The 144,179-nt window shown below is 38.9% G+C and overlaps 2 protein-coding genes and 1 pseudogene across 4 annotated transcripts; 2 read left to right on the forward strand and 1 right to left on the reverse strand.

Annotated features, from left to right (window-relative positions):
* Positions 1-2,154: 2,154 nt before the first annotated feature.
* smarcc2 (SWI/SNF related BAF chromatin remodeling complex subunit C2) lies at positions 2,155-97,897 on the forward strand. 2 transcript variants are annotated; one of them, XM_028967207.1, is made up of 26 exons: positions 2,155-2,278; positions 5,207-5,326; positions 8,960-9,045; positions 9,184-9,265; positions 10,648-10,740; positions 15,078-15,147; positions 34,733-34,802; positions 34,942-35,017; positions 35,090-35,328; positions 35,814-35,935; positions 36,233-36,270; positions 38,401-38,531; positions 38,648-38,719; positions 57,668-57,781; positions 58,996-59,146; positions 59,237-59,353; positions 62,793-62,855; positions 64,297-64,552; positions 68,748-68,909; positions 69,010-69,071; positions 70,718-70,823; positions 74,574-74,737; positions 82,638-82,772; positions 83,472-83,742; positions 92,151-92,231; positions 97,196-97,897. In XM_028967207.1, exons 1-25 carry the CDS (start codon positions 2,168-2,170, stop codon positions 92,207-92,209), a joined length of 2,970 nt encoding a protein of 989 aa, XP_028823040.1. In that variant the 5' UTR covers positions 2,155-2,167; the 3' UTR covers positions 92,210-92,231; positions 97,196-97,897. The 2 variants fall into 2 exon arrangements, with proteins under 2 accessions (XP_028823040.1, XP_028823039.1); XM_028967206.1 differs by having other exon boundaries at positions 58,996-59,353.
* On the forward strand, positions 90,636-90,753 carry LOC114779051 (uncharacterized; annotated as a pseudogene).
* A 3,582-nt stretch (positions 97,898-101,479) lies between the features above and the next one.
* tsfm (Ts translation elongation factor, mitochondrial) lies at positions 101,480-107,579 on the reverse strand. Of its 2 annotated transcripts, XM_028967238.1 has the most exons (6): positions 107,398-107,576; positions 106,336-106,473; positions 106,109-106,237; positions 105,381-105,500; positions 104,103-104,184; positions 101,480-102,248 (listed from the first exon to the last, which is right to left on the reverse strand). In XM_028967238.1, exons 1-6 carry the CDS (start codon positions 107,563-107,565, stop codon positions 101,878-101,880), a joined length of 1,008 nt encoding a protein of 335 aa, XP_028823071.1. In that variant the 5' UTR covers positions 107,566-107,576; the 3' UTR covers positions 101,480-101,877. The 2 variants fall into 2 exon arrangements, with proteins under 2 accessions (XP_028823071.1, XP_028823072.1); XM_028967239.1 differs by lacking the exon at positions 106,109-106,237 and having other exon boundaries at positions 107,398-107,579.
* Between the last annotated feature and the right edge of the window lie 36,600 nt (positions 107,580-144,179).

The following is a 144,179-nucleotide window of genomic DNA, read 5'->3' on the forward strand; positions in this document are numbered from 1 at the left end:
TGGCAACACGTTATCAAGGCAACCATCTGTTGCTGTGACAGAAATAGGACCCTTGCACTGAAAACTCTACAGGTTTATGATGTTTCCTATAACCCAGTAGAATCATCAAGAAAAAAATCCACAAAATTAGACGTATCACTCATCACTCACATTTAGTATAATGCGTTATGATTTGAAGCATTAATCAGATCATGTAATCTATTATTTGACTTATTTCAATTATGACAGACAAGACCAAGAGAGAGGAAAAAAGGAGAGAAGTTGGGGAGACAATAGACAATACATAGAGGAGGGGGGGTGGTTGGAGAAGGATAGAGAATGCACACCAGTTATCTGCTTTGGTACTTGCTTTCATTAAAAAAGTTACAGCTGAAAAAAAACACAGCAACAACCAACATCTATATAATGCATATTAAATATTATTTATCAGCACACCATATTAATAATGTAAGACAAGACATGTTCTGCCAGTCCAGACAGTTTGTGTCTTTGAGTACATGTTTGTGTAAAATAGTAAAAATACTGCTGTGTAAAAACAGTGCAGTAATAGATACAGTACAGTATGTTTCAATGGTCTTTGACAGGCCCTACAGTTGACACCCCCCACACAAGGAAAAACTCCACACAAATAAAACTCTTGGGAAGGAGTGATACAGCGAGGGATCCCCTTCCAGGCTAGAGTCAGTGTAGAGTTTGTGATTGTCCAATAAGAGAAAAAGGCCTACAGTTGTAGAGGCCCAAAGGTCCAAAATGTAGTCCAGTATCATGGTGTACAATACATTATGAAGCTACTGGTCCATTTGAAAATCCCTGGAGCTTTAGTTGTTATGATGGTGGTGACTGTGGTGACCCTCTGGTTTGTTTCATGCTAAGTCGTCGTTTATTAGTTGCCAGGAACCAGGATTTATCTGCTGGTCTCTTCACTGGAGTCTGCCAGTACTTTGTGCACTTGATTCAGTGTCTCTGAGAAAACAAACAGATGGTGGCACTGTACAACTGATACTGAAATATGTGGTTATAGTGGTATATTGGTGCTATAGTGGCCCAGTACCCTAACTAGGACAGCCTAACTTGGGTGCATTTAACACTGTCTGTGTCTAACAGGGTGACTGTGTGATAAAGTGGACTTAATAATTGACACTGTGTCTAGGAATAACACAAGGCCAGAGAAAACAGATGTGATTTCAGTTTAGATCCCTTATCATCCCTCCCATTCAACCCAATGCATTTTACAGAACAGCAGTGGTCACACTTTCAGCCTTCCAAACACCACGTTTCACATTCTCACCAAATGTAACCAATTCAATCCCTTTTAACCTGCTTTCGCTCACTCCCATATCATCCACTCCTCTTTTTCGTGCCTCCATCCTCCCATTCACCTCAATGAATTGTACTATATATATGGATAGCCTGCTAACCTGACCTAAAAAGACAATATTCTTTCATTCTTTTGAAGAGTATTTCAGTGGAGTGATTGAGTTGACATCAAAGCTGTGACTGAAGTGGTGTCAACACTTATTTTTATTAAAATAAAAAACATTGTTAAACTTACCAGACTTTCTGTCCTTCTGTTGAACCTAACAATAAAAGGAAAATCTAATGGGGTAATAGAGGGTAAAGATGACCATGACTTTTCCTGAAGAATTTAGGAAAATTCATGGTCATCAAAAATATGATGGAGCTGACTGAATGTGAGGATACACCATTAGAAACATTTTAAAATGTATAATATAATTGAAAGATCTCAGATATGACATTTGACATTGTATTTAATGCTTCAGCTCTTTTTACATTAATATTTATCAATTTGTAGCACTTTTTAATATTTTTGGGAGAAGTTAAACATTGTAATAGCCTGCAGAGGACAAGTCAAATTGCATGTACGTCCTTATAACTGAGCATGTATTTTAACAAATTGTGATGATTTCCTTTTCTAATATATTATATCACAAGTATGCACAAGTGATGAAGAATAAGTGATGTATTTGTTTGACATTTGTCGAACTTTGAACTGAATTTAAACACACACACTTAAACACACTTTATTTCACTCTCAGGTGAACTGTTACTTTCACGGCTCTAGCCAACCTTGTACCTTTGGGAAAATGCTGTTTTTTTTATGTACCGGGAGGGGGCGCACTGCGTCGACATTCGTCTGCAGACAAAGATGGCGGTACGGAAGAAAGACGGAGGCCCGAATGTAAAATATTTCGAAGCATCTGACACCATCTCGCAGTTCGACAATGTTCGCATTTGGTTGGGCAAGCATTATAAAAAGGTACCGTTTGTTTTTGATAGTGTGAACAGGGTGGTATAATGTATTTTTTCTGCTGAGGGTAAGGAGAATGCTGGTTTGCTCTGACGGGAGGGAGGAGCAGGAGGAGGGAGGAGGAGAACCACACCGTCCAGCGGTGCCCTTCTTACCCCAGAGCCGAAGACAATAGGAGATGCTGCGGAAGCCCTGGCTTGGGCACGAATCTGAGCATTTTAATTCAAGACAGACTCGGGTCTATTTCCCTACCCGTTGGGATTCACGTTCCGATACAAATATGCGCGTCGCCTTTTTTACCTGAAAAGCCGCAAAAAACATATGTGAACTTCTCCCTTCCATTCCGTCTCAGTCTCATCTGAAAAGTAAAAAAAAAAACGAATGTGACTATTTGCCTACAAATGAACGCATTATTCCCAGGAATAAATAGAGAGACGTATGAAGTGATGGAAAGCAGACAAAAATGCAATGCAAACGCTGCTAGTCTTTAGTAGTGGAGTTGTAAATGTTTTTATTTGGTACAGAAATGTGTTGGTGGTTTATACTGTGTTTGGGGGTCTTTAGGAGTCAGACTAGATGTTAATATTTCTCTATCCACAGTACACTGATGTTTTACCCAAAAAAGGTACATCTTAATGTCTTTATTCTTTTGAGAGTATTTTTTTTAATAAATGTTTACAGTTGTTATGCTGTTGATTAGACAGCGTTAAAAATAAAAATATTTTGTAATTTTGGTACCTAAGAAGTTGATCACATTTAGGCATATTCTATGTCCAGACATTTGTGTCAATGCATTTTTTTCTGATTCCTTTTATAGCAGCAGTTAATTATTTACTATTATGTACTATATTATGTGCCACATGACATTTAGCTGTATTCCTCCAAACAGACATCATTCACCAACATTAAAACCACTTCTGTGATATTGCGAAAGTGTCTTGTGCCTCTAGAAGGGTGGTAGTATCCTAGTGGGTAATACACTCGCCTATGAACCTAAGACCCAGGTTTAAATCCCACTTACTACCACTTTGTCCCTGAGCAAGACACTTAACCCTTAGTTGCTCCAGGGGGACAGTCACTGTAACTACTGATTGTAAGTCACTCTGGATAGGGGCATCTGATAAATTCTTTAAATGTAAATATAGAAGCCCTCTGACCCATTGAGACAAGATTGCAGTGTTTCAAAGTTTTTCTCTCAAGTCTTCACCTTTCCTCAACCAAAGTTCCTCAACCAATTTGTGAACAGTTTCTGCAGCGTGTCTGAGAACATTCTCCTGCTAAGTCCACTGCTATCAGGGAATACAGCCACATTTAAGTGGTTTGGACATTTCCCAGCATATCATTGCTCCATACTGATCTTCCATAGAATATTGTGCCTCTCCGGATAAATTCTCCTTTTGCCTCTCAAGATAAGTTACGCACGCACAAACACTCGACTCATTAATGAGCCTTGGGCTGTCTGTCACCAATATAACTCACTTTAGCTCTTATTGGCTGGTATATGAATGGAAGAGTTAATTTCTGCCTTTAACCTGTTTAGCTTTGGGCACTTTTTTACTCCAGAGTGTAAGAATCAGCATTATATCAACTGGGTCAGAGAAAATGAAGATGGAACACTGATAAAATTGAAAAACATTTACAGTGATTTGGCCATCTAAGGGAGGCTGTAGAAGCTATCCTTCTCAAGTAACCCATAGTACCATTTGAGATATCTCAGGAACTAAACTATAAAACTATTTTTTACTTACTTGTGAGTATAGTTATACATTCTAACTAATTACAGCTATTTTGGGACTGTTTTTAAAATACATCATACATATATTCCCCCATATATATATATATATATATATATATATATATATATATATATATATATATATATATATACACACACACATGAACAGTATTTATTGATTAGAAATGAGAAAATACTAATAGTTAAACTAAAATGAAAAATATAACAGTTGTACAAAATTAACTATATACGATAATCAATGTAATAATTGAACAGTATCTACATTACATTTACAGCATTTATCAGATGCCCTTATCTAGAGCGACTTACAATCAGTAGTTACAGGGACACTCCCCCCCTGGAGACATGCTCAGGGACACAATGGTAGTAAGTGGGATTTGAACCTGGGTCCTCTGGTTCATAGGCAAGTGTGTTACTACCACCCATTATTGTGTATTGTGCAATTGCTTTAATCTGTCATTTTTAGATGTACATTCTGCAGTGTATGGGTGTTGCATCTTGCAGTATCCATTTCATGCCTGGCAGAGAGGTGGGGGTAGAAAATACATCAAGTAAAACATATTCATTCAGTAGCCATAAATTCCAATTAAGTAATTAATTTGAAGTAAACAATATTGTATACTGTACTTAGGAATTCAACAAAAAACATCAAGATACATTTATTATTTTTATACAAATACAAGGAGAAAAGTCATATAGTTCTTTTTTTTTAATGTTTGAAAAATGTTCTTTATAATAACACATTGTAAAACAGAGAATACATACCTTTCAGAAGAAGGCTTCCGAAAATCTGAATTGTTGTCTGCCTCAACTTGTGCTGTTTATCAGATTCAACAGGTTTTACACCATCTCAGTTTACTTTCAGATTCTACAGAAAACAGCAATGTCTGTGTATTGGTGCCAGCAGGGTTGTGTTTTTTTTACTATAAATGGGGCTGCTGATTTATTCTGGTTATTTTGGTTATGTTCGTTTATATTTTGGTTATATTCACCATGTGCATGGTGTTGGAATTGTGTTTTGTTTTTATGTAGTTTTGATTTTGTGTGTCTTTTGTCAAAATTATCAGCGTTAAGATGATATGCAATATGAAATAATTGGTACATGTTTATGGGTGTTAATATTGTGCACGATAGCTTTGATGAGGTTAACACAAATCCTCTTTTCTCACCTTTGTCGGCAGTACATCCAGGCTGAGCCACCAACCAACAAGTCACTCTCCAGCCTGGTGGTTCAGCTGTTGCAGTTTCAAGAGGAGGTGTTTGGACGGCATGTTAGCAACCCACCCTTAACCAAATTACCGGTATTGTAGCAGACACTTACACTTCCATAAAAGAAATGTATGTTTCCATTGAAATATATTCCACTGCACTTGTCATAGGAACATAGAAAAGTAACCTTTCAGTCAATGCTGTCTGGCTTTCTCTCAAGTGTGCACCAGGACAACTTTATAGCAACTGAAGTGCTATGCATATTTCACAATTTACATTCATGGCATTTTTCAGACACCCTTATCTAGAGAGTGACTTACAATCATTAGTTACTGGGACAGTCTCCCTGAAGCAAATCTATGGAAGGCTATCCTTCTCAAGTAACCCATAGTATTAAATCCTAATAATAAACCTGAATCAAGCCTATTGCTATTAAAGAGAACAGGGAGCATTAGTAGAGAAATTTCCAAATGGAGACTCCAATCTAGTCATTTGTGCACGTTGGTGACACCATACAGTGGTTTGCATGCATTTTAACATGTGGTATTACAGTTAAAACTTGAATGGTGTTTCCAAAGCCGCTTGCCTGATGCTGCCAGGCATTTAGTTAACACCAGGCACAATTTTTGTGCTTTTGTGTGCTTTATTTGCACGTGCTAAAACAGCACCTGCACTGACCAGGCATCAGGAATGCCTGCTCTGACTTAGCAGACGCCTGGTCCAGAACGCCTGGTCTGACAAATGTCACAGGACTTTTGCTGATTGGATTAGGCATTGCCCTGGTGTATCGGAAAATTGAAGGCAACGGCGACATCCGTCAAAATCCCCAGCAGGCTGGCCAGATGGAATAGGCAGAGCTGTGAGCGCAAATTGGATACCATCACTGGGACTATTGATCGGAAACTGGACAACATCGTGGAGAAGGTAGCAGCTTTGCACAGAAATTTGGACGGAGCAGACCAGAGACTATAGCTGCGAAAGTTTCAGCTCTTTGTCCGAAAAACCCAAACAACTCTTCATATCTGCATTTGGCTCCCCTAGTCACCTCCCCTAATCAACATCTACCTTCAGGGCCAGGGCAGCTTAACTCTCTCATTGACTCCCTCCCTTCTCCAACCCAAGGACACTTAATCACACACACATATATACACACACATTGATATGCACTCACCCGCCCACCCCATGCCTCCGCCCGATTCGTACCCCCCAGCGTGAACTGGTGGGTCTGTGCATGCGCTGTTTTGGCAGCAGCACCAAGACTGATGCTCATTTATGGGGGATTTCATCCACCACCCATCCACGTGTGGTTGTGTTGAACAAGTGCACAGACCAGGCATTAACTTAAGGCAACAACGTTCAAACAAAATTAGGGCTGCACGATATTGGGAAAATATGTTTTATGCAATATTGTTGAATATTGCGATAACGATATTTCTTGCGATATTACATTTCCCTAGAGAAATGCTTTTTAAATTATTATTATTATTATTATTAGCTATTAAAAAAAACATTTATATATGTAATGATCATACTAAAATAATATTATATTTTATATCTGATCTAAATAAATCTAATTCAGGCTAAAAAGAAACAATATGTCAAGGAAGTTGCAAATATTTAGACTTCAAAACATTATGAATGACTTTAAACCCTCAGCAGATATTTTGATTTTTTGTTTGCTGTTACCATAGGCCTGCCAACACAATATGAATTGCTTTCAAAGATTACTTTTTATTTACATGTAACTGTAAAAAAGACAATGTGGTGTGGGGTGAGAGAACAGAGTGTAGAAACTCTTTCTCCCTCCACACAAAGCACTGTATTCAACCACTCCAACTTGATGTTACCTGGCAGAAAGAGGCACAATAGAGGTTAAAAATGAACAGTTTCTAATTTATTAACACCGGCAAATAATTATTGTAGTTACATGTGAATATTGAATGAAAAATGGTACCAAGGTTACAGAGAAAACAAAAATAAGAAGAAAGGTGCCTCCCATCTGGGGAAGACAAAGAGAGTGGGCGGGCCTGACGGCCGGCACTTGACACGTTGCCGTCAGACAAAAGGCATGTAAAACAGAGGTGTTGAATCTTCATGCACAACTATTGGCACAGGAATGTCACATATCTTCTTGTAGACAGCTGCTGCAAGACAAAAGCATGGTCCTGCGACACCCAAACTTACATAACCATACACTCATCAAGAGTGTCTTAAAACAAGAGCATCTTTTAAACAAAATATTTCCTTGCCTTGCCTGTAAATATTATAAATATTATTAAACAAAAATTAAATAAGAAAATACTATTAAACAAAGTGTACATTTACATTTACAGCATTTATCAGACGCCCTTATCCAGAGCGACTTACAATCAGTAGTTACAGGGACAGTCTCCCTGGAGCAACTTAGGGTTAAGTGTCTTGCTCAGGGACACAATGGTAGTAAGTAGGATTCGAACCCGGGTCTTCTGGTTCATAGGCAAGTGTGTTACCCACTAGGCTACTACCACCCTAGTGTACAGGCCTTAAATAAATTTGTATGTAGTGGAAACACTAACATATTGCCAACATCCACATAAATTAAAATTAATATTAACACTACATGGCCCGGGCTGGCCAATAGCATTATATCACCTACTTTGGAGGCAGGTATAAAGATAGTATGGGCCCATCTGATTGGTAAAATTTGGACACACAAATGCTTGGCACATAAATTAATTCTGCGAATTCGGACATACTACTCGCCTCGCATACTGTTTTTCACATACAATATGTGAAAGCCCAGAGCCTGGCCAATGAGTTGGGACCAGCATGCCTTGTGGGTTAGATATGCACCGACAGGACGGGCGCGCCCGGGGACTGCAAATAGTTAACATTGTTATGGGTAAATGTGTTCTGTTGGGATTCAGGATGTGTGTGTTATGGGGATTAATGTAGCATGTGCAATGGTAGAAACTTTACACCAGGATGTAGTTGTGTAGGTCTGGAGGAGAAGAAGAGAAGTAGAGATGTAAAATCCAGAGTAGATAATGGCTGTTGGTGCCACCTACTGGCTTCCGTGCAATGTAAAGCGTTCTTCCGAAACTGTCTTGATGGAGCCGATTTCTCCTTTCCTGAACTCGTGGTGACGGCTTGTCACAATAGTATATAGTATGAGATAAATTTCATTTATCACAACTCCTTGCTATACAGATATAGCGTATACTAATATCGCGATAACGCTACATTTTTTCGATATATCGTGCAGCCCTAATTAAAATGCAGGCAAATTATGGCTCATTTGGCCTTCCATACAAATCAGGGTTAAGTGAGTGAACAGTCTTGTGGTTTACTACTACCTGGGCCACCTAATGACCACTTTTGCTACATGCAGATAGACCATGAGCACTTTTATTGAAGTGAATCTTACATGTGTGAATGTCCACAGTGCACAATGAAATCCAGCATAGTGTTCAGATTTTTTTTTGGGTTTTGAAAACAGGGCCCATTGACATGTTCACAAACAGGCTTAGATATATGGAATATACATGTGACAGACTCACTCAAATTTAGCATTTACTTATCAAATTCCTTATCGAATTAAGAAAAATTTACTTCAATCTGGTACACCAGCCTTTGAGTGGCCTATGCCACAGCCTATTACATCCGCAGATGTTCATGCTCCATGCAACTGTCAGGGCAAAATGTAGGCCATATTTTAACTTTAAACTTTTGCCTTTTTTCTGCAGATCAAGGCGTTCTTAGATTTTAAAACTGGTGGTGGATTGTGCCACATATTAGCTGCTGCATACAAGTTCAAGAGTGACCAGGGATGGTATGCGTTCTACACACATGCGCACACACACACAGGAACTAAAGGAACCAAAATGTTCTTGAATATTTATGTTTTTGTATATTTTAACAATTACTATTATTATACACAATAATTATGTTAATGAATGTTTGTTCGCAGGCGGCGCTTTGACTTCCAGAACCCTTCAAGAATGGACCGGAATGTAGAAATGTTCATGACCATAGAGAAATCTCTTGTACAGGTGTGTATATGTGAGGGTGAATGTCATTTAGCACACTCATTTGAGCTGCTCCACGTATCACAACCTTACTATGACTAGTATCTGTATTGTAGGCAAATTATTAGTGCTACATTGTTAGTCTCTCTCTCACTGTCTCTCTCTCTCTATATATACACACATACACACACACACACACACCCACACACACACAGAGTAGGCCAAAAAAGTATTTGGGAGCCACCGATTTTGCAAGGTTTCACACTTAAAAAAAAAAAAACAAGAGAGGTCAGTCATTTTCATCATAGGTACACTTTGAGACAGAATGTAAAAAAAAAATCAAGGAAGTCAGATTGTATGATATCTAAATAATTTAAATGTATCTAATGGGTTAATAGGCAAAATCTCACATTATATGGCCCCATTCATCCTTTCCTTAATACAAATCAGTCGTTCTGTCCCCTTTGCAGAAAAGCATCCCCAAAGCAAAATGTTTCCAACCCAATTCTTCACAGTGGGTATGGTGTTCTTGGAATGCATTTTCCCCTCCAAACGCAAGTTCTATTTTGTGATCATGTGAGCACATCACATTCTCCCAATCCTCTTTGAAATAAAAGGAAACTTACGGACGAAGCCGCTTTGTAGACTTTGTTACATGGATTGGAAAGATTGCTATGAGATAGCATTCCCAGAACACATAGAAACACATGCCGTCTAGATGACAACTTCCTGTCTGCAGTTGACTGGTGTTGTGTCAAATCCAAATTTATGGATTTGGAGTCACACTCAAAATTTAAGTGGAAAAACACACTACAGGCTGATCCAACATTGTTGTAATGTCCATAAAACAAGTCAAAGTGAGGCTCAATATTGTGTGTGGCCTCCTCTCATGCTCCTGATGAGGTAGCAGAGTGTCTCCTGAGGAATCTCCTCCCAGACCTGGACTAAAGCATCTGCCAACTCCTGAACAGTCTGTGGTGCAATGTGGTGTTGGTGGATGGAGTGAGACGTGATGTCCCAGATGTGCTCAATTGGATTCAGGTCTGGAGAATGGGCGGGCCAGTCCATAGCATCAATGCCTTTGTCTTGCAGGAACTTCTGACACATTTCAGCTACATGAGGTCTTGCATTGCATTAGGAGGAACCCAGAACCAACTGCACCAGCATATGGTCTCACAAGGGGTCTGAGGATCTCATCTCGAGGCAGTGGTGGCCTAGCGGAAAAGGAAGCGGACCCGTAATCGGAAGATTGCCCGTTTAAATCCCAAACCGCCAAGGTGCCGCTGAGGTGCCACTGAGCAAATTACCGTTCCCACAAAATGCTCCCTGCCTTTCGTGGTTAGGTATGGTTTTGTGTTTAATGGTACCTGTATGAAATGATATTCACAGGTGTTCCTCTGTTGCAGAATAACTGTCTCTCACGTCCAGTGATATTCCTGAGCTCTGAGATTGAGCCAAAGCTTTTGGGGAAACTGAAGGACATTATAAAGAGGCATCAGGTACCCAGTGACTTAAGGATGGTGTGAGTGTGTGTGAGTGAGTTGTGAGGGATGTAAAATTAATGTAATTGTTTAATCATCTTGTTTGGTTGGTTGAATTTAATGACATCAGTCCTGTTAAATACAGTAGGTACAGAAAGTATTCAGACCTCCTTAAATTTACTCTGTTATATTACAAGCCATTTGCTAAAATCAAGTGAATTTTTTCTCAGTTTTTCACACCTGGATTTGGGGATCCTCTGCCATTCCTCCTTGCAGATCCTCTCCAGTTCTGGCAGGTTGGATGGTAGACGTGGGTGGATAGCAATTTTTAAGTCTCTCCAGAGATGCTCAATTGGGTTTAATTCAGAGTTCTGGATGGGCCATTCAAGAACAGTAACAGAGTTGTGAAGTAATTTTTTCAGTATTTTAGCTGTGTGCTTAGGGTCATTGTCTCATTGGAAAGTAAACCTTTGGCCCAGTCTGAGGTCCTCAGCACTCTGGAGAAGTTTTTCGTCCAGTATATCCCTGTACTTGGCCACATTCATTTTTTCTTCTGCATTCATGTTTTTCCACAGCATGATGCTGCCACCACCATGCTTCACTGTTGGGACTGTATTGGACATCATCTCTGGAGCTCAGCCACAGTGATCTTTGGGTTCATCTTCACCTCTCTCACCAAGGCTTTTCTCCCCCAATAGCTCAGTTTGGCTGGACGGCCTCTAGGAAAGATTCTGGTCATCCCAAATGTCTTCCATTTAAGGATTATGAAGGCCACTATGCTCTTAGGAACCTTAAGTGCAGCAGATTTTTTTCAACCATGGTCAGATCTGTACCTGTAAGGCTGTGAAATAGATCTGTGCCTGTAAGGCTCTTATATGTAGATATTTCAGTTTTCCTTTGTTACTAACTCTGCAAAAATTTCAACAATTCTGTGTTTTTTCTGTCAATAAGGGTGCTGTATGTACATTAATGAGGAAAAATTTACTTAACTGATTTTATCAATATTTTAGCTGCAATATAACAGAGGTCTGAATACTTTCCGAACCCACTGTATATTTGTGTAGCAGCATTAACACTGATATATCATGTTTTAGACTTCTAGAGCATGAAATGTGACAGTTTTTTTGCAAAACCAAAATCACAAGCAGTATGTCACAATGGGCTACAGACCACTACAGACGACAGCCCTTATACTTAGATTCTCTCTGGACACAAGGAACAACTTTCTAGAAAACACATGGAGAAAATAAACCTTGGAAAGGAGTAAATCACAATTGGACCCCGTTTCAATGTCGAGTGTACAGTGGCCATCACTGCAGTGTTATTGTTAACACTGGGTTAACAAGAGTCATGAGTATAGGAAGTCCATTATTTCTTAGATTGTTCATACCAATGATGCTGTCCAATGAGTCATACCAATGACTCATGATCATGACTCCATTTTTGGGTTGGTGGGACCTGGGCATGTGGTGGGGCCAGCAGTCCATGTTCACACCTGCACCTCTATGGTGTACTCTTGTGGCCTGGGCACTTCATTCAGTGCCTCTGAGAGAACAAACAGAAACAGCGCAGATGGTGGCATTGTACAACTGGTACTGAAATATGTGGTAATGCTGGTACACTGGTGCAATAGGGGCCCGTTAACCCAACTAGGTACTAAGGTGAATTGAGCAATGCGTATGCTTGAAACTGGATTTTAACAGAAGACAGAACTTTATAACAGAAAGATCTGCTCCCAGCTGTGACCTGTATTTTGGGTACCAGCATGGAACGGCACCATTTGAAGTAGAACAAGAAAATTATACCACGTCACCCACTCTTACAATCACTGGCAACCTCTCAAATTTTGGATTGACTACAAAATGTTGACCTATACTTTTGACATATAAATCACTTAATGATCTCACCTTGCTGTACCTCAGTGAACTTTTACTTATTTTCTCAGTGAACTCACAGTCACAGCTGGGAGCAGATCCTTCTCTTATAGAGCTCCACAGTTGTGTAACGGCATGCAGGTCAGTGTTCGGTGAGTCTCAGTGTTTAAATCTAAACTGAAAACACATCTGTTTACTCTGGCCTTCTGTAAGACACAGTATCTTAGGGTAAAAGGCCACTATTATCAGTTGTATAATGGCACCGTATGCCAAGACAACTCATCATGAAATGTACCAGAGGGTCACCACAGCCACCACCACCATACCATGACACTGGACTTAAACCTACTCTGCACTGTCCAGTACCTCCAAACATGGACAGATGCTCTATACTGCACCTTGCACTTTTACACCACTACATGTATTGGACTTTTTTTCTTTGCATTTTACATTTACAGCGTTTTCAGACGCCCTTATCCAGAGCAACTTACAATCAGTAGGTGCATGGACAGCCCCCCTGGAGCAATTTAGGGTTAAGTGTCTTGCTCAGGGACACAAATGGGTAGTAAGTGGGAACCTGGGTCTTCTGGTTCATAGGCGAGCGTTTTACCCACTAAGCTACTACCACCCTCTTTGCTTGGACAAATCATCACCAACCCTGCACTGACACCAATTTTAGGCTCACTCTACCCTGGGAGGGAGTCCCTCTCTGTATCTCTCCTTCCCAAGGTTTCTTCCTTTCTTTTTTCTCTCCTTGAATTTTTTAGTGGAGATTTTCCTTGTATGCAGAAGGGTCAAGTGTGGAGGGTGTCAATTGTAGGACCTGTCAAAGCCCATTGAGACATACTGTATGTGATTATGTGCTATATAAGAAATAAATGTTGTTGTTGAATGCAGGGGGCATGGCGGATTGTAAATAAATAAATGTTCATTCATGAACTGCATGAATGTCAATCCTAAATTTTAGTCAATTTGTAGTCAATCCTAAATTTTATTGGTAGCCAGTGCACGTTTTTTTTTTTTAAGTAAAAAAAAATTATTAAATTCCATTTTCCAAAATTAAGGCCTTAAATATAATTAAAAATGACTAATAATCACTAGGGGCAGTGGTTGCCTAGCGGTTAAGGAAGTGGCCCTGTAATCAGAAGGTTGCCGGTTCAAATCCCGAGCCACCAAGGTGCCACTGAGGTGCTACTGAGCAAAGCAACGCCCCCCCCCACACTGCTCCCCGGGCACCTGTCACGGCTGCCCACTGCTCCACTGCTCACCAAGGGTGATGGGTTAAAAGCAGAGGACACATTTCGTTGTGTGCACCGTGCTGCAGTGTATCACAATGACAATCACTTCAGTTTACTTTACTAATAATCATAAACATCCAGATCTTAAATGTCTTAAAAATACTGCAGACCCAATAAATCAAATGAAACAAGCCTTCAATCTGTCAGTAATCTGCACACCTCCAAATTTACCTAGAGGTGATCCTGATATCGCCTATGTCACCCATATCAAAAGCTGCCCCTGAAAAAGACAGTACAAACTGTCAATAGTACATACCAAAAATATCACTGTTGCCCCCTGGTGGCATGCAGCTGTACAGGTAATGTGAGTGTGTTAAGTGACAAAGGCTAAAAATTAAGAGACATCTGTAAGGAAATGTATATAAAAATGAAAAATATAAATATAAAAATTTAAAATATATAAAAATAATAAAAGATTACTTAAGATAAAATTCAGTTAGTATTGTATTTTAGAAAAGCCTCTGGCCGTCAAAGTGTCTGCTGTGAAAAACTGTGGCCCTTGGACAAATGCAGTTGATGACCCCAATGTTCTTACATTTGTGCTAAGTGGCCTTAAAAAATCTTTAAAAGTCTTATATTTGGCTACCTTAAACCTGCAGAAAACCTGAGTGCAGTGAACATTAGATCGGGGTGATCTGGTCATATTTTAGAGTAATTATTCATGTCAGAGTTAGAACTCTTGCTGTGGCAAGTGTTGATGTCAGTGTTGCCCAGGAAAAATGCATTTGCAGAATGCTTGGTTGGCTGGAGACAGTCAATGAGCGAGAGACTGGGGCGTTGGTGACCCCCTAGGGCGTTGGGGATGCAGGCAGTGGTAGGTCTGTGTGATAGACAATCATGCTCACCAATCAGATGTGTCCCAAGTTAAAAACACACCCACTTAAACATCTGCTCAGTTCATATTTTCAATAGCTATTGAAAGCCGCACAACATGTACATGCCATTACTGACAAATCATAAACTCAGTAGCTTATTCACAAATAACAAGAAGTATTAGTACATTATTCAGTATTAGTATATTTTGTTCAACGTCAATTTCAGCTACTAAACGTTCTTATATACCTTCTTCAATGTTTGTCAGCAAAAATAAAATTCTATTCAGCAGACAGTTTTAAAATAAACCAAAATGTCTTGGCAAAATCAATATTGAGATGTGTGTGTGTGTGTATATGTGTGTCTACAGGGCTCTGTGAATGAGGATAAGATGTCCAGTACCCATGTGGTGGTGCCAATCCCAGCTAGCCTAGAAGAAGGTGAGTTTTATGCTGCCCTGTTTGGACAGAAAACTTAAATCAACCATTCAATCTTGACAACTCTAAGCGCCAAATGTTGCTGTTTGTTAAATGTTGTAATGTCCTATGTGGAACACTGGCTGGCGCATTCAATTTGATTCAGGTATAAAGATGGCAAACTTAATGTTGTGGGTAGGTGTTTGACCCGGAATGGGCAATGGGTTTTTGACTGCTTACGCGACACTTTCTGATAACTCTTATATTTTGTATTGGAATAAATGGACATTGTTGTATTCAACATCAAGATTCAACTAATTGCGTACAATATACAGTAACCAAAGTCAACTAAGTATTGCATTGTTACCATCAAGCGCATCAGCCAGGTCATGCCGGCGTCAGTCACCTCAGTAGTTCGGTGTTAGACCAAACTCCTTTAATATTAGTCAAAAACCCTCAGCAATTCGGACTTTAGTAAACAAATGTCGGAGTCTTGCCTGGATGGAATTAGGATCAGCCGTGAACCAACTGTGAATTTTGCATTTAAATTGACTGTTTATCTTGGAGATGCGCGACACACACACAATTGGTCAGACTGCAATGCAAAATATTGGTATAAACAGTGTGGTTAGCGCTGTCGATCACCAGCTGTTTAAATGCGCTGAAGCACTTGCTAGTTACTTTGCCAACGCACAGAAGTTTAAGTTGGACAAAGCCAGCGCTATCAAAAAATCAAACAACAAACAAAAACATACAGTATGTTTCAATGGGCTTTGACAAGCCCTACAGTTGACACCCCCTAGACGTAACCCTTCCGTACACAAGGAAAAACTTTACACAAAAATAGAAAAAAAGAAAGGAAGAAACCTTGGGAAGGAATGATACTGAGAGGGACCCCCTCCCAGGGTAGAGTGAGCCTGCAAGTGGTGTCAGTGCAGGGTTTGTTTGATTGTCCAATAAGAAAAAAAAGCCTAAAATTGTAGAGGTGGAGAAGTCCAAAATGTAGTCCAGTGTCATGGTGTACAATACGTGTCCATTATGATGCTATTGGTTCATTTGGAAATCCCTGAAGCTGTAGTTGTTACGGTGGTGGCTGTGGTTCGTTTAATGCTGAATCATTGTTTAGCAGTTGCCAGGAACCAGGATTCATCTGCTGGTCAATTCACTGGGGTCTGCCAGTAGTCTGTGCACTTGATTCAGTATCTCGGAGAAAACAAACAGAAGCAGCGGCAGACGGTGGCATTGTACGACCTATACTGAAATATGTGGTTATAGTGGTTTATTGGTCCTACAATGGTCCGGTTCCCTAACTAGGACAGCCTAACTAAGGTGAATTTAACACTGTCTGTGTTTAACAGGGGGACTGGGTGATAAAGTGGACTTAATAATTGACACTGTGTCTGGGAATTTAACAGAGAAAACAGATGTGTTTTCAGTTTAGATTTAAAGACTGAGTCTGAGTCCCAAACACTGACACTGATCAATAGTGTCGAACGCTGCACACAGGTAAAGCAGGAAAAGCAGCGAGATGCGGCCCTGATCAGAGGCCAACAGCAGGTCATTAACCACTTTAACCAGCCCTGTCTCAGTGCTATGATAAGGTCTAAAACCCGATTGATGTACTTCATGGATATTGTTACTGTCTAGGTATGCACTCAGCTGCTATTGAAGCATTCTAATCCATGGTCAGCTTTATTCAGAATATTTTCAATTTACTTCGACGGCATTTACGTTCTAATTTCCCAGCGTTCTTCTTAAGCGAGCGCGTGTGATCATTATACCAAGGTATTACATTTTTATCTCTTACTATCTTCCATTTGATGGGAGAGACATTATCTAATGTACTACGCAGTGCTAATTCTAGACATTTGGTCGCTTGGTCGAGTTCAGCGGGGTCTGTCGGTGAATTGATCAGCATTGATAAATCTGGTAGGGTATTAATAAGCCTCTGCGCTGTACATGATGTGAACCAGAAGACCCGGGTTTAAATCCCACTTACCATTGTGTCCCTGAGCAAGACACTTAACCTTAAGTTGCTCCAGGGAGACTGTCCCTGTAAATTCTGATTGTAAGTCACTCTGGATAAGGGCGTCTGATAAATGCTGTAAATGTAAAAGTGAATCTAGTATAGACAGGAATGCTGTTCTTAGCAAGTCTTCTAATTTATCACAGTGGATGTTAAAGTTGCCGACAATTAAGGCTTTATCCACAGATATAGCTGCACGCATCAGGTTCAAAATACTGATGCTGGCCTACACAGCAAAATTAGCAGTGTTAATGCAACACTAAAAGAGTCGTTTTCAACACTGGGCCAGGTTACATGTGGTCCTACCCTGTAGAGTGGCTCTGGGCAGAGTGGCTCTGTCCTTGGCCCCCTTCTATTCTCAATATACACTCGCTCACTTGGTCACATCATCCAATCACATGGATTCTCCTATCACTCTTATGCTGATGACACCCAGCTCTATCTGTCATTCCCACCAGAAGATGCTACTATAGCAACAAAAATTTCAGCCTGCCTCTCAGACATATCGGCATGGATGTCTGAGCGACACCTCCAACTCAACCTATCCAAAACCGAGATTCTGATCTTTCCGGGCAACAATTCTCCTCAGCAAAACCTTTCAGTTCAAATTGGATCGCTATTGTTAACACCCACGGCATCTGCAAAAAGCCTTGGAGTTTGGATAGATAACAAACTGAGTTTGAACCATCATGTTGCTGCGATCTCCAGATCCTGCAGGTTCACTCTCTACAACATTCGCAAGATTCGGCCTTTTCTCTCACAACAGGCTATGCAGCTCCTTGTCCAGGCAATGGTCATCTCCAAACTCGACTACTGTAACTCTCTCCTGGCTGGAGCCTCTGCAGTCACCATAAAACCACTCCAGATGATCCAAAATATGGCAGCCCATCTCATTTTCAATCAGCCAAAATACTCCCATGTTACACCTCTTCTTACCTCCCTCCACTGGCTCCCGGTAGCTGCTCGCATTGAGTTCAAATCCTTGATGCTTGCCTACAGGGCTGGAAATGGAACTGCGCCCTCCTACATCAACACACTACTACCTAGCTACACTCCTGCATGCTCTCTCAGATCAGCAAACGAAAGGAGACTAAAAATTCCTTCTTCACGGGGTCTCCGATTCCAATCATGTCTGTTCTCCGTTGTTGTCCCTGGCTGGTGGAACAACCTGCCCTCCTCCACACGACTAGCCGAGACTATCACCACTTTTAAGAAGAAGGTGAAAACCCTCTTATTCCAAAAATATTACAGACAAATCTAACACTTACACAAGCACATGCGTACACATTGAACAAACAAATACAAAATGTATAAATACATTATAATTTTTCTTAGTCTAGCACCCAACAATCTCCGAGCATGCTCTTCAATGACAAGTCTAAGCCTTATCAGGGCTCTTAGTTTGTAGACTCGATATTCTATAGAAATCGAACGAGAATTGCTGGTGTCTTCCTATTGTAAGTCGCTTTGGATAAAAGCGTCTGCTAAATAAAGTAAAGTAAAGTAAAATCACACTAGCCTCAGTGTTACATTTTCAGAGTTAATTTTACTCTGACTAGAGTTATATTTAGTAGTAGAGTAAGCCTGCATTAACACTCACAATTGTTAATATACTTTTACTCTATGCAATAACTAACACTCTGTGTTATTTAAATATGACAGTGTTACTTTTTAAGTGTTTTTCTAAATCAACACCAATAAATCTTTCTTAGTAAGTGTAAAATCTATGTAACACTAAACATGGATGAAATAACTCTAATCAGTGTTACTAACCAATCAAACCAGTGTTACAAAAATGTTCCTATCAAAAATCTATTGTTAATCATATTTTTATTGAAATCACACAAACTTGACATATCTATTTTTAATGCCTCAATTATACACAACCAAAAGCATGACAAAAATATTTGTTAAAGAACAAAGAAACTATTGTTTTATTGAACTGAGCATAAAACATACTTTACATTTTTAACTTCCTCACACAGGAAATAATATATAGAAAACCTTTTGACTTTGCTGAAAATGAACCTGACTGGACCAGCTTTACTGACCTTATTCTCAGAATTCTAACTTTGTTCTCAGAATTAAAGTACTAAAATGACTGGGAATGACAATGAACAGGGAGGAATCTTTTGTACCGTAGGACATCTGTACATCTAGTGGTTTGCAGTAACGCAATTCTTGAACATCAAGCACCTTTAGTGGGTGGAACGGTTTCAACAAAATCTTAAATGCACTGTAATGTTCATCAAAACATATAGTTTCAACACCTGAACCAACAAGTATAGTTTTTTCTGATTTCACAAAAACAGTTTTGACTTTACAGAATACTGGCATCTCATTAGAGATTTCAAATAGAGTGATTTAGAACATCAAGTGTGAAAAATATTCAACCTTAATACAAACACAATGACTGATAAACTTGTTGGCCAATCTAGGGGGATTTTTTCAATGGCTAGTTAAGCAAGTCTAGCTCGTATTTCTGCAACACGAGGAGTCTCCTGAACCTTTCCAACATCTATGTTGTAGATTGTTGTTTGTATGAAGACATACATATTGTGCAACATCTGATTGTAAACTGTTCCAAAAACAAAGTCAGCCTTGAAAAGCTCATCAAAGGCTGGTTGGCTTGCATGGAATGACCTGTTTGTCCAGAACAATGAAAAACCCATGGATGGTTCTCCTCTCTGTCCCGACTGCAAGGTTACGTAGTGGAGTTGATGGCATCAACATGTTCCTGGACGCTTGTTCCACTCTGAATAGAAGATGAGAAAAAAGGAAAAGCAATTTTAATCAAAAGGCAACGATTCCGTCAAAAGTTATTTTTGAAAAGCTTTCTCTGTTAAAATTTAATAAACACCTAATCAACAGTCCACTCAATTCCACTTAAATTAAAAAATAATTCATTGGTTAAGTAAAGAGAAAAAAATAAATAAAATGGGTGTCAAAACAGAAATAAATTGATAATATACAAAGTAACAGAAAAAGGCATGAAACAAAAAGCAGCTGATAAAATACAAACACACCTTCTGAAAGACCACAAGGTGCTTCTCAGCTTGGAATGCTGAAATCTTGCCAGGTCTTTTGTGGCCCAGACAGGTGGGAGGAATGAGGTGGATCAGAAGAATGATGGAGGAAAGATCACTGTCCCAGCCTGTGGGAAAAGACATGACACAGAATGTGAAAATAAAATAAAAATGTTTTGACAAAAATATGTTATTAAGTTAAGTGAAGTGATTGTCACATGTGATACACAGCAGCACAGCACACAGTGCACACAGTGAAATTTGTCCTCTGCATTTAACCCATCACCCTGAGTGAGCAGTGGGCAGCCATGACCGGCGCCCGGGGAGCAGTGTGTGGGGACGGTGCTTTGCTCAGTAGCACCTCAGTGGTACCTTGGCGGATTGGGATTCGAACCGGCAACCTTCTGATTACGGGGCCGCTTCCTTAACCGCTAGGCCACCACTGCCCCATAGTTTAATTGAATCTGAAACATTTGAAAAAACTTTACCAAATTACTATTAATTATTTATTTAATGAACGGAATTTAAGCAAAAAGTGCCAATCTTATATGATGTGTTAACTAGCTTTCGCCGTGAGGAGTCTGTCAGGCTGTGGGTCCGAATACATTCCCTAATAAGTTAATCTCCACCTGGTTTCTTGCTCAGAGCAGATTCAAACAACTGTTAACAGACGTTTGTTATTACAAAGTTCTCTGAGACTCCAGAACTGACAAGAGAGAAGCAAAAATACATTTTCACTGGTTGTCACCCCAAAGTCTTAGGGTACTTATGCAGTGTTATTTAAAAAAGAAATAAGAATAGAGAAAAATAAAATTTACCATTGCCAAATGTGATGGTGAATATACCAGTTGTGGGCTGCTGCACAAGCTCCTCAAATATTTCTGCATCCACCTCAGTTCCTGTCTCATCAAAAACTCTGATGTCCTCATCGACAGATGAAATTGAGAACTTCACCAAAGCTTAGAGAAAAAATACAATGAAATTGTAAGTCTAAAATATTTAAACTACAATATTTAACCTACTGCCCAGCCGCACAAAATCGCCTAAAACGTGTAAAACAGTACAGTGCATGCTGTTCTTGACCCACTTGGAGTATATGCATGGTTTTGGTCTCTTTTGAAAGGAGATACTCAGTTGTCAGAATCACTGTATGTCATACTGTTAATAAGTAATAGAACTTTAAACACACTAAAAAGAAAAAAAATAATTTGCACACTTGTGTCACACATGACAAATTATTTCAGTTTTCTTTGGGATAACTAAAGATGCTGACTTTTAGGGGCAACACTGGATCAAATCCTCTTTAACAAATGTTTGCAATAACGAGTTAATGATGGCTTACCAGCTTTCAAGAATTCTTCCATGCTTGGCTCAACAATCTTCGCATATTTCTGTTCCTTATCGATTTTTGTTTTAATTAGCATGATGGCATCTTAAAAAAAGAAAAAATTATGAGTTCAAAAAACAAATGTAATTTGTAATAATATCATAATATCAAAGACTATCAACGTCTGAAAGCACAGTGGCAAATTTAATGCAGTAGTAGTGTTAATTTCGTCACCTATTTTTAATTTAGTCTTAAATGCTAAATAGGATGGCATATTGAATGTTTAAGCTAGCTAACAACTCGTTGCACTTGGCACGTGAAAACACGTTTTTTTCTGACAAAAATAGTTCCGTATTTGGAGGAATGTTATTTTAATAAGTTGCTTAGTCGATAACAGATCATGAGGCACTGGATCATATCTTTGATAATGATGATGATCCTGAGGATAGAGGGCAAAGTGAAGCTGAGGAGGATGAGTCTGAGGATGAGGATGACGTTCAGTATGACCCTGAACAAGACCAAACATCCGATGAGGAGGACCCAGATGTCACAGATGATCAAAAAGAGGTTTTCAGAAAAGGTGACATTTCTTGGTTATCAAGCCCTCTTCTAACTCAAACCAGGGCACCGACAGAGAACATCCTCAGAATGACTCCAGGGCATACTAGATACGCGGTGTCACACGCCCAAGACATCGTCAGCATTTGAACTGTACTGTCCACGACCTATTCAGAATATCCTACTTGAGATGACCAACATGGAAGGAAGAAGAGTGTTTGGTGATAGCTGGGCAGAGATGGACAAAACACAGCTCGATGCCTACACGGGACTGTTGCTTCTTACGGGGGTATACAGATCCTTTAATGAAGCCACGGGCAGCTTATGGCATAGTGAGTCAGGACGCCCTATTTTTCGTGCCACAATGTTGCATCAGTCCTTTCATGCAGTATCAAGAGTGCTACGTTTTAACAACAGGGAGACAAAACTTGGGTTATGGAAATTTTTTTTTACTTCTTGTCTTTATCCTACCATTTATCTATGCGGGTACGTTTTGACCCGAAACACCAAAGATGTCATTATTATTAATAATTTTAAATAATTAAAAACATTGCTAGGTGTACTCTAATATTAGTTTATAACACATTTATAGTTCATTATTACTCATTCTATAAGAAGAAGAAATATATTTAGTGAATTTAAACAGTTTTTGCAATCAAAAAACAAGTGGTATATTTTAAAATACTGTGTCTGTGGAGCCAACTAAAAAAACTATTCACACACTGGTTCCATTTGTATGAATACATACTAAGCCAGCAATTAGCTGAAAAACAAAATTTGAAGAAAACGGTTGTCGGTTGTCGGAATGATGACTAGAGTCGGTGGTTTATAGGGCTCAGTGGATGCCTCGCTGAGGGGGGAGAAGCGGTTCTGAATGTGAACCGGGAAGTAGTGCCCCAGTAAAATCCTTACTACTGACTACGACAAACTACATTTCACACACTGCACAGGGGATTAATGAGGGAGCCATAACTTATGTTTTTTTTTTATTTAGGTGATTCTTAATGCAGAGGCTATTCAGGAAGTCCTTGGAAGTAACACCAGCTCACACCAAACACAGCAAACATACTTAAAAGTGCAGCACCGGAAGCAGAAGTTGCACCGGAAGCGAAACTCTAGGTTGAATCTATGCAAGGTTTAAGGAATGATAAACCACAGTTGCAAATTGCTCTGAAGGAACTGATAGGAACATGTAATGATGCAAAATGTATTCATGAGTCTTTGTCTACATGTTACCTTTAGGTGACGTCATCCGCAAACACGGTATTAGCTTTCATTGCTACGCTGACGACACACAACTGTATCTGTCAGCAATGCCAGATCAGAGGCAGCAGCTGGACAAAATAGAGAATTGTCTGAAGGACATTAGACAGTGGATGCTCACCAATTTTCTCCTGTTAAACAAGACAGAAGCTCTTGTACTTGGGCCTCAAGCAGCCAGGCATAAGCGGGCTGAAAACACCATAACCCTGGATAGCCTTTCTATTTCAGCAAGTACATTTACATTTACAGCATTTATCAGACACCCGTATCCAGAGCGACTTACAATCAGTAGTTACAGGGACAGTCTCCCTGGAGCAACTTAGGGTTAAGTGTCTTGCTCAGGGACACAAGGGTAGTAAGTGGGATTTGAACCTGGGTCTTCTGGTTCATAGGCAAGTGTGTTACCCACTAGGCTACTACCACCAAGTATTGAAGTGAAGGATCTAGGTGTCATCATTGATGCAGGTCTCTCATTCAATTCGCACATAGATAATGTCACTAGGATAGCATTCTTTCACCTTAGAAATATTGCGAAAATAAGAAATATCATTTCAATGCATGATGCAGAAAAGTGGGTCCATGCATTTATTACATCAAGGTTAGATTACTGCAATGCATTTATTGTCTGGATGCTCTAGTAGGTGCATGAGTAAACTCCAGCTAGTACAGAATGCTGCAGCCAGAGTTCTAACCAGAACCAGGAAATTTGACCACATCACCCCAGTCTTACAATCACTGCACTGGTTACCCATCAAATTTAGGATTGACTACAAAATCCTACTTTTAACCTATAAAGCTCTAAATGGTCTCGCCCCACAGTACCTGAGTGAACTTTTGGTTCTTTACGAACCGCCACGCCCCCTTCGATCAATGGGTGCGGGGTCACTGCTGGTACCAAAGGTGCAGAAGGTCACAGCTGGGAGCAGATCCTTCTCCTATAGAGCTCCGCAGTTGTGGAACGGCTTGCCTGTCAGTGTCCGGGACTCAGACACAGTCTCAGTGTTTAAATCCAATCTCAAAACCTATCTGTTTTCTCTGGCTTTTTGCTAAAGTCCTAGACCCTCATTTCACTTCATCTTGACGCAGTGTCAATTATAAAGTCCAGTTTATCACAGAGTCCCCCTGTTAGACACAGACAAAGTTAAATTCACCAGTTAGGCTGTCCTATTTAGGGTACCGGGCCACTGTAGCACCAATATACCACTATAACCACATATTTCAGTATCGGTCGTACAGTGCAACCGTCTGCCGCTGCTTCTGTTTGTTTTTCTCCGAGACATGGAATCAAGCACCCAGACTACTGGCAGACCCCAGTGAAGAGACCAGCAAATAAATCCTGTTTCCTGACAACTGCTTAACAAGGACATACCATGAAACAAACCAGAGGGTCACCACAGCCACCACCACCGTTACAACTACAGCTATAGGGATCTTCAAATGGACCATTATGGACACGTAATCTAGACCATGACACTGATTACATCCTGGACTTCTCCAACCCTACAACTGTAGGACTTATTATTATATCATCCCCAACCCTGCACTGACACCATTTGCAGGCTCACTTTTCCCTGGAAGGGGGTCCCTCTCTGTATCACTCCTTCTCAAGGTTTCTTCCTTTCTTTTTTTCCTCTCTCCTAGAGTTTTTTTTGTGTGGAGTTTTTCCTTGTGTGCAGAAGGGTCAAGTGTGGGTGGTGTCAACTGCAGGGCCTGTCAAAGCCCATTGAGACATACTGTATGTGATTTTGGGCTATATAAGAAATAAATGTTGTTGTTGTTGGTGGTGGTGGCTGTGGTGACCCTCTGGTTCGTTTAGCAGTTGTCAGGAACCAGGATTTATTTGCTGGTCTCTTCACTGGGGTCTGGGCGCTTGATTCCGTGTCTCGGAAAAAACAAACAGAAGCAGCGGCAGACGGTTGCACTGTACAAACGATACTGAAAAATGAAAGCAAGAGAAAACAGATTTTGAGATTGGATTTAAACACTTACACTGTGTCTGAGTCCCGGACACTGACAGGCAAGCCGTTCCACAACTGCGGAGGTCTATATGAGAAGGATCTGCTCCCAGCTGTGAACTTCTGTACTTTTGGTACCAGTAGTGACCCTGCACCCATTGATCGAAGGGGGCGTGGTGGGTCGTAAAGAGCTAAAAGTTCACTCAGGTATTGCGGGGCGAGACCATTTAGAGCTTTATAGGTCAAAAGTAGGATTTTGTAGTCAATCCTAAATTTGATGGGTAACCAGTGCAGTGATTGTAAGACTGGGGTGATGTGGTCAAATTTCCTAGTTATAGTTAGAACTCTGGCTGCAGCATTCTGTACTAGCTGGAGTTTACTCATGCACCTACTAGAGCATCCAGACAGTAATGCGTTGCAATAATCTAACCTTGATGTAATACATGCATGGACCAACTTTTCTGCATCATGCATTGAAATTATATTTCTTATTTTCGCAATATTTCTAAGGTGAAAGAATGCTATCCTAGTGACATTATCTGCGTGCGAATTGAATGAGAGACCTGCATCAATGATGACACCTAGATCCTTCACTTCAATACTTGGTGAAATAGAAAGGCTATCCAGGGTTATGGTGTAGTCAGCCATCTTATGCCTGGCTGCTTGAGGCCCAAGTACAAGTGCTTCTGTCTTGTCAGGGTTTAACAGCAGAAAGTTGATGAGCATCCACTGTCTAATGTCCTTCAGACAATTCTCTATTTTGTTCAGCTGCTGCCTCTGATCTGGCATTGCTGACAGATACAGCTGTGTGTCGTCAGCATAGCAATGAAAACTAATACCGTGTTTGCGGATGGCGTCACATAAAGGTAACATGTATAGGGAAAAAAGTAACGGACCTAGGACAGAACCTTGTGGAACACCAAATTCTACTTTACTATGTGAAGACGAAACACCATTGATGTCCACAAACTGATATCGGTTGGTCAAATATGATCTGAACCATTCAAGGATTGTTCCCTTAATCCCAATAACATTACTATTACTCCTTCTGAATGTACCACCAGCACCCCCGGCATAAGAATAGGATTATTAAATGTTAGATCCCTTACACCTAAAACGCTCATTGTCAATGAAATGATTACAGATCAGGGGTTCGATGTACTGTGCCTGACCGAAACTTGGTTAAAACAAAATGAATTTGTAGCATTAAACGAGTCTAGTCCTCCTGGATACAGCTATGTACACCAACCTCGCTTAACTGGAAGAGGAGGTGGCGTCGCAGTAATTTATAAGGATAACCTCGGTATTACTCATAAACCCGGACAAGGATTTAACTCTTTTGAGATTCTATATACCAATATAACTCATGTAGTCTCACAAAATAAAAATCCTAAATTCATTCCATTGATTATTATTTATAGACCCCCTGGACCTTATTCTGAGTTTCTTAGTGAATTTACAGATTTTGTCTCCAACTTAGTTGTATCTGTGGATAAAGCCCTAATTGTCGGCGACTTTAACATCCACTGTGATAAATTAGAAGACTCACTAAGAATCGCATTCCTGTCTTTATTAGACTCAGTTGGAGTTAACCAACATGTAACAGGACCTACTCACGAAGGTGGTCACACGCTCGATCTTGTGTTGACCTTTGGTTTAAATATAGAAGATATAGTCACTCTTCCGCAATCTGAAATGGTCTCAGATCATTTCCTCATCGCTTTTAAAATATGTATCAAACACAACAAACTCAATCCCCCTCGTTATAGAGACAAACGGACAATTACATCAAGTACGGCACAGAGGTTTATTAATACCTTACCAGATTTATCAACGCTGATAAACTCACCGTCAGACCCCGCTGAACTTGACCAAGCGACCAAATGTCTAGAATTAACACTGCGTAGTACGTTAGATATAGTCGCTCCCCTCAAAAGGAAGATAGTAAGAGAGAAAAACTTAATTCCTTGGTATAATGATCACACGCGCTCGCTTAAGAAGACCGCCCGGAAATTAGAACGCAAATGGCGTCAAAGTAAATTAAACATATTCCGAATAGCTTGGAAGGAGAGCCTACTTAACTATAAGAAGGCACTTAGCGCAGCTCGATCAACGTATCTGTCCTCGTTAATAGACAAAAACAAAAATAATCCCGGATTCCTGTTTAAAACTATAGCCAAACTAACCAGGAATAAGACAGAAATGGATGCGACCACTCAATATAATCATAGTAGCGATGATTTTATGAATTTCTTTAATACGAAAATTGTCGCAAATAGAGAGAAGATTAAAAGCACAACAAATAGCTCTGCCGATATTTCCATGGAAAATAATCTTCTAATAGACCACCGATTAGAACGATTCAACCCTATTAAAGAGCATGAATTAATCAAATTAATCTCATCATCAAATCAATGTACCTGCGCTTTGGATCCGATTCCAACAAGGCTCCTTAAGCAAATAGCACCCAATGTTATAAATTCTATCCTCAAAATTGTTAACTCGTCGCTTAGCACCGGCCACGTACCAAGTTCGTTCAAGGTAGCAGTCATTAGACCCCTGATTAAAAAGCCGGATCTTGATCGCAGTCAGCTTTCAAATTATAGACCGATATCCAACCTTCCGTTCATATCAAAAATCTTAGAAAAAGTTGTAGCCCAGCAGCTGAGCACATATCTAGACTGTAACAATATCCACGAAGTATATCAATCAGGTTTTAGACCTCATCATAGCACTGAGACAGCGCTGGTTAAAGTGGTTAATGACCTGCTGTTGGCCTCTGATCAGGGACGCATCTCGCTGCTTGTCCTGCTTGATCTGAGTGCAGCGTTTGACACTATTGATCACGCTATTCTCCTTGCCAGGTTAGAGAATGTTATCGGGATTAAGGGAACAGCCCTTGAATGGTTCAGATCATATTTGACCAACCGATATCAGTTTGTGGACATCAATGGTGTTTCGTCTTCACATAGTAAAGTAGAGTTTGGTGTTCCACAAGGCTCTGTCCTAGGTCCGTTACTTTTTTCCCTATACATGTTACCTTTAGGCAACGTCATCCGCAAACACGGTATTAGCTTTCATTGCTACGCTGACGACACACAGCTGTATCTGTCAGCAATGCCAGATCAGAGGCAGCAGCTGAACAAAATAGAGAATTGTCTGAAGGACATTAGACAGTGGATGCTCACCAACTTTCTCCTGCTAAACCCTGACAAGACAGAAGCGCTCGTAATCGGGCCTCAAGCAGCCAGGCATAAACTGGCTGACTACACAATAACCCTGGATAGCCTTTGTATCTCACCGAGTATTGAAGTGAAGGATCTAGGTGTCATCATTGATGCAGGTCTCTCATTCAGTTCGCACGTAGATAATGTCACTAGAATAGCATTCTTTCACCTTAGAAATATTGCGAAAATAAGAAATATCATTTCAATGCATGATGCATAAAAGTTGGTCCATGCATTTATTACATCAAGGTTAGATTACTGCAATGCATTATTGTCTGGATGCTCTAGTAGGTGCATGAGTAAACTCCAGCTAATACAGAATGCTGCAGCCAGAGTTCTAACCAGAACCAGGAAATTTGACCACATCACCCCAGTCTTACAATCACTGCACTGGTTACCCATCAAATTTAGGATTGACTACAAAATCCTACTTTTAACCTATAAAGCTCTAAATGGTCTTGCCCCGCAATACATGAGTGAACTTTTGGTTCCTTACGAACCGCCACGCCCCCTTCGATCAATGGGTGCGGGGTCACTACTGGTACCAAAAGTACAGAAGGTCACAGCTGGGAGCAGATCCTTCTCCTATAGAGCTCCGCAGTTGTGGAACGGCTTGCCTGTCAGTGTCCGGGATTCAGACACAGTCTCAGTGTTTAAATCCAATCTCAAAACCTATCTGTTTTCTCTGGCTTTTTGCTAAAATCCTAGACCCTCATTTCACTTGATTTGGACGCAGTGTCAATTATAAAGTCCAGTTTATCACAGAGTCCCCCTGTTAGACACAGACAAAGTTAAATTCACCAGTTAGGCTGTCCTAGTTAGGGTACCGGGCCACTGTAGCACCAATATACCATTATAACCACAGATTTCAGTATCAGTCGTACAGTGAAACCGTCTGCCGCTGCTTCTGTTTGTTTTTCTCCGAGACACGGAATCAAGCACCCAGACTACTGGCAGACCCCAGTGAAGAGACAAGCAGATACATCCTGGTTCCTGACAACTGCTTTACAAGGACAAAACATAAAACAAACCAGAGGGTCACCACAGCCACCACCACCACTACAACTACAGCTTCAGGGATCTTCAAATGGACCAGTAACATCATTACGGACACGTAATCTAGACCATGACACTGAATACATCCTGGACTTCTCCAACCCTACAGCTGTAGGACTCATTATATCATATCCAACCCTGCACTGACACCATTTGCAGGCTCACTCTACCCTGGAAGGGGGTCCCTCTCTGTATCACTCCTTCCCAAGGTTTCTTCCTTTCCTTTTTTCTCTCTCCTAGAGTTTTTTTGTGTGGAGTTTTTCCTTGTGTGCAGAAGGGTCAAGTGTGGGGGGTGTCAACTGTAGGGCCTGTCAAAGCCCATTGAGACATACTGTATGTGATTTTGGGCTATATAAGAAATAAATGTTGTTGTTGTTGTTATTGTCTAACCTGGCAAGGAGAATAGCGTGATCGATAGTGTCAAACGCTGCACTCAGATCAAGCAGGACAAGCAGCTAGATGCGTCCCTGATCAGAGGCCAACAGCAGGTCATTAACCACTTTAACCAGCGCTGTCTCAGTGCTATGATGAGATCTAAATCTCGATTGATGATACTTGATACTTTGCGGATATTGTTACTGTCTAGCTGTGCGCTGCTGGGCTACGACTTTTTCTAAGATTTTTGATATAAATGGAAGGTTGGATATTGGTCTATAATTTGAAAGCTGACTGCAATCAAGATCAGGCTTTTTAATCAGGGGTCTAATGGCTGCTACCTTGAACGAACTTGGTACGTGGCCGGTGCTAAGCGACAAGTTAACAATTTTGAGGATAGAATTTATAATATCGGGTGCTATTTGCTTATGGAACCTTGTTGGAATCGGATCCAAAGCGCAAGTACATTGATTTGATGACGATATTAATTTAATTAATTCATGCTCTTTAATAAGGTTAAAGCGTTCTAATTGGTGGTCAGCTATTTATAATTTTCCTTAGAAATATCGGCGGAGCTATTTGTTGTACTTTTAATCTTATCTCTATTTGCGACTATTTTAGTATTAAAGAAATTCATAAAATCATCGCTACTATGATGATATTGAGTGGTATTATCCGTTTCTGTCTTATTCCTGGTTAGTTTGGCTATAGTTTTAAACAGGAATCCAGGATTATTATTGTTTTTGTCTATTAACGAGGACAGATACGTTGATCGAGCCGCGCTAAGAGCCTTCTTATAGTTAAGTAGGCTCTCCTTCCATGCTATTCGGAATACGTTTAATTTACTTCGACACCATTTACGTTCTAATTTCCTGGCGGTCTTCTTAAGCGAGCGTGTGTGATCATTATACCAAGGAATTACGTTTTTATCTCTTACTATCTTCCTTTTGAGGGGAGTGACTTTATCTAACGTACTACGCAGTGTTAATTCTAGACATTTGGTCGCTTGGTCGAGTTCAGTGGGGTCTGACGGTGAGTTTATCAGCGTTGATAAATCTGGTAGGGTATTGATAAACCTCTCTGCCGTACTTGATGTAATTATCCGTTTGTCTCCATAACGAGGGGGGTTGAGTTTATTGTGTCCGAGACATATTTTAAAAGCGACGAGGAAATGATCTGAGATTATTTCAGATTGCGGAAGAGTAATTATATCTTCTATATTCAAACCGAAGGTCAGTACAAGATCGAGCGTGTGACCACCTTTGTGAGTAGGTCCTGTTATATGTTGGTTAACTCCAACTGAGTCTAATAAAGACAGGAATGCTGTTCTTAGTGAGTCTTCTAATTTATCACAGTGGATGTTTGTTTTAACCAAGTTTTGGTCAGGCACAGTACATCAAACCCCTGATCTGTAATAATTTCATTGACAATGAGCGTTTTAGGTGTAAGGGATCTAACATTTAATAATCCTATTCTTATATCGGGGGTGCTGGTGGTACTTTCAGAAGGAATGATAGTAACGGGTAGTAAGTTGCTGAAACAGACACCCTGTGTCAGCATATTTATGAGTTTTATTATTAATGTTTCTTTTATAATCTCTTGTTTTAATAGAGCGAGGTAAAGACACAGTGTCAATATTGTGCTGGGTTGTACACGCTGACTCTATGCAAATGGCAGACACTCGGTTTAACCAGTCTGTCTGCTGCCTGGTCTTGGCTCTGGCGAGTCAGTTATGTTTTTTGATTCTAAGACTATGAGCTAAGTTTTTAGATAACTGAGTGGTGCCCGCCCAGTTGGGGTGGATGCCATCTCGCCCAAAAAGACCAGGCTTCCCCCTAAATGTTGGCCAGTTATTAATAAAACCCACTTTTTTTTTTGGACACCACTCGATTTATATCGAGGAGCCTTACAGGTCTCGTCGCTAAGCCGAAACTGCGGTAATGGGCCAGAGCAGGTTACTTTATCTGACATAGTTTTATAGAGATGCTTGAATTGGCTAAAACAATCTTTGGTTATTTCCGACTGGCGTAGCCAGACGTCGTTAGCGCCGACGTGAATCGCTATACTGGAGTACCTGCGGTTATTTTTTGCCAGCGCTTTTAAATTTGCGCGGATGTCGGGCGCTCTGGCTCCAGGAAAACACAGGGTTTTATTTGCTGGTGCCGGTATCCTCACGTTTCTAACTATAGAGTCGCCACTAGAGCCGGTGGATTGTAGGACCCAGCGGATGCCTCGCTGAGGGGGGAGAAGCTGTTCTGAACGCGGACCGGTGTGTGGTGCCCAGGTAGTGGGGGAGCTTGGCGGGTCGCCACGGAAGCTCGCTTGCGTGATTTACGCCGAGCCGTCACCCAACCGGCCTGCTGTCCGGAGGGCGCTACTGGTACCGGCGCCGGAGTAGACACACTCACTGGCTGACTGGGCTCGGCTATTTTCTCCGTCATTTCAACTAGTCTCCTACACTTCCCACAGGTGAAATCCTCACTACTGACAGAGTTCGTCAAGCTGTACATTTCACACACTGCACATGGAATAAGGAGCCATAACTTACGTTTTGGTGAATTTGCGTGATTAATTCAGAGGTAATTCAGGGAGTCCTTGGACGTAATACCAGCTTGCACCAAACAGTGCAGCACCGGAACTTTCTGTTTTCTGTGGTGGCCTAATGGAGATGTCAATCAAGATCAGGTGGAATACAGGATGACCGTGCACCTGTTTGGAGCTGTGTCTTCTCCAAGTTGCGCAAGCTATGCACTGAGGAAAAGTGCCGATGAGCATCAGTCTTGTCAGTGTATGTCAAGCGGTCAAGTGAAACCTTTTTGTAGATGATGCTTTGAAGAGGTCAGCCGCTGAAGTGGATGCTATCCAGATGATCAAAGACCTAACAGGATTGTGCCAGAGGGGAGGTTTTGCCTTGCAAAAGTGGATCAGCAACAGCTGCGCTGTCTTGCAGGGCATCACAATAGAGCAAAAAGGTGATGCAGCAGGAATTATGCAGAAGAGGTTGTGCATGGGACGATTCCTTGCCACCTGACATCTTAAGCCTATGGAAAACATGGTTGGAAGATTTAAATAAGCTTAATATCATTAAAATACCCAGATGAGTCGAGCCTGTGGACTTTGATGAAGTAGCGCTGGCCCAATTACATCACTTTGCTGATGCCAGTGAAACTGGTTATGGATCTGTGACATACTTGAGGATGAGGAATTGGCAAGGGCACATACAGGTTGCCTTTCTGTTTGGCAAGGCTAGAGTTACACCACTGAAGGCCTTAACAATTCCACAGCTTGAGCTGACTGCAGCAGTCCTGTTGTGAGAGTGGACTCAATGTTGAAGATCGAGATTGGATGATTATGTCTTTTGGATAGATAGTAGGAATGAGGATAAACGGTTTCACACATTTTTAGCTAAAAAATATCAACCACCCAAGGGGCATCAAAACCCAGGCAATGGAGGCATGTGGGCACTGACCAGGCTCAAGAGGGCTGTAGCTTGGTTTCTCTGTTTGAAGGTCGTGTTGATGGAAAAAGGGGCTCTTGGAAAGGTTCATGGTAACGCCATGTAAAACCCTGGTTGTGGATGATCTGTTGAAAGCAGAGGCTGCAGTTATTAGCTATTGACAGCAGCAGCAATTCAAGAAGGAGATTGATGCATTGTCCTCTAAGAGGGCAGCAGTGAGTCGCCAGAGTAAAATATACAGGTTGAACCCGGTCCTGGTTGATAGCCTATTGAGGGTTGGCGGCAGACTGAGCAGAGGAGCAATGCCTGAAGAGCTTAAACATCCCATTATTTTCTCCAAAGAACAACAAGCTCATTAAAGTCTGGGTCATGCAGGACACACTCATACATTGTCGTCAGTCAGAAAGAAATTCTAGATTACCAAGGCAAATGAATTAGTGAGGAGAATGATTGCTGGCCTCAGCTTCTGTAGGTGATACAATGGACGTCTTCTGGAACAATGAATGGCTGATTTCCAGAGGCAAGAATCCAGCCTGATCTACCTCCTTTTACCAACATGGGAGTGGATTATTTTGGTCCTGTAGAAGTGTGGAAAAGAAGAGGAATATGTAAGTGGAATGGAGTCATATTTACCTGTTTGCAGCTTCTCTGGAGACGGATAGTCTACGTGTATGTGTGTGAACATTGGGATCTCACACACTTTTACTGCTCCTGTTATGTACAGTTATTTATCATCGTTCATAGTGCAATTCAAAAAATGTATTGTGTGTCATATGCTGTGTCTATTGTCTACAAGTGTTATATGTGAGCTGCTCCACTGTGCCTTCAAAATTGTTTAACTGAAATTGAAAATATAATTTTTTCTTAAAAAATACTTTCAATTCTTTTCATACAACTGTACATGAAATATCTTTGTTACAAAAGTGCTGCTGTTTAGTCACAGGGTAGCAGAAATGTGGAAAAAATGTTCTCTTGTTTGACTCCAGTTCAACCAGAATATCTTTGTCTGATGTACCTACAAGACCCACTGTGCCAATATTTGAAAATATTCTGAGTATCAGGATCTTACATTTTTACATTTACATTTACAGCATTTATCAGACGCCCTTATCCAGAGCGACTTACAATCAGTAGTTACAGGGGACAGTCCCCCCTGGAGCAACTCAGGGTTAAGTGTCTTGCTCAAGGACACACTGGTAGTAAGTGGGATTCGAACCTGGGTCTTCTGGTTCATAGGCGAGTGTGTTACCCACTAGGCTACTACCACCCTTGGGATCTTGGGATGATGAGTTTTATTTTTACCATGATCATGTCAAATCATCTGTATGTTCTGTTATAGAAGAGTGGGTTCGACCTGTGATGAAGAGAGACAAACAAGTTCTGCTACACTGGGGCTACTGGCCAGACAGGTACACACACACACAAATCACAGGTATTTATTCACTTAGATAGTTCACTGAACAGTACACAAATTTACAAAAACATGGATTACACAATGAACAGACATACCTATCCACAAACACAGCTGACCTTTTGCCTTTTGTCAAGCTATGATACGTGGATCTTAGCCAGTGAGATGGAGGCAGTTATAGAAGATCCTCCCGCCCCAGAGAAACCCAGGAAGGTGTGAATTTTTTTTTTGTCTGCGCACTCACAGGCGGTATATGTTGATAAATTGTGTAAATGTGTGTGTTAGGTCCATGCTAAGTGGATTTTGGATCTAGATCAGTATAATGAGTGGATGACTGAGGAGGACTATGAGGTTGGTGAAGGCAGCAGGAGGAAGAGGATCTCAGCAAAGACGCTCACAGATGAGGTGCCCGTGCCAGACGAGCGCAAAGAAAAAAAGCCTGGCAGTGCCAAGAAGAGGAAACGTTCACCCTCGCCCTCCCCAATTCCTCCCACTGAGGGCAAGAAGAAGAATACTAAGAAGGGGTATAATGACCTCTCTAACATCTATACTCTGCACGCACTTATTTTCTCATATTGTAATAGGCGACGAACAGTGGTATAATTTTCATGTAATTGAATAACGTGCAGTTACTGAATAATAAAGATGAGCTGTCTTCAGTGATATTTTCATATAGGTTAAAGATACAGAAACTGTGAAATGCCCAGACAGCTTGTTATGATTAATGGATAATAAAAGACTTCTCTATCATATGTAGAGTTCCTGGAGCAATTCTCTCCATAAATTACATTATCTATTGACCAAATGGTGCCAAATGAGCTTTTTGTGTGATTATGATTTATTTATAAAGAATCATTTAAAATTTGCTCTCAGCATTTACATAGGAACAATAGTCAATTTTTGTAAACTTTTGCACTACACATGCAACGTCAATAGTAATGCAATTATAACACTTCATGTATAGTGTTTTGTGTGTGTTTGATGTGTTTTTTTATGTATGTATGTCCAGTCCCTCTACTCCTTATACAAAGTCAAAGCGAGGGCAGAGAGAGGAGGACCAGGATGAAGGGGGCAAAGAGATTGATGAGCCATCCCCACCTGCCACTGATGACAGCATACTACCCAAAGCAGGTACACACAACATATTTACATTTACATTCATGCCCTTATCCAGAGCGACTTACAATCGGTAGTTATATGGACAATCCCCCTGGAGACACTCAGGGTTAAGTGTCTTGCTCAAGGTAGTAAGTGGGATTTGAACCTGGGTCTTTTGGTTCATGGGCAAAAGAGTTTACCCACTAGGCTACTACATAGACAAAGACAAATATAAGCATAAACAAAGTTCTAGACACAGGCGCTGCAATTGTACTTGTAAGTGGATCTTGACCTCTTCCAGATCTGACTTGTGCCACTTCTGTCTTGCAGATGAGCAAGAAGATGAATCAATGGAGACAGCGGGAAAGGTAAAAATGTTGCATTGTTTTTGGTCAATTTATTTGTGGTCTAATGAATCCTCATATGATCAAGCCCTTTTAGCTATCCTATTGACATTATGTGCAGTGGCTAGTAATTTCAAATCTGTTAGGGGAAAATGCAAAAATAAATAAAAAATAAGCAACCAGCATATTGTACATTTGTGCACAATGTTAAATTAATACTTTGTTGAAGCTCATTTTTCAGCATTCTTTGTTTTGGGGTCTCTCAACATAGCTCATCTTAACTTTATTTGTCAACTCTTCCTTGTATTCCAAATCTGTGAGATCTTTTTAGCAGACACCTGAAGGTTTTGGATAAAAAGGTTTCATGTATGCATGTGTTTATAATTCCCTCCACAATTACTAACTCTTTAGTTCCATCTGAAGAAAAGCAACCACAAACTGCCACCACCAGTGGGTGGTGGGTATGGTGTGTACGGTGGTATGGTGTTTGTGGTTGCTTTTGTGGTTGCTACAACTACAACTACAAGTGCAATTCTTGCACTTGGTCTCATCAGACCATAACACATTTTCCAACTTGATGAATAATTGGCCTAGTAAAGGCCTCATATTCCAGACATGTGGAGAATATCAGAAGCTATTGTAACAGCTAGTACACAACCAGTGCATTCCAGAATTTTCGACAGCTTATTCAGTGTTTGTGTAGGTGTCTTGGCAGACTCCTTGATCAGGTTCATCTAGTCTTGTCACCATTTTTCATCAGTTCTTGGCAAAATCACTATTGTCCCATATTTTCAAAACTGATAACTGTCTTCACTGCATTCCATGATATATCCAAGGCTGTGGAAATTTTGTCATACCCTTCTGACTGATGCATTTCAACTATGACATTCTTTTTGATGCTTTGAAAGCACTCTACAAACCACAGCTCATGCTGTAGGAGGCATCTTCCATGCTAGGACAGCTGAACTTTATTTGAGGTTAATAGGGCTGCAACAATGAATCAATTAAGTCAATAACAAAGTATTAGCAACAAATTTCATAATGGATTTGTTGTGTCGCGCGACGTGGTTGAGAAAAGATACAAGGCCATATGGGCCGTAATATGGCTGCATTTAAATGAGCAGTTTTACACTAAACACAAGCATTTTTATGAAAGAAATGCGGCATTTTGAAAGGTGTTTCTAATGCCTGTTACCCGACGCCACTAGGCGTTAAGTAAACACCTGGTCTGTGCACGTGCTCAACACACACTAAAACAGACCACACGTGACACCAGATCCACAGCGCCTGCTCTGTCCAGGCGTCATGCGTGGTTCACAATGCCTGGCCTGACCCGCAAATTTCTCCTCCCATGACAAAACAGCAAGCTTGTCAGCCCACGTGACAACACTACGGATTGCTGGAGAGGACAGGTGAGGTGAGGTGCCTGTAGTTCGCATTTCACAACTGTCTCAAAATTATTTGGCAACGCATAATGAACTGCGTGACTTTTTGAAAGGGGATTTTTTTGTGATTCATTTGCATGTTTACGGTCCTGTTAAAGCTGTGACATTCTTCACCCTCACTGATGTCAGTTTGAGAGTTTGCGAGTGTGTGTAGTATATATGTATATTTGGCAGATATAAAGCATACATGTGTATGTTTTTTGTGTTAGTCCATTTTTTATGTTATTATTATTATAACATCTCAAGGAGCAACATGTTTGTGCACTTTCTAAAGATTTATTCCATTTTTGAATAAAGGGTTTGGAAATGAATGCTTTTCTTGTTTTGTTTTTTTTATCCGAGTCTATGATTAATAAAAAAAAAAATCTACAGAGTAATCGATTATTAAAATAATCGTTAAGGTTAATCAGACTCAAAATGCTGTAACAGACTGAATGCTGTAAGTGAATCAAAAATGACTTCAACAAATTTGTTTACAGGTGTACACACTTATGCACCCTTATTGTGTTTTTGTATTTGTCCCCTAATAGTTTTAGTATTTTAATAGATTATATGACACAGTGAAGGTGGGGGAAAGTTTTAAATTATTTTTTGTAGTGTCACAAAAAATGGAATTTTAACATGGCTAATTCCTATAGTCCTGTATTCACTTTTTCTTGTGGGTGCCTGTGATAATGGTGCTTATGCTGGTGTGTTTGCATGAGTTTAGGAGGAAGATGAGGGCTCTCCAAGTGTTAAAGGTGAACCTGTAAAGGGTTCAGATCTTCATGAAGACAATGTCACTGAGCAAACACACCATATCATTATCCCAAGCTATGCTGCCTGGTTTGACTATAACAGGTACAAAAACCTAAACAGGCACACAAAATGCAGGTTTCACTGCTCCCCTTGCAGTTGGTTTTGCAACTGGAATGCACCCACAAAAATGTTTTTAATGCTCTTTTTTTTTCCCCAAGTGTTCATGCCATTGAGAGAAGAGCCCTGCCTGAGTTCTTCAATGGGAAGAACAAGTCAAAGACCCCTGAGATGTGAGTTCTATGTTCCTGCACAGTTTTAACACAGGCACATGCATTCAGAAAGTAATGTTATTGCATGATTGTGAGCTCAGTTACTCAACAAGGATTAAATCTGTTGCTTCAGTTCACTTCACATATTATCACAGTATAAATATGTAAATCACTAATGGAAAATCCCCAGGGTCTGAAAAAGTACCTGTGCAGACATATCATACCTTGTATCATACCTCAAATGTTGCTGGTGCCAGGTGCCGGTTATGGTGCTCGGCCAGTGCTAAACTGGGAACCAACCGAGAACCGGTCATATGATAATACATCACAGGTCATGCCAACTAAACAGAATCCCAGCAGCAAATGCATTAAATCGTAATAGGAATCTTTTGGACCTCCACCGCTGCCACTTTTACATAAGCCTTTCTTTTTGTCCCTGTAGTCTTTCATTTGGTATTTTTAACGTATTGACAGTTTGGTTGGTTGTGCGTATGAAGCCTATGACTTGTAAGTAATTCCCTTATCTCTACATACACTTTCTTCTAGTGCACTTTTTAACTTGTTGACGTCCGTATAGCTAGAATAGCTTTAAATACTTAATCGCTCCATGTAACTGGACTTTGGTAGTCTTCTAAAGCGACAGATACTGGTACTGCTGTTATGAGCTGTTTGGCATTCATGAAATCATCATTCTTTAAGGTACTTCCCTGATATGTTTTATTTCATGATTAGTTTAGGATTAAACAATTGATACAATTGATAAACAAAAGTATACACACCCTTGATAAAAAAGCAGCTTTTTTTGAAGGAAGAAAAAGACCACAATGATTTTTATGTGACCTGTAATCTGTACAATTAAAAGGAAATTTAACGTTGCACACCTTTAAATTATACTTTGTGGATGCACCTCTTGATTTAATTATAGCATTTAGTTGCCAAGAGACAAAATAAAGTTCCCCAAATAAAGTTCAACTGGCCAAGTAGGATTTTCTTTACATTTACTCAGTTCCTTATTACAACATCAAATGGATCTCACAGCTGAAAGGTGTCAGAGCTTCAAGGGTACAACAAAAAAAATCTCATTTTTGATATACCATTGGACACAGCAAAGACAGAGGACAAAAGTGGAGAAAAAATAGGAAAACCGCATGGGTGACCATAACCAGTGTTGGGAAGTTATGAGTTTATGTAATTTAATTATAAATAAAATGCTATTGTAATTTGTTATGTTTCTGTAGCAAACTGTGTAATTAAATGAGTTACTTATATGAAATATTCATTATTTAAATTTTTGTTATTGTGCACAAAAATAATCAGTGGCGCTCAACCTATCGCAAAGTAATTTTCAGCTGATCGTCACATGTGTCTGTGCACTTGCACGCGCACCTGTTTCTCAGCGTGCAACATTTTATTCAGAGTGAAACTATTTTTGTTGTTTCTTCAAATTCAAAAGTGTGTTTGTGTTATATGCATTGCGAGGTTTGCAAAACGATGCATAAAGGCTACGTGACCCAAATTCCCTGCTGCTAAAACAGACAAACACAGAAGAAAAAAGCGAGAACTGAAAAGTCTGTTAGCAGCACAGGGATTGTCACGTTCTTGGTAAAAACAAGACATTTCTCAAGGACTGAGAAGTTGTTAAAGAAGTATTTGTTGAGGCTGCAGGTGCACTGTTCACTGGATATAAAATAAAACAGACCATGGATGGACATGCAGTTATCTCAGAGCACAGATACACTGTGGTGTGAGGGAATGGCAGATGACATTGATACATGTATGTGTTTCTCTCCAGTTTTGATGATTCGACTGATCTGATGAATGTGGCACAGCTTTGTGTGTTTTTCAGAATGTTTGGAGAGCTTCTGACCATTTTACTATTAAAATATCACACCAGAGGGGAAGATATTTTTCACACTTTCGTGGAATTTGTTACTAAAAGCCAGTTGTCCCCCAGTAAGCTAATTTCCATCACAAGCAATGGTTGGCTGCACTAGTGCTGCTAATAAGAGGCTACAACACTTTGACCTGCGAAACTTTCCTCACAAGGGTAATAACTCTGTGCAGCTTGACTGTTCACATTATGAGGGTGGTAGTAGCCTAGCGGGTAGCACACTCGCCTATGAACCAGAAGACCCAGTGTCACGGGTGGGCTGGACATGGCGATGAAGGAGGACGCATTCGCATGATCACAGGAGAGGGGTTTAATATAAAATACACAAGACAAGGGAACATGAACACGCACAATGACCCGACGACGAACAGACACGAACAGGATAGTTTTATACAATTATATAAATAGACAGGTGAACACGATCAGGGAACATTACACAGTATGAACATGAAACTCCAGTCCGGACTCCGGATCCGGAGTAACCCCTGCCGGTCCGGATCATGACAGTATTCCCCCCTCAAAGGCACTACCACCTGGGAGTGCCCACAAAACGGTCCATGAAAGGGGGGAGAAGTCCATAAGGACGAGTGGCGGCAGTCCTGCACCGGCGGCGTCAGGCCCGGGCCAAAGCACGGCTCATCCGTGGGGGACCGGCGTCCTGTCCGCCGTCCGCAGGTACCAGTCACTCCAGTCAGTCTCCGGCACGCCCCGCTGGGATGTTCGCCGCCTCCCTCGTCTCGGTTAACGCCGGGAGCACCTGAACTGCGCGACCGGTCTCCTCGACCCCACGGTAGCTTTCGTAGGCCATCGAGGTCCGGTCGCACGGATTCGTCGGTACTCCCCGCCTCCGGAATCGCCAGGGGGAACATGGACCGCGTAACAGATCCTCTCGATCCTAAAAACAGTCAGTACAGTCACACCAACCAGTACAAAACCAGTCTACCCCAAACCACGAACCAAATAACAATACCCAGATTGTCAAACTAGAGTTGCGCACACGTCTATCTCCCAGCATTCCTCTATGCAGTTGCGCCAGATCATGCAGTCCAAAATCCCGCATACATGCCAAAGTTTTCGTCCTGAGTGCACGGCAACGAACTGCGCCCAGATACCTTTCCAGGCCCGGATAAATGGAAACACAAGCAAAGTGTAGACCCTTTTCTCAGCCCCAAGCTTCCTTGACCTCAGCTACTGCACGACAATCCTGCTGTAACACAAACACAGTTGAGCCAATAGATGGAATGCTTCAAGCCCACAGACAATAGCACGCAAACCGGAAATTTCCTGGGGTACTTAGCTCGCGCTGCTGTCAGTGGTTTTCGTCACCACTCTCCAGCCCGCTTCCATTACTTAAGGTGGGCCCTATTTATAAGAAACACTGACCTACCCAGAACCAGTACCCAGCCTTCTCCATTCAATCCATCAGTCATTAAAAATCAGGCTAATGAAACACCCAAATCCCTGGTAGGAAAATAGCCAGTCATTATTATTTAGTCCCGGAACCATTAATGAGTGCCAGTCACAAACACAGGAAAAAAACAACATGGTTGATTTACTTAATTCAGTAGTAGACAGTGGTTGCACACAGATGGTTTGCTTTGGCAGCAACTTGAATAATTGTGTTTAATTAACACGAGTTATTCATATTCAATAAACAAGTGTATTTTACATTGATAAGGTATGGTTGAAACATGTTAAAGTAATAAAGTAAAAATCCCAATCTTTTCCTCAAATACTATTTGGTCACTTAAATACTACACATTTATTTGCATGTTCATATTGTATTCTACTGTCAATTACACAATTTTACAATGGAGGCCTTAAAACAGATTATTTGTATTGTTCTCTTCTGAGATGGTTGCCTGTAACCTCTAGTAAATTTTCAAAACGGTAATACAAATCAACAGTGAATAAGTAATGTCAGTTTTTCTGTGTTTTATCAACTCAATCACAACAGAAATTAGACATTTCTTTTGAAAAAGGTTACAGGCAACCATTTTGCAAGAGAAAAATACAAACATTCTGTTATAGCCCTCTATTGTCAGGATTAAATTAAATAAAAATGCAATTGTAAACAATTTAATTATAGACCTGATTAATAGAACAATAATTTATCATATCATATGTGAAACGGGGAACATGAAACAAATGTGGCCATGAAGCCTGTGACGTAGAAGATGAAAGAATCACAGTGCTGTCACTAGAACAAGATGAGGTGTCATCAGTACCACTGGTTGATGAAAAGGAGGAAATGTGTTCATCTTGTTCTTGAGGTTGGCAGGATGTGTATACAAATGTTAGTGTTGCTTAAGTTAAGTTAATACATTCGTCTGCAAAAAGCAGTTTTATAACTTGTTGAGTTATTCAACAAATCTTAACTTTTACTGTCAAAACTCTAATATTTTAAGAATCTGACAACTAAACCCTGCAAAAACTTGTCAAGAGAGTATAAGGTGAAAAAAGGGGAAAAAACAAACCCCACCAGTTAAGTGTTTCCAGGGTTTCCAATGAACATTAGTATGTTACAGCAGAGACCAATCACCATTTCCCACACAATCAAGGTTAAACACAGACATGCAACAAATATTCCTGCAATAATATTCAGAGGCTGAGGAAAGCACAGGACAATACCAGAGTAGCAATTAACTGTGCTACAGGATGAAAACAGAATTGAAAAAGAGTGCTCTTCAGGGTTTCGATACATCAATTGTTTAAACTTTTTACTGATCATATGGAACTAAGCTGGGGTATCAGATGAGGAATGATTTCAAAATCTAGAAATAATTGTTTTTAAAAGTTAATAGCTTTTGCTGGAATTGTGTGTCCATAAGAACCCTTTGCTATTTAAAAAAAACTGCATGCACCTGTTGGCATAATGATTTTATATGAACACACTTACCTGAACACTTACCTCTCCATATGGTCACTATTCTTACACCAACTACATAGGCTGCCAAGAGATACTCATTAACCAGTTCAGAGATTTCAGGTTAGCCAATTTCCGAACCATATACCACAATCACACCTGGTCTGTAGTTTATTCCCTTGCTTCAAATGTTTTTTTGCAAATACATTAGGATCTATCTGTTTAAAAGGCTGAGCTAGCTCTTCCTTCAAAATATCTAATGGGATAGTGGATACATTGGACACATCCAGCACTGGTTTATCAATATTTGGAGATGACCAGTGGTAACCAATCATAAACGGATGTTTCATAGCCAAAGACAGGGGAACACTTTTGAAGCAACTGGTGGTTTTAGAACCTTTTTAAAGAAACTGTGCTTTGCCTCAAACCTAATGGTCCAAAGTCCCACAAGAGGCCCAAAAAGCTTTATTAGTTGTGGGTAATGTTCAATGTAGTGGTGTTTGGGCAGCAATGTTTTGTTAGGAAACACCTCTTGATACCTTTGTCGATTATCTGAAATTTTGCTCTCAAGGTAAGCTATAAACTAGTCACTGTGAACTGGGGCAACCACTACCTCTAAAATCTGTTTTAGATCCAACAAGAGTTCTTTGATATTAGTAATTTGAGGCAATGTGCTACTTCAACAGGCACAATGCCTTCAAAAAGATCATGGGCAATGTCAGGAGGGTAGCCACTCACAACATGAAAATTAGACAGTCCTGCAGTAAAAGGACAGATTCATTTAACTCCAAAAAAACTACTGCCACTCACTGCTGCTCTGACATGGGTTTCATGTGTTTCCTTGGTTCTGATGCTGAAAGTTCCTGACTTCATATGGTCCATTTTACACAAAATGCAAGGAAAATTGAGGACGATTGAGACCCCTGGGTTTTTATACCCAGTATCCAATACACAGCAAAGAGTTTGTGGATTTTGCAGGAAGTGCCTGTAGTGACTACAGACCTGAAAGTCATCAGCATACAAAGTTATGGATAAACGTAGGTCTTCCCCTGACAGCAAATAAATTTTCTTGCAAGGCAGACCATCCTTATAAGACCTATACACTGTTTCTTTTGCAGTCTCGGTCTCCCTTTGCGTCTAGTGATTACTAACTATCTTGTCCACTTGCAGGGATTCTAGGATGGGGACATACTGAAATCTTTTGTTCTTATTTGCATCCAAAATATATTCAACTGGTTCAACAATATTAAAATTTGCCTTGTAATACTGCTTACGTTGATATGCAGAGCTCAAAGCTCCACCCTTCTCTATGGCTTTGTTTTGAGGATTTTCTGAGCACAGAGAGGAGATGGCTTCCTCTATGACAGCTCTGTCAACTTGGAGCTTGTGCTTCTGAAAAATATCCACTAGAACACCTTCAGCATGAGATATAGGGTGGTAGTAGCTTAGTGGGTACCACACTCGCCTATGAACCAGAAGACCCGGGGTCGAATCCCACTTACTACCATTGTGTCCCTGAGCAAGACACTTAACCCTAAGTTGCTCCAGGGGGACTGTCCCTGTAACTACTGATTGTAAGTCGCTCTGGATAAGGGCATCTGATAAATGCTGTAAATGTAAATATAAATATAATTGATTGCTCTGCTTGAAAAACTGAAAGACAAGCTTTGCACTGCCACATTCACTCTGTAACTGGAAGACTTCTAGCACCATTCACTGTGGACGTAAAAGCAAAGAAGGATCAATGTTTAATGAGGACAAAATGGGGTTTGACTCAAAAATATGTTATTGAAATATTATAGAGAATAGCAAGCTGAAAATATACACATCATAAGAGGGTGAGAAATGTCCTGTTCTGACCATAAAAACCTGAGGCCACGATCAATCAGCTGACAAGGAATGTGCAGACTTGAAATTTGCAGCAAAACAGAAAATATTTTTATTTGCAAACCTTTTTCAATAATTATTATTATTACAAATGCATTTATTAATAGTTAGCAAACCAATTCAAATAGCAATGTATATTAGGAGCACTTCAGAGTTAAGTTAAATCTATCATTAACAGCTCCAGGGTTTCTGCATGTTTAAGGAAGTCACATTTAAGATTTTATACGGATCTGCAGATTGTCATGATACTACATTATTGAGTCACTTCATCCCAACATGATTTGGGATGAACAAATTTGTGTGCCCTCTATACCAATCATGTAGTTTAAACACTACACAGTCATGTTTAACTTTAGAACATGAGACATTTGTGTTAAATAAACCCAAGATGCTTATATAAATCCATGACATGGAGAGTCTCTTTTTTTTCAGTGCAGTTCTACAATTCCATGTACTTGACACAGTCAGCCTAACCGCGGGCTACCACCCACAGGTGAATGAAATTACCCGCAATCTGGAGTCTACCAGTGCTGGAACAGAAACAGACAGTCAGTTAGACGCACATTAACATTCACAATGAATTGTTCATTAGCAGGAGGGATTCTTTCCTGTAGAGCAAAAACGAGGGATTCTGAATACCCTCATCATAATTAATTTTGGTCTTTGTCAATTTGTGAAACGAAGGAACATCGGTGCTTCTTCCTGGGGCTGGCATGGTACTGTGACAGCACTACTTCCAGTCCCATCTCAGAGGCATCTACCTCCACGATAAAAGGTTTTGTGTGGTCAGACATTTGGAGGACTGGTGCTGTAATAATCCACTTCTTTAGGGAGCAGAATGCCTTTGGTAGTACCAGTCCAATGGAGTTTTGTCGGTGGGCCTCCAAGCAGGGATGTCAGTGGTGCTGCCACGTTACTGTAATTCTTGATGAATTTGCGGTAATAATTGGTTCAGACAACAAGTAAATACACAACCAGATTGTGTGTGCATAACCAGGGAAACCGAGTTTCCCCTGGAACCTGGACTGGGGCAAAACAAAAAAAAGTTTGGAATGGTGCGGGGAACCTTCACAGTTAGGGGACATGTGACAAGGGACAGGGGTTTGTCTCCTAACATCCACCCGCCCAGAGCTTGAACTGAGACCGGGGAATCCAGAGGTCAGGTGGGGATACGAAAGGTAGACCGGGCGATATAATTACTTGCGGCTCCGGAGTGTACCAGAGCTGGGACAGAGATAGACACGCAGTTAGACACACACAGTAACATTCACGATTAATTGTTCATTAGCAGGAAAGCAGAGGACCTTCTCCTCTTGCCCGCAGAGGATCGGCTGCTGGGGACACTCACTTTACCAGTGCCCTTGACACCCACGCCGCACTGCTTGATACCCACTTGCATTGCTTATGGGTATGGAGCTCTCCAAGCTTCCCGTCCTGTGGCTCCTCCCCAGGTCGCTAGGATGAAAGGAGGGGAGGCTCAGAGAGCCCTAAGATCAGGGAGATGGCGAGTTGAATGACATCATTGAGGCTTCGCCCTGCATCTCTACACGCCATCTCCAACTGGATGTCACAAAACATGGTGAGCAACACATCTTTTCCCCAGCCGCTCTCCTCGGCCAGGATATGAAACTGCAGGGTGTACTCACTCACTGTGACCTCACCATTGCCCACTGAATAGCAGTCACAAGTCCTAAATCTTGTACTGTGTGCTGAGAATGTCCCAGTTCAGGTTCAGGTGAAACAGCCCAGGAAAATCCTTGTGGATGTGCACACTCCTGTATGGCACAAACACACACGCACAGCACTTGACACAAACCAGTATAGAGGCATGTGGGATACCGGGAACACCTCAAGATACGTGTTTCATAACAGCTGTGTAGCACTCTGGATCACACTGGCGTAATAAGGGAAGCGGATGAGACAGGCCGCACCTGACACTGGTTACACCGTGAGGATCACCATCCGTGCCGAAGGGAGCATGATAAGGGAACCTGGAAATGAGTCATGTGTACCAGGCAATGGGCACAGTTTAGAAATCATTGCTTAAATGGCTTTCAAAGCTTCATGCAGGAGTGGTGTCAAAAAAACAATAGATATATAATTAATTACACACACATACACACACACACACACAAGTGATCTAAATGTATAAATTGTCTATGGAAGATATGTGACTAAATGTGATAAAAGTGTATATGAACCGAATTCTTGCATTTGTGTCTTTGACCTGGTGGTGGTTGCATGTTAAGTGTTGTGCAAGCCTTCGGTACGAACTTGTCACACAACAACAACAACAACAATTCAATTTTGTATAGCCCGAAATCACAAGCAGCATGTATCAATGGGTTTAACAACCACTACAGATGATACCTCTTATACTCATATAGGGTGGTAGTTGCCTAGTGGGTAACACACTCACCTATGAAACAGAAGACCCAGGTTCATACCCTACTTACTACCATTGTGTCCCTGAGCAAGACACTTAACCCTAAGTTGCTCCAGGGGGGGGACTGTCCCTGTAACTACTGATTGTAAGTCGCATTGGATAAGGGTGTCTGATAAATGCTGTAAATGTAAATGTCATACTTAGAAAGTCTGGACACAAGGATCAACTCCATAAAAAAATTCACATGGAGAAAAACAAAATGGAAGAAATTTTGTGAAGAACTATTTTACAGAGGGACCCCCTTTCTGAGTGATAACTGAGTGATTAACAAAACTGAGGTAATTTTAAAACTTTTTATGAAAGTGAAAGAGAAATTATTGTCATTGTGAAACATTGCAGTGAAACACACAATGTCATGCCATGACAGGTGCCTTAGGAGCAGTGTGTGCTTTGCTCAGTGGCAATTTGCTCAGATTATGGATCCGCTTCTTTACCCACTAGGCCATCCACTGCTTGACTAGGTGACTGTGTATTAACTGAAGGCCAGAGAGAAAAGATGTATTTTCAGGTCAGATTTAAACACTGAGACTATGTCTGAACAATGACGAGACATGGGACTGCTGGCACTTTTTTTTATATCACAAAAAGAAAAAATAAACAAAAACAAGCAGTATTTTTGGAACCTTGTACCAACCTTTCTCCTGTAACTCCACCACTGGGCATCTTGCAACAAATGGCAAGCTGTTTCACTCAAAAAAAGTAAGATCTGTATTCAGCTATGACTTTCTGTACTTTGGTTCTGTACTTCTGTATTTTTGGTAAACTCAGGTATTGCGGGGCAAGAGCATTAAGTGCTTTATATGTCAAAAGTAGGATTTTGTAGTAAATCCTAAATTTGATGGGTAGCCAGCGCAGCAAACGTGAGATGGAGGTGATGTGGCTGTATTTTCTAGTTCTAGTTAAAACTCTTCCTGCGGCATGACTTTTCTTCATTGAGATCATATTTCTTATCTTAGCAATAATTCTAATGTGAAGGAATGGCAGCTTAGTGATATTATCTTCATGTGAATCAAAAGAGAGACGTTCGTCAAAATAGACACTGAGATCAGTTCCTTAAGGCTTAAGATGTAGCATGAAGTCCATGTATGAGAGCTTCTGTCTTTTCAGGATTTAACAGAACAAAGTTGGTGAGCATTCACTGTCAAATGTCCTTCAGACAATTTTCTGTTCTTTTCAGCTGCTGCCTCTTATCTGGCATTGCTGATAATTACAACTGTGTTTTGTCAGCACAGCAGTGAAAGTTAATACCTTGATTACATAATGTGACCTAAAGGTAACATGTATACGGCAAATAGCAAAAGACCTAAGATGGAACCTTGTGGAATGCCAAACTCCACTTTAATATGTAAAGACATATTAAATGTCACCTATTATTTTTAGTTGTCTTAATTGGACCCTAATTCTATATTTAAAGCCTCATTCCAAAATCTGCTGTTCAGAATTTCGGTATTTGTAGCTTTAAATGCAAATGAGGAGGAGAGAGGTGCGGCGAGGAGAGTGGACTATAGTGAGCATGCATTCTCGGAAATTATGTCATCAACACCATTCACCAACCACAATGTTCAGCGCAAACCATGAAGGCATGTTTGCCTTTTTTCAGAAAAAAATTTAATTGACCCACTGGTTCTCGCATGCCTGAACAAAAAAAAATACATTTGTGCTCATTTTTATATCTAATCACCAAGCAACTGCAATGCTTCACATGTTTTCAGGCCATGAAGGTCATTTGAGTGGTGGTAAGGCCTCAAGTTTCTATTCTTGGACCTCTTATCTTCTTACTTATTTAATCTAGGTCCAATTCTTCGGAAATATGGCATTGCGTTCCATTTCTATGCGGACTACAGTCAAATCTATATGCCACTAAAACAAGAAAATGCATATTCTGCAAATTCATTGAAATTAAGGCATGGATGTCACTGATTTTTTTACATTTTAATGAAAAAAGACAGAGGTCATGTTGTTTGGAGTGATAAAGTTAAATAGAGTTAAAAATAAAAGTCACTTGACACATGCAGCAGAAAATATGGCCGTTAGACTAGACAGCAAATTTGATACACAGATCAGCTCAGTGGTCAAAACCATTAAATTTTGTTATCATTAAATTCTAGTACGAAAATTATTTATTTTTTATTTGTTCCATAAAAACAGTAATTGAGAATACTTTTTATGTAGGGACTGTGTTACTGAACTTTTGCCACTGGATGTGTCAAACTTTGGTTGTAAATGAATATTCAGGTCTCCCCCACATATTAGATAATCTTCTGTTTTTGTTACCATTATGTTTATAATTTTCTTAAAGAAACCAAAATCGCTTCCAGGAGGTGTATTTATATTGAAGAGAGTGACTGGAATTCCATCTATATTGCCCCTTATTAAAATATATCTGCCCTCTTTATCCCCCAATTGAAAATATCTTTTAACTTGTTTGAAATAAGAATTGCTACTTCTGTCCTGATTTATATGAGGTGAAAAAAAAACATCTGTAAAGCCCACTCTCTTTAGTTTCTAATTTTTGTTAGAATTTTACTGCTCTTAATTGGATTCAACAGCCCATTTACATTAAAACTTTATCTTTCGACTGACGATTTGTATTTACATTTATGCATCACCTATATATGTAAGATCAAACAGAACTGTTCTGCTCCCTGAACAAAAAATAAATATTTGAACGATTTAACAAAAATACTGTGATTCCAAGATAGGGGCCTCAAACAGAAGACCCTGGGCTAGGCCAGAGAGAACATCTGGCTGGGGGGGAAAGCCAATTCTAATTTCAGGCTGAGGGCCCCCACAAGTCCTCTATAAAGTAGAGTATATCCAATGCATTTACCGAATGCAAAAGCCTGTTCTTGGATCTCGGGGCGAGTGCACGGTGTGCTCTCTTGATATCAAGCTTAGTGGTCGGATGTATTTCCAGCGTGTCTTGCAGCGTCTTTTCCACAAATGTCACCACAGATGCCATTCCTGCTCCTTCTGGAACATTGTACATCCTTAATTTTTTTCACCATGACCTCCCTTCCTGATCCAGTATTTAACTTTCTTTCTGATTTATCAATTTGATCATCTTACTGATTACCCGTTCCAAGCTTTGTATATGATCTGCCACCAGTTAATTTTTTTTTTCTTTGCTTCCGCTATTTTAAAATTAGCGTTGGTAATCTCAGTTTTTATGTAATCTAATTGTACTTTCATGTCTTGTTGGAAGGCCCATATCTCTTCTAAAAAACTTGAAAACTTGCCAACTCAGAGGGAGCGCTAGCCCCGCAGGTTGCGTTTCCTTCAGTTGTTATGTCTACATTGGTATTCTTCTTGTTTCCATCTCTTTTCCAGATTCTTGCCCCACTTATAAGACAAAACGACAACAACATTTATTTCTTATATAGCCCATAATCACAAACAGTATGTCTCAGTTGGCTTTGACAGGCCCTACAGTTGACACCCCATACACTTGACCCTTCTGCACACAAGGAAAAGCTGAATGATACAGAGAGGGACCCCCTTCCGAGGTAGAATGAGACTGCAATTGGTGTCAGTGCAGGGTTTGTGATTAGTTGTCCAAGAAGAGGAAAAAGTTGTAGAGACCTACAGTTGTAGAGGTGGAAAAGTCCAAAGTGCAGTATAGAGCATCTGTCAATGTTTGGAGCTACTGGACAGTGCAGAGTAGTTGTTTACTCCAGTGTCATGGTGTACATTGTCTGTCCATGGTACTGGTCAATTTGAAGATCCATGATGCTTTAACTGTTACAGTGGTGGTGGCTGTGGTGATCCTCTGTTACGTTCCATACTTAGGACTAGGACTCATCTGGTGGTTTCGTCACTGGAGTCTGCAGGTGGTCTGCGTGTTTGATTAAGTGCCTCAGAGAGAACAAACAGAATTAGCAACAGACGGTTGTACATGGCACAGAAATATGCGGCTATAGTGGTATATTTGTGCAACAATGGTCCGGTACCCTAACTAGAACTAATGTGAATTTAACACTGTCTGTGCTTGACTAAGTGAATGCGTAATCAAGTAGACTTAATTGACACCGTGTCTGAGATTTCAACAGAAGACCAGAGTAAACAGATGTGTTTTCAGTTTAGATTCAAATACTGAGAATGTGTCCCGAATACTGACCGGCAAGCCATTCCACAGCTGCGGAGCTCTATATAACAAGGATCTGCTCCCAGCTGTGACCTTCTGTACTTTGGGTACCAGTAGTGACCCCACACCCTTCGAACGCAGTGGGCATGGTGGATTGTAAATAACTAAGAGTTCACTCAGGTACTGCGGAGCAAGACCATTTAGAACTCTGGCTGCAGTATTTTGAACTAGCTTGAGTTTACTCATGCCTACTAGAACATCCAGACAATAATACGTTGCAGCAATAAAACTGTGTGTTGTCAGCCTAACAGTGAAAGCTAATACTGTGTTTGCGAATGACGTTACCTAAAGGTGACATGTATTAAAAAAATAGCAACAGACCTAGGACGGAACCTTGTGGAACACCAAACTCTACTTTACGATGTGAAGACAAATCGCCATTAATGTCCACAAACTGATATATGATCTGAACCATACAAGGGCTATTCCTTTAATCCCAACAATATTCTTGAATCTGTCAAGGAGAATTGTTTGATCAATAGTGTCAAATGCTGCACGAGATTCAGCCCTGATCAGAGGCCAACAGCAGCTAATTAACCACTTTAACCAGTGCGGTGTCAGTGCTATGATGAGGTCTCAATCCCGGTTGATATACTTCATGAGTGTTGTTGCTGTCTGGGTACACGCACAGCTGCTGGGCTACTTCTTCAAAAATGTTCAATATAAACAAGGTTTGATCTATATTTCAAAAGATGATTGTGATGAAGATACGTTTATTCCTCAGGGGTCTAATGACTGCTACCTTGAACGAACTTTGTATGTGGCTGGTGCTAAGCAATGAATTAATAATTTTATAACATTGGGTGCTACTTGTCTAAGGAAACATTTACATTTACGCCATTTATCAGACGCCCTTATCCAGAGCGACTTACAGTGACAGTCCCCTCTGGAGCAATTTAGGGTTAAGTGTCTTGCTCAGGGACCCAATGGTAGTAATCGGGATTAGAACCTGGGTCTTCTGGTTTATAGGCGAGTGTGTTTCCCATTAGGCTACTACCACCCTTGTAGGAAGCGGATCTAATACACAAGTACATTGATTTGATGATAAGATTAGTTTAATAAATTCATGCTCTTTAAGAAAGTTGAAGCATTCTAATCGGTGGTCTGCTATTTCAAGATTATTTTCTGCTTTTAACCATATGTCTATTCATTACTATTTTAGTATTAAAGATTCATAAAATTCTTGCTACTATGATGATATTGAGTGATAGTATCCGTATCGGTCTTATTCCTGGGTAATTTGGCTACATAATTAAACAGGAATCTGAGATTATTTTTGATCTTGTCTATTAAAAAGAAAGTTGTGGGAAGTCGATTTTATTGTGTCTAAGACATATTTTAAAAGCAATAAGGGAATGATCTGTGACTGGGGAAGAGTGACTATGTCTTCTATGTATGTATGTCCTATCATATTTGTGTAACTCTGACTGAATCTAGCATAGAGAGGAATGCTGTTCTTAGAGAGTTGTCTAACTTGGCACAGTGGATGTTAAAGTAGCTGACAATTAAGGCTCTATCCACAGATCCAACCAGTTTGGAAACAAAGTCTGTTAATTCATTAAGGTCCAGGGGGTCTATAAATAAAAATCAATGGACTACATGGGTTATGTTGGTATAGAGAATTTCAAAAGAATTAAATCCATGTCCGGGTTTATGTGTAATACAGAGGTTATCATTACCCTCAGTAAATTACTCCGACGCCACCTCCTCTTCCACTTAAGCGAGGTTAGTGTACACACAGTAGCTGTATCCAGGAGGGCTTGTTTAATGCTACAAATTTGTTTTGTTTTCAAGTTTTGTTTTGTTTATATGTTTTCAAGTTTTGGTCAGGCACAGCACATCAACATTTACATTTACAGCATTTATCAGACGCCCTTATCCAGAGTGACTTACAATCAGTAGTTACAGGGACAGTCTCCCTGGAGAGACTCTCCCCTTGCTCCCCTTGCTCAGGGACACAATGGTAGTAAGTGGGATTCTAACTCGGGTCTTCTGTTACCCACTAGGCAACTACCACCCCTAGTATCATAAAACATCAAACTCCTGATCTGTAATAATTTAATTAACAAAGAGGACTTTATGTGTGAGAGGTCTATGATTTAATAATCCTATTCTTATATCGGAGGTGCTGGTGGTACGTTCAGTAGAAATGGTTGTCACGAGTAATAAGTTGCTGAAACCCACCGCGCCCAGCCTGGGGAACAGACAGATTTTTAGATAACTGATTGGATGCCTTCTCAACCAAAAGGACCAGGCTTCCCCCTAAATGTAGGCCAGTTATTAATAAAACCCACTCATTACATTTACATTTAAGGCATTTGGCAGACGCATAGCATTGGTAGGATAACCCATGTGAGGAAATTACCTCACCAAGTGATCTTGTGTCGAGGGAGAAAAGGAGAGGGCCGAGTACTGAGCCTTGAGGGACGCCAGTGGAGAATCTGAGGCAGAGGTGGATCCTTTCCAAGTCATTTGGTAAGATTGCTCATCAAAGTAGGAAGCAAACCACTGCCATGCTGAGCCTCAAATTCCTAGCCTCTTTAGGATAGACAAGAGAGTCTTGTGGTTAACTGTGTTGAATGCTGCAGAGAGATCAAGGAGAATAAGAACTGATGACAGTTTTGCCAATCTGGCCGCATGTAGCTTCTCAGAAACAGCCAGAAGGGCCGTCTCAGTAGAATGAGCTGTTCTGAAGCCAGACCGGTTAGGATCCACTACATTTTTGGACACCACTCTGACAACCAGCGATTTACAGTACAGGCCAAAAGTCTGGAAACACCTTCTCATTCAGTGTGTTTTCTTTATTTTCATGACCATTTACATTGGAAGATTCTCACTTGCATCAAAAGCATCAAAGCTATGAATGAACACATGGAGTTATGTACATAACAAAAAAGGTGAAATAACTGAAAACATGTTTTATATTGTAGTTTTTTCAAAATAGCGACCCGTTTCTCTGATTACTGCTTTGCACACTATTGCCACAAGCTTCAAGAGGTAGTTACCTGAAATGGTTTTCCAACAGTCTTGAAGGAGTTCCCAGTGGTGTTTAGCACTTGTTGGCCCTTTGACTTCATTCTGCGGTCCAGCTCACCCCAAACCATCTCAATTGGGTTCAGGTCCAGTGACTGTGGAGGCCAGGTCTCCATTTTTTGTTAAGTACATAACTCCACATTTGTTAATTCATAGTTTTGATGCCTTCAGTGAGAATAGATCAATGTAAATGGTCATGAAAATAAATGAGGAGAGAAGAATGAGAAGGAACATTGAATGAGAACATTATGAGCAGTGCCTGGTTTTCTCCACACATCTCACCATGGAGTTCTTCAGGCTTTTATGTGTACTGAGGAGATGGTTCCATCAGGCCACTATGCCATAAAGCCCCGACTTTTAGAGGGCTTGTAGTGATGGTTGAATTTCTACAACTTTCTCCCATCTCCATCTTTGAGTTCTTCTTTACCTCTCTCACCAAGGCTCTTCTCTCCCGATAGGAAGGGTTCTGGTTGTCCCAAATATCTTGCATTTAAGGATTATGAAGGCAACTGTGCTCTTTTTTGTAATCTTGGCCAGATCTGTACCTTGCCACAATTCTGTCTCTGCTCTTCAGGCAGTTATTTTGACCTCATGATTCTTATTTGCTCTGACATGCATTGTAAGGTTTTATATAGAGCTGTAAGGTTTTATATAGATAGAGGTGTGTCTTTCCTAATCAAGTCTAATTAGCATAATCAAACAGAGCTGGACTCAAATCAAGGTGTAGAGCCATCTCAATGATGATCATAAGAAATATATATGAGCTAGAACTCCCAGGTTTTTCTGACCCCCTCAGTCCTACCATAGGTAGGCCAAATGGCCCCTTGATTTGAAACTAAGAACTCAATCACCAACAATTGGCTCCCATTCATTTGTAACTGGCTGGCCCATTGGAATGTGTCACTCCCCATCCCCCCATTACCTGAAGAACCCATTACCTCTGAGGCCTGGCACATTTTAGTTTTTTCACTCAGAATAGCTCAAATCGAAGGCAGGCCAAACCTCTGTGTATGAAATGGAAGGCTTCACAAAAGTCTGCCATATCTATACAAAATATCCCACACACTGACTGACCTGCAAATAAGAAAGACAAACGTTCACAAAATATATGGAAACACAAGTCTGTTTTATTTATTAAAAAAATTGAGTGTTTCAAATTTAGCAGCATTTGCAGACCCAGTGACAAATGTCCCAGCAATTGGTGCAAGTGAGTTTGTACCACTTTTCACAGGTAAACCTGCTGCGATTTCTGGTGCAGTTCTGTTGTACCTGGTACTGAGTTGTCCATACAAGTCCTGGCACAGCAGCAGCCTTCATATCTGTCTCCATTGCTGCAATATTCTTTTGCCTTCCCACCCTGTACAAAACATAGGAATTTGCCACCACCAGGTCCAGCATGTTGTAAATACAGCAAAGAGCTGCTGGTAGACTTCCGCAGGCACAAACATCCTCCACTGAAACCACTGAACATCCAGGGTATGGCCATTGAGACTGTGGAGAGCTACAAGTACCTTGGTGTTCACCTGAACAATAAACTGGACTGGACTCATAACACTAATGCACTTTATGAAAAAGGGCAGAGCAGGCTGTACCTGCTGCGGAGGCTCAGGTCTTTTGGAGTACAGGGGCCATTCCTAAATGACTCTGAAGTGGCATCAGCCATCTTTCACAGTGTGGTCTGCTGGGGCAGCAGCATCTCCACTGGGGACAGGAAGAGGCTGAACAGGATGATCTGGAAGGCCAGCTCTGTTCTAGGATGCCCTCTGGACCCAGTGGAGGTGGTGAGTGACAGGAGAATGGTGGCTAAGCTGTCATCCCCCTGTCATCTCCCACCCCATGCAGGAAACTCTGACAGCACTGAGCAGCTCCTTCAGTGGCAGGCTACTGCCCCCATGATGTGGGAAGGAGAGGTTCAGAAGGTCTTTTCTTCCAACCGCTGTCAGACTCTATAACAAAGACCTCACACGCACAGACAAACAAACACACTTTGGTACATTTTGTTAAATTGTAAATTGTTTACATTTTTTGTGCTGCTATTACCTCTGTTTTTTGCTGCTATTACCTTCTGCTTCAATCCACTTTCTGCCGTGACAATTGCAATTTCCCACTTGTGGGACTAATAAAGGTTGATCTTATCATATCTTATCATTGTCACCTTAGTGACACCTTAGCAGTTCAGGGATTCAAACCAGCAACCTTCTGATTAAGGGTCCGCTTTCTTACCCGCTAGTCCACACTGCTCCTTCAAAGTGGCCTGTACCAGAGAAGCTCCCCTCACCTCATGTGCACTGAGAACTAGGACACTCATGGAGGCCTTCTGCAATATAGTGTGCTGTTGGTTGGTGTCCTTGTCGAGCCATGGAAAGAAGTGATTAAAATCATCTCAGCCGGATGGACAATTGTTTTTACTTTTGTAGTCCATGATTGATTGGCTTTAGTTATCAAAGTGTTCCTTGATCCTAATCTTGTAGGAGTGCTTTGCTTCTCTGATGATTCATCTAGTAATGTTACTCACCCACCTGCCGAATACTTGGCATTACCAATCCATAGTAGATTTTTTTTGTCAAACCCTGTTCGCACACGCTGAATGTATCATGGACACCCCTGCTGTGTACGTTTTATGTATCATCACTGTGAAAAAAAGACAAGACAGGAAACACAGTTTATCTAGGCACCGACCTCACCCATATCTGTTTTCTTAGTTACCTGGCCTATCGCAACTTCATGATCGACACATATCGGCTGAACCCGCAGGAATACTTAACGTCTACGGCTTGTCGCAGGAACTTGGCAGGAGATGTGTGTGCCATCATGAGGTGAGAACTAAATTACTTGTTTTGTAGCATACACAACAGCATATTAATAGTAGTATAACAGTGTAAATGAGTAGATTGCATGAATGTGATGTCTGTTTGGTTTCCTGAGGGCTGTTACTGGCTGAAAGTTGTTGCCGCATTAATCGACTCATTGTATGTTAACTCTGTTGAACTGAAAGTCTGATAATGCTTCAAAGCATGCTACAAACAAACTTTTGTCTTTTTGAAATGTATTTGATCGTGTCATTATACAATTTGTCAGGTGAAAGGGAATTTTCAAAGGTAGTGTATAAAGGCAAATATAGTCATATTCAGTGTTATCCTGATAATGAGATCAAATATATTGTTATATGTTAATATAATCTATTTAAAATGCTGTAGAATTTTTATAGCTTAAAGTACCAATATTGGGTTATGCTCACAATTTGTAACCAAATCGCCCCATAATCAGTTCCCACATTCCAGTGCAGAACTCCCTGTATAGAGATTGTTCTTAACCTTCAGTCAGTTATTTTGGATATTCATAAAAGTGTTACAAAAGAGATTATTAGATTAATCAGATGAGATTGAACATACTGATGCTTGCTTACAAATCCAGGAAGACCTCAGGTCTCACTCCTTGCTCAGCACCTCAGTCTCTGAGATCCTCCATCACTGCTCGACTAGTACTTGACTGTGTGGCAGGGACGAGTTACCAGATGTGGTGAGGGAGTAAAGAGGACTAGGAAACCTGGTGGTGGAATGAGGAAGAACAGGAGAGGAAAATTGAAACATACATGATTTTGGGCTATATAAGACATAAATGTTGTCGTCGATCCAGAAGAGGTGTTCAAGAAGGGTACAAGGAAATGAACCATCAGGCGAAGAGAGAGGAGGTGAAGGCAGAAGCTCAGGTGCATTGTGAGTTTGGACACTAAAGGAGGGAGAAAAGGATCTGTACCATTTGGCTAGGCAGAGGGACAGACCTGGGAATTATGTTTAGGGGAATAACTGTAGAAACGTGCTAACAAGCAGGGAGAGTATGCTGATAAAAAGAGTGCTGATAAACAGCAGAGGAATGATGAAAAATGGGAGAGATAAATGGTTGGATGAGGTAGAGGATGTGAACCAGGAGGTGCTGAAAATTAGCACAGAGGAATTAATGACAGCAATAAAGAAGATGAAAAGGCTGTTGTTCCAGAAAATAGAGCCCTGCATGTTTATGTTTGTTGCAGGGTACATGCATTTTTGGAGCAGTGGGGATTGATTAATTATCAAGTAGATTCAGAGAGCCGCCCAACACCCATGGGACCCCCTCCGACTTCACATTTCCATGTTCTGGCAGACACGCCCTCCAGCCTGACCCCATTACAGCCCAAAACACAGGTATGCACTTTACATATGTGGGGATACAAACAATACATATTGTACCCAGACACTAATATAAATCTGAACACATGTGTCTACCCTCTTCAGCCACCCTCCACCCAGCAGATGCTGTCCTTCCCAGAGAAGATGAAGGATAAACCAGTTGATTTACACAACTTTGGCCTGAGAACAGATATTTACAGCAAGAAGAGTGGGCCTGTTAAAGTATGCACCATACACTGCCTTTTCTATAATACTGCTAACGTTGTTATTGGAAAAAGTATAGTGAGCAGATTGTAAAATCATCACCAAAGGCCTTATAATTAAAATTACGAGGTATTGGAGATTTTTTCTTTTCCTCTGAATTAGGCATCACTTTTTCTCCAATCATTTATTCTTTATCCACATGACTTCTAGAATGCACCAGGCTTGTTTCAAATTCAGATGCAAAATAATTGGACTAGTATGCAGGTTTTCATCTTATAACTTTGTCATGAAGATCATATTAGTTCAGGTGTCACTGCTCGCTACAACATGGATCTATTATGGCTGCATGTAAAACATTCAGAATTGGTCTTATGAATGACCCCACATGTTTGACCTGAATGGGCAGTAATGGTTCTACATTTTGTTTGTCAACAGAAGACCTGCATGAAAGATACAGTTGTGGCCAAAAGTTTTGAGAATGACGCAAAACACTGGGGTCAGTGGTGGCCTTGAATCACGAACCGCCATAGTCCCCCTGAGGTGCCACTAGGCATCAAGTATCATCCCTATACACTGCTCCCTGGGTGCCCTTTATGCCCACTGGGATCATCAAAAACTTCAAGGAGAAAGGTTTAAGTGTTGTAAAGAAGGCTTCAAGGGTCCCAAGAATGTCCAGCATGTGCCAGGACTGTCAGCTAAAGATGATTCAGGTGTGCGATCGGGGTACCACCAATGCAGAGCTTGCTCAGGAATAGCAGCAGGCAGGTGTGAGTGTATCTGCACACACATTGAGGCGAAGACTTTTTGAGAATGGCCTGTTGTCAAGAAGGGCAGCAAAGAAACCACTTCTCTTAAAGAAAAACAAAGGACAGACTAATATTCTGCCAAAAGTACAGGGATTGGACTGCTGAGGTCTGGGGTAAAGACATTTTCTCTGATGAAGCCCCTTTCAGATTGTTTGGGGCATCTGGAAAAATTATTGTCCTTAGAAAAAAAGGTTAGCGCTACACACCCAACAGTAAAGCATCTTGAGACCATTCATGTGTGGGGCTCACTCACAATTTTGCCTGAAAACACAGTCATGAATAAAGAATGGTAAAGGAACTTCTCCTAACCATCCAAAAACAGGTTGGTAAAAGAAAAAATGCCTGTTCCAGCATGATGCCATCAGTCAAGATTTGGCCCAGAAGTTTATAGACAGCATGCCTTGGAAAATTGCAGAGGTCATGAAAAATAGGACCAATACTGCAAACATTGACTTTGCATAAACCTGATGTGCTTGTAATTATACTTCAATACACAGCAGAAACAACTGAAAAAAATATCTAAAAACACTAAAGCAGAAAACTTTTTGAAAACCAGTATTTGTGTCATTCTCATAACTTTTGTAGATGTTGTCCCTGGCTGGTGGAAGAACTTGCCCTGCTCCATTCGACTAGCAGAGTCTACTACCACCTTTAAGAAGCAGTTGAAAACCCACTTGTTCAAAAAGTATTTCAGACGAATCTAACACTTACACACGCACATTCACACACTGCACAAAAAAAAAAAAATTCTTACACTTCCACAATAAACTCCAATCTATAGAAATTGATGAGAATTGCTGGTGTCGTCCTCTTGTTTGTCGCTTTAGATAAAAGCGTCTGCTAAGTAAAGTAATGAAATTGCTGTTGGATCACCAGTGTTGGGGAGTAATGAGTTACAAGCTGAAAAAAAAAAAATGACACATTTGCAGGATAACCAAAAACAGAATCTAGTTGGTCACAAAACAGGGCACATGGACACTCACGTAAAAACACAGTAAAATACAATGACTGGATGTAGACTAGACACAGTGGGGATAGCAATGAACATGAAAGTCTGGTCAGGATATGACAGAAATCGTTGTTCTACAATTACATTTTCATTAGAGTAACTTATAATTGTAGTAATCAATTTCAAGCCTGGGCATCACACTCATCAAATCTGGTTATTCTGGAATCTAATGGTATGCCTAGAGTCGTTGCGATTATCTATAGCTGCAGTATGTTTAAAAAGGTACAGGGTGGTACGTTTTCAAAAGCACAAACATAATAATACATATGCTGCAATATAAACAATTCAGTCTGCTTCACTCACACATATGTGAATAGGTCATATTTATTTTTTAGTCATTTTGATGCTGGTATATCAGTTGTCAAATGTAATGTAATAGATGTGATGTGCTGTATTTTGGGCTACCCTAGTCATGTACAAATGTGACTATTGCATATAATTGTTCATAAAACAATTGTGTGTGAAGGTGCACATATCTGCTTCACACTCTTAAATTAAAAGGATATAGCTTTGTATTTTTTTCACATTGGTGCAGTGTGCATTTATGCTTACAGCTCCTATCTGGTTTAGGAAACCCCCTTTGCTAATTCAGGTTGAATCCTGAGGGTAGTAGCAAAACCACACCATTCTTAGAATTTTGATGTACTTAAGATTGAATGAACCTTGGTCAAAGGTGTCTGACAACTTAAATGTATAGGTTGTGCCTAAACTATGTATGATGTTTCTTCCATAATTTAACAAAACCAAAATGATACATTAATCTTAACAAATGTGTCATCTTTGACTTTGTCTTTTGTTCATCAGTTCATCTTCTCTTCACTTAACTATTCAGAGTAACTGAGATTTTAAACATACAGCACCTGTGAATATCAGCAATGTAACAAATCTCAGAGACCCTTCAAATTTGTTTTGTTCCTCAAATCATTACATTTTTTAACCTATTTTTGTTGTGTCAGGTAGGACTGGGTGATATAGCCTAAATATCACAACATTTTAAAAATATTAATTCAACCATATCACACTGCAAGGGAAAAAGCATGCACAATACATCAAGTATATTCGAAAGTGAAGTTATTGTCATTGTGAAACACAGCACAGCACACAGTGCACACAACAAAATGTGTCCCCTTTTAACACATCACCCTTTGTGAGCAGTGAGCAGCCATGACAGGCGCCCAGGGAGCTGTGTGTGTGTGTGTGTGTGTGTGTGTGTGTGTGCTTTGCTCAGTGGCACCTCAGTGGCACCTTGGCGGATCGGGATTTGAATCGGCAACCTTCCGATTACAGGGCCGCTTCCTTAACCACTAGGCCACCACTGAAAAAAATCATCAAGTAATCCCTAGTGGTAGGGCACATCCTCCTACTGAAAAAGGTCACTGCAATCAGAAAATACCATTTCCTCAAAGTGTACTTTTTTAGCAACAATGTTTAGGTAGGTAGAGTGAAATGGATCCATGTGAAATCTGTTTTAAAGGTTTCCTAACAGAACATTGTCCAAAACATCACACTGACTGAATGTGTGCTAGGTCTTGCTTCCAAAACATATCTCCTCTCAAAAAGCAGAAAATAAGTGCTTATGAAATAATTGACGGAAATCAGATCAGCAATGGGAATGTTAACCCTTCCATTTTCTGTCTCACAGAATAAAAATGCAGGCAGCTCTACACGAGAGTGGACTGAGCAAGAGACACTACTTCTGTTGGAGGTGGTATACACACAATCACAATGCAAGCTTCATGTCTACCATTTAGTTAGTAGTATTCAGCTACAGTTGTCAAAAGAAGTTTAGTTCTGGGATAGCAATGATTTGTTAGAAATGTTAATTTTCCGGAGTGGAACGATTGTACAATATATATCATTGAATCATGTTTGAATTTATTTAGAATTAAACCCACATACATTCAAAATTAAACATATATTAAAATGATTACTAAAATAATATGAAATAGTAATTGACAAAGAAGTAGCAATTGAACCCACTTTTGCTGATGTATGAGATACACAACTAGTCTGACTTTGGCCAGTTTTATTGCTTGTTTAATCAATATTTTCAGCCTTGCAGAATGGGGATTTCTAATAATCAATTAAGAGATACACATTGACTTTGTGGACACCGCATCAACATAATCAACAACAACAACATTTATTTCTTATAAATTTCCATAATCACATACAGCATGTCCCATTGGCTTTGACAGACCCTACAGTTGACACCCACCTACACTTGGCCAATTGCACACAAGGAAAAACTCCACATAAAAAACTCCAAACAAGAAACAAGGTCACCCGGAATGAGTCAGAGAGAGACCCCCTTACAGGGTAGTTAGCCAACAATTGGTGTCAGTGCAGGGTTGGTGATGATTTGTCTATGAAAAGAAAAAAAAGGTCCTGGACAGTGCAGATTCGTTTTTTGTCCAGTGGCATGGGGTACATTGCATGTCCATTATAATGCTACTGGTCAATTTGAAGATCCCTGAAGCTTTAGCTGTTACAGTGGTGGTGGCTGTGGTGACTCTCTGGTACATTTCATGCTGAGTCTTGTCAGCATTCCACTGGAACTCGAGAAGTTGCTGATTATAGGACTGTCTTCGTGTATGCAGATATTCTATCATTAACAGCTGTTACCAGCCAACAGAGATATTTGCAACATGCACAATGTCTGGACTGTTTTGATCAAGCTGATATTATTTTAATCAATTTGATGGACAAAACAATTGTTTTCTTTCAAAATAGAGGACATTTCTAAATTACACTGTACAGTTTTTTCAATTGTACATCCACTTAATGATTTTAGGTTTTACAATCTTTTTTATCCAAGGCTAAAGCCTGTTTAGTCCTCATTTGTTATATTATTTGACTACAGTTGGTAGCTTCTCTCTGTCTGCACATAAACTTATATTAGCATAAAAACAGCATTCAGAAAATCAGTCCAATTAGCTCAGTGACTATTTAAGAAAGATTTTAGTCTGGAACGTCTCTTTGGGCTTTCTTGAACAACTACAGATCCTAAGACCATCAGGTCAAACAATAAGTCACCCTCAGGTGGCAAAAGGTTTAGGATGTTCAGGAACAACTCAGGGACCATTCAAGGCCCTGGACTGTGCTATTCTCTCTAATTAAATGTTCTTTCTCTGTGTTGTGTGTAGGGTTTAGAAATGCACAAAGATGACTGGAATAAAGTGTCTGAGCATGTGGGTAGTCGGACACAGGATGAGTGTATCCTGCACTTCTTACGATTGCCAATCGAGGACCCATATCTGGAAGAGGGGTCACCTCTTGGCCCCCTGGCCTTCCAACCTGCCCCATTCAGCCAAGCAGGAAACCCGGTCATGAGCACAGTTGCCTTCCTGGCCTCTGTTGTTGACCCCAGAGTAGCTTCTGCTGCCGCCAAGTCAGCCCTGGGTAAAACATACAAACACACACACGCACACAAAAATTTAGATAATGCACAACATCATATAAAAATCACATAAAATGAACTACAGTTCATTTTGAAATTTCTTTTTTCATGTCAAATTTGAATAGATATTATTTCTAAATTAATAAGAAAAAACAGTGAAAAAGAAATAACAATTCAACCCACTTTTTCTGATGCACTGGATACTCAACTGGATCTCTTTGTCTGTCTGTCTTCTGCAATTTTTATAGCTTGTTTAATTAGTGTTTTGAATGGTACTAAGATCATTGCGAAATTCAGTTTTCTAGTAATCAATCAAATCATAGATGCTGCATTAGTGAACACAGGATCATTCCATTGGAACTGAAGACCAATTGTTTCTGATAGTAGGCCTGTCTAAATTTATACAGATTTTCCATCATTAGCAGCTGTTACCAGCCACCACAGTCATTTACAACATGTACAATGTTAGAGTGGACAAATTTCTAAATTACTCCTTTGAATGGTAGTGTACATGTACACATGCTCAAACAGTTTGATGATTGGTTAATGGATATTTCATTTTATACTACAGAAAATATATACATTTACTACAATTTAATTAGCTATATTTAGACCCCAATAACAAAAAGGACCATGGACAAAGGAGGACTAGATCTACCTAACTTTTACCACTTAGCCAACAGGTTTCAACACCTCTCAGGGTGGCTAAAACGTACCTGCCTAGATTTACTTTACTTTATTTTGCAGACGCTTTTAGCCAAAGCAACTTACATGAGGAAGACAACATCAATTCTCGTTCGATTTCTATAGATTTTGAGTTTATAAAAACTAAGAGCCCTGACAAGGCCTGACTTGTCAGCAAAGAGCATGCTCAGAGATTGTTAAGTGCTAGACAAAGAAAAAAATATTATATATACTTTATATATATATAGAGAGAGAGGTGGACATAGATAATTTTTTTAATCTAGATTAATCTCACTGTAATCTAAATTAATCTACATTCATCTAGATTAAAATGGCTCATTTGAATTCTGCCAAAGGCATTCAGAATATGTGTGCTACCCAAATAATGACTAAAAGTAAGTCTTTGAGAACGGGTTTCTCAAGCCAGGTGGCCCATTAGACCAGGGGCTCATCTCCTGTTTCCAAAATGCATCACAAACTGCTTGAGAAAGCTATTCTACTATGATAATTGGTGATGAAAATAAATTATGTTCAATAAGATGTACTTGTGTTTACCAACTGTTTATTCAGTTAAATAGCTGCATCCATGTTACCACGTCATGTTTGATGTGGTAATTTCACAGTTCGAAGACTCGTTCTCGCCCCCTACAGTACAATTCGGCTAGGTATGCATCTGTGCTAAAATATCAAGGTGAAAGTCATCATAGTGTAGCGGTTCTTCTTCTGCGTTGTGTAACTTTTTGATTCCGTTTTTTGAACCACAAATGATGGGCTGACACCCAAGAGATTTTCTGTGCAAAGTGTATTCTGTACAAAAAGCAAGGTCGCGTCAGAACATCGCGTCACACATTGCGTCTTTCTGCACCTCTCTCTACAATATACAGTATTAAAAGAACATAAAAAAAATATTCACAAAATAACACACATGCAAAATATTCCTAATATGTACATAAATTTAAATGAAAGAAATAACTTTTTGCACACAAACCCCACGCACCTATCACAGCTCACGCCATGTGTCCAAGAGACCTGAACCGGGTCTCAAAAACTAAATAAAATTCTTTAGGAAATAAGAAAATTAAAGACACAAGAAAGAAGAAATATACTTATAAATCTAGTGTAACCACTTAAAAAAAAAAAAAAATATATATATATATATATATATATATATATATATATATATATATATATATATATATATATATATATATATATATATATATATATATATATATATTTAAAGGTGGTGGTAGCCTCGGCTAGTCGAATGGAGGAGGGCAAGTTGTTCCACCAGCCAGGGACAACAACAGAGAACAGAGTTGATTGGAATCGGAGACCCCGTGAAGAGGGAATTTTCAGTCTCATTTCATTTGCAGATCTAAGAGAGCGTGCAGGAGTGTAGCTAGGTAGAATTGTATTGATATAGGAGGGTGCAGTTCCATATACAGCCCTGTAGGCAAGCATCAAGGATTTGAACTCAACGCGAGCAGCTACCAGAAACAAGTGGAGAGAGGTGAGAAGAGGCGTAACATGGGTGTATTTTAGCTGATTGAAGATGAAACGGGCTGCCATATTTTGGATCATCTGGAGTGGTTACAATGAGCCCTGGCTGGACATCACTATTCAATAATATAGAGATTTCATTTACATTTACATTTTACAGCATTTATCAGACGCCCTTATCCAGAGCGACTTACAATCAGTAGTTACAGGGACAGTACCCCTGGAGCAACGTTAGGGTTAAGTGTCTTGCTCAGGGACACAATGGTAGTAAGTGGGATTTGAACCTGGGTCTTCTGGTTCATAGGCGAGTGTGTTACCTCTAGGCTACTACCACCCTGTAGATTTCAGATCTACAACTCATTAGCTCAAATGTCAAACAAAATGTATGATTTAAAAAAAATTAGTATCAGTTTTTAATCCCTTATGGAACAACTCAAGACACACTACAAAACAATAATATGATAAACTTCCCAGAATAAAGTGGTAAAGGTATTCAATACTTGGAACACATATTCGAAGAACAATTTGTTTCCTTTGCTATACAGTGCAGAGAGAAATAATTCACAGCGCATCGCTTTTTCCACATTTTGCTATGTTACAGGCTTCTTCCAAAATGGATTGAATGCATTTTTCCTCAGAATTCTACATACATGGCAGCAATTACAGCCTCGAGTCTTTTTGAATACGATGCCAAAAGCTTGGCACACCTATTCTTGTCCATTTTTGCCCATTCCTCTTTGCTATACCTCTCAAGCTCAATGAGGTTGGATTGTGTCAGTGCACAGCCATTTTAAGATCTCTCCAGAGATATTCAATTGGATTCAAGTCTGGGCTTTGGCTGGGACACTCAAGGACAATCACAGAGTTGTCCTGAAGCTACTCATTATTGTCATGATCCGGTCCGGCAGGGGCTACTCCGGGTCAGTTTCATGTTTGTCCTGTGTAATGTTTTCTGATCATGTTCACCTGTGAATGATTGTATAAAGCTGCCCTGTTTGTGTCTGTTCGCCTTCGGGTCATTGTTTGGTGATGTTTCCATTGTCCCATGCTTCATTATAGGGATGGTATGGTGCCTGGTTTCCTCCAAACGTGATGCTTGATATCAGATCAGAGAATTTTATTTTTTTGTGGTTAGGGTTAGAGAGTCCTTCATGTGCCTTTCTACAATCTCCAGGCAGGCTGCCATGTGCCTTTTTCTAGGAAGTTACTTCCATCTGGCCACTCTACCATACAGGCCTGATTGGTAGGTTGCTGGAGAGATGTTAGTCCTTCTAGAAGGTGCTCCTCTGGCCACAGAGGACCTCTGGAGATCAAGTTCATGGTAAGGCTCTTCTCCCCTGATCACTCAGTTTAGGTGGCCAGAAGAGCACTAGGAATAGTCCTGGTGGATTTGAACTTTTTCCACTTATGGATGATGAAGGACACTGATACAGAAAGTAGTCAGACCCCCTTTATTTTTTTTTAAATCATTGCTAAAATAATTTAAGTTGTTTTTTTCCTCATTAGTGTACTCACAGCACCACATATTAACAAAAAACACAATTGTTGATATCTTTGCAGATTTATTAACAAAGATAAACTGAAGTATTACACGATCCTAATTTTTCAGACCCTTTGCTCAGTATGTAGTAAAAATACCCTTTTGATCTAATACTACCATGAGTCTTTTTTCACACCTGGATTTGGGGATCCTATGCCATTCCTCCTTACAGATCCTCTCCAGTTCTGGCAGGTTGGATGGTAAACATTGGTGGACATCCATTTTTAGGTCTCTCCATTTTTTGTGAAGCCACTTCTTCATTATTTTAGCTGTGTGCTTAGGGTCATTGTCTTGGAAGGTAAACATTTGGCCCAATCTTATGTCCTGAGCACTCTGAAGAAAGTGCTCTGAAGAGCACTCTGAAGAAAGCTGTCTCATTCAACTTGACTGGGTCTATGTCCAGGAGTGGGGTCTCAATTTTTTTCACATGATTATTGTTGTTAATTCATCCTTCCATCCCTCCTCCTCAGAGGAGTTCTCTCGCATGAAGGAGGAGGTGCCTGCAGCACTTGTGGAGGCTCATGTGCGACGGGTGGAGGAGGCTGCTCGGCTCAGTGGAAGATCTGACCCCCTCTATGGGCTGGAGGGCAGTGGCATTGCCGGCACTGGTGCTGAGGAGGGAGACAAACCTGGTCAGAAAAGGATCAAGAGTGGGAGTGGGTATTTATTTATGAAGGTGTGGACACACACGTTAATGTGCGATATGGGGTGTCTTGGGTATTTCTTCTGTAGAGGAGAGTGTTGAGGAGAATAAGACTGAAGGACAAGCAAATGAGGACAAGAAAGAGAATAAGGTCAGTGAGCACGCTTCTGTAATTATTCTCAGTAATGATCATAGACTTTGAGAATACAGAGCTGACTCCTGGTTAGAGGTGTGAAGCTTCACTGGTCTCATGATTCAATTATGATTCATGATTCATTTATCTACATTTTATCAAATCATATCACAAGGATGCCTGAACCAGGCTTTTTTTTGGACTGAGTATGGACTGAACTAGATTGTTTTTCTGCTGATTGGAGCAAATCAATGTGTCCACATGGGAGTTCAGCACCAGTGTTCAGTTGCTGCTTGCAAAGCGTAAGTTTCTGCCAAAATTGTGACAAACTTTAAACAAGTGACGTTAAGTGACCTCCAATTAACTAAATCATCTGTCACACTAAACTACAAAATGTAGCAAAAACTCATATCATGTTCATTTTGATTGTCCATGTGAACGAGGCCTTACTTACTCCTACCCGGAGTGGCACTGTACTCATATCAGACAGCCACGGTCACTTCTGGCACTACCTTTTAACTAGAATTTTAATGCCACCGCCAGAAAATCACCAAGCAATGTCATTATGGTATATTAATTTTGTTCTGCACTGTATCAATGTAGAGTTGTCCATGTCTGCATTGTGAGTCATTGATTATGAGATTTATTTTACCTACTAGAGCATCCAGAGAGTAATGCATTGCAGTAATCTAACCTTGATGTAATAAATGCATGGACCAACTTTTCTGCATCATGCTTTGAAATGATATTTCTTATTTTTGCAATATTACTAAGGTGAAAGAATGCTATCCTAGTGACATTATCTACGTGCGAATTGAATGAGACCCAGGTTAAAATCCCGCTACCATTACCATTGTGTCCCTGAGCAAGACACTTATCCCTAAATTGCTCCAGGGGGACTGTCCCTGTAACTACTGATTGTAAGTCACTCTGGATAAGGGGGTCTGATAAATGCCATAAATGTAAATTATTGTAGGTGATTGTAGACAAAATGTAAACATAAATTTAGAATGCTGTGCAGCATTGTAAAGAGAAGTGAACGTTTTATTATAAATGCTGAAACTTGGACACTTTTTTTTCTACACAGACCCTTTTGACATATGAAATACAATGAGATTATTACAGCAGCGCAGTGTATCTGCGCCGCATCTACACTGAATTGTAAAATGATGTGCATGTTTTTCTGGGTTTTAAATAAATGAGAGTCGTGCTGGCTTGTGGCCTGAATCGACACTATATGTCCCTTGTCCCCAAAACTGGTATTGGAAATGCATGGCAAATAAATGAATCTATGAATCTGTCCGAAAAAATAATAATGTCTTTGAAAAGGTTAGGCCGCGCAACACGCAGTGGGCACCCAGACCTGAACTCCGGCAGAGTCGCTGACACATTATACATTAAACTGCTGAGTAGTGACCCTGCATCACCCTTAGTGAGCAGTGGGCAGCCATGAAAAGGACCCGGAGAGCAGTGTGTGGAGGACACAAGTTATTCTGGATTTCTAAAAGAAAACAGTGCATGTGCATCTGATGTTTGTAATCTGAATATTATTAACTATACTGTCAAAAGTTAATTCAATAATCTTATACACTCATTCTTTGTGTGCGTGAACATGTATGCATGTGGGGGGTTGACTTTCTTTGTCTTTCAACTATCATTTTCAGGAAAGCAAGGAAGGAGCAGCACAGGAAAAGAATGGAGAGAAAGAAGAGGCGAAAGGGAAAGAAGGAGAAATGGAGAGAGAGGCTGAGAAGCCAGAATCTGAAATGAGTATAATTATGCATGCATATCTTACACACATTTATTAGTTTGCTTTTAATAGTGTCATTAATAATGACAACATATATCTATATACTCAGCGTGTATACTGATATTTGTTACTGCAAGTTAACTTATTTAAAATGTAATAGTAATGTAGCTATTTCAGTAATAGCTATTTAAAATAATTTAGCAAATTACATTTTATCACTTTTGTAAATTATGAATGAATGCTGGCAGCCACCAGAGGCTTCAAGCCTCATTTTACTGTAAGATCATACAGTTATGAACCTCTGCTAAATCAAATATTTAATGTGCAAAGATCAAATTTCAAGTAAATTTAACTCACCGTGAGCTATTATGCCAATAATATTAGCAATAGAAATACTGTCATCTGTCCCTTTATGTCTGGCTGCTTGAGACCCAAGTAGTTAAGTGAGGTTGGTGTACATAGCTGTATCCAGGAGGGGTGGACTCGTTCAATGCTACAAATTTGTTTCGGTCAGGCACAGTACATCAAACCCCTGATCTGTAATAATTTAATTGACAATGAGTGTTTTAGGTGTAAGGTATCTAAAATTTAATAATCCTATTCTTATATCGGGGGTGCTGGTGGTACGTTCAGAAGGAATGATAATATCGGGTAGTAAGTTGCAGTCCAGCCCGTGGAACAGACACAGTGTCATCATATTTATGAGTTTTGTTATTAATGTTTCTTGTAGAATTTCTTGTTTTAATAGAGCGAAGACACAGTGTCAATATTGTGCTGGGTTGTACACGCTGACTCTATGCAAAAATGGCAGACACTCGGTTTAGCCAGTCTGTCTGCTGCCAGCCCCCAAAGAAGATTCTAAGACTATGAGCTAAGTTTTTGGATAACTGAGTGGTGCCCGCCCAGTTGGGGTGGATGCCATCTCGCCCAAAAAGACCAGGCTTCCCCCTAAATGTTGGCCAGTTATTAATAAAAACCCACTTTATTTTTTGGACACCACTCGATTTATATCGAGGAGCCTTACAGGTCTCGTCGCAAAGCCGAAACTGCGGTAATGGGCCAGAGCAGGTTACTTTATCTGACATTTTTTTAGCCAGTTCAAGCATCTCTATAAAATAATCTTTGGTTATTTCCGCCTGGCGTAGCCAGACGTCGTTAGCGCCGACGTGAATCGCTATACTGGAGTACCTGCGGTTATTTTTTGCCAGCGATTTTAAATGTGCGGTAGTGGGCGCTCTGGCTCCAGGAAAACACAGGGTTTTATTCGCTGGTGCTGGTATCCTCACGTTTCGAACTATAGAGCCGGTGGATTGTAGGACCCAGCGGATGCCTCGCTGAGGGGGGAGAAGCTGTTCTGAACGCGGACCGGTGTGTGGTGCCCAGGTGGTGGGGGAGCTTGGCGGGTCGTCGAATGTTGATGTTGTCGAATTTTCTAGTTCTAGTTAGAACTATGTTGGCTGCATTATTCTGAAATAGCTGGAGTTTACTCATGCACCAACTAGAGCATCTAGACAGTAATGCATTGCAGTAATCTAGTTCTAAGGTGAAAGAATGCTATCCTAGTAATATTATCTACATGCGAATTGAATGAGAGGCCTGCATCGATGGATAGTTTTAGGAAATATTTTATTTCAGACAGGTGAATCTACTCAAACATTTACCCCTGCTTCTAACATCTGTGAATAGCAGCAGGTCTGTGTGTTCTCGTTTTGTCTTCTCCAAATGAGCATGGAATAACATGGAATAAGCCTCTGGCCCAAACAGAACACACAATCTCTATCATGTCTTTCATATTTATTATGTTTATCACTTATTTCAGCTTTATAGCCAGTGAAGAGTGTATTTGCAGACTCTACAAATAACATTGGCATATGCTTGTGACTCATTTTGTGATTGATTGAATTTTTTCCTGTGATCAACTGGTTGGGCACCACTGTATCAACCCTTTTGTTATGGCTTTTGGCATCAGGATACAGAACACAGACAGTCTAGCTCAACATCTAAATATATCTGCATCTGCCATTTAAAGGACAGGTAACAATATTTTCTAGTCAGCATTCACCATTGTGGTAAAGATGTCAAAGAAATATGGAAAAAAAGAAATACACCCCAAATAAATATTGGCATATGAACTTTCTGTGCACACTATGGTCAAAGATACATTTTGTTGAACTTTGACCTTTGCGTTGTCATGCCACTAATAAAAACTAAGCATTGAAAATGGCTCTGAAACCAAGATGGAGGAGCAGTTTATTAAAGCAGTGATTATAAGTTGATTACTGCATTTGGTTTAACCATCTTACTTCAGCACCTCATGGAAGGTGATATGCTGGAGAAAAATGTCAGATGTGTTTTGACAGTGAACAGCCAGGTGTATTTGGAAAGTGAACTTGAATGTAAAATATTTTATGGTTTAGTGATTTATAACTATGGTCTTACAGTAAAATGACCTTGTGGTGGAAGATATTATGATTATTGATTATTGCATTGATCAATTATAATGATGTTAATTAATAGGTATTGAAAGGAGTTTGGTGTTTTTGTAGTGCTAAATAAGGTAAATACTGGCAGATTACAAAGTGCTAAGAATGTTCAGTGGTGGCAGTGATGGCCTAGCAGGTTAGGAAGCGGACTTGTAACTGAAGTGTTGTGGGTTCAAATTCCAAACTGTCAAGGTACCACTGAGGTACCCTTGTGCCAGGTAACGTCCCTGTAACTGTACAGGTATCCTCAAAAAAATAAAGGGAACACAAAACTAAGACATCCTAGATCTGATTTAATGAAATAATCTTATTAAATACTTGTTCTTTACATAGTTTAATTAATACATAGGCTCTCGTCTCGCTACCTATTGACAGTCAGGCTACCTATTGGCAGTCAGGCTACCTCTGGCGGGCGCATGGAGGCCTGTGCAGCCCCCAAAGAAATGCCACCTCATACCATTACCAACCCACTGCCAAACTGGTCATGTTGGAGGAACACCCAACAGCATTTCTGGAGAGCACAGGGCGCAAGTTGCGAATTTGCCAATGTTGGTGTTCTCTGGCAAATGTGCTGTATGGTGACACATGCACATTTGTGCCCTGCTGGAGGTCATTTTGCAGGTCATTTTGTTCCGCCTTGCACAAAGGCAGAGTTAGCGGTCCTGCTGATGGGTTGTCGCCCTCCTACAGACTCCTCCACATCTCCTGATGTACTGGCCTATCTCATGGTAGCACCTCTATGCTCTGGACACTACGCTGACAGACAGCCTTCTTGCTACAGCTCGCATTGATGTGCCATCCTGGATGAGCTGCACTAATTGAGCCTCATTCTACCATTATAGTGAAAGCACGGCAGCATTCAAAAGTGATCAAAGCATTATCCAGAAAGCATAGGACCTGAGAAGTGGCTTGCGGTCAACTCCTGCAGAAGACATTGAGAAGTGCTAATTGCCTATAATTTCCACCTTTTGTCTATTTCATGTGCATAGCAGCATGTGAAATTGATTGTCAATTGTGGACACAGTGTTGTGGAGAGTTTGAGTTCACAGTAGTGTGATTTGAGTTACATTGTGTGTTACAAGTGTTCCCTTTATTTTTTTGAGCAGTGTATATCTGCTTTTGACTTTCTGTCAGTCTGTAATTGGTTCTGTGCATGAATGATTTTCTGTATGTTATTTGTTACTAAACAAATTTTGTAACAAAGTAACACTTTGTAACATTTACAGTAATATTCCCAAAACATGTATTTAGGCTACGCCTTACAGACTGGTTTTTTTCTGTTTACAGGCGAAGGTGAAAAGGAAAGGGATGGGAAGAGCCTGTCAGAGGAGAGGCAGCAAGATACAGAGAATGATGGAGAGAGAAAGACCAAGGTGGAGAGGGACATGGGAGAGGGTAACTTGGCAACTGCTGCTGCCTCTGCCCTTGCTGCTGCTGCTGTCAAAGCCAAGGTGTGAGTTTGTGTGTGTGAGAATAACATTAATGCAAACAAAACATCAAAGTCAGCTTTATTGTCAATTCTGCCACATGTACAGGACATACAGAGAATTGAAATTGCATCAGACCCATGGTGCTTACAAGTAACATTAAAGTAACATTAAATACAAAGGTATAAATAAAATTTTAACACAATATACAAATAAGGGCACATGGTGGAGAGTGCAAACCATGTAAACAATGTGAACAATGTAGTGCAACAGAGCTTGTAAGTGTAAAAGTGACAAGTGAGGTAGAGGCAGACCAATGCTGCACAGAGTGACTGGTGCACGGTCAGTTTGTGTGTGTGCGTTAGAGTTCAGAAAGTTTGTGGAGCAGAAGAGGGGAGTGAGGGGAGTGGGGGCAGAGCCGGGAGAGAGTTGAGCTTCCTGACAGCCTGATGGGTGAAGCTGTCCTTCAGTCTGCTGGTCCTGGCCTGGAGACTCCCCAGTCTCCTCCCTGATGGCAGCAGGCTGAAGAAAGTTTGCATTGGATGGGTGGGATCGGCTGCTATGCAGAGGGCTTTTTTGGTGAGCCGTGTGCTGTAGATGTCTTGGAGGGAGGGGAGAGGGACACCGATGATTCTCTCAGCTGCTCTGACTATGCGTTGGAGAGTTTTATGGCAGGACACATTGCAGGCTCCAAACCACACAGTGATGCAGCTAGACAGGATGCTCTCGATGGTTCCTCGGTAGAATGTGTACATGATGGGGGCTGGTGCTCTTGCTCTTCTTAGTTTGCGGGGGAAGTAGAGACGCTGCTGTGCTTTCTTAGCCAGTGCAGTGGTGTTATTTGTCCAGGAGAGATCCTCAGTGATGTGCACACCCAGGAACTTGGTGCTGCTCACTCTCTCCACAGATGCACCGTTGATGGTCAGAGGAGCATGCTGAGTATTTCCTCTCCTGAAGTAAACAACAATCTCTTTAGTCTTCTCCACATTCAGAGAGAGATTGTTGTGTCCGCACCACGTGGCCAGGCGGCTCACCTCGCTTCTGTAGTTAGACTCGTCCCTGTTATTAATGAGACCCACCACAGTCGTGTCATCCATAAACCTAATGAAGCAGTGTGTTTAGAACGATGGTGCTGGATGTGTAACATGTAGACAACAAATATAGTGCTAAACCAGTGAAATGAATAATGCCAAGTAAAAATAATGCAAATAATGCTGTACAAAATGGAACAGTACAATAAGGTTTTCTAAACATAAGAGGTTGTATGTGTTTGTCAATCCAAAGTGGAACATCTTTGGAACATCTGTTGTGTGAGGCACCGTGGAAAGAAGCTATTGCAGGACCCAAATGCTTCAGTACTGTTTTCTGCATGGTAAGAGGGTGAAGGCTGCATGTGAGGGGTGTGTAGAGTCCTTTACAATGCTGGTGGCTTTGGTGAGGTGGTGGGGAATTGTGGTCACTTCCAAGTCCATGTGTGCAGATGTGATTTCAGGCAACTTGCCCCTCTTCTTTCTGTTGAACAAAAGTTCAGCTCTACTCTTCCCAGTTGCACAATTCCTCTGTACTCTGTGACATACCACCTGAACTCTTTTTGCCAGATCAATCCATCTGATGTGATGTGCTTCATAATTTAAGCATTCTGCTGCTCTACTCCAATCAAATTCAAATTTTATTTGTCATATACATAGTCATACACGGTATGATATGCAGTGAAATGATTTAGCGACTGCTACAGACCACAGAATTGCAAATATTGCAAACATAGCCAAATATTACACTTTTATGTCTTAACATAAAACATAAAATATGTGTAACAGGTAGGGTGAAGGACAAAGTGAAAAGTAAAAAAGGAAGAAAAAAAATTGTGCAAGAGTAAAGAGTTTGTGCAAGGATTCTGGGGGGGATTGAGTCCAGAAGTGATTGAAAGTGAAAGTGCTGGAGTTTATTGGAGTTCTATGAAGTGTTGTGATTGTTGAGAGCTCGAATAGCCTGTGGGAAGAAGCTCCTCCTCATTCTCTCTGTGTTGGATTTCAGGGAGCGGAATCGCTTCCCTGATCGCAGCAGAGGGAACAGTCCATTGTTGGGGTGGCTGAGGTCCTTCACTATCTTCCTGGCCCTGGTCCAGCACCGCTTGCTGTAGATTGATTGAAGGTCAGGGAGCTTGGTACAGATGATGCGTTCAGCTGATTGAACCACCCTCTGTAGGGCTCGCCTGTCCTGCATGGTGCTGTTCCCATACCAGGTTGAGATGTTTCCTGTCAGGATGCTATGGTGCAGGAGTAGAAGTTCCTGAGCACCTTGGAGGGCAGTCTAAAATCTCTCAGGCGTCTGAGGTGGAAGAGACGCTGCCAGGCCTTTTTCACCCCGGTGTTGATGTGACAGGACCATGACGGGTCCTGCGTGATTTGAACACCGAGGAAGCTGTCCACTCTCTCCACTGGGCTCCTTTTGATGACAGGGGTCCGTTAGTTCCTCTCCTGCTTGGTACTAAAGTCCACTATTAACTCCATTGTCTTGCTGATGGTCAGATGGAGATTGTTCCTCTGGCACCAAATCTCCAGATTTCCAACCTCCTCCAGGTAGGATGTCTCGTTGTTGTCAGAGATCAGGCCCACCATGACAGTGTTTTCAGCAAACTTGATGATGGTGGTGGAGTTTGTAGTGGCTGCACAGTCATAGGTGTAGAGAGTACAGCAGGGTGCTCTGAACACAGCCCTGGGGGGCTCCAGTGCTGAGAGTGATGTTGGCTGAGACATGTCCACACATTCTTACTGCCTGTGGTCTCCCAGTCAGGAAGTTGGAGATCCACTGACAGAGAGATGATCTGAGTCCCAGGTGCTCCAGCTCAGTGGTGAGTGTGGAAGGGATTATCGTGTTAAATGCTGTACTATAGTCAATGAAAAGCATTTTAACCTAATTTCCCTTCCGAGTGTCCAGGTGGGTGAGTGCTGGGTGGAGGAGATGAGAGATGGCGTCGTCTGTGCATCGATTGGGACAGTAGGCAAACTGTAGTGAGTCGAGTGTGTCCGGTAATGAAGAAATGAGTCTCTGACCAGCCGAAAGCTCTTCATCACTACTGAGGTTAGGGCTACAGGGCGGTTCTCGTTGAGGGAGGCAGGATGGGGTTTCTTTGGGACTGGAATAATGATGGATTCCATGAAGCATGTGGGGATCACTGACTGAGATAAAGAGAGGTTGAATATCTCTGTGAACAAAGTTGCTAGCCGGTCTGTGCAGGCTCTGAGGATTCTCCCCAAAATGCCGTCTGGTCCTGCTGCCTTCCTGGTGTTCACTCTCCTGAAGGCTCTCCTCACGTCATGCTCGATGATGATTAACGCATTTTCGGTGCTGGCAGTGTCTTCCTGTCTGCAGCTGTAGGCGCCACTAGCCTTAGCATCGCTAGCGTCTTTAGCTGCAGCCTCGAAGCGAGCATAGAATGTGTTCAGCTCGTCTGCCAGAGACACGTTCACGTTCGTCATACAGGATGTTGGTGCTTTATAATCCGTGATCATTCTTAGTCCCTGCCAAAGGCTCCTAGAGTCACTCTTTTCGAGTTGTGACTCTAGTTTCTTCCCGTAGTGCTGCTTCACCTCCTTCATTGCTTTCCTGACGCTGTATGACGCAGCCTTGTATGGTTCCATGTCCCCGGAAGCACGCCCCACGTTATAGGTTTTCTTTATTTTATAATTGCACTTTGGGGGGTCTGTGTGAAACATTATTTCAATACACAGTAGGTTGGATATCTTGGATCTTGAACTCAGAACAGAACTATATTGTATATTGTCTTTGCATTTGGACACCATAAACATTAAGATAAAATGCATGAGATTGAAAATAAGATGTATAAATAGTCAGTTATCTAAGGCTGCTGTAGTGCTTGTAGAGGACTGAGCTGAAAAAATAAACTCATTATCATCAGTGAACACTGTTCTGTCAGTATATTGTTAATAAACTCACCTCAAATATTATTTACATGTGTCCACTATACCCCCACATAAAACCACAAATAAACATGGATACAGAATGAGTGACCAATTTGTGTTGAGGCAACACAAGTTAAGCAACTTGTTTTTCACTCCTCCGTGGCTGAAGAGGGTAGATTTACCGCGTGCTGTGAAGCTAAATTCAATGTGTGATTAAAGCATTTAAAATGCTTTAATCAAATGCAGTCCTCTGCTGTCCATTACTGCAGCTCTGCAATGTTACTGCCAGTATGGCTCTCGTGGAAAAGTAGTTGCCTCATTAATGTGGGGCGATGTTATATAATGTAAGATTCAGTGGCTAGCAAAGTCCAGCTCTTTCCACAAAAAGAAAAAATATTTTTTTACAATTTTCCTTATGCCCTCGTACAAACTGGGCATTGCTACCTCCATAATATATTTCCGAGGATGTGTTTTCAATCGCTCTATAGAGGCACAAATCCTTCTTATCTTTGCAATATTTCTAATGTGAAAGAATGCTATTTTAGTGATATTATCTACAATTATTATCTACAAATTGAATGAGAGACCAGCATTAATGATGACACCTAGATCCTTTACTTCTGTACTTGGTGAGATAGAAAGGCTATCCAGAGTTATGATGTAGTCAGACAGCTTACATTTGGCTGCTTGAGGTACAAGACGTTCTGTCTTATCATGGTTTAACAGAAGAAAGTTGGTGAGCATCCACTGTCTAATGTCCTTCAGACAATAATCTATTCTGTTCTATCGATTGTCATTGCTGATAAATACAACCGTGTGTCGTCAGCATAGCAGTGAAAGCAAATACCGTCTTGCGAATGATATGACCTAAAGGTAACATGTATAAGGAAAATTGCAATGGACCTAGGACGGAACCTTGTGAAACATCAAAATCTATTTTACTATGTGAATAACCATTGATGTCCACAAACTAAAACAGTGTTTTACCACAAAATAAAAAATAACGTTGTCGATATAACAACATTTTTATGCTGCTTTCTTGGGTTACCTTTAAAAGAGAACCTGCTGATTATTGGCCCTGTTGGCTCATGGTAGTGGAGGGGGAAAGGGGGTGTGCCTTGGTGATCACATAGGAAGGTTATGGATCATTATTATTATTACTACCAGGGCTGGCCCTAACAAATTTGGAGCCCTACTCCAGATTTTAGATGGCGCCACCTTGCATTGCAATAAATTCCACTGCTAGTGTAGAAACTAGACATTAATGTCTTCTTACACCAATTGCAATATAAAAAATTGTAACTGCAAAAAGATTATGAAGATTATCAACTTGAGCTTGTTGAATGATAATTAGCTCTCAGGTTTTAATGACAGGGAAGAGTGACATCCCACTAAACCCCGCCACCACCCTGTTCCCACCCTGGCCAGTCCCATCCATTGTCATGGGTCGTATAGGCAGCAGGAATTGCGGGGTTTCATTATTAATTTTATTATTTGTAATGTTGTTGTTGTTATTAATTGCTCAGACTTGTGGGAGAAAAGATTTTATACATGGCTCAGACAATTCAATAAAATTATTTAACCTATTTGGAGAGAGAGATAATAATAAATTCCAGGGTGCCTTTTCATTGGTAGTGTTGTTGTATTTTACCCAGATACAATACCGTTTTTGTTTGTTTGTTTGTTTGTTTTTTTTATGATTTTTTTATATTTTGTTTGTCTTTTCTTTTTTTGATTGGCTGGTAAATTACAGGTGGGGTAGTGGTGGCCTAGCGTTTAAGGAAGCGGCACAATAATCAGAAGGTTGCCGGTTTGATTCCCGATTCACCAAGGTGCCACTGAGGTGACACTGAGCAAAGCACAGTCCCCACACAGCTGCCCACTGCTCACCAAGGGTGATGGGTTAAAAGCAAAGGACACATTTTGTTGTGTGCACGGTATGCTGTGCTGCAGTGTATCACAATGATAGTCACTTCACTTTCACCTTACTTTAGGTTCTAGGACCCAGCAGAGACTTGTTTTATAGTGAGGCACTCCTGTGCAGCGGTCTGAAAGATATTGGCTGCTGTGGCATATTAGCCTACAAATTATATTTCAGTGTGAACATTACATTGTGTGGCAGGAATACATAAAAAAAAAGACTGTCGCTCAGAGTGCTCTCGCTCACAGTATTTTACGCAATAGACCTATGCATTCATTGCTAAATGTTCATTTTAGAATGGTAATTATTGACTGTTTATTTCCGAGGATGATATCCTTCCTCATCCCCTCTGAACTTGAGTACCTGCACCCTTCCCTGCACCATGTGCAGTGACAGCTCCACAGTTGTGGAATGGACAGATCTGTTCACTCTGGCCTTTTGTTAATGCTGCTAGTGAAGTTAAAAACCCAAACACAGTGTCAATTATCAACAACTATTTTTTGTAGAGCAGTATGTTTCAATGGGCTCTATAGCAAGTACAGACGACACTCTTTAAACTTAGACCATTGTAATGAATTTGCTCAAAGGGAAATATTTATAATTAATTATAACTGGTTATAATTAATAATAAACATTTAGATTAGAGTTTAGGATAAACTGGAGCAGAATCAATGTTACAATTACTTGATCTGTCCATCCACCGAGCAGATAATATAATTATTTATCAATTCTGGCCAGGAAGGGTAGCTTTCCCACTCTGCAGTGCTAGCAGTAATTTAGCATGTAGCTTAAAGGATCAACGTTCAGTGACTCCAGATTGTGAGCAGCACACAGAAACAAACGATTGTGAATTTAAAGAATTTAATAAACAAGGCTATAGCTAACATACAACAATTAAACAAACATATACATACAGGATAACAGAAAGTGAGGAAAAGAGAATGGCAGTATTTCACATCAATTAACTACAGCCTAATGAGAATCGTCAGAGAATCAAGGTTCGTCTTAAAAAGGGGTTCAAGCTTAAACACGCACCTAAATAGTTATAAACGTTACTTGCATTGGTCCTTGTTTCATGCAAAAGAGTCCTGATGCGATAGGGTGACGATCCTCGACCTTTAGGCGTGAGCTGGAGGTCTTCCTTGAAGTTACTTCAAGGTAAACTTGCCGAAGATTAAGCCCAAGAGATGAGCTTAACAAAGTGTTGAAAAGACGTGTCTCAGGAGTAAGAAAGATTTTCTGAGCCCAGCGGGGCCTGGGAGAATCACTTTTGATGCTGTGACCATGTGGCCTGAATGGCCAATCACAAGTGTGATTTTTTGGCGGGAGAAACTTCCTTTGTCTTGGTTTTACGACCCCTTGGAATTTTTATTGCTGGCCCAGAGAGAAACTGCAGTGAACAATTTCTACCTTTTTGAAACTGTATGATGCATTTTGTGATCACATAGTATGCATCACTGTTTCAGTAATAAAGAGATGTTCCTTCTGATACCAAGAAAGGGACCTTTAGGAGGTAGGAAAGTAGAGATACACTTATGCACTTAAGTACAGGCAATTAATGGAAATAGAAAGTTGTAACTAGTATAATTCATACAAGGGAACGTACACACAATGTATGCATATACAGGATCCACTTATAATCGCATATTCCTAGCACAAGATACAGAAAATGTGTTTAAGTGTGTGCGTGATTGTGTATTGCAAGGGTGGGGCCAGGCAGGAGGTCTTTTTGGAATGCTTTGAAGCTTGGAGCCCCAATCTGTTTAGCATCCTTGTGATAGTGGGGGAAGACTGTGGGCAATCAAGCCTCCATCTAAGTGTAGAATGAGGGTCCAGGTTTGTAATTTATATGTAAGTGTCAAAGGTTAATACGGTCTTTGAAGATCGGCCATCTGTGATCCTAGGCAGACGCTACACCACCTCAAGACACAACTCTCTAGTAAACTCACATGTAGAAAAAAAATGTCTTGAGACAAAGTAATTCAGAGAGGGATCCCCTTTCAAGGTTGCAAATTGTGATCTACTCTGTATTAGGTGAGTGTTTATAATGATCAGGTCTATCTCTTTTTTTTCCTGACAGCACCTGGCTGCTGTGGAGGAAAGGAAGATAAAATCCCTGGTAGCCCTGCTTGTCGAAACACAAATGAAGAAGTTGGAGATTAAGCTGCGACACTTTGAGGAGCTGGAGACCATCATGGACCGTGAGAGAGAGGCAGTGCGTTTGTTGAAAATCCTAAATCTTAAGGGTTAAGGGTGACATCCATCCAGGGGGTGCCACAAACAGATGAAGAAAAAAAAATAGTAATATTAGTTGGTATTACTGTGTCTTTATTTGAAAAGAATAAGCCCACATGACTTTACATGCATGGCAAAGCCTATTAAATAGTAGTAGAAGTGAAAACGCTGTTTAATCCTTCTCATGTCGTTTTTTTAAATCGTGGTAAAACTCCCTTCAGTGTTTGGTGCTGCATTCTGGGGGCGACACCTAAAACCTTGCCTAGGGCTCCAAATTTGTTATGGCAGATTATTACTGTGGCTTTTGCTAGAAAGATTTTTGCAATGTCAGTGTAGACTATATTAATTGTTCAAGAGTATAGAAATAATCTTAATTTCACTCTTTTGTCCACTTTCTACAATTTGACTATGTGTGTTTAAGTGTTTAAACTATCAGTGTCTTGTCTGACCCATTTTATTTTTGCTTGATACATGTCAATAATTCCATCCTTCTGAAATGCAGAGGCATCTTTTCCTAAACCATCAAATGTCTCTGAACATTTTTGTTTAATAATCAGTTAAGAATAACATGTTGCTGCAGTAATTACCAGTTACCATTTCAAATATCTTGACTGTTTGCAGAACACTTTGTTTATATGCATGTGATTAAGGTTGTTGTTGTATTTCTTTCTGTGTGTAGTTAGAGTACCAAAGGCAGCAGTTGCTGGCTGACCGTCAGTCATTCCATATGGAGCAACTGAAATATGCTGAGCTGAGAGCTCGGCAGCAACATTTCCAACAGCTGCAGAGTCAACACAGCAACCCCCCTCCACAGGTTCCACCCCAGTCTGGACCACCACCTGTCTCCAGTCCTGCCGCACCTAATGAGGCATCATTGAACACCGTACAAACACACACACCACCAATCTCACACACTGTACCGGCAAATACAACTGCACCTACCTTACATGGTAAGTATAAACAGGACAGATTCAGTTGTTTTTTCTATTGAAAGTCTTTTTTTACCAGTACTGCCTCCCTACCGCCAAGACTCCTACAGTGCCTCACGTGATAACTGGGCTTCCTTGTAGTTCCAGGCTAAACTGTAGGGGCTCTCAGACCAGTTGACAATGTGAGTAAACACATATGAGAAAACACCTCTAGCTTTGGGTTGTGCTCTGTAATGGGGAACCAAACATTTCCCCGCAACTGCACTCATCCAAAAGTCATCTTAAAGTCATCTTGCCAATGAAGCCTGTTGACTGCATGAGCCTTCGTTCACATAAAATTGAATCATCGTGCAGACTTGTCTCAACCTCTACAACCCTTTTTCCTTCCATTCCTTCACCTCAAACACAAGGGAATGCTCACACCCTTCTGAATACTAATGCTGGTATGATGACAGCTCTGATGACTCTGCGTAGCTAGATAGGTCCTGTTCAAAATAACACGTCCCATGGTGTACTGCTGAGCAAGCATAAAGCAATGTGTGCAAAGCTCTACAGGACCTCTACAATGAACTATCTTGAGGGTGGTATTAGGCGATATGAGAAATGTCTTCTGCATTTTATATTTATTTTTACATTATCTGTCGATTTATATCAATATAAATCAAATCACTGTCAAACCACCTTTTTATTCCTACGGTGATAAAACAAGACAAAACTAATTTTGGTTTAAATATAATTTATTTTGTCAGAAGTTAAACTGCAATAAATATAAATAATATAATAAATATATTAGTAACTTAAATTGTTCTGACCAGAAGTTGTTTAATCAATTTTAAGTAAATTTAATTCAACAAAATTATGACGGGTTTGTCTTCACACCGGGGCAGTGGTGGCCTAGCATCTTAGGAAGCAGACCCATATTTTTAGCCAATTTAATTTAATCTGAGGAATTTGAACATACCTCAGACACATTACTTTAGATATTAACAGGTCCACAGTTTGGCCAATGTGGTGGAATTTGGCATAGGCACTTTGCGATGTTGCCTTACACCAAAGGGAGTATTAGTTTGCATTTGTTTGATGATGTTGCAGTATGGTTAAGTAAAAGCACAAGAAGCACACATGTGGTCTCTGTTATTCTTCTTACAGATTATTACCTTGGTTACAGAAATAATATAAGTGTACAGAAAGTGCAGTAGCAGTCAGAGGTGGGTAGAGTAGCCAAAAATGCTGTTCGAGTACAAGTTGCGTTACTCCAAAATGTACAGTGGTCTACTTAGCTCATGGCACCATTTAAAAAAATGTTTACCAATGCAAAAAGTGTCTATATGAAAATTTGTGTTACTCTGCCATGTGTGTGGCCATATGACTGCATTTCTATGTCTGATTGTTGAAATGGTGTTGTGATTTTTGCTGCTACGTCTGAATGGTGAAATGTGTTAGATCTACTGCTGGCAAATGGTTTAAAAAAGTAACAAGTCGAGTGTTTCCCAATGTAGCAAAATAAGAGTACAGTTTCTTATTTAAGTATGTACTAAAGTTAAAGTAAAAAGTATTGCGTTGTAAAACTACTCTTAGAAGTACTTTTTTTTTTCAAAAAGCTACTGAAGTAAATGTAATGGAGTAAATGTAACTCGTTACTACCCAACCCTGGTAGCAGTGATGTATGTGTTTAGGATAAATAAGTTTTATTTTGTGTCTGGCTCCACCAGTCAGATCTATGCAGCAGACAGGATAGGCTGACAGTGGTGCTTGTGGGATTGAGAAAGAAACATTTCTCTACAAGACTAAAAATTTGAGAAGAACAATGGAAATTTGCTGCTTCCGCTAGCCTCTCTAACCTCTAGCCTCAGTGTAAATGATGACTCCGTCATTGTGTGGCCCAGCAGGTTAGTGTAAATGATGTGTAATCATTTATGATGACTCCATCATTTACACTGTGATTTTTCCTTGTCATTTCCTGTCGTGGGGTAAACACCTAACTCAAAGGGTACAAATATATCACATGCGAAAAAAAAGGTCACGATTTATGTGCGCACACTGTGCGGTCCGATGCTTGTCTGTGACCTAACTACTCAGACTACACAAGCAATATGAACACATCGGAAGCAGAAGAAGAAGAACCTGAATTATTAGTGATGCTGAACAAAGCAAAATACGCTACTTTGGCCATTTGGTGCACAAAAAAAAAATTCTGCGGCAGTATGGCTACACATTAGACTTATTTTTTTATTTTGATTTTCCACTATAAATAACTTTTCTCTCTGTTGTTCCAGCCATGATAAGAAGGCGGGACCATGTTAAAAAGTTTAAGGCCCCAGTTAAGATCAGTGACTCCGCCATAAGAACTGGGCAATAATGGCCCAAGACAAGTCCCAAGATGGAAATCACTGCTGAGCAAAAAGAACATTAAGGCTTTTCTCTGTTTTGACAAATTATTTTAATGATCCCCAAAACTTTTAGGAAAATTTTGCGGACTGACTGACGAGACAAAAGTTTAACTTTTTGGAAGGTTTTACTTTTGTGTCCCATTACATCTGGCATAAAATTAACACCACATTTCACAAAGAAAATATTATATCAACAGTAAAATATGGTGGTTGTACAGAGGTATGTCCAGAACATAATTTGTGGGAGTTACAATTGTGTTATGGCCCTGAGTACACTTCTCTCTGTCAGCTCACGGTACAGATCCTGAATAGTGATATTTAACACTTGTGCCGATTTATCAACATATTCTGTTCAATTATACCATCTAAAGCCAAGTTTTCTTTGAATGAGGAAGACAATGCCTCAGATGCCAGACAATTCCGCAGCCAGGCTAATTCAGCAGGTAATGCTAGCCCCAAGTCACAAGTGCAAGAGGATACTGGAAAGGCCCATAATATGGACATAATTCAGATTCTTTGGATCATAAATTATATTTCCACAAAAATTGATGTGGTCTTGAAAAAATTCAGGACTTAAAGAGAGATGTGCAGGAGTTCATGGCGTGCACGGATGAAATAGAAGTGAGAATAAGCAATGTAAAAGATGCAGTCACCTCAGAGAAAGGCAAGAATGAAGAACTAGCAAAAAAACATTTGCACTGATCCAACTTGCAAATCGTTAACATGTCAGAGAAAATGGAAGGAAATGATGCAGTAGCATTCTTGGAGAAATGGCTCCCCGAGACACTGGGACTTGTGACATTCCCAATTCCACTCCATATTGAACAACTCAAGTCTTCAATAGTGTTTATCCCGGAAACTCACCTATTTAGAGATGACATTGTGAAAGTGCAAAGGAGATAGCCAGGCAATGTGTTGGCATCCTGTTTCCTCTCCTACTCTAGAGGGGTTATAGTGTTAATTCATAAATCAGTACCTTTTCTGGTTTATAATACTATTTTTGACAAAGCAGATAGATTTTTGGTGGTTGAGGGTACCTTTTTATGAGGTATACATTTGGCTAGTGTGTATGGTCCCAATGATGACAATCCATTATTTTTTGAGAATTTGTTTTTGCTCTTAGCAAACTTCATGGTAGAATAATACTGGCTGGTGGTTTAAATGTTTGTTGCCTAGTGTCACTAACTTTGTATGTGATAGTATTGTTTTGTCGATTCATACTCAATATTTTATAATGTGGGATAGTTGAATAAACAATTGGTGTCTACATCCTAAATGGTTACAAGTGTCGGACTTTATAAAATTTATCGGAGAACATATTGATCTCTATTATTTATAAAAACAAACCAAATAACTGCATCCATTAGATGGGAAGCCTTTAAGGTATATATTACAGGACAAATTATAAGATTCACCAATTTGAAAATGAATAAATTTAAACAGACAATGAATGAATTAAATTCCAAAAGCTCTCTTTGTTTAATAATATTGAAACAAACCTTCTATGACCAGGGTGAATAACCAGGTAAATCGCTGGCCTGGCAAATAAAGAAGATTGTGCTACAGCCCTTTTTTAAGGGAAATGCAATCCTGGAACTTTTTCATTTACATTTATGGCATTATCCAGAGTGACTTACAACGTGCTTAAGTTACCATCGATGAAGAGATCAATTCCGGTTCACTAGGACCCCAACTATAAATACATCTATTTTATTCACTTTGTTGTAGATTCTGTACACAAGTTTGACAACAAGAAAATAACAATTTAATCTAAATATTCTTTAAAGAGGATGGTCTTGAGCTGTCGTTTGAAGGTGCTCAGTGACTGAGCTGTTCTGACCTCGAAGGGAAGTTCATTCCACCACCGAGGGGGCAAGACAGAGAAGAGTCTAGATGAATGTTTTCCTTTTACCTTCAGAGATGGAGGGACCAGGTGAGCAGTACTGGAGGCTCGGAGTATACGAGGTGCAGTGCGAGGTGTAATAAGGGCAGTCTGGGTTTAAATCACATTAAAGTTGACAATCAGCTCTGTTAAGAGTTTTTAATGACATTCTCTTAGCAAATGATTCTGATTACTCTGTATTACTTGTGCTTCTCGAATTAACAGCTGCTATTGATACAATTGATCATGTTATTCTTGCTTCAAAGCTGGAACATTGGGTCGAGCCCTCAAATGGTTCAAATCATATCTGTGTGATAAAAAACCTCTGCATCTCTATTAAGGACTCTTTCTCATCTTCAAAGGTGCTTCCGTGAGGGGTACCACAGGGCTCCATTTTGGGTCCTTTTATTCTCTTTTATTGTTATACTTACATCTTCTTGGAGCTATGTTTCTTTTCATTTCTATGCAGATGACTGTCAAGTCTATTTTCCCCTTAAGTGTAACAAGGGGTGCTTTATCCAACCTCTTTTCAACTGTTTGACTGATGTCAAGAAGGGAGGATGGTCTTAAATTTCCTGGACCTAAATGAGAGTAAGACAGAATCTATGCTTTTTGGTAGTGGTGACCTGCATATTGACTTCACTTCCCTAGCCCCTTCTGAAAAATCATTGATTACAAACCTAGGTGGTAAAATGGACTTAACTCTGAAAATTGATGCACAGGTTAAAAATGTTGTGCTTTTTTTCATCTGTGGCACCGAGCCAATCTCAAGCCAGTCCTTTCCAAACAAAATCTGGAAACAGTGATTCGCGTTTTTATTACGTCCTGCCTTGACTTCTGTAATTCATTGCTTTTTGGGACCAGCCAGACATCTTTAACCCGCCTTCAATTAGTACAAAATGCAACTGCATGTTTTCTTAGAGGTATAAACAGGTGAGATCACATAACTTTGATCTTAGCCTCACAACACTGGCTCCCTGTCTGTTTTAGAGTTTGTTTTAAAATTCGATTATTTGTTTTTAAGTCACTGAATGGCTTGGCTCCAGTCTACTTATCAGACTTAGTCCAATTCCTTCACTCCACCCCGTTCTCTCAGGTCTTCAGACCAGAGACTGTTGTCTATTCCTAGGTCATTATACAAGCTCAGAGGCAACAGGGCCTTTGCAGTGGCCAGCCCACATCTATGGAATGACCTACCAATCAGTGTCAGGCAGGCTCCATCAATCACTGTGTTTAAATCTCGTTTAGACTCACTTTTACACCCTGGCTTTTAACCCAGTGTGAGGTGGTTCTTATGCAGTGTTCTTATGCAGTGTTTTATGTGTTGTTTAATTCAAATTTCTTTTAGTTCTTTATTTTTAATTAACTTTTTGTCCATGTCTGTCCTGTTCCTGGTAATTTAATTTTAACATTTTAAATATTTTATTTTAATGTACATCACTTTGGTCAGCTCCTTTGTTGTGTTAAAGTTCTTTATAAATGTATGGTATGGTATGGTACGGTATGGTATGGTGTGTGTGTGGTGTGGTGTGGTAAACTTTTTGCTATGAGACTACAAAGAGTCTTACCAACCATCATACATAGCGTGTATGTGGTTCCATAACCTGAGGAGAGTGCTTAACAAAGTTTATATCTGTGAAGAGCTCCCTGACACTGCTATCCTATCAGATGCAGAAAAGCGTTCGAGTTGAATGGCCCCATTTACTTCAAAGCTTTGGTGATGGATCAAAATAATAATTGATTACACTGCATAATGCTGATGATTTCCACTGCAATGATTTCAATAATCTCATCTCTCACCATTTTAAATTATTTCGAGGTACTAGACAAGGGTCACCGACCTCACCTCTACTTTTCGTCATAGCCATGGAACCATTAGTAATAGCGATTAGATCTCATTCATCAATACATAGTTATATGACTATGGACATACAACACAAGATAACAATGTACGCAGATGATACTATTGTATTCCTGTCAGAGCTTGTAAAAATCAATTCCTGCTCTACATTCCTAGAGTTTATTAAGCAATATGGTGAGATCTCTGGATTTAAAGTGACCAGTGGGTTTTTGAATATCATCATTAACGGCAAAGAAAGATTTAAACGCTTGGGTATCAAAATAACCCCAAATATACGCAATCTTAGTTCAGTCATTTATGAGTCCATGTTAGCAAAATTGTCAGAAGGTATCAGTAGATGGACGACTCAGCTGATATCTATATTGGGAAGAATAAACATAATATTCCCATTTACCCAAATTTCTATATGTCGTTCAATCAATTTACATTTACATTTACAGCATTTATCAGATGTCCTTATCCAGAGTGACTTACAATCAGTAGTTACAAGGACTGTCCCCCTGGAGCAACTTAGGTTTAAGTGTCTTGCACAGGAACACAATGGTAGTAAGCAGGATTTGAACCTGGGTCTTCTGGTTCATAGGCGAGTGTGTTACCCACTAGGCTACTACCACCCGATTTCACTATACCCCACCTGCATTCATTTTTTCTAAAATCAGAAAACCTCTCTCTAATTGTATTTGGGACAATAGGAGGCCAAATACCTATTTATACTCTGCAACCCATAAGAAACTGAAGAAAAACACTACTAATCCATTTTGCTTACGGCCATACCAGCCATGCTTATGGCCTTACCAGCCGAAGAACGCCGATCTCGTCTGATCTCGGAAGCTAAGGAGGGTTGGGCCTGGTTAGTACTTGAATGGGAGACTGCCTGGGAATACCAGGTGCTGTAAGCTTTATGTTTTGGGGCAGTGGTGGCCTAGCGGTTAAGGATGCAGCCCCGTACTCAGAAGGTTGCCGGATGAAATCCCGATCCGCCAAGGTGCCACTGAGGTGATACTGAGCAAAGCATCGTCCCCACACACTGCTCCCCGGGCGCCTGTCATGATTGCCCACTGCTCACTCAGGGTGATGGGTTAAATGCAGAGGACAAATTTCACTGTGTGCACCGTGTGCTGTGCTGCTGTGCATCACACGTGACAATCACTTCACTTTATATTTATTTATTTTCACTTTATTTGTGAATACCTTCATCATACTCTGACACAAAGTTCAGAAAATGTTAGACAACCCATCTGGATTGTCCTGTTTTCCCCAAATCATATCTGACATGAGGTTTGAAATATGGTCAAACAAGGGCATTTTAAAAATGTAAGATGTATATAGGAATCACAATCTTTTGTCATTTAATGAGTTGAAAGCACTTTTTGATATACAAGAAACTCTTCTTCAAGTTTCTACAACTTATATTGGCTTAATCAAAGAATTCATTACAACAACCTTCATTTCCCATCCTAGAAACATATGTTACAAATAATCGTTTTGACCAGTTCTATTACATGCTGGTCGCAAATGCATAAGGATAATACAGATAGTGAGAGAAGAGATTGGATTCATGATGTATGAGATTTCACCCATAGAGTGAAGGCAAATTTGTTTGAAAACACACTGCCAAATACAATACAGGAATGAGAATGATACAATTTACAATTCTCCCCTGAAAAATTAAATACATTTAATCCTGATACCTGTTATAAGTGCAACATTCATCATGGCACACTATACCACTTTTTGTGGATGTGGGAAAAAATCTCTATCAATCTATAATGTATAAAATTAAAGCCACACATTTAAGAATGTGGTTTGGTCACTCTCATAAATGTCTGAATGGTTCTTCTATGGGGGCTCTATTTTTCAGTGTTGCCACAGGTGCTGACATAGCGGTGATGTGCACAAAGTGTCAATATTTCATGTGACGACCATTATTTTCCATCACTGCATTATTTCTCTTGGGCATGGAGTTCACTAGAGCTTCACAGGTTGCCACCTCAATTCTCTTAAAGTCCTCCATGACAACTTATTAAGGCAGTGCTCCTCCTCCTGCCTTAATAAAACATTTTTTATATGTTTGGTATGTTAATTACATCATAATTGTGTGTAGTTTATTTGTAACATTAACGGAGAAAGTTGTTAAAATATTGTGGTCAGTTTTTTTTATAGATTTCATTTTATCCCTGCTGGACTGAAAATATATTATTCCAAACTGAACTATGGTTCCAAAACCAAGGTATGCCTAATGCATGATATTAATTTCTTATTCCCCTAATGTTAATAATTACTTTTTCTATTGTAGATTCCTCCACTCCAGCCGAACATCACCATTGCAGCACACCACTGCACACTGCACAGTAACCAGGAGAGGCTAATTGAAGAGGTAAATGATTTAACCAATAAAGAACCCAGAAATTTAAATTAAGACCAAGTACAGCACTTCCAGTAGCCAAATCCTAGCACTTTTTTTCAAACCTATGATCTCCATATTCATCATAAAGGGGGAACAGAGGAAGGAAGAAAGAGCATTATACATGTTTCAAGTGAATATGTCCAGGTCCTGTAACATGAAATTGCAGGAATGTCTAAGCTTCCATCCAATTTTTTAATGCAAATCCCCCATATTCAGTTACTGAATAAGCCATTCAATTCATAAAAATTCTATGGCAATATCTTGGCCTCATAAATTTGTAAATGTGAAGCAATTCAAACCATGTGACCAGAAATATTTCATAGATTTTATTAGTATCTTATATCTTAAAATTTTCATTTTCACTTTACAATTGGATGGAAACCTGGCTGCAGATACTCACATTACAGGTTTAGTGTGTTATGTGTGGACACTGACACAGTGTGTCTGTGGACAATGGCTTCTCCCTTACCAAGAAGGTTTATGCTATGTATTAAAAAATTAGGCTAGTGTGCTGATTTTTATAAAATCTTATTTAAAAAAATAATATTTGTCTACCCACCCCAGAGGATTTTGAAATGCTAGTCTAATTGAACAAACTGACAAACAGCTCTGGTGGGGGTGGTCTGCATGTACATACTGCGTTTATGACACTTATGATTTTGAGTGACAAAAAATTAAACACATTGCATTTTAATGTTACAAGACCAAAATTATCTTCAAATAACCCTAACTTGAGACAAAAAAATGTATAAAAACTATAAAACTATTTATTTTCTTAAGTCACAGGGAACCACAGTGTAAGGATGAAAAAGCTGCATGCGGCTCCCTAATCACAGGTGGTAGTAGCCTAGTGGGTAGTAGCCTAGAAGCCTATGAACCAGAAGACCCAGGTTCAAATCCCACTTACTACCATTGTGTCCCTGAGCAAGACACTTAACCCAAAGTTTCTCCAGGGGGGACTGTCCCTGTAACTATTGATTGTAAGTCATTCTGGATAAGGGCACTCTGGATAAGGGCAAAAAGCATGCACACAGGCAGAAAGTACGCAAACACAGCAGATGTGAGTTAACTCACGAAAGGCACCTGGAGCTGACAACATTCCTGGAAGATGCTCAGAGAATGTGTAGACCAGCTGACAGATTTTTTTTTTTAATATTTTACTGAGCACCGCCATCATTTCAATGTGTCTAAAGTGAAAAAGTGTTATGTCTTAATGACAACCATCACATTGCACTTACACGCCCATCATGATGAAGTGTTTAAAGAGGCTGGTCATGAAACATATGAAGACCCTGCTGCTATTCCTCCTGGACCCATTGCAATTTGCCTGTCGATCAACCTGCTCTAAGGATGATGCCATTACCTCCACCCTGCATCTGATCCTCACCCACCTGGGCAATAAAGACACATACACATGAATGCTATTCATAGACTTCAGTTCAGCATTCAACACCATTATTCCTCAGCACCCGACTGAGAAGCTGCGCCTGCTGGGCCTGAACACCTCCCTCTGCAACTGGATATTGGACTTCCTGACTGAGATACCTCAGTTGGTCCAGATCGGGAATAGCATCTCCAGCACTACCACACTGAGCATTGGAGCTCCTCAGGGGTGTGTGCTTAGTCCAATGCTGTTCACCCTGCTGACACACAACTGTGCAGTGATGCATCACATCATACATCAAATTATGAAGTTTGCCAATGCTTGCTTTTGCAAGAATGATGAGTCAGCATACAGAGAAGTAGTGCAACTACTGACGGACTGGTGTATGGGCAAGACCCTATAGCAGATAGTGAGGACAGCTGAGAAGATCATCTTTCCCCCACACGTTGCATCAGAAAAGCAACCAGCATTGTGAAGGACACTCCTTTCATGCACTTTTAATATCTGAAAAAATGTACCGAAGCATTTGGGCACTCACTGCCAGACTATGCAATGTTTTAATTAATGTTACTCTTGTTACTTCTGCACTGCTTGTCTTGCACTGCCTGTGTGTCTATGTTAGCACTTCATGTAGCCCAGTTTGTTGATGTGGCACAAATGCACTTTATGTTTAAATGTTACATGTAGCAGCTGGTTATGGAGAAACATTGTTTCATTTCACTAAGTACTGTCTAACATGTATGTAGCTGAAATGTCAATAAAACTCATCTTGAACTTGGTGTTTCCTTGGTAGGCCACCAGATGGCCACTGGGTCAGTGGTGACCTAACGAGTAAGGAAGCAGACCCATAATCAGAAAGTTGCCACTGTTGCACCATATTCTGTGACCATCATATCTTGTGACCCAGTTTTAATACACGAGCCCTGCACACTTTTTACGTAACACACATATCTTCATTTGTCAGTGTCAGCCTTTGCGTTTCTCATTTAGATATATGCATTTCCATATACATGTATATGTTTTTAACATGTTAATGCTTGCGTAAATATGCCAACTGCAATACGTTACTTTCAGACAATATTTAAAAATTTTGTTAAACAATATTTAGTTTTTACCAACCACATATCATGGATTAGAAATAACCCTAACCAACCAAATAGTCTAAAATGCATAATAATTCAAATACATAATCTGGTATCTGATCAAATCAACTAAACAGTGTTCCTAGGGTACAATGGTCACAGACTATTGTGTAACACTGGTTCAAACCATGAACTGCCAAGATGCCACTGAGGTGCCACTGAGCAAGGTACCGTCCCCACAGACTGCTCCATGGGTGCCCCTCATGGCTGTCCACTGCTCACCAAGGGTGATTGGTTAAATGCAGAGGACACATTTTGCTGTGTGCACATTGTACTGTTCTGCAGTATTTCACAATGACAGAGTTTCAATTTCAGAGGCTGAGTAAGACTCCGTAGCATTTGACCACAGTATAATTAGCAACTTGTATTTTTTGAGATTTGCTTTTATTTACAAAACTTGTAAAACATAGGTATTAAGTAATGTATATGTTAGTTAGAATGTATACAGGGAGTGCAGAATTATTAGGCAAATGAGTATTTTGTCCACATCATCCTCTTCATGCATGTTGTCTTACTCCAAACTGTATAGGCTCGAAAGCCTACTACCAATTAAGCATATTAGGTGATGTGCATCTCTGTAATGAGAAGGGGTGTGGTCTAATGACATCAACACCCTATATCAGGTGTGCATAATTATTAGGCAACTTCCTTTCCTTTGGCAAAATGGGTCAAAAGAAGGACTTGACAGGCTCAGAAAAGTCAAAAATAGTGGGATATCTTGCAGAGGGATGCAGCACTCGTAAAATTGCAAAGCTTCTGAAGCGTGATCATTGAACAATCAAGCGTTTCATTCAAAATAGTCAACAGGGTCGCAAGAACCGTGTGGAAAAACCAAGGCGTAAAATAACTGCCCATGAACTGAGAAAAGTCAAGCGTGCAGCTGCCAAGATGCCACTTGCCACCAGTTTGGCCATATTTCAGAGCTGCAACATCACTGGAGTGCCCAAAAGCACAAGGTGTGCAATACTCAGAGACATGGCCAAGGTAAGAAAGCTGAAAGACGACCTCCACTGAACAAGACACACAAGCTGAAACGTCAAGACTGGGCCAAGAAATATCTCTGATATTTTTCTCTGACTTATTTTTCTAAGGTTTTATGGACTGATGAAATGAGAGTGAGTCTTGATGGGCCAGATGGATGGGCCCATGGCTGGATTGGTAAAGGGCAGAGAGCTCCAGTCCGAGTACTGGTTTGGGCTGGTATCATCAAAGATGAGCTTTTCGGGTTGAGGATGGAGTCAAGCTCAACTCCCAGTCCTACTGCCAGTTTCTTCAAGCAGTGGTACAGGAAGAAGTCTGCATCCTTCAAGAAAAACATGATTTTCATGCAGGACAATGCTCCATCACACGCGTCCAAGTACTCCACAGCGTGGCTGGCAAGAAAGGGTATAAAAGAAGAAAAACTAATGACATGGCCTCCTTGTTCACCTGATCTGAACCCCATTGAGAACCTGTGGTCTATCATCAAATGTGAGATTTACAAGGAGGGAAAACAGTGTCTGGGAGGCTGTGGTTGCTGCTGCATGCAATGTTGATGGTGAACAGATCAAAACACTGACAGAATCCATGGATGGCAAGCTTTTGAGTGTCCTTGCAAAGAAAGGTGGCTATATTGGTCACTGATTTGTTTTTGTTTTGTTTTTGAATGTCAGAAATGTATATTTGTGAATGTGGAGATGTTATATTGGTTTCACTGGTAAAAATAAATAATTGAAATGGGTATATATTTGTTTTTGTTAAGTTGCCTAATAATTATGCACAGTAATAGTCACCTGCACACAAAATAAAAACAAACTAAAAACTACTTCCAAAAACATTCAGCTGTGATATTAATGAGTTTTTTGGGTTCATTGAGAACATGGTTGTTGTTCAATAATAAAATTATTCCTCAAAAATACACCTTGCCTAATAATTCTGCACTCCCTGTACACTATTAACTACATGATATTATGTAATGAAAAATGTAATTAGGTAAAAGTATCTTTTCCTTGCTTAAACTCTACTCCAGTAAAATGCTCTTCTAAAAATCTACTTGAGTAAAAGTAAAACGTGCCCTGCTCCACAGAATAATCTTCCCACTGAATATTACAACATTAAACTGTAAAGCTCTTGTTCAGTTTGAACAGGATGCTCACACGTGGCTGAGACTGGAAAGCCTGTGTTGAGTTTCTGCGACAGAATACATTCATATTCAGTTTGAACCTTGCAATGAACCCTCTGTACTTGGATTTTTCTCCTATAGAGTGTTCTTCATTTGGATAAAAAAAGTTTTTTATTATTCATGAACGTCCAAACCTATTTGTGTAGCTGAGCACCAATTCATTATTTTTCTGCTGAAAGTGTATAAATCTGTGTATTCTCTTGAATTTTTATGCAATTTCTCTGACATTTTTTTTCTGTTTTTACAGCCTAAGGATGCCCTGTTTTGAATGGAGAGCTTTGACCCCATATTCACAGAAAAATACCACACCTGGACTCAACTCCAAATCTTTTCTGTACTTATGTTAATAATGAAGAAATTGCCCACACCCACCCATGAAATAGATTTTGAGTCAATTGTTCGGTTACTTTTGGAAGACAGCACATATTAAAGAGCTGAAATTCGTAAACCTTTTCTGGATATGAAAACAGTCAAATAAATCTTAATTGTCTGCACTTTACGTCCATATATAACTGTAATTTAAATATATTTCAGTTAACAGGTCAAATAACAATACCCCCACCCCCCCCATGTTTTTGTATTATGGAAGTACCCCTTTCCTGTGTTTCATATGCTGTAGTATTAGAGAGTGTGTGTGCATGCTCTATAGTCTTGGTTATGTTGACCGATCTGCATCTGCCTTGTGCCATTAATCCTATTGGTTAGTGGTGATGTCATGCACACAGTAATCTACACAAAATACATGCTGCACACACACACACACACACCAAAACAAACATAACAGTATTAAGTGGTTTATAAACATATAAACGTTTTGGATGTTTAGTGATATATTTTCTGTTTATTGTTGTGTTTATTCCTCTGCCTTTTTATAATGATAATCTACAGATGATTATGCATTAGTGTTTATTTAAAGTCTTTTGTGAACATAAAAACATCCTTATGAGAACCATGTTGTTTTGTGTTGCATATTACACACTTATAACATACACATTCAGCTATACCATGTTGCAAATTATTATGTAAATTATATATTTTTCCTGACATTTGCATCGACTATTTAGTAAAATCAAGTCATCAAGATTAGAATATAACTTGAATGATATAATTGTATGTACATGTATAATTATTTTGTTTAAACATTTTAACAAGTTACATTGTAATATAGGGCCCTTATTTGACATCCATTTCAAAATTCTTGCATTCATTGAACTTGTCTGGCAGAAACCTGACAAACTAATTATCACAGGTATCACATTGATTTCAGTTAGCCACAGAAGCCCTTAGTTTAATTGTAAAAACGAAATATTTAAATACACTTAAATACAACACAATTTGCAAAACAATGTGGACTGTGGTGCAAAGTGTGATAGCAATACATTTATTTAAATAGCTGGAGCCATACCACAGATTTTTATGACAATAGTCATAATGCAATAAAGCATTAATAATAATTTTGGTAACCTGTAAGAAAGGGCATGTCTAATATTTGCAATATTTATGAAAGAAATCAGCACACATTAGAAGGTAAATTAAGGTATCTTAACCCTTGTGATGACTTTTTAACCTTTTTTAAAAGTTCCAGATTTTTTTTTACCTGAGACACTGACAACAGCATATAACTGATGCACCAACCCCCTGACCAATTCTGCTAAACTTCATGCACAATTCCTGCTATACACTCAAAATGCAGTTTAAAAAAACACATTTTTTCAGAACAATACACACAATTCCCTGTGCTTCGCACAAGTAAGGTCATTTGCCCTGCAACTGCATCCAAACACATCACATGGACAAACACCTATCACAAAATAATTGCAATTAAAAAATGAGTTTTAGAAAAGGGCAACAGGTAAGCTATTCTCTTTTGGAGCAATGGATGCCAACGTTGGAAACAAAGGAGGAAGAGGATGAGGACAAGGAAAGCCAAGGAAACAAATCTCTGATAAGATCAAAGGCACTTTGGTTGACCATGCGCTCAACCATGGTCTAACAATGAGGGAGGCTGGACAAAGAGTATAGCTAAATTTGAGCAGGTACATCCATCATCATAATGACTTACTGTAAGCCTTCACTAAGTCATTATGATGACGGATGTACCTGCTCAAATTTTTTCAGTTAGAAAAAAAAAGGCTTACAGTAAGTCATTATGATGAATGGAGAAGGGATCATAGTGTTTTAGATTAAGCACATCAGTGATCAATTGGTTCTTATAAATGTCTATTTATTTGATGGTTTGTGTGTGTCATTTTAAAACAAAATACCTTTTTAAAAAAAACTTATTTGACACATTTTTTCCTTTTTTCCCATATCACCTGAAAATTACATGGACTGTTCCAGACTATGCTAGTTGGAAAAAAACATAGACATTTTTTGTTAAATTATGTGTGGTTTATTCAAATTTATAGCATGAAATTATCACTTGGTGATAATTGGTGATAACTTGGTGATAATTTCACCAATTATTATTTCACCAATTATCACTTGGTGATAATTTCACCCTGCCAATTATAGTGGTGCAATGGGTCAAACTATTGCATTTTCCAAAAAAGTTTATAGCTCTTGGCGCATATTTCAAAATCATATTTCACTCTTAGAAAGCACAATAAAGAAAAACATCAGAGGTTCTTGACCTGATAGCCAGTTCTGTGGAGGAGGAAGACATTAAGATGAAGAACAAGTGTCAGAGGAAGACAACTGGAAATGATGAAGTCTTTATTTCAACTGATGAGGAAGAATCAAGTAAGGAAGAGGAGCCTACTGAAATTAAGCATAATTTCCAATCCAAAAATGGAAATATTCTTTGGTCCACCATTCCTCCAAGTGTTCGACTTTATGCTATTAGCACTTGGGGGCTCTCTTGGCTATAGAGAGTGAGAGGAGCCCCCAAGTTGCAATTGTGATATGGTAACAGTTTAGTTGTTTAGGAGAGTTATGGCAAGGGGAGAGAAACTGTTCATATATCATCAGATCCTACTTTGCAGGTTTGTATATTGTCTGCCAGAGGGCATCACATCAAAATGTTTGTGCCCAGGGTGTCAGGAATCTGTGATTATCTTCTCAACCATAAAATACAATTTTCATTGACTAAAACTACTCAAATGTCACCAATTTTTTCGTTGAGTATAAAACATTCTTGGATCATTCTCACTAAAATATGACAATAAAATGCTCAGTTGACAGGTTAAAACTTGACAAGACTAAAATAAAAAATAGAATGACAGCTTGCCACCAAAAACAACTATACGAGCAATGCAGCACAGCTCATGTTTAGTCAAGGCAACAGCCATGACAAATATCCCAACCCTCAATGATTGATCGGGTGGCTAATTAAAACATTTGCTCATCTGATCGCGATAACAGTATACGCGATATCTGTAACGCAAAGAGTTGCAATAAATGAAATCTATGCTGCGTCCGAAATCGCATACTATATGCTATACTATATACTATAAATTTTTTATTTAATACAAAAAGGGAAAAGGGATGTACCCCCTGCTATAGCCCATCTGAGATTAAAGAAAAAAAAAAGTAGAAAGGTACAAAATAGTAAAAAGAAAATATAAATAAACAATTCAAGTATTAATCCCACATACTACAAATTGCTCCAGGGGGGGCACTGTCCCTGTAACTACTGGTTGTAAGTCGCTCTGGATAAGGGGGTCTGATAAATGCTGTAAATGTAAATGTAGTCCATCTGTAGCATTTATTACTACTACCTTATGTATTGGGAAAGCATGTTTTGAGATGTAACCTATCAGTGATTGTGTGTGTGTGTGTGTGTGGCGCACGTGTGGTGTATTTGCTCTCTTGCTACTTATCATGCCTTGTCACTATCGACTCATAACACAAATAATTTGCTTGGACTCAGATCATATTTGACCAACCAACCGTTCCACAAGGTCCTGTCCTAGGTCCGCTACTTTTTTCACTATACATGTTACCTTTAGGTGACGTCATCCGCAAACACGGTATTAGCTTTCATTGCTATGCTGACGACACACAGCTGTATCTGTCAGCAATGCCAGATCAGAGGCAGCAGCTGAACAAAATAGAGAATTGTCTGAAGGACATTAGACAGTGGATGCTTACCAACTTTCTCCTGTTAAACCCTGACAAGACAGAAGCGTTTGTATTTGGGCCTCAAGCAGCCAGGCATAAGATGGCTGACTACATCATAACCCTGGATAGCCTTTCTATCTCACCAAGTATTGAAGGTGTCATCATTGATGCAGGTCTCTCATTCAATTCGCACATAGATAATGTGACTAGGATAGCATTCTTTCACCACAGAAATATTGCAAAAATAAGAAATATCGTTTCAATGCATGATGCAGAAAATTTGCTTTATGCATTGGCGGGGGGGTTACCGCGGGTGAAGAGGGTGAGCAAAAATACGACTGACATTACTACATATATAACAATTGTGTGGAAGTGAGTAAGACACGTATATTTAATTGCATTTATATGTGTGTCGGGTCAAGGAATCGTTCGGTAAATGATCGGTAAGAAAACACGATCTTACAGGCTATTGGTTCACTGTTCGTGAATTTATTTCGGTGATTGGAAAAAGTGTTTTGCATGCAATAATTCCTCGAGTCTGGCCGTGTATCGTACAGTGTACATAATGCACGATCACCGATTCTGTTCAGGTTGTGTTGGAAACTGAGTAATTAATGATGACAACAGAAATTTTTGAAAATATTAACACATTGTAATTCATTATTTATTTCAGTCATTTCCTGGAGATGTGTGTACTGCTGAAGATCAACAAAACAGAAAAATAGTAGTACTAATAGTAGTAGTGATAGAGCCGGAGTAGACTGACATCCAAAGTAAATAAAAATGCATAGTCTATATACAGGAACGAATGAAAGAGAAGTAACCTGCATACAGGATCATTCTAGACGTATGTGTGTGTGTTTGTGTTCAAGCTCTTCCCTCTCCACACTGAAAGCGCATGAAGTCGAACACTTGAGCATTTTGTTGTCGTAAAAACTGGGACACTGTGAGGCTGGGCTCCCACAGCAATGTCTGAGACAGAAACCTAGTTTCTGATTGGCTGCAGGATTGTTCCTCCATGTTGCCAAGGGTGATAGGTGCCTCCCCAACCACATGCTGTGCCAACTTCCTGCCCAGAGAGCATTCTCCTTGGAAAACCACCAATGCTCCATAGCGACCCATATCTATATCAGCCTGGGCACAGCCCACCTCTCCATGCACATAGGTGCCTATTAACCAATCAGGAGGCACAGTCAAGCACACTGCTCTTCTCACTGAGAGGTTTTCACCCAGGCATCCTGCAGAAAACAAAAGTTTTTTTATATTTTTATATTAAAGAAGTTCACATACACTTATTATGAATGTCACTGATTTCTTTGAACTGTTTTTGTTCTGAGATAGAATACTTAAACATACACTACTCACAATAAGTTTGGGATATTGTTATTCAATGAAATAAGTAAAAGTTCCCCTTGAACACCATTTTCATTAGATTAATATTTATCGTCATGATGCATTGATGTGAGGCAATGCGTTCCACTCATCCACAAATGCTACATGCAGTTCTGCCAAGTCACGTGGGGGTGGGGTACAATCATTCAGTCTCTGCTTCAACTGGTCCCAGACGTGCTCTATGGGGTTCGGGGACAATGATGGCCATACCGTATGTGGCACTCCAATTTCCTGAAGTTGAGCTGTGACAATTCTGCCAATGTGAAGCATTAAAATCTTGGGGGTGTGCTGGCAGAATTAGGGAATGATGATGGGTTCTATGATGTCTCTAAGGTAAGAACATACAGTGACTGAGCCATGTACAATAACCAAATAATGCGCTGACTTATCCTCCACCAAAGAAAACCCTGGGGACCATGTTGACCTCAGCATATCACTCAACTCGCATTCTCCAGCAATGCTGATGCGACACTCATCAGTGAACACGACTGTAGACCACTGCTGCATTGTCTAGGTTACATGGTCTTGTGACGACTGCAAATGTTCACAGCGGTGTCTTGTTGTCAGTAGTCACCTGCAACGGCCGTCTGGCATTCAGGCCAAAGCAGTGGAGTTGGTTGCGAATGGTTTGTCTGGAAACCCTAGTACCCTCGCATCTCGTAAACAGAGCCTGCAGCTGCGTCGCAGTTGAATAACAATGCCGGAGTGCATAGTTCCTTAGGTACTGGTCATCATTGTGGTCTGTCACTCGTGGGGCTCCACTCCTGGGTCTGTCATGAACTCTGCCAGTAGTTCTGTGTCTTGATGCAAGTCTGCTGATGACACTTTGAGACACGAGTTCACGAGCATCTGACTGCCTGCTACCAACCCAAAGGCACACAATTGGCCAACACAAAATGAGGTGTGTATCACCCCAATACAATTGCCTTCCTATCCCAAAAATGTCTGAAGTGAAACAAACACTGTATGTATGACCTCCACTAAGTCTCTGACAATATATCTAACATATTGTGAGTAGTGTATGTTGGTCAGAGCAGTGTTGCTAGGCTGAAAAGGTCTTTGACCAGTTTGACTGTGGTGAAACAGTTAAAATGAACCTTTTTAAATATGGTACTTAAAAACAAAATGGTTTTCATGTCAGTACCCCTAACAGTCTGTGCACTGCCTGTATGATATCACGCATCTCCCCAATGGCCACATTTCATGCATTGGGAAAATATAAACAGATCAAAGAAATCATATTGAAATCCTTATATAAAACTGACAACCTTTTTCAGTATCTAAGCTGTATTTCAGACTGTTAATTTTAATTTATTAAATTAATAGTACGTTTTTACTGTAAATGACAATGAGTATCTCAGCATTGAAGTGCTCAAAATAGAAAGTGAGTAAAGATTTTGTACATTATTTTATTGATATATCTAAATTATTCTAATGCTCATAGCCTTAAATGAATAAAAAAAATGTAATGTATTTTTGATATAGTGATTCTCTATCAAACTTATTTGTATAACCCTCACTGTTGATTTATTTGAGTGCTGCTGTTATGTTACATTTTTGTTTTTAAAGGCAACCAACACAGGTAAATCCATTTTCAAAAACATGCTGTCCATGGCTAGTCTATAATCTGCACACCTAACACTCAACGATTGTTATTCAATTACTCGATTACTCAACGATACTCAACGATTAACCCTTACCTATTGTAAGAGCAAGGAGTTCTGCTAATGAAGATCCTTTATTCATACTCAACTTCAACAGGTCCTGTGTGCTCAGCTCATGCTGATGGGAAGAAACAAAACACACACAGACACACACAAGCAGTGTGAATTCCATGGCCCTTGGATGTGCACAAGAGATAAGATAAGATTAATAAAAGGATCATCTTATCTCGTCCCACAAGGGGGAAATTTACAATAAATGGGAAACTTTCACAACCCTTGGCGGACCAGGAATCGAACCCAGACTGCAGCAGTGAGTGTGTTGAATCCTAACCACTAGACAACCAATAAAACACACCAGAGGGGGGTCCAAAAATAAGACAAGCAGCTGGAATGCAGTTTATATAGTACAGGCCAAAAGTTTGGACACACCTTCTTATTCAATGTGTTTTCTTTATTTTCATGACCATTTACATTAGTAGATTCTCACTGAAGGCATCAAAACTATGAATGAACACATGTGAAGTTATGTACAGTGTGGGCCATTTATATGGATACACATTAATAAAATGGGAATGGTTGGTGACATTGAACACATTTCATAAGTGGTCAGAAACTTGTAAGAATAAAGTTACGTTAAAACCACAGCATTGTTTTTCTTGCGAAATTACCAACAAATTTGATGTGTCACATGACCCTCTTCCGATTGAAAAAACAAAAGTTGGATCCAATGGCCGACTTCAAAATGGCCACTATGGTCACCACCCATCTTGAAAAGTTTGCCCCCTCACATATACTATTGTATCACAAACAGGACGTTAATATCACCAACCATTCCCATTTTATTATTAAGGTGTATCCATATAAATGGCCCACCCTGTACTTTATAGTTTCTTCAAAATAGCCACCCTTTGTTCTGATTACTGCTTTGCACACTCTTGGCATTCTCTTGATGAGCTTCAAGACGTAGTCACCTAAAATGGTTTTCCAACAGTCTTGAAGGAGTTTCCAGAGGTGTTTAGCACTTGTTGGCCCCTTTGCCTTCACTCTGCGGTCCAGCTCATCCCAAATCATCTTGATTAGGTTCAGGTCCGGTGACTGTGGAGGCCAGGTCTCCACTTTTTGTTAAGTACATAACTCCACATGTGTTCATTCATAGTTTTGATGCCTTCAGTTAGGATCTACCAATGGTCTTGAAAATAAAGAAAACACAGCTTTAAGTATAATAAGTATTATTTGCCACCATGATTTAATCCATTTTATATTTACATTGCTGCAACACTTATACATCAAGATAATCCTGTTTTGATTGTGTACCTTTGTGTAACCCTGAGTGTCAATGATGTTTTGATGATGGTCCAGCGCAGTGAGAGCTGCATTGGTCACAAGCTGCTGAAATATCTTGTTTCTTGCCACAAAGTCAGTTTCAGAGTTCACCTAAACACAGACAGAGACACAGAGAAAAATTCCTCTAGAAAATTCCTCTAGAATGTCACAATGTTAATTTTAAAGGAGGGCAGTCTATATGTCTGGAATTTGGACAGACATCCTCTGTTATCTGCTGCATCCTACTCATAATCTATGGACCCAGTGTATGTGTGCGCAAGTTTGGAAGATTGGGATAAAATAATCACCACAAGTATACCAGGAGACGCAGGTTCAAATCCCACTTACTACCATTGTGTCCCTGAACAAGAAACTTAACCCTAAGTTGCTCCAGGGGGACTGTCCCTGTAACTATTAATTGTAAGTCGCTCTGGATAAGGGCGTCTAATAAATCAACATGTCCGAATCACCTTGTACTTTAGTAGACAATATTTTAATGTAACATTTTATCTTGTCCACCCTTCAGCTCTTAACAGTGATGGAAAAGGAGGAAACCAAAAACCTGCAGTGCAGCGTGTGGCACCTCGGTGTCACCTCGGTGGCACCTCGGCAGATCGGGATTCCAACCGGCAACCTTCTGATTTCTACTCATCCTATCTGCTGTGGTCCATTCCACAATTTCACAGCTGTTTTACATGTGTGTAAGTAAGCATTTGTACCTCCACCATGACGGCACTCCTATCCTGTGTGAAAAGTCCAATAAGCCCCTCCCCTGCATGCCTGCCCTCCAATCGTCTGGCCTTAATCCACCCTTCCCTCTGGGCTTGTTCAGTCAACCAGATCTCTGCCTGAAACACACACACTATTCATAATCATTTTGTTTTGCAAACACTCAGCAGTCTAATTCGTCACACTTTTTTTTTTTTTTCTACCATTTTCAGTCTACCTGTGTGATGTCATTGTTGAACTTCTCAAGTGCATTTTTGCAGTTAATGAAGCTATATCCTGTACTTTTCCTCAACTTCATCAGTAGCACCTTATCAGTTGTCAATCGCCCGCAGCTGGTGTGAAGGGTGTTCACATGCTGATAGAAGAAAGAGAGACAAAACAGCCAGCTGTAAATGAAGTGATAAAACAACTACTGTACGAACTGGAGACACAATCTCTTAAAATCCTAAAACACACAGATCAAGAAAAAACGTACAATATATTAACATTAAAGATTGCAAGCTGGGGGTTGGTAATATACATTACCAAGTTTTGGGTCAACAGTTGACATATATGCTGATTACTATACTCTGGAGAAATTTCAGGAGCGTTATGGTTTAGAATTAAATTTACAATTATGCTAATAGACCACACAGTTGCTGACATATTCTCTGTTTAATTTTTGGTGTGAACAAGTTAAAGTAGGTTGAATAGGCTGAATTAAGACTGACTTAATTCAAGGGAAAAAATGCTGTTAGCAAAATCTAAAAACTTTAATTATAAAAAAATCTAAAACATCTAACTTAAAGTTAAGTTAAGTCTGTCTTTGTGTCATTTATGTCTTAATATGCTTTAATATAGATACATATAGATAATTAGAAGAATATGTTGCTGCCCACATGTGCCTAAAAGGGCAGGTGCTGTACATCATTTTCACAAATAAAACAGTTTGTTTGTTTGTTTGTTTTTAAGTTGTTTTGGTGTGATGTTTGCTGTATCTATATTAAAGCAGATTATAAAGTGGCATAACTTTTACAACCTTTCATATTTCTTCACTTTTAACTCAACATGACACCAATAAGAAAACAAATAAATGTACACATGACACAGATGCAATGGTGCATTCTTGTGTATATGGTTAAATTTTAAATTATCAGAATATATTCTGCTGTCAGAGCAGCAACCGCATACACTCACACACGTGTTACTTCCTGAAATTCGGTAAAAAGACATTTGAAGCCTTCAGAACACTTCTAGCACACGACTACCTACAACAGTCAACAGTAATCTGAACGCCTACCTTCACAAGTCCGCGTCCGATCATCTGTACTGCAGCGTGTAAAAACATCGTCTGATTTCCCTCAAACGTCAATGACAAGGAGGTCAGGACTGAAACGTTTTTTGCGCGCCTGCGCACTGGATGAGTCAGCGTGAAAATAGACTCTACGCATGCGCATTTTTGGCACATAATCTTGTGCGAATCGTATCGGGCTGCTAGGCGCAGTGTCGCCAATTTAGCAGCATTATCCCTATTTCATACTCCGTTAACGACTTTTTTTCCAAAAAGCGCCTAGCACCAAATCTAATGAAATTTTTGACAATGCCTGAGACCCAGCCTCCCGGCGCATGTGCATGCCATTTGAATACGTCACATCGACTGTCCAATCATAAACCTTTCTTGGCTGGTCCCACCCACTCACAAAACCAGTCGTATGACCCGACGTAGTGCCCTACACATATTCATTAGACGTCGCATTCAGCCTCTCAGCATGCGTCAATACCACCGCCATATTTGAACGGGGTTCCAAGCTCATTCAAGCAGTATTCTCAGACGGTACGAGCGAAGATGCCGGACTTTTGCGCAATGTACGGCTGTAATAGCGAGCCACGAAGAATCAATGCATAACATTTCATAAGAGTTTATTTTATCGTCTTGTATGTTGCGAAATTTTGTGAATAAATAACGTTAGAGCATCTGGTCAGAGCATCAAGACTGTATAGATGGCAGTGGACTTCAGGAGACATCCCACAACATTGCTCCCCCTCACCATATCACACAGCCCGGTGTCTATTGTGGAGACCTTCAAGTTCCTGGGCACCACCATTTCCCAGGACCTGAAGTGGGAAACCAGCATCTCCTCCATCCTCAAAAAGCCCCATCAGAGGATGTACTTCCTGAGGCAACTGGGGAAGTACAGTCTTCCACAAGAGCTGCTGATCCAGTTCTACACTGCGGTCATTGAGGTTGTCCTGTGCTTCTCCTGCAGACCAGGACCACCCGACACAGGAACAGTTTCTCCCTCCTAAGCAGCTGAACTGTCACACTGCAAATCACCTTTAGCTTGCACTGCACTTTATGTTTGCGCTGCACTTTATGTACACTCTTGGTATATTTGTTATACACACTTATAGTCCTATGTACACTCATACATATATTTATATTTAGCATATATATTTTTAAACAGTATAAACATATTATTCCTTGTATGTGGCCAATAAACACGAATCTGATTTTAATAAGCAGACAAATGCCCGTTGCTTAGAATAAATGCATAAAAAATATAAATCTATCAGTGGTAAGATTGCCAAGGTCTTTCAGCTATCATAGCTGGGCTTTTTTGTGGTGTTTGAATTTGCATTGTTCTGCATGTAGTAATAGAGCAGTGTAAGTTTATTTTGAATAAAGAAAGATCTATATGCAGATTACGTTTTGAACATAAAAGTATGCTATGTTTTCAAAAAACGCTTCTATTGATTTATTTGTGACATTTGAAACAAACCAAGGCAAATCGCTTCTCAAACCGTAATAAAGTAAAGTTAAAGTGAAGTGATTGTCACATGTGATACAGCACAGCACACGGTGCACACAGTGAAATTTGTCCTCTGCATTTAACCCATCACCCTGAGTGAGCAGTGGGCAGCCATGACCGGCGCCCGGGGAGCAGTGTGTGGGGACGGTGCTTTGCTCAGTGGCACCTTGGCAGATCGGGATTCGAACCGGCAACCTTCTGATTACGGGGCCGCTTCCTTAACCGCTAGGCCACCACTGCCCCCTAATGGACCTTCAATTCTGTATGCCAGTTTAACGCTTACATTAAGCAAAGTCATATACAGTACAGGCCAAAAGTTTGGACACACCTTCTCATTCAAGGTGTTTTCTTTATTTTCATGACCATTTACATGAAGGCATCAAAACTATCAATGAACACATGTGGAGTTATGTACTTAACAAAAAGTGGAGACCTGGCCTCCACAGTCACCGGACCTGAACCCAGTCCAGATGGTTTGGGGTGAGCTGGACCACAGAGTGAAGGCAAAGGGGCCAACAAGTGCAAAACACCTCTGGGAACTCCTTCAAGACTCATTTCAGATGACTACTTCTTGAAGCTCATCAAGAGAATGCCAAGAGCGTGCAAAGCAGTAATCAGAGCAAAGGGTGGCTATTTTGAAGAAACATGTTTTCAGTTATTTTACCTTTTTTGTTAAGTACATAACTACGCATGTGTTCATTCATAGTTTTGATGCCTTCAGTGAGAATCTGACAATGTAAATGGTCAAGAAAATAAAGAAAACACATTGAATGAGAAGGTGTGTCCAAACTTTTGGCCTGTATTGTATATGACAAAATTTTTATCAGACTTGAAAATCAAAAGACGTGGACTACACATTGTGTTTTACAAAAAAAAGTGCTTTTAAACAGGTGGTCAGTCATTGTAAAATCGACAATATTACATAAAAATACAACATTTCAATTTTAAATTAAAACAATTCATGTCCATATTGAGGAAAAAGCAAAGACCACCATTTTCTTGGCACACCACCAACGCGATGTGATGATCTTATTTATTTGCAAATTAGTGTGTGTCTTCTAGCATATTTCTGTAGGAGATAGCATGCAGAGAGGCTGAATGTATCTATGCTGATTAGCTGTGTGGCAAGTGGGTATCCTTTATTCAGATAAGCTGATTGGCTGTGCAGTCGTCACATGCCAGAACAGTGTTGAGTTATTCATTTTGTCAGATTTGTCATTGTTTCTTGTTGATTTCATTATGTAGCATTAAGATTAATTGTAGGATGTTCTGTTTGTTTGCTATTTGGCTTTTTCAAAAATAGAATCCAGCTGAGCGGTGAAGGGTTAGAGATTGACCTTGACCTTGTTAAACTGACATTAATTAATACCGATGTATTTGAAATCATCTGATGTTGCTTTGACATACAGAGGCATGGCACAATAGAAGTTAAAGGAATTAACATTTTCTATTTTATTACCACAAGTAGATTGCTACTGCAGTTACATGGAAATGTTGTATGTAAAATGGTACCAATGTTACAGAAAAATTAAAAAGAAAAGAGAAAAAGATAGCAGGAAAGAAAGAGAAGACCAAAAAGACCACTATGTATACCATACAAGCTTGTTGTTTGTCCATTGAGTGATTTAAAAACCATTAAAAGCACTTCATTAACAGGCACTCAGCAGCTGAAATGTGGATAAAGTATCAGTATCAGATCAGTATCACTGATACCAACCTGAATTTTACTTGGTATTGAAGAGATCAGCGGTATTGCACATTGCACATCGCACATGGCACTAATTATTATTCAAAATACTTTGAAATAAAAAAGGATTACATCATCACTTTGCATATTGAATTGCTAATTGCAAAATGTAGTATCAAATTACATGTTCAGAATATTGAATATTGAATTGAATATTGAATATTGAATATTGCCAATTGCTATTTGAATTTCCATTTGAATATTTGTGCTTAAAATCGTTCATAACATTGGTGCTCACACGTCTGGAATGGCCAAAAATGGTCCTTGAACACCTGTTCTCTTCTAATTATGTCATTGGCTTCTAAAAATGCCAGCACAATCATTATGTTACATTATGCACAAATGTGATTACGTTTTCAGACTGAATGTTTCACACAGTTTCAAAAGATCATAATTCCACTTGATGATCACGGCCACCACTTATCCAAATTCAATTCAAATTATATATTTTACTTATACATTCACTATTACAAATGTACGGTGTATTACTCACTAGCACAAGGAAATATCATATATGTACTAATGTGCATATGCAACGGTTATAAATGAGGCCCTTCATCCTTGGGTGGCTGTGAAAGATGAAGAGAGGTTTTGCGGTGGCAATTTCAGCGTCAGGCGCCCCCTTGGACCCGGGTGCTTCTTGCAGTATGGTGGGGTAATTGGCTACATGGAAAAAACACACATTAGAAAAGTAATAAAACAAATTGTCCCATTATTAACCCCAACTTTAACAGTAACTTATATACACAAGTGTCAACATACATAGTCAAACGAACTTACCCAGGTTCGCATATGGACTCATCAATGTGTCCATCGATCTGGATTCATTTATCTGTCCATGCATTTGCACTCCCACACCCACTTCTGGTTCTAATTAGAGCTCTTGCTGCAGCATTCTGAACTAGCTGGAGTTTACTCATAAACCTACTATAGCATCCAGACAGTAATGTGTTGCAGTAGTCAAAGCTTGAATTAATAAAGACCTAAACAAACTTTCCTACATTGTGCATTGAGATCATATTTCTTATCTTTGCAATATTTCTAAGGTGAAAGACTGAAAAAATATATCTACATAATATTAAATGAGAAATGAGAGACCTGGTTCAATAAGGACACCTAGATCCTTTACTTCTACACTTGGTGAGATGCAGGAGGGCTATCCATGTTATGATGTAGTCAGACAGACAGCTTATGTCTGGCTGCATGAGGCCAGCTCTCTTAAGTACAAGAGCTTTTGTCTTATCAGGATCCAACAGAAGAAAGATGTTGAGCATCCACTGTCCTTAATGTTAATGCGTGATAGCTTCTTCCCAAAAGCCATCAGGCTCTTGAACAAACTACCTGCGCTCATACTTCCCCCCACACACATTCGCACTGTTGACTAACTCTGTTGCACCTCTGCACTTCACACCTCATTGCTGCTGTTATGCACATGCTGATATACGGACTACCTCTTCATGTTGCACTGAAACCAATAACTGTACTGTCATTACTGTTATTTATTTGCACAGTCGGTAAACATGTATATATCACTGGTCACTTTTTAACACTTTTTAATGTGTATTTTGTGTCCTATTTATTTATATATTGTAATCCATGTGCCGCATCTGTTTTTTATTGTCTACTTTTATGTTGCACTGTGTAAACTGGAGCCACGTCTTCTTGTCTCTCTGTATATCTGTACAATATACAGAAGAGATGACAATAAAGTCTACTTTGACTTTGAATTTGACTTCAGACAGTTTTCTGTTCTACTCAGCTGCTGCCTCTCACCTGGCATTGCTGAAAAATCCAACTGTGTGTCGTCGGCATAGCAGTGAAAGTTAATAATGTTTTTATGAACAACGTAACGTGTATGAGGGGAATTGCAATGGACCTAAAGACATTGTGGAATATTACACGGCACTTTACTATGTAAAGACAAATAACCACTAATGTCCTCAAACTGATACCGATAAAACAAATATGACCTGAACTAGAAGAGGAATTCTCTTAATCCCAACAACATTTTCTAACCTTTTGAGGAGAATAGCGTGATAAATAGTTTCAAATGCTGTGCTACGGTCAAGCAGGACAAACAGTGAGATGCAGCCCTGATCAGAGGCCAACAGCAGGTCTTTAACAAGCACTGTCTCAGTACTATGATAAGGTTTAAGTCCAGAATGATATACTTCATCAATGTTGTTGATGTGTAGGTAAGCACACAGTTGCTGGGACACAACCTTTTTTCAAATTTCTGGTGTAAACGAAAGGTTTATAGGTCTATAGTTCGAAAGCTGATTCAAGATTGCGTGTTTTAATCTGGGGTCTAATGACTGGTACCTTGGAGCAACTGGGTACGTGACCAGTGTTAAGCAAAGAATTAATCATTTTAAGAATTAGATTTATATCATTGTGTGCTTAAGAAACTTTGTAGGAAGTGGATCTAATATGCAAGTAGATTGATTTGATGATGATTAGTGTAATACATTTCTGGTAGTGGTTACCTTTTTTGTAGTATTGACCTAGCTTCCTTATCCCCTTGTGAAAAATCATTGAAATGGATGAACAGGTTAACAATTAGTGGTGGGCCGTTATCGGCGTTAATGTGCTGCGTTAACGTGAGACTCTTATCGGGCGATAAAAAAAATATTGCCGTGAATCTATTCACAAAGTTGGGTTGGGAGCTGGGTCTATACTACGCAAGCTATTGTGTCGAATTTAAATGGTTACACTAGATTTATAAGTATATTTCTTCTTTCTTGTGTCTTTTAGTTTCTTATTTCCTAAAGACTTTTATTTTGTTTTTGAGGCCCGTTTCAGGTCTCTTGGACACATGGCGTGAGCTGTGAGAGGTGCGTGGGGTTTGTGTGCAAAAAGTTATTTCTTTAATTTTAATTCATGTACATATTAGGAATATTTTGCATGTGTGTTATTTATGTTCTTTTAATACTGTATATTGTAGAGAGAGGTGCAGAAAGACGCGATGTGTGACGCGATGTTCTGACGCGATGTTCTGACGCGACCTTGCTTTTTGTACAGAATACACTTGGCACAGAAAATCTCTTGGGTGTCAGCTCATCATTTGCGGTTGAAGAAACTAAATCAAAAAGTTACACAACGCAGAAACAGGAGATGAGCCCCTGGTCTAATGCACCACCTGGCTTGAGAAACCCATTCTCAAAGACTTACTTTTAGTCATTATTTGTGTAGCACACATATTCTGAATGCCTTCGGCAGAATTCAAATGAGTAATTTGAATTTCCAAAATCACAGTGAGATTAATCTAGATTAAGAAAATTAATCTATGCCCACCTCTATTAACAATACTGTAAAATCTTGCTTGACCAAACTTAAGCCAGTCCTTTCCAAACGAAATCTGAAAACAGTTTCATGCTTTCATTGTTTTTTGGGATCAGCCAGACATCTCTAGCTCACCTACAATTAGTACAAAATGCAACTGCACTGCAAGGAAAAACTCCACACACAAAAAACCTCTAGGAGAGAGAAAGAAAAAAAGGAAGAAACCTTTGTCTGAGTGATACAGAGAGGGACCCCCTTCCAGGGTAGAGTGAGCCTGCAAGTGGTGTCAGTGCAGGGTTTGTGATGATTTGTCCAAAAAGAGAAAAAGTCTGAAGGACATTAAGGACAGTGGATTCTTGACATATTTCTTCTATTGGATCCTGACAAGACAAAAGCTCTTGTACATAAGCTGTCTGACTACATCATAACATGGATAGCCCTCCTGCATCTCACCAAGTGCAGAAGTAAAGGATCTAGGTGTCCTTATTGAACCAGGTCTCTCATTTCGCATTTAATATTATGTAGATAATATCTTTTTTCAGTCTTTCACCTTAGAAATATTGCAATGTGTTTTTGCAGAAAACAAGCTGAAAACACATAAGACATGCTGATTTCTTCAACTTTCTGTGTTGGAAATGAAGTTTCTATGTTGTAAGAAAGAAAAAGAAAAAGCAAAAAAAATTAGAGTGTGCTGTCCAGGATGAAAATCACTTTAAAGCACTCTGTTCAAGGTCAAACGTAGTTTTACAGAAACAACGCTGAAAACACATGAAATTTCAAAATTTCTTTAAGAATATTGTTAGAAATTCACCGTTCAAGTGTTTTAGAGTGTTAAACATGTATCATGTTAAAGGGAAAGTGTTGTTTCACAAGAAAGTCATACATGCTGAAAAGACAGTAAAAATGCTGATATCTTTCTGTTTTGGAAATTAAGTTTCTATGTTGTAAGAAAGAAAAAATTGTAAAAAGATTAGAGTGCACTGTTCGGAAAGATCTTTTCCAAGTTTGGGTCTTACACACGCTGAATATACACATGATATTTCAAATTTTCTTCAGGGAAACTGTTAGATAAGTTGTTCTTAAGTCTTTCAAAGTGTTAGATTTGTAACATGTTAATGGAAAAGTGTTGTATGACAAAAAATATAAGGTCAAACTTGTTTTTCCAAAGAAACACATGAGACATGCTGATTTCTTCAGCTTTCTGCGTAGGAAATTACATTTCTGTGTTGTAAGAAAGAGAAAGTTGTAAAACGTTTACAGTGAGCTTTCTGAAAGCAACTGTTTCATGTTTGGCCGTTTTACGCCCTGAAAATCACTTTAGAACACTTGGTGATAGAAGCCCAAAAGATTTGACATACATTTTTTTCTTCAGTTATCCTGTTCTTAAGTGTTTGACAATGTTAGACATAATATGTTGATGAGAAAAAGTTGTTTCAAGAGAAACTATGTTTTTCAAGGTCAAATGTGTTTTTACAGAGACAAAGTGAATAGACCAGCAGATAAATCCTGGTTCCTGGCAACTACTAAATGATGACTTAGCATGAAATGAACCAGAGGGTCACCTCAGCCACCACCACTGTAGCAACTAAAGCTTAAGGGATTTTCAAATGGACCAGTAGCAACAAACCGTTGAAAAAATTGACATGTCTCATGTGTTTTCAGCCAGCTTGTTTTCTGCAAAAATACGTTTCAATTGAAAATGTGACTTTCTTTTAAAAAACATTTTAACCATCTAACACTTTGAATACTTAAGAACATAATTCCTAACAGTATCCTTAAAGAAAATTTGAAATTTCAAGTGTTTTGAGCTTTGTTTCTCTAAAACTATGTTTGAACTTGAACTTAGTGCTTTAAATTAATTATGAGCATGAGAAAGGCCAAACATGAAAAAGTTGATCCCGAACAGCGCATTCAAATCTTTTTACAACTTTCTTAAACAACTATCTTAAAACATAGAAATCAGCATGTCTCATGTGTTTTCAGCCAGTTTTCTCCAAAAACATGTTTGACCTTGAAAAAGTGACTTTCTTTTGGAAAAACACTTTCCCATCAACATGTTCAACATCTAACACTTTGAAATACTTAAGAACATCATAAACTAATAGTGTCCTTAAAGAAAATAAAAAATTTTTTTTTATATGTTTTTAGCTTTGTTTCTGCAAAACTGTGTTTGACCTTCACTGTAAAAAGAATAACTGTGCTAAAACTAAAAAAATTGATGTCCCATTTTCACATCTAAAATATTTGACTTCAGAGAAACTAAATTGAATCACTTAAGATGACTTGATTTTTTGTAAATCATATTACTGCACTTGACCGAACCTTAATTTTTTTACTTGATCCAAATAAATTTCTTCACATACAACCATATTGTAGTTATTGGACCAAACTAATATTTTGAAATTGACCCAACCTAATGTTTTTACATTCAACAAAATTAACATGAATTAATTTTTATTTGACACCAGTTAATTTATTTAGATATATTAAAACTATATTTTTCACTTTTTAATTTTACTGTACCTCAAAAATAATTAGCATTTTCCTTAAAAAAACAAGACTGGCCAATAGATTATTTCAAAATTGTTTATTGTTTCTAAACATTTTAATACACAGTGCCCATACAATGTGAAAAACTTCATTTGTATCACCTAATGGCAACTGAAGTCTCCCTTTAAAATAAACATTTGTTATCAAAAATTGTCTTTGAACTTTGAATCTGCTGTAGTGTTTTCAACACAGATATAAACTTAAGACAAATATATAAATGCATATTTATATGCAAGACAAATAAAAAATTTATTGCCTTCCAAGCTAAGTCTAAGTACTAAGTCTAAATACATACATGCTCTAGCCAATCCAAACTATAAATGAAATGTTGCTTTCTGGAATCAGTGATGTCCCTATAAGACCAAATAAAAACAAATACAAAAACTTAAGGCCAATTAACTCAAGGCCAAACAACGCAGAAAAGTCTTAAATGGCTATAGTACCACTTGGAAAAGTGCACTAAGTGCCAATGAGGTTCTCTCTCTCTTAAAATGCTGGCTAGGAGCCTGTCAGAACTACAGGATACTTAAATACACACGAGCAAACAATCTCACACAAGCATGCCATACATACTATTGTGCAGTGTGGAGCTCACAAATCAGTTTACGAATCTTGACGGTCATCTTGTTGCAATCAAGCTCCATAAGGATCTTATGAAGAGCCTCAAAGGTGAAACGGAATCCCTGTGGATATTTCATGTTAAGAGCATAACAGAGTCCAAAGAGCATTGCCACTCCAGCAGCCACAGAAGGCAACTCATTTAGGACTTGATGATGATCCCGATGTCTTGGGGCTGATGTAGAAGGCTCGAGTTCTCTCTGAATATGAAGATCGCCATAGTGGTTCTCTCCAGCTCTTGCTCTGCTTCATCTTTCTGAGACATCTTGAGGTAAAATGGGACAAAATGTGTAAGTGAACAACTGCAGTCTGGCACACCTGATAAATCTAGGACTACAACTAACGACTATTTTGAAAGTTGATTAGTTACAGACTCTAATTGTTTGACTAAATTCGTTTTAAATTGCATAATCATTCAATTACTTTTATATTTGTTGCTTTAATTATGTGCACATAAATACAAAATACAGGAAAGATTGTTACTTCATTGAAAATGACATATTTTAATCAACTTTGCGGCCAATATTAGGCTGCTACTGACACAAAAAAAGTCAAATTAAAGTGATTATTGTGGTTGGCCTTTAGTCTGTAAAGAAGTCCAAGAAGACAAAACCAACAGCCCAGAATCCAAAGATATCCACTTTCTTATCATAGACTACAGAAGCCAGAAAATAATCATATTGAAGACACTGGAATTCATAGAATTTTGACTTTTCATTCTTTGCAGAAAAAAGAGACTCAAAAAAAATAATAGATCATCAAATTACTGGTCCATAAATTCAATACTTGATTAGTCATTGTTTAGTCAATTAATCGTTCAGTACAGACTTCAGGAAAACTCCCCACCCTGCTGTACCAACAACTATCAGGGGATCTGTGGTGGATACTGTGGACAGTTACAAGTACCTGGGAACCATTATAGACAATGCTCTCAGCGTCAATCAAAACACTGCAGTGATCTGCAAGAAGGGCCAGCAACAACTATTTTTTAAGATGACTGAATCATTTAAGCATTGATAAAACGCTGATGGTTCGGTACAAATATTCCTTTGTCCCAAGTGCAATCAAAGCTCTTAATCAACTCTGACCAAATTTGCCACATTTTAATGTAGATGAATGATTTTCATGTTTTTATTCGTTACAATTTTAACTTATTTATTATTTTTTGCACTGTTTATGTGTGAATTGTGCCATGGCTCCCCTTGTGGAACAATAAAGTACTGAACTGAACTGATTAATCACTGCATCCAATAGCAAAGCTGACAAGTTTACCCAAAACTAAGTTGCATCTCATGTAGAGACAGAAAAGATCTGGACACATACCATGTATTCTTTTATCAGGTCCTCAACACGTTCTCCAAGGTAGATGATAAGAGATTTAAGGACACACTCCCTCCTAATATCAGCATCGGCATCCTGCAGGGACATTCAAAAGGGTTACTATGCAATGTGGAGGCAAGCTGTTTTTTTTTCAGCTTTCCAAACAGTTGGTTCTTGTCCAGTTTGCCCTGGTTCCAGATTGGCTCCCTAGGACAAATTAATTGAAAGCAGTCATACAGGATAGAGCAAAATTATGTCAGAGGCCACTAGCAGTCTTCCTTGGAAGAGGGAGAACTGGATGGCTCTTTGACTGGTCAGGCCAAAACTGCATTTTACAGCTCTCTCACAAGACCAGGCAGTGGTCCTTGACATGTTCTCATTCTGCATGTCTTTGCTTTCACCTAGTTTTTGGTGTGGCTAAATGTGTATTTGAGCTGTAACCAAGGCATTATAGAAGCATCTCAACGGTTTGTGGAAGAGCTGTCATTAGAACTGGTCACTTTGCAAATGCAACAATGGCTCCCCACCAAGGGAGAAGGCCGCAGCTAGGCAGTGAGAGTACTAATGTAAGTAACAAAAATGTTACTGTGTATGCACCAGAAGAAGGACATCTGCTTGTAGTGTGGAAAGGACATTTCCAAAGCGCACACATCCTCTGACTCAAGCCACACACAGTTTCTTTTAACATTTTAAAAAGACACAGCATTTGCCTTACTATGCGTATAACCATAATCACTTATATTTACTAAATTAAAGTGGAACAGGATACATATCCTCATCAGATATAGGGATTAAAATGCTAAGTGTCATATTAGTAGTTACTTACCCAGGTCAAAAAGAAATGTACTTTAGTTGTATTTTTTTGCCTTATACTTATTGAACTTTTAGCATGCTGTAGAAGTGCAAACTTAAATGTGCTATTTTGGAACAGCTATTAGTATATTAAGTGCATTTTAAGAAATTCTTAAGCACAACTTAATTTAAAATTAAATACACTAATTTGTGTTAAAATGGAACAACTAATAGTATCTTTATTGCACTAAAATGTAGCCTTTATCATATTTCACTTTAAATACATTTAAAATGACATAAAAAGAAACACATTAGCTCAACTTTAGTATATTTAAGCGTATTTTATTGGTGTCTCAAAATATTGCTACAATACACAATTTGTTCACAATCAAATCTTAACATGTTTTTATTAGCACTTAATGGCAAACTACATTTTTTATCAGTGTATCAAAATAGCATGTTTTAAGTACATTTATCACTAAACAGAAAAACCTTTAGACTGTTTAAAATGTTCTTAAACTCTTACTTTAGTGTATTCTTTAACAACTGCTACCAAACACAATCAAAATAATCTTACACACTTTCATTGTGACTCTACTGACTAAAGAACAACCGCAAATGACAAAAGTGAAAAGTAGGCAAGGCCCATTAGTTGGAAAATAATGGGCAAACAAAAATATATATATATATGTGAGGTAGTAACATGTAACATGCCTAACATGCATGTAAACACTGGTGCACACTGGTCTGATCTGTGTGTGTGTTTGAGTGAAAACAAAACACAATCACAATCTAACCTACATCTTCTTCTTTGAAACAAAATTTCGTCTTATGACAGCTCTCACTTCAGACACACTTGTTCCTGGGAACTCAGATGTTACTGTATCTGTAGGGAAAAATAAAACACAAATGTGTTTTATTTTTCCCTACAGATACAGTAACATCTGAGTTTGCCACTTACTTAGACAGAACTTAGAACTTAGACAGAAGCATAGGCAAATGTATTGTTTTAAATTAATGCATTATTTTAACTCACTAGTCAGTTTACACACTCACAATCCTTGAACGTCGGTCATGACAAAGACGTAAAATCCATAGATAATAATGAAATATATGATATATTCAATACATACCAACAAGAGCATTCAACTTTTCAGAATCTAAGGGATTCCATTGCCTGTAAGGCTTGAGGAAGCTAAAATGTTGCGACCAAAGAGTAGAACAGCTAAATCCTGGGACAAAAAAGGGACATCCTTGTTCTGTTCAATCTTTTAAAACATCTTCGGTTCACCACAACTGCCGAGTAGCCCAAGGAAACCTGTGATCGGAAAATTAAATACTCAGATTACTATACAAAGTAGAGTCCGGTAACCAAAAGCTAAAAATAACATTGTGAAGACAAAAAATAACAATATGAAACGAAACAGCAATTGTCAAAGCATACAATGCTCAGAACTACATTGTCTTGGTAGCAGATATTTGCCAAGGAAGCATAATTGAGCATCATCTTGTTTGGAATCATGGGCTCATTTTATGGCATAAGATACTGCCTATAGTAAAAACAAGTCATTCTTTTAGAAAGGAAAGCACAGCCCAACATACCATTTCTGGAGCAGGACTGGAGGACGCTGAACTTGTATCACTGTCGAAAGAAGGTAGCAATCGCTTCATAGTGGTCGTAAGTTCCTTAACACAATTGATAAGGGTGGGTATTTCTGTATAAAAGTAAAAAAAGACATCAGCCATAGATATCTGACAACTTTCTAATTACCAAATACATATATCATGTAATCTAAATGAAACATACACAAATATATAGAACGTTTCTTTTCATTACAGATACCTTTTAATGCATCCATCACTTCCTGGTGCCTGTCTATGTTTTCTAGTGCCTGATTCCTGTATAAATTAAAGTTACATTTTTTTTTTACTTTTTGTTACACAAAACAAGAATTTTATTGTATTTTCTGTTGCAGAATTCACAGAAACCAATTCCTTTTACCATCACTACAATGCACAAATGGATAGTGACTGTTGTCCTATAGGAACATAAAATCCTTTCTTCACAGAACAGGATACACAACAGCTAAATACAATGACAGCCTAACCAAAATTCCAAAACAACAAAATCCAGTTACAGCAATAAACAAGCTGATTATTTCACTGTTTTTTTTTTCAAGCAGGGACCTATTTTCATCAGCATTTCAATGAATTAGGCACCCAACATCTCCAAGTGGTATCAGGCATTCCAGACAGAGACCTCTCCTTGCTGAAGATGGGTCAGGACACACCTCACCACTAGAGATTACAACAAGTGCACCTCAAAATGTAGTTTGACATGGTTTCACCTATCTTAGTATTAGCTCAGATGAAATCCCCACCAAGCAAATCTGGAAATGCTCCATTTACCTTCTTTAAGGGTTCTTTGCCCGAATCAAATAAAACCAATTTGGTCAAGTCACCATCACCAATCTTCACTGGTTTGGTGTGTACCTTCCAATCCTACTCCCTAGCTTCACTTTCACATACTTTCGAAGATTTTTGTCTCTCTCACATAAATTCTGCCGTCCTCATCATTGACTTGAATGACAAGGAGTCAGCGAAGGACTCTGTAAATGGAATGTAATGCAGGTGGTGTCTAACCTCTAACCTGAAGTTCTCTCTCTACACCATGGAATTCCTCCAGTCATCTACTTCTCTTGCTTTGTTTGAAAGAGTCCATGTTCTACAACTGTCACCCCGCATCCGCTCTGTACCTATTCAATATATGCTTATGCAGCTACATGCTATGTGCATGTCTCATGGACTCAACTGCTTCCCTGTTAACATTAATTTCATAACATTACTAGGGCTGCAACTAACGATTATTTTAATAATCGATTCATCTGTCGATTCTTTTTTTGATTAATCACAGAATCGGATAAACAACAAAAAAACAGAAAAGCATTAATTTCCAACCCTTTATTCAATAACAGAACCAAAATCTTTAGAAAGTGCACAAACATGTTGCTCCTTGAGCTGTTATAATAATAATAAAATAAAATAAAAATGGACTAACACAAAAAACATACACATGTATGCTTTACATCTGCCAAATATAGACTTTTTTTTTAAAATAAAGTTCCACCTGAGCTGCCAGAACGATAAATCATTTATAAAAAAATAAAGAATACAAATCAGAAAATTTAACAGGATTTGTTTGAATGTCAGAACTTGTTCTCTACGCTACACTGCAGATGCACACACTCGCAGACGCACACACTCACAAACTCTCACACATACACACACACACACACACACACACTCTCTATCTCTCTCTCTCAAGCTCACTTGAAGCTTATTCATTAAATTATTACCATCAATGTAGTAAGTGCAAGGTTCATTTATACACCACATTTAAACACATCTTAAGATGACCAAGTGCTATAAAATAACTTTAAAATTAAATTAAAAAGTACAACACACAAATATATTTATCAATAATAACCTATATGGGACAAAGCACAGAATATCCACTGCAAAAAATGCTTTTCTAAACTTTTCCTGTTTTCAGTCCAAATATGTAAAAAATCTTAAATCAAGATACATTCACTAGACACATGAAATAGCATAAGAAATTGTCTTGTTTTCTGAAAAAACATCTCAAAATTAAGTGATTGCTTAAAACAAGCAAAATTATCTGCCAATGGGGTAAGAAAACTAATCTTAATGAGATATAATCTCAAACAGAAGTTTTAAGCACCTGTCACGGGTGGGCTGGACATGGCGATGAAGGAGGACGCATTCGCACAATTTCACACGACAGGGGTTTAATACAAACTACACGAGACAAGGGAACATCAACACGCACAATGACCCGACGGCGAACAGACACGAACAGGATAGTTTTATACAATTATATAAATAGACAACAGGACATTACACAGGACGAACATGAAACTCCGGTCCGAACTCCGGATCCGGAGTAACCCCTGCCGGTCCGGATCATGACAGCATCACTTAATTTTCTCATGCCATTTTTCTTGTCTTTTCTTGTCTCATGCCAGTAATCTTGATTTAAGATTTTTTAGATATTTGGACTGGAAACGAGACAAAATTACTAGTTAAGAAAAGCTTTTTTTGGCAGTGTAGCTATACATGACAACAGATTGAAAAATGAATGGTCCAAAAACGGCTAGTGAATAAAAACATGTCTTTAATCTTTTAATGCAAAGTAACTATAGCACCCCTGCTTTACTACTGTTATTAACGCGCTAACGCTAACTTGTCATGCCTGTCAAGCTGGATAACGAGTAAACACCAGCACCAGGGACATTACGTTCCTCACTTCAAAACGGAACAAAAGTAGGATTCTGTAGCGACTTACCCTGCTGCTGAACTCCCTTCCTCCTCATCAAACACGCGTTTCAGGCGCTGGATCATTGCCGTGGTGCTCCCGTGCCATGTCGCTTTTGTATATTTTCGCGCAGATTTCTCTGCCTCCGCCATGTATCTGTCCTCTACCTCCGCTCGTTTTTTTTTTTATTTTTGCTCCGCGCTGTCTATGAGGCGCCAAACTCTGCTAGTATCTGTGCACGAGAGAGACCGAGTGTGTTCACTCCGCCCCGCGCTCAAATAAAGTTTTTTTTTTTTTAATAATCAAACGTCTCCGCGCCGCGCAACATAACACATCGATTAGGAAATTCGTTGCCAACTCTTTTAGTAATCGATTTTTATCGATTCAATCGATTCGTTGTTGCAGCCCTAAACATTACGTTTAGTCATTTAGTTTTTTTCTCTACAACTTCCTTAAAGTTCTCTGCAAACAAAATGACGAAAATTGTGGACGGGAAGAATGTCATTGTGGATATCTGAACTAAAGATTGTAACTGCAAAGAATTTCTAACCTTTACGACTTTCTTGCTTTACGTTTTACACGCTTATCATCTAAACTACGAGAATATTACGAGTCACAGCCATATTCTCCGTTGAACTGTTTTGTGTTACGAATTTGAGCACGAGCCACTGAATCTGAACTACAGATCAGGGCATGCACTTTAGATGAATGCTGTTGGTTCTGTGTGTCTATCCATTTTATTCCATTTTCCTCCAATTCTTGTAGCTGATCAACAAATGGAGTTAACAGAGTTGTCATGTTGGGTTTCACCTCACCACACCAAATACATGGTATGCAAACATTACTTTTCCGATCTTTTGGGTTCAGTTCAATAATCTGACACTGAATGGGCCATTCAGTGACTCTTGAAAACAGGGATACCATCACAGTTCCACAAAAGACTTAAGTCACCTTTACCAGTTTCACCACTCCTGATTAGCTTCTCATACTGCATTCCTGAATGTATATCATTAAAAACACCACTGGGTGATATATTCCTTGCCAAATCTGTCTGGGGATTTTCAAGAATGTACTTAATTTGGGAGGATAAATTCAAAACAAGAAAATATGACCCATTTCTCAAATTAGTGTCTGCATCAAATGACATGTGACATATTGTACATTGTGTCTGACCAGTACCATTACCTATGTAGCTTGTGCATCCAGAACAGTAAAAATGTGCTTCATACTGTCCATAGGCCTTATGGAACAGGTAAGAAGTTGCAGGCATTGATCCTGGGAAATGTTCATTGAACATTTTGAGAAGATGTTCAAGAGCTATCCCTGTCAGGTTGTGTCTCAAAATGTACGCCATCAAAAGAAGCAGACTCTGTCCTTTGGAGAGAGGTGCCCCTGGGTAGATGAGCTCATCCCCTTCGGAGTCCTAGAAAAGATCAAATCAGTAATTAGAGTCAGCATTTAATATCCAGCTATACTAAATTTATAACTAAAGTGTAACTAAATTGTTCAAAGTATGCAGTGTTCAGTTTATACATCCTGAGCCAAAATCATTATAATTACAGTGCTTTAAAATTAAGTTAGATATCCGTGAACATGACTGAAGATATAGTGTACATATCCTTTATAATGCCACATTGTGTATGTTTTGCATTACACAAAGTACCTGTAATGCATTACAGTTTGGACTTGAGGTACATCAGGTGCTGGTTGCAAATTAGCTGTATGCTCCTGGTGTCCTCTGGTGTCTGTGTAATAAATTCTTATGAGTGTTTTAAACAACAACTTTCAAGAATATGTGTTCCAAACAATTTTAAAATGACCTGTAACTGGTTCCTCATTGCTTCACTGTAACCTTCCTCAGTAGTTACAAGTAACTCTGTCAGGTGAGGCAGTGCCCTGAAATCACTGTTTAGTTCATCTGCAACAGACTAAATATTTAATTTGAGTTATTGGCAGATATAAACTGATATAAATAATAAATTGCATACCCAGACAGACACTGCTTGCATTTGTCTTTTAATTCTTTTAAGTCTTTTAGCAGGTCCTGGGCACTGGAAATTTTGTACACTGGTGTCCTCATCATCACTGGAGTGAACAGTGAACTTAGCAGAATATGAAATTATGTCAAGGTGTTTTTAAAAGGATCTCCTTAGAAAACAATTCACACACTAAGGGATGTGCACATCATGTCAATACTTGGTACACACGTTGCTGTGTATACTTGGCAGCATTAAATGTAGTGTACTTATTGTCCTGACTTAGTTTTAGACTGTAGTTTATGACACTGACTGTATTTAGCTCAATAATGGGAAATCTTTATAGGGCTGAATTTTGTGTACACACATGACCACAACGACCACAACCTATACAGCATATAACCATGTAACAGAATATTTATTTTACCTGTATTTTCCTTTTCCGGTATGCACTTGTTCTTGGGATATCTGACGCTGGTAGAAACAAAGTCTTTATAAACTACTGTGCCATAGTTCTGCAAAGAGATTGAGATAAGGACATTACATAGGTGTCTGAGATGTTGCAGGATGACAAGAAGGAAACATCAGAAGGAAACTGATAGGATTTCTGGCAAATTGACAATCTGTGGAGAGTGTCACCAATGAGAACTTAACAAAAAATGAGGAAATTCAGTGTTACCTCTTTATCTCTAGCAAGTCTCATTCGCCAGTAATCTGTGGTTCTTGGAATGTTGTTTTCAGATGCTTGTAGATAGGATTTGTATTTCTTCATTTGGTCACTTGCAAGTTACCAAGTGCTGCCTACTATGCACAGGCCTAACAGCAAGAAAAAAAAGACTTATGTAGTGTAATTATGATCTTCACAATGCAATGTAAAACTTTACTTGACAGCATGTCATCATATTTGCACTACCTAGTTAGCTAACTGTTAATGCTCCAGATTAGCTTGTGCCATTATAGGAAATATTTATAACACTATGCTTTGGTAATGTTCAGCCATAGACAAAGAGAAAATTGCACTTCGTTATGGTAATCTGCCAGAATCAACTTGTCAGGCCTATAGGCTAATAATTTCAAACAAAGGGATTTTGCAGATTAATTTAGTTGTAATTATAACATAAATAACTGATATAGTTAATGCAACGTTCATGCCACAATATTCTACTACCGAGTGTATTTACTTAAAAATACCAAAAATACCTACCTTAAATGCAAATAATTATTCAGGTCAGTTTCTTCTTCAGAGATCGCCAACGGAGTGTAATGCAGTTTAACCAATCAGAGTTGAGCTTCGCAATATTCAAATTCAAAATCTTCCGGTGATGCTAAAACGTCAAGTTTCTGAGCTGTTCTTGATATGTGTAGCATAGGTGTAGTGTGCTATTGTTGAGAGGAAGCTAAAATAATAATGGTATTTCCCAAATTTGGGCTGTTTTATTTCCCCGATACAAAGTTGGTGAGAGTGGACAGCACGAACATAATAAGATGCGAACACAGGCGGGAAGAATATTGGATAACCTCTCGGCAGCAACTTGATAGTGAAGATGGCTATGTTGAAGTGTGTTTGCCTAGTCGCAGCAGATTAGCTATGACAATGGCGGCAAAAATACTCTTTCTTGGAGGTAAGTTCATTATAGCCAATGCAATACCATCTGTCTGGGTGTGTGTGTGTGTGTGTGTGTGTGTGTGTGTTGGGGGGGGGGGGGGGTGTAGGGGTCGGTCGTTCAGTTTAGATTAGCCGCTCTTTAGCCAATCTGTGTTGAACGACGGCGTTTTAGTGCCACCTTAAAAAAATCTAAGATTACGAAATAAAATATTATAATATATAATATCGTAATATTTCGAGAATAAACTCGAAACTACAAGAAAGCTTACAAGAAAAAAGTCGCAGGGTTGCCAACTCTCACGCATTTGGCGTGACAGTCACGCATTCAGCCTCAATCTCACGCTCTCACGCGCAAGAAACATTTTTCTGTGTTGTAAGTTTTTTTCACTCGTGTAAAAAAATGATTCACTGAAAGCACCGGGTTCAAAGATGATAAGTTTAGATGATAAGCGTGTAAAACGTAAAGCGAGAAAGGTTATAGAACCTCCACCCCCACCCCCCACACGTCCGTCGCCGCTCATGGCTCCCGACATCGGCCACACACACCCCAATATCGCACGTCTCACTCAAAGGTATCTCTACTCCCCCCGTCCGTCCGTCCGTACCTCTCAAAATCTCACTCCATGGTTTTTGGAAAAGTTGGCAACCCTGAAGTCGAAATATTACGAGAATAAAGTCGAAATATTTCGAGAAAAATCACAGAATTGCGAGAAACTATGGCTGTGGAGGATCTAATATTTCGACTTTTTTCTCGTAACATTTCGACTTTATTCTCGTTGTTTCGAGTTTATTATCGAAATATTACGAGTTTAATCTACGAGTTTTTTAAGGTGGCACTAAAACGCCGTCGTAGTAATGGCTCCTTGTGTGCACTGACTGTTTACATTTTTTGGTCATTGTTGTAGATCCAAAGTAATCCTTACATTGTCTTGTTTTGAAAATATGTATCCTATTTAACTAATGTTTTAGGAGTAAGAGTGGGAGTCGTAAAGGTTAGAAATTCTTTGTAGTTACAATCTTTAGTTCAAATATCCACAATGACATTCTTCCTGTCCACAATTTTCGTCATTTTGTTTGCAGAGAACTTTAAGGAAGTTGTAGAGAAAAAAACACCTTTCCTCAGAAATGAAGACATTTGGCACAGCAGCGGCACCACAGCAGCTGTGAGGAGAAAGTCAGTAGAGTGTACAGTGACACAAGATGAAAACAAACCGCAGGTTGATATTGCTTTTTTGACATATGACATTGAATAAAAACTGTTACAACATGTAGTTGTGGACGCCACATCTACACATCCCAGATTAATTATCAATCAGTATTAAATACAATGCTAAATAACAGATACTTTTCTTATCTTGCTGATTGGGAAATAATTAAGGGGAAAATATCAGTGGGATACTTTATGTATTGTCAATTACATATGTTTTCTCCCATCTACAAAAAAAGAAAAAACATGTGACAGGACGTCACATAATTTCTTCAGGCGATGATGAGACTGACATCATATCAATCAGTATCCAAAGGCACAAGCCTTTGGAACGAACGTGAGTTTTGAAAGACATGAGTTAATATTGGGAAAAAAGAGTGTACGAAAATTGCATACAAATCCGTTTCTATGGAAAGTTCAATACATTGTGTGCTAATAATATAAAATATATGAAGAATTTTGTGAAATATTGTTTGTACATATCTTAATTTTACTTATTGTGGTCTTTGTTTCAGAAACCAAAAATTATGAAGGCTGCAAACGACAGGGTTCTTTCGCAGCTTAAGTCTTCTCTGCTGAGTAAAAGGCCAAGGACATCCACCCCCTCACAAAGTGAGGAAGATGATGTAGACACCAATTTAGACCTTTTTCATTCACCCCAAGCTTCTGGAACAGCTGTAAGTATATTCTATATACAACACAAAATGCATAGTCAAAATTGCTAGTTCAGAACTTATCAGCAACAAAGTTTGCACAGAAAGCATTTGTGGGAGAAAGTGAAGGCCAAGAACAAAGTAGAGGCTGACAAGGAACAGGAGACCTTAAATAATACAGTTTTTGGGGGTAATTTGAAACAAACAGGCCTACCTGTTGTTTTTAAAAGGTAGTGCTGCTGGATGACACCACATTTGTTTCTTTGTAGACAGTTTGGTCCAAAGCAACCTACATGATGTTGGACCAAAGGTTAAATAAAATACATCAGAGGTTGCTCACCCGTACTTTCAATGTTCCCCAGCACTGTGTGCAGAAAATTCATACAATGAAATTGGTGGACCAGTGGATGGATTTGGGGCTGAATACGCATTTAGGTTGTTGTCATGCAATTATAATGCCTGAACTATTGACATGTCTAAATATCTAAAATATCTATTTCACATTCAAAAATGTACATAAAATATTAGATACATTTTCAAATAAGAGATTAATTTTGCAGTTCACAGCTATATCTATGAAAATTTTATTTCTTATTCTAATTATAGTACCTAAGGAATGATTCTGTTGGCACATACACTTTCAGTGTAATTTAAAATCAATTACCAACAAATGTGATGTGAATGGTTAGTTTTAGTTGATATGAACTAATTTGTATGTATGGTGAAACATTAAGTGTAAAAACTAGGTTCTAAATTGGAACATCTGTAGGAATATGGGTCGGAGAGCATTTTAAAGAAGTGATGGGCTGTCTGTCCTCCTTTGGATAAAAGTGTTTGCTAAATGACTAAACGTAATGTTATGAAATTAATGTTAACAGGGAAGCAGTTGAGTCCATGAGACATGCACATAGCATGTAGCTGCATACGCATATATTGAATAGGTACAGAGTGGATGCGGGGTGACAGTTGTAGAACATGGACTCTTTCAAACAAAGCAAGAGAAGTAGATGACTGGAGGAATTCCATGGTGTAGAGAGAGAACTTCATGTTAGAGGTTAGACACCACCTGCATTCCATTCCATTTACAGAGTCCTTCGTTGACTCCTTGTCATTCAAGTCAATGATGGGGACGGCAGAATTTATGTGAGAGAGACAAAAATCTTCTAAAGTATGTGAAAGTGAAGCTAGGGAGTAGGATTGGAAGGTACACACCAAACCAGTGAAGATTGGTTATGGTGACTTGACCACATTGGTTTTATTTGATTCGGGCAAAGTACCCTTATAGAAGGTAAAAGGAGTGTTTCCAGATTTGCTTGGTGGGGATTTCATCTGAGCTAATACTAAGATAGGTGAAACCATGTCAAACTACATTTTGAGGTGCACTTGTTGTAATCTCTAGTGGTGAGGTGTGTCCTGACCCAGACAGGTCTCTGTCTGGAATGCCTGATACCACTTGGAGATGTTGGGTGCCTAATTCATTGAAATGCTGATGAAAATAGGTCCCTGCTTGAAAAAAAAACAGTTAAATGATCAGCTTGTTTATTGCTGATTTTGTTGTTTTGGAATTTTGGTTAGGCTGTCATTGTAGTTAGCTGTTGTGTATCCTGTTCTGTGAAGAAAGGATTTTATGTTCCTATAGGACAACATTTAACATTCACTAGCCATTTGTGCATTGTAGTGATGGTAAAAGGAATTGGTTTCTGTGAATTCTGCAACAGAAAATACAATAAAATTCTTGTTTTGTGTAACAAAAAGTAAAAAAAAAAAAGTAACTTTAATTTATACAGGACCCCTGCTTTAGGCAACAGGAAACGGAGTGTGGCCCAGTGAATCAGGCACTAGAAAACATAGACAGGCACCAGGAAGTGATGGATGCATTAAAAGGTATCTGTAATGAAAAGAAACGTTCTATATATTTGTGTATGTTACATTTAGATTACATGATATATGTATTTGGTAATTAGAAAATTGTCAGATATCTATGGCTGATGTCTTTTTTTACTTTTATACAGAAATACCCACCCTTATCAATTGTGTTAAGGAACTAACGACCACTATGAAGCGATTGCTACCTTCCTTCGACAGTGATACAAGTTCAGCGTCCTCCAGTCCTGCTCCAGAAATGGTATGTTGGGCTGTGCTTTCCTTTCTAAAAGAATGACTTGTTTTTACTATAGGCAGTATCTTATGCCATAAAATGAGCCCATGATTCCAAACAAGATGATGCTCAATTATGCTTCCTTGGCAAATATCTGCTTCCAAGACAATGTAGTTCTGAGCATCGTATGCTTTGACAATTGCTGTTTCGTTTCATATTGTTATTTTTTTGTCTTCACAATGTTATTTTTAGCTTTTGGTTACTGGACTGTACTTTGTATAGTAATCTGAGTATTTAATTTTCCCGATCACAGGTTTCCTTGGGCAACTCAGGGAAACCCTTTTTGCCCAGGATTTAGCTGTTCTACTCTTTGGTCGCAATATTTTAGCTTCCTCAAGCCTTACAGGCAATGGAACTGAAAAGGATCCCTTAGATTCTGAAAAGTTGAATGCTCTTGTTGGTATGTATTGAATATATCATATATTTCATCATTGCCTATGGATTTTACGTCTTTGTCATGACCGACATTCAAGGATTGTGAGTGTGTAAACTGACTAGTGAGTTAAAATAATGCATTAATTTAAAACAATACATTTGCCTATGCTTCTGTCTAAGTAAGTGGCATACAAATGTGTTTTATTTTTCCCTACAGATACAGTAACATCTGAGTTCCCAGGAACAAGTGTGTCTGAAGTGAGAGCTGTCATAATACGAAAGTGCAACAATGAAAATTTTGTTTCAAAGAAGAAGATTAGATTGGTAGGTAGGTTAGATTGTGATTGTGTTTTGTTTTCACTCAAACACACACACAGACCAGACCAGTGCGCACCAGTGTTTACATGCATGTTAGGCATGTTACATGTTACTACCTCACAAATAAATAAGTTGTTTGAAATTGTTTGATTTCGCCAATGAAAGCAAGAAAAACTTGATATATTTTTGAAAATATCTATATTTTTGTTTGCCCATTATTTTCCAACTAATGGGCCTTGCCTACTTTTCACTTTTGTCATTTGCGGTTGTTCTTTAGTCAGTAGAGTCACAATGAAAGTGTGTAAGATTATTTTGATTGTGTTTGGTATCAGTTGTTAAAGAATACACTAAAGTAAGAGTTTAAGAACATTTTAAACAGTCTAAAGGTTTTTCTGTTTAGTGATAAATGTACTTAAAACATGCTATTTTGATACACTGATAAAACATTTAGTTTGCCATTAAGTGCTGATAAAAACATGTTAAGATTTGATTGTGAACAAATTGTGTATTGTTGCAATATTTTGAGACACTAATAAAATACACTTAAATATACTAAAGTTGAGCTAATGTGTTTCTTTTTATGTCATTTTAAATGTATTTAAAGTGAAATATGATAAAGGCTACATTTTAGTGCAATAAAGATACTTTTAGTTGTTCCATTTTAACACAAAGTAGTGTATTTAATTTTAAATTAAGTTGTGCTTAAGAATTTCTTAAAATGCACTTAATATACTAATAGCTGTTCCAAAATAGCACATTTAAGTTTGCACTTCTACAGCATGCTAAAAGTTCAATAAGTATAAGGCAAAAAAATACAACTGAAGTACATTTCTTTTCGACCTGGGCTGGCATGGATTTAAATATTAATATTATGTGTGTTTGTCACATGAATGTGTTAAGTAGTGTGCCAAGGGCAGCTGAACTTGACAGGGTAACATAGTGACTGTAACATGACCTTGGTGATTTAAGAACATCCAAATCCTGGAGCATTTTGAATTCCAAAGTCCATGTTGGCCTTAAAGATGCTATATGAGTCACAGATGGGTAGCTTCAGAGTATTTGCACAGGTGTTTGCAACTGGAAAAAACGATTCACTTCAAAACTGGATGCATGGTGGTGGTGTCTTCCAGACACACTGCTGTTGCCTTCTCTGAAAGAAGAAAGTAAACACTGTAGTACATTACAGAACATTAATTTCCTTACCACTCCTTTCATAAAACTATAAACAAAAAGGTATCCATTCAAACCTTCAGGATCAAGGAGATAATCTGCCCAAAAGCCAAGTGTTAGGACCTCCTTATGCCGCCTGTTGCTGTGGAGTTTGTTTAACACTAGAACTGCCCCCAAACCTTACTAGACTAGACTAGACTAGAAAGGTCTTGAGCAGTCATTTTGACAGCGGTGTGCATTTTCAAATGAGCCTCGATTTTCTGAGTTCGCTTCGTGGAACAGCCCTCTGGTCTGCTATGGTCTGGAAACAGCTAATGCTAGGCTAATACAACCATAAAAACAAAGCATGCTTATTAACTTACTCGATGGGAGTGAAGTCTCTCCGATGCTAGATGCGTCATAAAGCCTTTTGCAACAGCCGCTGCAAAAGTTCAGTGACTCCTCCACCAACTTTTTCCCACAGTCTGAACAAAACATTCCGTCATTCAAACGAAATGCGCTACAGGCAGAGGAACGTCCGGTTCCAAAGACAAAAGACTGTTGTCCAATCAGTGATGTCTCCTGTTGCTGACTGGTTTCTGGTTTCTTAATGTAATTGTAATTCTCAATTAGTTTTTGTGATTCTCAATTTGTTTCTGTGATTCTTCTTTTGTTTTTGTGATTCTCAATTTGTTTTTGTGGTTTGCACTTCAGGGCCACCGTAGGTTTCAGCTTGTTTTCTCCAAAAACACGTTTGACCTTGAAATAGTGTTTTTCTTTCCCAACAACATTTGAAACATCTAACGCTTTGAAATACTTACGAACATCATAAACTAACAGAACAAATAAAGACAATTTGAAATTGCATATGTTTTCAGCTTTGTTTCTGTAAAACTATGTTTGACCTTGAAAAGCACACTTTCTCTCAGAACAACACTTTTTGTGAAGTTTCATGTGTTTTCAGCTTTGTTTATGTAAAACTATGTTTGGCCTTGAAGTGAGTGATTTAAAATGATTTTCAGTGCGTGTAAGGCTCAAACATGAAAAAGTTGATTCCGGACAGCGCATTCTAATCTTTTTACAAATGAAACTTCAAAATTTCTTTAAGGATACTGCTAGAAATTATGTTCTTAAGGGTTTCACAGTGTTGGACATGTAAAATTTTTATGGAAAAGTGTAGTTTTAGGAGAAAGGTCAAACATAGTTTTACATACAAAATGCCTAAAAAACATGAAATTTCAAATTCTGTTTATTTCTCCTTTTAATTTATGATGTATTTCAAAAAGTTAGATGTTGAAAATTTTGATGGGAAATGATTTTATCAAAGAATATTCCTTTTTTCAAGGTCAAATGTGTTTCTGCACAAAACAAGCTGAAAACATGTGAGACATGCTGAAATTTCTGTATTGGAAATAAAGTTTCTAAGTTGTAAGAAAGAAAACGTTGTAAAAAGATAACAATTTGCTTTCCGCAATCAACTTCTTCATGTTTGGGCCTTACACGTGCTGAAAATCACTTTAAAGCACTCCGTTCAAGGTCATACAAAATTTTACAGAAACAAAGCTAAAAACAAATAAAACTTCAAATTTTCTTTAAGGATACTGCTAGAAATGATGTTCTTAAGTGTTTCACAGTGTTGGACATGCAAAATGTTGATGGAAAAGTGTAGTTTTAAAAGAAAGTGTGTTTTTCAAGGTCAAACATAGTTTTGCCTAAAAAGGACTAAAAGACATGAAATTTCAAATTCTCTTTATTTCTCGTTTTAGTTTAGGATGTTCTCATGTATTTCAAAGTGTTAGATGTTGAAAATGTTGAAGGGAAAGTGTTTTATCAAAAGATCAAGGTCAAACGTTTTGTTGCACAAAACAAGCTGAAAACAAGTGAGACATGCTGAAATCTTCAGCTTTCTGTATTGGAAATTAAGTTTCTAAGTTGTAAGAAAGAAAACATTGTAAAAAGATTAGAATTCGCTGTCCGGAATCAACTTTTTCATGTTTGAGCCTTACACACGCTGAAAATCACTTTAAATCACTCCGTTAAAGGTAAAACATATTTTTACAGAAACAAAGCTAAACACAAATGAAACTTCGAATTTTCTTTAAGGATACTTCTAGAAATTGTGTTCTTAAGTGTTTCACAGTGTTGGACATGCAAAATTTTGATGGAAAAGTGTAGTTTTAGAAGAAAGTGTGTTTTTCAAGGTCAAACATTGTTTTACACAAAAGAGGCCTAAAACACATGAAATTTCAAATTCTCTTTATTTCTCCTTTTAGTTTGGGATGTTCTTATGTATTTCAAAGTGTTAGATGTTGAAAATGTTGAAGGGAAAGTGATTTATCAAAAGATTGTCACTTTTTCAAGGTCAAACGTGTTTTTGCACAAAACAAGCTGAAAACAAGTGAGACATGCTGAAATCTTCTACTTTCTGTATTGGAAATTAAGTTTCTAAGTTGTAAGAAAGAGAACGTTGTAAAAAGATTAGAATTCGCTGTCCGCAATCAACTTTTTCATGTTTTGGCCTTACACGCGCAGAAAATCACTTTAAATCACTCCGTTAAAGGTAAAAATATTTTTACAGAAACAAAGCTAAACACAAATGAAACTTCGAATTTTCTTTAAGGATACTTCTAGAAATTGTGTTCTTAAGTGTTTCACAGTGTTGGACATGCAAAATTTTGATGGAAAAGTGTAGTTTTAGAAGAAAGTGTGTTTTTCAAGGTCAAACATTGTTTTACACAAAAGAGGCCTAAAACACATGAAATTTCAAATTCTCTTTATTTCTCCTTTTAGTTTGGGATGTTCTTATGTATTTCAAAGTGTTAGATGTTGAAAATGTTGAAGGGAAAGTGATTTATCAAAAGATTGTCACTTTTTCAAGGTCAAACGTGTTTTTGCACAAAACAAGCTGAAAACAAGTGAGACATGCTGAAATCTTCTACTTTCTGTATTGGAAATTAAGTTTCTAAGTTGTAAGAAAGAGAACGTTGTAAAAAGATTAGAATTCGCTGTCCGCAATCAACTTTTTCATGTTTTGGCCTTACACGCGCAGAAAATCACTTTAAATCACTCCGTTAAAGGTAAAACATATTTTTACAGAAACAAAGCTAAACACAAATGAAACTTCGAATTTTCTTTAAGGATACTTCTAGAAATTGTGTTCTTAAGTGTTTCACAGTGTTGGACATGCAAAATTTTGATGGAAAAGTGTAGTTTTAGAAGAAAGTGTGTTTTTCAAGGTCAAACATTGTTTTACACAAAAGAGGCCTAAAACACATGAAATTTCAAATTCTCTTTATTTCTCCTTTTAGTTTGGGATGTTCTTATGTATTTCAAAGTGTTAGATGTTGAAAATGTTGAAGGGAAAGTGATTTATCAAAAGATTGTCACTTTTTCAAGGTCAAACGTGTTTTTGCACAAAACAAGCTGAAAACAAGTGAGACATGCTGAAATCTTCTACTTTCTGTATTGGAAATTAAGTTTCTAAGTTGTAAGAAAGAGAACGTTGTAAAAAGATTAGAATTCGCTGTCCGCAATCAACTTTTTCATGTTTTGGCCTTACACGCGCAGAAAATCACTTTAAAGCACTCCGTTCAAGGTCAAACATAAACAAAGCTAAAAACAAATGAAACTTCGAACTTTCTTTCAGGATACTGCTAGAAATGATGTTCTTAAGTGTTTCAAGGACATGGACATGCAAAATTTTGATGGAAAAGTGTAGTTTTAGGAGAAAGTGTGTTTTTCAAGGTCAAATATAGTTATACACAAAAAAGAGGCCTAAAACTCATGAAATTTCAAATTCTCTTTATTTCTCCTTTTAGTTTGGGATCTTCTTATGTATTTCAAAGTGTTAGATGTTGAAAATGTTGAAGGGAAAGTGATTTATCAAAAGATTGTCACTTTTTCAAGGTCAAACGTGTTTTTGCACAAAACAAGCTGGAAACAAGTGAGACATGCTGAAATCTTCAACTTTCTGTATTGGAAATGAAGTGTCTAAGTTGTAAGTAAGAGAACGTTGTAAAAAGATTAGAATTCGCTGTCCGGAATCAACTTTTTCATGTTTTGGCCTTACACGCGCTGAAAATCACTTTAAAGCACTCCGTTCAAGGTCAAACATAAACAAAGCTAAAAACAAATGAAACTTTGCATTTACTATAAGGATACTGCTAGAAATGATGTTCTTAAGTGTTTCACAGTGTTAAACATGCAAAATGTTGATGGAAAAGTGTAGTTTTAGGAGAAAGTGTGTTTTTCAAGGTCAAATATAGTTATACACAAAAGAGGCCTAAAACACATGAAATTTCAAATTCTCTTTATTTATCATTTACTTTGGGATGTTCTTATGTGTTTCAAAGTGTTAGCTGTTGAAATTGTTAAAGGGAAAGTGTTTTATCAAAAGATTATCACTTTCTCAAGGTCAAACGTGTTTTTGCACAAAACAAGCTGAAAACAAGTGAAACATGCTGAAATCTTCAACTTTCTGTATTGGAAATGAAGTTTCTAAGTTGTAAGAAAGAAATCGTTGTAAAACGAGTAGAATTCGCTGTTCGTAATCAACTTTTTCATGTTTTGGCCTTACACGCGCTAAAAATCACTTTAAAGCACTCCGTTCAAGGTCAAACATAAACAATGCTAAAAAAAAAATGAAACTTCGAATTTTCTTTCAGGATACTGCTAGAAATGATGTTCTTAAGTGTTTCACAGTGTTGGACATGCAAAATTTTGATGGAAAAGTGTAGTTTTAGGAGAAAGTGTGTTTTTCAAGGTCAAACATAGATTTGCTTAAAACAGGCCGAAAACAAATGAAATTTCAAATTCTTTTTGTTTCTCCTTTTAGTTTGTGATATTCTTATGTATTTCAAATTGTTAGATGTTGAAAATGTTGAAGGGAAAGTGTTTTATCAAAAGATTATCACTTTTTCAAGGTCAAACGTGTTTTTGCACAAAACAAGCTGAAAACAAGTGAGACATGCTGAAATCTTCAACTTTCTGTATTGGAAATAAAGTTTCTAAGTTGTAAGAAAGAGAACGTTGTAAAAAGATTAGAATTCGCTTTCTAGAGTCAACTTTTTCATGTTTTGGCCTTACACGCGCTGAAAATCACTTTAAAGCACTCCGTTCAAGGTCAAACATAAACAAAGCTAAAAACAAATGAAACTTCGAATTTTCTTTAAGGATACTGCTAGAAATGATGTTCTTAAGTGTTTCACAGTGTTAAACATGCAAAATTTTGATGGAAAAGTGTAGTTTTAGGAGAAAGTGTGTTTTTCAAGGTCAAATATAGTTATACACAAAAGAGGCCTAAAACACATGAAATTTCAAATTCTTTTTGTTTCTCCTTTTGGTTTGTGATATTCTTATGTATTTCAAAGTGTTAGATGTTGAAAATGTTGAAGGGAAAGTGTTTTATCAAAAGATTATCACTTTCTCAAGGTCAAACGTGTTTTTGCACAAAACAAGCTGAAAACAAGTGAAACATGCTGAAATCTTCAACTTTCTGTATTGGAAATGAAGTTTCTAAGTTGTAAGAAAGAAATTGTTGTAAAAAGATTAGAATTCGCTGTCCGGAATCAACTTTTTCATGTTTTGGCCTTACACGCGCTGAAAATCACTTTAAAGCACTCCGTTCAAGTTCAAACATAAACAATGCTAGAAACAAATGAAACTTCGAATTTTCTTTCAGGATACTGCTAGAAATGATGTTCTTAAGTGTTTCACAGTGTTGGACATGCAAAATTTTGATGGAAAAGTGTAGTTTTAGTAGAAAGTGTGTTTTTCAAGGTCAAACATAGATTTGCTTAAAACAGGCCGAAAACAAATGAAATTTCAAATTCTTTTTGTTTCTCCTTTTAGTTTGTGATGTTCTTATGTATTTCAAAGTGTTAGATGTTGAAAATGTTGAAGGGAAAGTGATTTATCAAAAGATTGTCACTTTTTCAAGGTCAAACGTGTTTTTGCACAAAACAAGCTGAAAACAAGTGAGACATGCTGAAATCTTCTACTTTCTGTATTGGAAATTAAGTTTCTAAGTTGTAAGAAAGAGAACGTTGTAAAAAGATTAGAATTCGCTGTCCGGAATCAACTTTTTCATGTTTTGGCCTTACACGCGCAGAAAATCACTTTAAAGCACTCCGTTCAAGGTCAAACATAAACAAAGCTAAAAACAAATGAAACTTTGAATTTTCTTTCAGGATACTGCTAGAAATGATGTTCTTAAGTGTTTCACAGAGTTGGACATGCAAAATTTTGATGGAAAAGTGTAGTTTTAGGAGAAAGTGGAAGTAGCCTAGTGGCTAACACACTCGCCTATGAACCAGAAGACCCAGGTTCGAATCCCCCTTACTACCATTGTGTCCCTGAGCAAGACACTTAACCCTGAGTTGCTCCAGGGAGACCGTCCCTGTAACTACTGATTGTAAGTCGCTCTGGATAAGGGCGTCTGATAAATGCTGTAAATGTAAATGAAAGTGTGTTTTTCAAGGTCAAACCTAGTTCTACACAAAAGAGGCCTAAAACACATGAAATTTCAAATTCTCTTTATTTCTCCTTTTAGTTTGGGATGTTCTTATGTATTTCAAAGTGTTAAATGTTGAAAATGTTGAAGGGAAAGTGACGTATCAAAAGAATGTCACTTTTTCAAGGTCAAACGTGTTTTTGCACAAAGCAAGCTGAAAACAAGTGAAACATGCTGAAATCTTCTACTTTCTGTATTGGAAAAAAGTTTCTAAGTTGTAAGAAAGAGAACGTTGTAAAAAGATTAGAATTCGCTGTCCGGAATCATTTTTTTCATGTTTTGGCCTTACACGCGCTGAAAATCACTTTAAAGCACTCCGTTCAAGGTCAAACATAAACAAAGCTAAAAACAAATGAAACTTCGCATTTTCTATAAGGATACTGCTAGAAATGATGTTCTTAAGTGTTTCACAGTGTTGGACATGCAAAATTTTGATGGAAAAGTGTAGTTTTAGGAGAAAGTGTGTTTTTCAAGGTCAAATATAGTTATACACAAAAGAGGCCTAAAACTCATGAAATTTCAAATTCTTTTTGTTTCTCCTTTTAGTTTGGGATGTTCTTATGTATTTCAAAGTGTTAGATGTTGAAAATGTTGAAGGGAAAGTGATTTATGAAAAGATTGTCACTTTTTCAAGGTCAAACGTGTTTTTGCACAAAACAAGCTGAAAACAAGTGAGACATGCTGAAATCTTCAACTTTCTGTATTGGAAATAATGTTTCTAAGTTGTAAGAAAGAGAACGTTGTAAAAAGATTAGAATTTGCTCTCTAGAATCAACTTTTTCATGTTTTGGCCTTACACGTGCTGAAAATCACTTTAAAGCACTCCGTTCAAGGTCAAACATAAACAAAGCTAAAAACAAATGAAACTTCGCATTTTCTATAAGGATACTGCTAGAAATGATGTTCTTAAGTGTTTCACAGTGTTGGACATGCAAAATTTTGATGGAAAAGTGTAGTTTTAGGAGAAAGTGTGTTTTTCAAGGTCAAATATAGTTATACACAAAAGAGGCCTAAAACTCATGAAATTTCAAATTCTTTTTGTTTCTCCTTTTAGTTTGGGATGTTCTTATGTATTTCAAAGTGTTAGATGTTGAAAATGTTGAAGGGAAAGTGATTTATGAAAAGATTGTCACTTTTTCAAGGTCAAACGTGTTTTTGCACAAAACAAGCTGAAAACAAGTGAGACATGCTGAAATCTTCAACTTTCTGTATTGGAAATAATGTTTCTAAGTTGTAAGAAAGAGAACGTTGTAAAAAGATTAGAATTTGCTCTCTAGAATCAACTTTTTCATGTTTTGGCCTTACACGTGCTGAAAATCACTTTAAAGCACTCCGTTCAAGGTCAAACATAAACAAAGCTAAAAACAAATGAAACTTCTTATTTTCTATAAGGATACTGCTAGAAATGATGTTCTTAAGTGTTTCACAGTGTTGGACATGCAAAATTTTGATGGAAAAGTGTAGTTTTAGGAGAAAGTGTGTTTTTCAAGGTCAAATATAGTTATACACAAAAGAGGCCTAAAACTCATGAAATTTCAAATTCTTTTTGTTTCTCCTTTTAGTTTGGGATGTTCTTATGTATTTCAAAGTGTTAGATGTTGAAAATGTTGAAGGGAAAGTGTTTTATCAAAAGATTATCACTTTCTCAAGGTCAAATGTGTTTTTGCACAAAACAAGCTGAAAACAAGTGAAACATGCTGAAATCTACAACTTTCTGTATTGGAAATGAAGTTTCTAAGTTGTAAGAAAGAAATCGTTGTAAAAAGATTAGAATTCGCTGTCCGGAATCAACTTTTTCATGTTTTGGCCTTACACGCGCTGAAAATCACTTTAAACCACTCCGTTCAAGGTCAAACATAAACAATGCTAAAAACAAATGAAACTTCGAATTCTCACTTGTTTTCAGCTTGTTTTGTGCATGTTTATGTTTTTACATAAGAACATCCCAAACTAAAATGAGAAATAAAGAGAATTTGAAATTTCATGTGTTTTAGGCCTCTTTTGTGTAAAACTATGTTTGACCTTGAAAAACACACTATCTCCTAAAACTAAATTTTCCATCAAAATTTTGCATGTCCAACACTGTGAAACACTTAAGAACATCATTCCTAGCAGTATCATTATAGAAAATGCAAAGTTTCATTTGTTTTTAGCTTTGTTTATGTTTGACCTTGAACGGAGTGCTTTAAAGTGATTTTCAGCGCGTGTAAGGCCAAAACATGAAAAAGTTGATTTTAGAGAGCAAATTCTAATCTTTTTACAACGTTTTCTTTCTTACAACTTAGAAACATTATTTCCAATACAGAAAGTTGAAGATTTCTGCATGTCTCACTTGTTTTCAGCTTGTTTTGTGCATGTTTATGTTTTTACATAAGAACATCCCAAACTAAAATGAGAAATAAAGAGAATTTGAAATTTCATGTGTTTTAGGCCTCTTTTGTGTAAAACTATGTTTGACCTTGAAAAACACACTATCTCCTAAAACTAAATTTTCCATCAAAATTTTGCATGTCCAACACTGTGAAACACTTAAGAACATCATTCCTAGCAGTATCATTATAGAAAATGCAAAGTTTCATTTGTTTTTAGCTTTGTTTATGTTTGACCTTGAACGGAGTGCTTTAAAGTGATTTTCAGAGCGTGTAAGGCCAAAACATGAAAAAAATGATTCCGGACAGCGAATTCTAATCTTTTTACAACGTTCTCTTTCTTACAACTTAGAAACTTTTTTCCATTACAGAAAGTAGAAGATTTCAGCATGTTTCACTTGTTTTCAGCTTGCTTTGTGCAAAAACACGTTTGACCTTGAAAAAGTGACATTCTTTTGATACGTCACTTTCCCTTCAACATTTTCAACATTTAACACTTTGAAATACATAAGAACATCCCAAACTAAAAGGAGAAATAAAGAGAATTTGAAATTTCATGTGTTTTAGGCCTCTTTTGTGTAGAACTAGGTTTGACCTTGAAAAACACACTTTCATTTACATTTACAGCATTTATCAGACGCCCTTATCCAGAGCGACTTACAATCAGTAGTTACAGGGACGGTCCCCCTCAAGCAACTCAGGGTTAAGTGTCTTGCTCAGGGACACAATGGTAGTAAGGGGGATTCGAACCTGGGTCTTCTGGTTCATAGGCGAGTGTGTTAGCCACTAGGCTACTACCACTTTCTCCTAAAACTACACTTTTCCATCAAAATTTTGCATGTCCAACGCTGTGAAACACTTAAGAACATAATTTCTAGCAGTATCCTGAAAGAAAATTCAAAGTTTCATTTGTTTTTAGCTTTGTTTATGTTTGACCTTGAACGGAGTGCTTTAAAGTGATTTTCTGCGCGTGTAAGGCCAAAACATGAAAAAGTTGATTCCGGACAGCGAATTCTAATCTTTTTACAACGTTCTCTTTCTTACAACTTAGAAACTTAATTTCCAATACAGAAAGTAGAAGATTTCAGCATGTCTCACTTGTTTTCAGCTTGTTTTGTGCAAAAACACGTTTGACCTTGAAAAAGTGATAATCTTTTAATAAATCACTTTCCCTTCAACATTTTCAACATCTAACACTTTGAAATACATAAGAACATCACAAACTAAAAGGAGAAACAAAAAGAATTTGAAATTTCATTTGTTTTCGGCCTGTTTTAAGCAAATCTATGTTTGACCTTGAAAAACACCCTTTCTCCTAAAACTACACTTTTCCATCAAAATTTTGCATGTCCAACACTGTGAAACACTTAAGAACATCATTTCTAGCAGTATCCTGAAAGAAAATTCGAAGTTTCATTTGTTTTTAGCATTGTTTATGTTTGACCTTGAACGGAGTGCTTTAAAGTGATTTTCAGCGCGTGTAAGGCCAAAACATGAAAAAGTTGATTCCGGACAGCGAATTCTAATCTTTTTACAACGATTTCTTTCTTACAACGTAGAAACTTCATTTCCAATACAGAAAGTTGAAGATTTCAGCATGTTTCACTTGTTTTCAGCTTGTTTTGTGCAAAAACACGTTTGACCTTGAGAAAGTGATAATCTTTTGATAAAACACTTTCCCTTCAACATTTTCAACATCTAACACTTTGAAATACATAAGAATATCACAAACCAAAAGGAGAAACAAAAAGAATTTGAAATTTCATGTGTTTTAGGCCTCTTTTGTGTATAACTATATTTGACCTTGAAAAACACACTTTCTCCTAAAACTACACTTTTCCATCAAAATTTTGCATGTTTAACACTGTGAAACACTTAAGAACATCATTTCTAGCAGTATCCTTAAAGAAAATTCGAAGTTTCATTTGTTTTTAGCTTTGTTTATGTTTGACCTTGAACGGAGTGCTTTAAAGTGATTTTCAGCGCGTGTAAGGCCAAAACATGAAAAAGTTGACTCTAGAAAGCGAATTCTAATCTTTTTACAACGTTCTCTTTCTTACAACTTAGAAACTTTATTTCCAATACAGAAAGTTGAAGATTTCAGCATGTCTCACTTGTTTTCAGCTTGTTTTGTGCAAAAACACGTTTGACCTTGAAAAAGTGACAATCTTTGGATAAAACACTTTCCCTTCAACATTTTCAACATCTAACACTTTGAAATACATAAGAACATCACAAACTAAAAGGAGAAACAAAAAGAATTTGAAATTTCATTTGTTTTCGGCCTGTTTTAAGCAAATCTATG

Source organism: Denticeps clupeoides, unplaced genomic scaffold, assembly GCF_900700375.1.
Source record: "Denticeps clupeoides unplaced genomic scaffold, fDenClu1.1, whole genome shotgun sequence".
In the NCBI taxonomy this organism is placed as follows: Eukaryota; Metazoa; Chordata; class Actinopteri; order Clupeiformes; family Denticipitidae; genus Denticeps; species Denticeps clupeoides.

What these genes read in the sequence shown, in the direction of transcription:
- tsfm (XM_028967238.1), bottom strand. Translation starts at nt 107,565, where the DNA reads ATGTGCCAAAAATGCGCATGCGTAGAGTCTATTTTCACGCTGACTCAT. An exon ending in TCAACAATGACATCACACAG is followed by an intron (nt 106,238 to 106,335) that starts GTAGACTGAAAA and finishes TGTGTGTTTCAG; the next exon opens with GCAGAGATCTGGTTGACTGA. An exon ending in GGAGTGCCGTCATGGTGGAG is followed by an intron (nt 105,501 to 106,108) that starts GTACAAATGCTT and finishes GTCTGTGTTTAG; the next exon opens with GTGAACTCTGAAACTGACTT.
- smarcc2 (XM_028967206.1), top strand. Translation starts at nt 2,168, where the DNA reads ATGGCGGTACGGAAGAAAGACGGAGGCCCGAATGTAAAATATTTCGAA. An exon ending in AGACACTACTTCTGTTGGAG is followed by an intron (nt 62,856 to 64,296) that starts GTGGTATACACA and finishes TGTTGTGTGTAG; the next exon opens with GGTTTAGAAATGCACAAAGA. An exon ending in AGGACAAGAAAGAGAATAAG is followed by an intron (nt 69,072 to 70,717) that starts GTCAGTGAGCAC and finishes TATCATTTTCAG; the next exon opens with GAAAGCAAGGAAGGAGCAGC.